Source organism: Bombina bombina, chromosome 2 (genome assembly GCF_027579735.1).
Source record: "Bombina bombina isolate aBomBom1 chromosome 2, aBomBom1.pri, whole genome shotgun sequence".
NCBI classification, from domain to species: domain Eukaryota; kingdom Metazoa; phylum Chordata; class Amphibia; order Anura; family Bombinatoridae; genus Bombina; species Bombina bombina.
The window spans coordinates 266461232-266605410 of record NC_069500.1 but is presented as its reverse complement, the minus strand read 5'-3'; positions in this window follow the sequence as shown (position 1 = coordinate 266605410).

Sequence of the window (144179 nt, the reverse complement as noted above, 5' to 3'; positions counted from 1 at the left end):
CATCCTGGAAGAGATGTGAGAAAGACAGTTAGTGACACGGGTTAGCAAGGAAGGAGATATGTCTGGTGCAGAGAAGTAGATTTGGGTGTCATCGGCATACCAATGATATTAGAAACCATGGGACTTAATTAGGGAACCTAGTGATGACGTATAGATTGAGAAGAGAAGGGGACCGAGGACAGAGCCTTGTGGTACTCTGACAGAAAGTGGTGATGGGGCAGAGGAGGCCCCAGAGAAGGCTACACTAAAGGTACAGTTTGAAAGGTAGGAAGAGAGCCACGACAGGGCTGTGTCACAGATGCCGAAGGATTGGAGGGTTTGGAGCAAAAGAGGGTGGTCGACAGTGTCAAAGGATGCGGACAGATCAAGGAGGATAAGCAGAGAGAAGTGGCCTTTTGATTTTGCTGTAAGTAGGTCGTTGGTGACCTTAACAATAGCTGTCTCTGTGGAGTGATAGGGATGAAATCCAGATTGCAGCGGGTCAAGAAGGGAGTTTAACGTAAGGAAATGGGGTAGGCGTGCATATACTAGTTTTCGAGAAGCTTTGAGGCAAGAGGGAGGAGGGAAATAGGGCGGTAGTTGGATGGGGAGGTAGGATCAAGGGAAGGTTTTTTAAGGATAGGTGTGACCAGTGCATGTTTCATCGATGAGGGAAATGTACCAGTGCTGAGGGAGAGGTTGAAAATGTGTGTTAGCATAGGGGTAAGGGTAGCAGAGAGGGAGGGGAGTATCTGTGAGGGGATAGGGTCAAGGGGACAGGTAGTGAGGTGAGAGCGCAGTATAAGTGCCGAAACATCTTCCTCAGTAACAGGGGAGAATGAACTAAGTTTCAAGTTATGAGGGTTGTGGTTGAGTAAGAATATTTGAGGGGGGGAGAGAATGGAATTATGTTGAGAGCTGATTTCATGTCTGATGGAGTCAATTTTGTTAATGAAGTGACTGGCAAAGTCTTGAGCTGACAGAGAAGTTGTATTAGGAAGTGGGGGAGATGGAGGAGAATATTAAAAGTGAAGAACAGACGTTTTGGGTTTGAAGAAAGATTAGAGATAAGAGTAGAGAAGTAGTGTTGCTTGTAGAGATTAAGGGCAGAATAGTAGGAGTTCAAGATGAATTTGTAATGAAGAAAATCAGCTGAACTCTGTGATTTTCTCCAGTGCCGATCATCAGTACGGGAACATCTGCGTAGGTACCGTGTCAGAGGAGTATGCCAGGGCTGAGGATGAGTGTGTGATTTCCGAGCAATGGTAAGAGGGGCGAGATTGTCAAGGACGGATATAAGGGTGGAATTATAGTGGCAGATAGATTGTTCAGGGCAGGAAAAGGAGGAGAAGGATGAGAGGAGCGGTTTAAGGGAATTAGCAAGTAGTTGCTGATCTAAAGACATAATGCTTCTGTGAAGTTTGGTGTGAGGAGTAGAAGGAGGGAAAGTTGTAGGAAGGGATGATATGTTGCAAGTAAGGAAATGGTGGTCAGAAAAAGGAAAAGGGGAGTTTGAGAAGTTTGAGAGAGTGCATCGACAGCTGTGAGTGGGAGAATCAGTCCATTGTGACAGACCGAAAGAGGAAGTGAGTTGCAGAAGTTGTTTAGCAGATGAGGCAGTGGGATTGTTAAGGGGATGTTGAAGTCACCAAGAATAAGGGCAGGGGTGTCTGAGGAAAGAAAATAGGGTAGCCAGGCAGCCAAGTGATCTAAAAAGGAGCCAGGGGGTCAGTATATGACTGCAACACGTACAGAGAGAGGGGAGAATAAGATAATCACATGAATCACAATCAAATGAGGGAAAAGTGAGGGAAGAGATGGGATGTATTTGTTGAAAGGTGCAACGAGAGGAAAGTAAAATACCTACACCACCTCCTTGTCTATTATCAGACCTAGGAGTGTGGCTGAAGTGGAGACCCCCATGTGACAGAGCAGCAGTGGATGCTGTGTCTAGGGGAGAGAGCCAGGTTTCTTTTAGGGCCAGAAGGTTGAGGGAGCGGGAGATGAAGAGGTCATGTATAGAAGTGAGCTTGTTGCAAACAGAGCAAGAGTTCCAGAGTCCACAAGTGAAAGGGGTAGTGGCTTTTGATGCAAGAGGAATGTGAGTAAGGTGTGCAGAGTTTTGTTTTCTGAGTCTGTGGGATGGTACACATGGATGTGCACGGCTTGTCAGTGGCTGGGGACCAGGATTAGGGGAGATGTCACCAGCAGTAAGTAGAAGCAAGAGGGAGAGTGACATGAGATGAGATACAGATTTGCATTAGTGAGACTGCTTTTGAGATGAGCTGCAGCGGGGGAGAGAGTGTTTAGGAATAGGTAAAGTTCATGAGTACAAAAGTAAGGTGAGTTTATGAGAGATGGAGGTGGAGAGGGAGAAGGAGTAATTGAATAGTGTAATTTGTTATAGAGACAAAGGGTAGCTAAAGGGAATATGAATATATTGAGCATTTTTACAAAATTGGAAACCAGTTAAAAACATAAGACACAGAATTACTGTAACAATTGCATAAGGGAACAAAAGGTATATGAAACATAACATTACAAAAGTACTGTGCATTCTATAGGGTTAAGGGAATGGAAGGATGTGCTGATCAGTGTTTGCACTTGTCATTTCAGGAGAGTGAAAGTTGTGTGGGAGACTATCTATAAATGAGGAAATGAGCTTGGGGTGGGTTGGGTAAGGGATAGGACGGGAGGGAAGCTGTTTTCAAGAAGGCTACCTGTTTTAAGTTAGGAGAGGGCAGTTGAAGCAGCTGAGTGTAAACATCTTTGTTTTCTGTGAGTTCTGGGAGAGGATGTGTTTTAAATCAAGCTGTTGTAAGTTAGGAGAGGGCAGTTGAAGCAGCTGAGTGTAAAAATCTTTGTTTTCTGTGAGTTCTGGGAGAGGATGTGTTTGAAATCATGCTGTTGTAAGTTAGGTGAGGGCAGTTGAAGCAGCTGAGTGTAAAAATCTTTGTTTTCTGTGAGTTCTGGGAGAGGATGTGTTTGAAATCAAGCTGAAGGAGAGAGATATATTAGGTTAAATTAGGTCTAAAGAGAAATTTAAGATTGCCCAACAGATAAGGTGCAAAGATAAAGGCATTAATATACCTTCTAGAATGTGACTGTGGTTTACAGTATGTGGGCCAGACATGCAGACAACTTAGAGATTGTATTAGGGAACATCTCCTAAAGATAGAGGGGGAAAAAGATGATACACCCACTATATAAGCACTCTAAGGAGAAGCATAATGGGGACACTAAAGCCCTAAAATTTATGGGACTGTGCAAGGTACATAAAGATTGGAGAGGAGGTGACTTCAAAAAGAAATTACCCCTAACGGAGTGTAAAATGGATATTTGAGTTGGATTGCATTTATCCAAAGGGTTTGAACGCTGACTTTGAAGTCACACACCTCTTATAACCACTGTGTTCTTTACGATATAGTCATTATCCTTTTTTAGGGTGATCCATCCTTTTCTCCCCTTAATTTCATGCCAGCAAACATTCCCTCTCTGACCATATTCCCTCTAGGTAAGCAGATATGTGTATTCATACTAATTATTAGCACCCTAGATTTGTTAGGTTAGAAATTTTGTGGGCTCTTTAGGAGCTTTATATCTACATTTGGGGGCCCAAATGCCCCTTAAAAACTATAGTATAGTATGATCACACCATAGCAGACACATTTGTGAATTCCACAGCTCCTCTCTTCTGTTGGTTTTACAGATTGGTTTTACTGTTGGTTTTACAGATTAGATAGGGGTTCAGGACAAGTGCTCATACCTCAGAATATTATTTTCTATTTTCCACATTCATCCGTTTTGTGACATATAGTTCATATAACGGGTTTATCTTTAACTGTAGCCGGTTATTAGTTGAATTTAGATGGACCCCCAATTTAGTGTGGGAACCTCTCCTCTTCTAGTCTTCAGATTATTTGATGAGTATTTCATATTTTCAGTGAAATTGTCTGATGTATATTTCATATTTTAAGTATAGTTTTCAAGTGTCTCACCTGGAACTCGGGCTGTTTTCTTTTACATATATATATATATATATATATATATATATATATATATATATATATATATATATATATATTATATATATATACTTTATAAATTTTATATATTTTATTTTTCATGTATGTATTTTTTGTAGGTTTACACAGTGAACAAGTGCGCATGGGCACGAAATGCATCTGCAAGGAGATCAGTCCCTACACCTGATGTGTATCTCTGCTGGCTATCTGGCTATCTTTGTCGGGATGTGATTTTTCAGCATCCGTTTTATACAATAAAAATTGGAACTGTTTTTATTATCAGCTTGCCTGGAAACTCTATATTTTCATCACCTCAGAAGATGTTATACTAATCCTGTACTTGTGCGCCATTCTCCACTCTGTGTTTGTGTATTTTTTGTATGTATGCCTTTTATACATGTTTTCATAATATCCGCACATATGTTTAATCCCTTCATGTGATAATCACAACAAAGTCTGTTCTCTTTAACTTATGTGCAAACTCTTATTTGAGCTTTTCCCCACAATCTTAAAAATAGAGGTTTGATAAATGTTTGCATAAATGTTTCCAATTTGTATGTAAAACATCTTACACAACCGCTATAGGCTGCATCTGTAAGATAACGTTACAAATTCTTATTGTTATTTTCACTTTTAACTATTGTGAATCACTTTGTTAGTGCATACATTGTATCTTTATTTATTGTAACTTCATGTGATTAATGTACTGACATTACAGATGATGTTTGTTCTCTATATCTGAATGCAAAATTGTCATCGTCATTCCCCTTATGTACAGAATGGATCCTTATATAACGGTCTGTTCCTGTTTTTCTTTTTCTGTTTTTTCTATATTTCACAATAAAAAGTCTTTCATTATTAGAGTCATATCCACTATTATAACTATCATTTTAATTATCTTGCCCACTGTCTTTTACTTTTTAATAAGCCATACAACTCGACACTGAATCACCACCTAAAGGCATTTTGGCATAAAACACACGCTACTGTAGCGCTATCACTGCACACCATTTATTTATTGATTTATATGCATCTAGTAAAACTGGTCAAAAGATATTGACCATTTTTGCCCTGAAAAAAATGGCGATTTAGTCACTTCTACCCAGAAGTCTTCTTACGGTAAAACACTCTCTATATCTTAAAGCATATTGCATATACTCTTTCATATTTTTGGACCATGTATATCATAAACACCATACATTATCTAGATAAGTACCATTCACTATTTTAAACAATTGGCCACTCATTTTTTGCAAAACAACAAAAAGTATTGGTGCACATCCAACCACCTAAGTCCACACTTTCATGGCATATTTGTATATGCTTCTGTCAGCCAAATATACTTAAATAGCTTCTAATAAGATTGGGATAAACATCTCATAATAATATTGGCTTATATTTGAGCTGTAAAAACAAATATACTTCTTTCTGCTAAATATACTTACATAGTTCAAATAAAATTGGAATTAACATCTTGCAATAATATTGACTTATATTTATGCTGCAAAACATTTTTGCTGTAAAAAATGCCTTTAAATGAAATGGGATCTTAGTCACACAATATGATAATATTCTGCTAAGCCAGTCACCACTTACAAGGTGTCCCATATTAGACTGGTCCTAGCACTAACCAGTTTCCACAATGCAGCAAGTCATGTCTACACAGTGTGACGCTTTCTAGCTTATTAAGTATATTGATCTGGAACACACCTGGGCTGGGTGGCGTGCATTAACCAAAGGGGAGGGATTTGGTCAGCTCCCTATTTAAGAGATACAACAAAGGTTTTTTTTTTGGTTAAGCACACCACAAAAGGACTGTTTAATCTTTAACACACATATTGTGGGAGTGCTACCAAAGTGACCAAAACAATTACAAAACAACAAAAAGTATTGGTGCACATTCAACCACTTAAGTCCACTCTTTCATGGCATATTTGTATATGCTTCTGTCTGCCAAATATACTTACATAGCTTCTAATAAGATTGGGATAAACATCTCACAATAATATTGGCTTATATTTGAGCTGCAAAAACAAATATACTTCTATCTGCTAAATATACTTACATAGTTCAAATAAAATTGGGATTAACATCTCGCAATAATATTGACTTATATTTATGCTGCAAAAAAAATTTTGCTATAAAAAATGCCCCCTTCATGTCACTGATGTTATTACGCTAACCCAGACCGGTGTTACACTCTTGAGCAGTTTTTAGTGAGAGTTTGTTTTTGAGAAGAGATCCATTGGATGAGACGGACACAACAAGTTCTAACAACACTTCAGGGATTGTTTAAAGCAAACATCTTGTCCGCCAAAGTTTCTACACATTCCAGGGAGAACGCTGTTTGAGACTTTGAATGTTATTACATACCTCATATGTTTGAGGTTTTTTTCTTGTGAGTAGCTCGATATAAGGAATTGGGGCTACAGTTTTTTAACCATTCCAAATAAATTATATTGCACTTAGAGTCTTTCTGGGTGCTATTTTTGCTTATTTGTTTTTTTAGATTCATTATTCTACCTGATTTGTCCGTCAGGCATATCAGAGCAGCCGGACTCCAGAACAGGGCGACTGAAAACACACTTCATCAATTTTAAAATCCAACAGAGTTTCAGGATATGTGAGACTTTTTTATACATCAATTGAATTTTATACATTAAGTGAATTTTATCTCTCATTTCGTTTTTGTTATTCTGAAAGCAAGTGTTGTTTTAGATATTAAGTTGTATTTATATTTGTATATTCCTGTGTTATGGTTTGTCCTAGACTTCAGTGAAACTTGAGACAAACAAATTCACTAATTGCGAAATTGTTTTTAAGGAGTGCGCTAGTTAGTGGGGAGCTTTTTAAAGGAATATTAGGCTTTTATTCTCGCTATTTACATTGTATGTGTTATTAATACAGTACTATGTGTTATTTCTACACTCTTTATTAATACAGTACTATGTGTTGTTTTTTGGCCATTATGCACCCACATTGATAATCTCTTTGGGCCCAGCTTTTCCACCAGCACACTTAAGCCCCCTTTGGGTGGCGCTCCTATGTCCTCACAATTTATTTATGGAGTTTTAATAACATAGTTTTATAAACTTTAAAAACAACAAATCATTGTTATGCATGTTTAAACTACTGCAGTGTATGAATACAGGAAATACGATTTAACCATAAAATCAAACACTATTATTAAAATATAATTATTTGACGTGTGGGCATCATTAACTCTCACCTGAGTTTAAACCAAACAAAAGCCACCTGAAATGTCATTCACTATTTTCTTAGTTCAATTTCTAAAATGAGTTTTGGCTTGTCTAGTACAAGCAATATTCATATTATCTATTCTAGAGGTTCTCTCCAAGGAATGTAAACTACTGCAGGAAATCCAAATGTAAGTACTGTTAAACATATTGCTTTAACATATATACAGGTATGTAAATAATGTAAGATAATTGATGATTATGTATCAAATAGAGATAATTAGATGTGATGTCTTGCTAAGTAAATAAATTTCATTGGCACAGGCCCATCCTGGGAAACATGGGAAATAAATTTCAGAGTAACGTGTATATGTCTACCCAATATCATTTTTATCTTGGCTAGAACACTAGATCTTTAAAGGGACACAAAATCACTTTTTTTCTTTCATGATACAGATAGAACAAATAATTTTAAACAACTTTTTAATTGACTTCTATTATGTAATTTACTTTACTCTCTTTGTATCCTTTTTTAAAAACATATTGAAGTGGACTTGGTAGCAGTAATGCACTACTGGGAGCTAGCTGAATATATCAGATGACACAATAACAAAAGACCATATAGGTACAGCCGCCAATAAACAGCTAGCACCCAGTAGTGCATTGCCGTACTTAGTCTACCTTGGTATGATTTTCAACAAAGGGTACCAAGAGAAGAAAGCAAATTACATAATAGAAGTAAATTGGGAAGTAATTTAAAATTGCACGCTCTGCTTATGCAGGTTCAAAAACAATTGTGTCTCTGTTTAAGAATTCACAATACGTATTAAATGTCCAACTAAGAGGGGAATGGTGTTTGATTTCTATATACATAATGGGCAAGAGGTGGTGCTATAAGAAGGTCTGATTTTATTGGTTATAAAGGGAAGGAAGAGGCTTACAAAATGCAATAAAAGGAGACTTGGCAATAATCTGTTGCAATATCTTAGAAGCTTTCAGTTTACTCCTTATTACGATTGGAATTCAAGCGAAGGATGATAATTACCTAAGGTCCGGCAGCAGGGAATTAAATTAAATCAATATGTATCTAACACCTACCTACTAGACATATTAACAATTACAAGCATCACATGAAGAAATTAATAAATTAATGTTTTATTCTTGTTTTGATAATAATTACTGCATTACTGTGCTGAAAATGGATAAAGCACTCTGCATACTACACAATGTGTCAAATTTGCAATTTATTTTTGAAAGTTTTGATTGAAATTTAAAATTAATGAGGACATTATACAATATACATATTTCTCAAATTTCTTATGAAATAAAATTGCTTCAGAGTGTGATACTGTCTAGATGAAGTGGGCATAGGGTAATCTTAAAGGGACACTAAACCCCAACATTTTCTTTCATGATTCAGAAAGAGAATACAAATTTAAACAACAATCCAATTTACTGCTATTATTTATTTTGCTTATTTTTTTTTAGATATCCTTAGTTGAAGAAAAAGCAATGCACATGGGTGAGCCAATCACATGAGGCTTCTAAGTGCAGCAACCAATCAGCAGCTACTCATCCTATCTGGATATTCTTTTCAGCAAGGAATATCAAGAGAATAAAACAAATAAGAGAAGTAAATTAGAAAGTTGTTTAAAATTGCATGCTCTTTCTATATCATGAAAGAAAAAAAAATGTGTTTCATGTCCCTTTAAGTTAAAATACAAACGCCTAGATTTAGAGTTCTGCGTTAGGGTAAATCAATGGCGTATCCTATCTTTTCTATGGGATTTGCCTAATGCTGGTATTACGAGTCTTGGAAGAAGTGAGCGGTACAGCCTCTACAGCCAAGACTCCAACCGCAAAAAAAAAGTCAGTAGTTAAAAGCTTTATGGGCTAACGCCGGAACATAAAGCTCTTAACTACAGTGCTATAAAGTACACTAACACCCATAAACTACCTATGAACCCCTAAACAGAGGCCACTCCCACATCGCAAACCCTATAATAATTTTTTTTAACCCCTAATCTTCCGACTGGACATCGCCGCCACCTACATTATCCCTATGAACCCCTAATCTGTTCCCCCTAACATCGCTGACACCTACCTACACTTATTAACCCCTAATCTGCCCCCCCCAACGTCGCCGCCACCTACCTACACTTATTAACCCCTAATCTGCCGACCGGATATCGCCACCACTATAATAAATGTATTAACCCCTAAACCGATGCACTCCCACCTCGCAAACACTATAGTAAATTTTATTAACCCCTAATTTGCCCTCCCTACATCGCCGCCACCTACAATTATTAACCCCTAATTTACCGCCCCCAACGTCGCCGCTACTATAATAAAGTTAATAACCCCCAAACCTAAGTCTAACCCTAACACCCCCCTAAGATAAATATAATTTAAATAAAACTAAATAAATTTACTATAATTAAATAAATTACTCCTATTTAAAACTAAATACTTACCTATAAAATTAACCCTAATATAGCTACAATATAACTATTAGTTACATTGTAGCTATTTTAGGATTTCAATTTATTTTACAAGCAACTTTGTATTTATTTTAACTAGGTACAATAGCTATTAAATAGTTAATAACTATTTAATAGCTACCTAGTTAAAATAATTACAATATTACCTGTAAAATAAATCCTAACCTAAGTTACAAATACACCTAACACTACACTATCATTAAACTAATTAAATAAATTCCCTACAATTATGTAAACTAAAATACAATTAAATAAACTAAACTATAATACAAAAACAAACACTAAATTACAGAAAATAAAAAAAGATTATAATAAGTTTAAACTAATTACACCTAATCTAAGCCCCCTAATAAAATAAAAAAGCCCACCAAAATAATAAAATGCCCTACCCTATCCTAAATTACAAAGTAATCAGCTCTTTTACTAGCCCTTAAAAGGGCTTTCTGCGGGGCATTGCCCCAAAGTAATCAGCTCTTTTACCTGTAAATAAAAATACAATACCCCCCCAACATTACAACCCACCACCCACATACCCCTACTCTAAAACCCACCCAAACCTCCCTTAGAAAAACCTAACACTAACCCCCTGAAGATCTCCCTACCTTGAGTCGTCTTCACTCAGCCGAGCCGAATTCTTCATCCAAGCGGGGCAGAAGAGGTCCTCCATCCGGTTGAAGTCTTCATCCAAGCGGGGCAGAAGAGGTCTTCCATCTGATTGAAGTCTTCATCCAAGCAGAATCTTCTATCTTCATCCATCCGGAGCGGAGCGGCAGCATCCTGAAGACCTCCGACGCGGAACATCCATCCTGGCCGACGACTTCCCAACAAATGACAGTTCCTTTAAATGACGTCATCCAAGATGGCGTCCCTCGAATTCCGATTGGCTGATAGGATTCTATCAGCCAATCGGAATTAAGGTAGGAAAAATCTGATTGGCTGATGCAATCAACCAATCAGATTGAAGTTCAATCCGATTGGCTGATCCAATCAGCCAATCGGATTGACCTAGCATTCTATTGGCTGTTCCGATCAGCCAATCGGATTGAACTTCAATCTGATTGGCTGATTGCATCAGTTTTCCTACCTTAATTCAGATTGGCTGATAGAATCCTATCAGCCAATTGGAATTCGAGGGACCCATCTTGGATGACGTCATTTAAAGGAACCGTCATTTGTCGGGAAGTTGTCGGCCAGGATGGATGTTCTGCGTCGGAGGTCTTCAGGATGCTGCCGCTCCACTCTGGATGGATGAAGATAGAAGATTCCGCTTGGATGAAGACTTCAATCGGATGGAAGACCTCTTCTGCCCCGCTTGTATGAAGACTTCAACCGACGGAGGACCTCTTCTGCCCCGCTTGGATGAAGAATTCGGCTCGGCTGAGTGAAGACGACTCAAGGTAGGGAGATCTTCAGGGGGTTAGTGTTAGGTTTTTAAGGGGGGGTTGGGTGGGTTTTAGAGTAGAGGTATGTGGGTGGTGGGTTGTAATGTTTGGGGGGGTATTGTATTTTTATTTACAGGTAAAAGAGCTGATTACTTTGGGGCAATGCCTGCAAAAAGCCCTTTTAAGGGCTGGTAAAAGAGCTAATTACTTTGTAATTTAGGATAGGGTAGGGCATTTTATTATTTTGGTGGGCTTTTTTATTTTATTAGGGGCTTAGATTAGGTGTAATTAGTTTAAACTTATTGTATATTTTTTTTTTGTATTTTCTGTAATTTAGTGGGGTTTTTTGTATTATAGTTTAGTTTATTTAAGTGTATTTTAGTTTACATAATTGTAGGTAATTTATTTAATTAGTTTAATGATAGTGTAGTGTTAGGTGTATTTGTAACTTATTTTAGGATTTATTTTACAGGTAATTTTGTAATTATTTTAACTAGGTAGCTATTAAATAGTTATTAACTATTTAATAGCTATTGTACCTAGTAAAAATAAATACAAAGTTGCCTATAAAATAAATATAAATCCTAAAATAGCTACAATGTAACTATTAGTTATATTGTAGCTATATTAGGGTTTATTTTATAGGTAAGTATTTAGTTTTAAATAGGAATAATTTATTTAATGACAGTAAATTTATTTTGTTTTATTTAAATTATATTTAACTTAGGGGGGTGTTAGGGTTAGGGTTAGACTTAGGTTTAGGGGTTAATAACTTTATTACAGTAGCGGCGACGTTGGGGGTGGGAGATTAGGGGTTAATAATTGTAAGTAGGTGGCGGCGATGTTAGGGAGGGCAGATTAGGGGTTAATAAAATGTATTATAGTGTTTGCGAGGCAGGAGTGCAGCGGTTTAGGGGTTAATACATTTATTATAGTGGTGGCGATATCCGGTTGGCAGATTAGGGGTTAATAAGTGTAGGTAGGTGGCGGCGACGTTGGGGGGGGGCAGATTAGGTTAATAGTACTAGTGATGTCGCGAATAGTTTGTCGGAGAACAGTTCCCTGCGAACATAGCTTGTTCACGTTCGCAGCGGCAGGCGAACATATGCGATGTTCGACCCGCCCCCTATTCATCATCATTGAGTAAACTTTGACCCTATAGCTCACAGTCTGCAGACACATTACAGCCAATCAGCAGCAGACACTCCCTCCCAGACCCTCCCTGCTCCTTGGCAGCAGCCATTTTAGATTCATTCTGATCCTGCATTCTTAGTGAGAGGAGGGATAGTGCTGCTGCTGATGATTTTATAGGGAAATTGATAGCTAGGCTAGTGTATTCAGTGTCTACTCATCTGATCTCTACTGTAAGGACAGCACCCCAAAAAGCCCTTTTTAGGGCTACATCAGTCATTTTTTTTTAAATGTTTTTGTTTTCTTTGTAATCTAATAGCAGTTGCCTGCCTGGCACTGCCAGCCTGTGTGTCAGGCTCACAGCATAAACTGTGCCTACTTGCTCAGTGCCACCAGTAATATCTGGTGTAACATTAGTGTAAATTTAAAAAAAAAATTTTTACATCAGTCTGCTAGTGTATTCTAATTGCATTTGCCTGCCTGCCAGCGTGTGTGCCAGGCCCACTTGCCAACTAGTGCCACCAATCATATTTGTTATAACAGTAGTGTAAATATTTAAAAAAAAAACTTTTTTGACTGTGAGACATCAGTCTGCTAGTGTAATCTTATTGCATTTGCCTGCCTGTCAGCGTGTGTGCCAGGCCCACTTGCCAACTAGTGTCACCAATTATATTTGTTATAACAGTAGTTTAAATATTTAAAAAAAAAACTTTTTTGACTGTGAGACATCAGTCTGTTAGTGTAATCTAATTGCAGTTGCATGCCTGCCAGTGTGTGTGCCAGGCTCACTTGCCAACTAGTGGCACCAATCATATTTGTTATAACAGTAGTGTAAATATTTAAAATAAAAACTTTTTTGACTGTGAAACATCAGTCTGCTAGTGTAATCTTATTGCATTTGCCTGCCTGGCAGTGTGTGTGCCAGGCCCACTTGCCAAGTTAGTGGCACCACTCATATTTGTTGTAACAGTAGTGTAAATATTTAAAAAAAAACTTTTTTGACTGTGAAACATCAGACTGCTAGTGTAATTTAATTGCAGTTGCCTGCCTGCCAGCGTGTGTGCCAGGCCCACTTGCCAACTAGTGCCACCAATCATATTTGTTATAACAGTAGTGTAAATATTTAAAATAAAAACTTTTTTGACTGTGAGACATCAGTCTGCTAGTGTAATCTAATTGCAGTAGCCTGCCTGCCAGCGTGTGTGCCAGGCCCACTTGTCAAGTTAGTGGCACCACTCATATTTGTTGTAACAGTAGTGTAAATATTTTAAAAAAAAACTTTTTTGAGTGTGAAACATCAGTCTGTTAGTGTAATCTAATTGCAGTTGCCAGCGTGTGTGCCAGGCCCACTTGCCAACTAGTGCTATCAATCCTATTTGTTATAACAGTAGTTTAAATATTTTAAAAAAAAACTTTTTTGACTGTGAGACATCATTCTGATAGTGTAATCTAATTGCAGTTGCCTGCCTGCCAGCGTCTGTGCCAGGCCCACTTGCCAACTAGTGCCACCAATCATATTTGTTATAACAGTAGTTTAAATATTTAAAAAAAACTTTTTTGACTGTGAGACATCAGTCTGTTAGTGTAATCTAATTGCAGTAGCCTGCCTGCCAGCGTGTGTGCCAGGCCCACTTGCCAACTAGTGCCACCAATCATATTTGTTATAACACTAGTTTAAATATTTAAAAAAAAAAACTTTTTTGACTGTGAGACATCAGTCTGCTAGTGTAATCTAATTGCAGTAGCCTGCCTGCCAGCGTGTGTGCCAGGCCCACTTGCCAAGTTAGTGGCACCACTCATATTTGTTGTAACAGTAGTCTAAATATTTAAAAAAAAACTTTTTTGACTGTGAAACATCAGTCTATCAAATGTATATTGCATCTATTGATCTATTGATCTATGTAATTTGTATCTATCAAATGTATATTGCATCTTTTGATCTATGTAAATCGTATCTATCAAATCTATATTGCATCTATTGATCTATGTTATTCGTATCTATCAAATGTATATTGCATCTTTTGATCTATGTAATTCGTATCTATCAAATGTATATTGCATCTATTGACCTATGTAATTTGTATCTATCCAATGTATATTGCATCTATTGATCTATGTAATCTATGTATCTATCTATCAAATCTATCTATCTCATGGCCGGACTGTTTTGTGACAGCCACTTGTGTTTCGGCCAAATTTGAAGTAGGAGGACAGACCAAGCATCTTCTTCCATCTCCCTGTTCCTAAAATCCAGGCCATATAGACCTCCCCCGATAGGGGGAGTAACTGGTATTAAACTGCTAAGAATAGTACTACTTAACACACCACGGGTCCCAGACCGCATGTCTTATTGTAATACTCTGTCAGGGAAATTATATATCTATCAAATCTATCTATTTATCTCTATCGAATATATCTAACTATCAATCGTATCTATCAAATATATATTGCATCTATTGATCTATGTAATTCGTATCTATCAAATGTATATTGCATCTTTTGATCTATGTAAATCGTATCTATCAAATCTATATTGCATCTATTGATCTATGTTATTCATATCTATCAAATGTATATTGCATCTTTTGATCTATGTAATTCGTATCTATCAAATGTATATTGCATCTATTGATCTATGTAATTTGCATCTATCATATGTATATTGCATCTATTGATCTATGTAATCTATGTATCTATCTATCAAATCTATCTATCTCGTGGTTGTGCAAATGGACTGTTTGCGGTTGTTTGCGGTGCGTTACACGGGGAGTTTGGTCTGTCACTGTGAAGCGGGGGCGTAACCCTTACACTACCTGATCGATACAACATCATACCTGATGTTTTAAAGCACGTTATTCCAAACAATTTAGGAATGTTAGGTGATTTAGGCCCTTTATGGGTTAAAACCAGACTCTGCATCAACTATATAATTTTCCGTGGGAGTTTTGCCATGGATCCCCCTCCGGCATGCCACAGTCCAGGTGTTAGTCCCCTTGAAACAACTTTTCCATCACTATTGTGGCCAGAAAGATTCCCTGCGGGTTTTAAAGTTCGCCTGCCTATTAAAGTCAATGGCGGTTCGCCCAGTTCGCGAACAGTTCCGGAAGTTCGAGTCCGCCGTTAAAGAACCGAAATTTTTAGGTTCGCGACATCACTAGTTAATACATTTATTATAGTGGCGGCAATGTCTGGTCGGCAGATTAGGGGTTAATAATTGTAGGTAGGTGGTGGCGATGTTGGGGGGGGGCAGATTAGGGGGTAATAAATATAATATAGGTGTTGGCGATGTTAGGGGCAGCAGATTAGGGGTTCATAGGTATAATGTAGGTTGCGGCGGTGTCCGGTCGGCAGATTAGGGGTTAATAATATAATGCAGGTGTCAGTGATAGCGGGGGCAGCAGATTAGGGGTTAATAAGTGTAAGATTAGGGGTGTTTAGACTCGGGGTTCATGTTAGGGTGTTAGGTGTAGACTTAGAGAGTGTTTCCCCTCAGGAAACAATGGGTCTGCGTTAGGAGCTGAACGCTGCTTTTTTGCAGGTGTTAGCTTTTTTTTCAGCCAGCTCAGCCCCATTGTTTCCTATGGGGATATCGTGTACGAGCACGTTTTTCCAGCTTACCGCAACCATAAGCAACGCTGGTATTGAGAGTTGAAGTGGAGCTAAATTTGGCTCAACGCTCCCTTTCTGAGGCTAACGCAGCCATTCAGACAACTTGTAATACCAGCGCTGTCTTAAGGGTGCGCTAGAAAAAAAAGGCTCGTTAGCACCGCTGGTCTTTACCGACAAAACTCTAAATCTAGGTGAAAGTGTGCACATTTATAATGGCACTTTGCAATGCACAACTATAAGTATACATCATATTTACCGACTTCTGCAGAATATGCCTGCAAAGAGATTGAGTTACTGGTGAGGGGGATTGAATCTGCCGACAAGACAGCCCTGGTACTAGTAGACACAGCAGCAAGATCCAAAGCGCCACCTAGCATTGCAGCGACCGATCTTGTACTCCCTGATATGATACAACCGTCTATAGATCTACGATCACTTTACTTAGCAAGACCTGGACTCTGGTGTCTAAAGCCCTTCATAAAGGTACCCTATGTTACCGGTTCACGGTTCTATCTTCTCAAAAAAAATGGATATGGGACTCTCATACTCTCTTGTAACGGCTGGAGGGCTGGGACACTGGAAAAGGTACATCTGGCTCGCTCCGGAGTTGGTTAATGCTCAATCCCTTAATATTCTCACCAGTAATTTAAGATGGGAATAGCATAAGTTAATATAGGATGTATATCAGAACTGTATTCTATTAAAGTTTTCCATTCCTGCTGTTAATAATCCCTATTATGTTATCTTCCCCTGTCCCCAGCTACTTTAACTGGCGTATATATGCAAAGACTTGAATTCAAGTGAATGTACTTATTTTTTTTCTGGTTATTCCTTTTTTCTTCTTTTTGTTGTTGTTATGGCTCGCTGGCAAAGTGTAAAGTTCATATTAATTAGCATTAGAGAGCTTTTATATATATATACTACTCGCCTTTCATGTGGAAAAGTTATCTACCAGATATATGTTTTAAATCTGAGTCCTAATACTAATACAATTACGCTAATCAATGTCATGCTATCAGCGGCGTTTAGCTAGTCACATAACACACTAATTCATCTGCATGTGCTCTGAGACAATGTTTATATATAACGCCAGCATACATGGTAGTATTTAGTCTCTTTTAATGAAGTGGTATAGAGAGAAATAACTAATATATGCACAGCCTAAATCTATGCTCAATCTATGGTCAATCAGCGATAGCTATCTCCTGTTTAAACTGACATATCTAACTCAATTTAGACTAAAATCTGAATTCTCTCTGCCTGAATGTTTGTTCCACTGGACTTTGCTACATGAGGCTTCTTTTTCTCTTTTGCTTTTTCTTCTTCCTTTTTATTCTGTTGTTCTCCATTCCTCTCATGGGAAATACAGTATTCCCAGCTGGAAGTCTCACTCTATATGTATTCCATGTGTTCAGTTCTTTTCACAAAATAGGGGTTAATCGTCATTTTATGTCACAAACACCAAATTGAGGACTTTAAATGTACACCTAACTCTTGTTATATAACATCAAATTCTAAGGTGGTTTTTTTTTTCTCTTTTTTGTACAATCATTATGTCATGCCTTTTTATTGTTTTGCACCTTGTTTATTTGTATTCGCATGATGCATGTTGATGTAATTTTTTTTTTATTCCTCAATAAAAAACTTAAAAAAAAAAAAAGTATACATCATATTTATAAGCTTACATCAGTTTAATGTCTCTTTAACTAGCGAACTAAACTATTCTGGCTAAAAGAGTTAAAGGGACAGTCTACACCAGATTTTTTATTGTTTAAAAAGATAAATAATCCCTTTATTACCCATTCCCCAGTTTTTTTGGTTATATTAATATACTTTATACCTCTGTAATTACATTGTATCTAAGTATCTTAGTTTTTTTTGCCAATTAGTGCTGACTCCTAGGCAACTTCACGTGCGTGAGCCTAATTTTATCTATATGTCACACATGAACTAATGCCCTCTAGCTGTGAAAAACTGTCAAAATACCCGAGCTAAGAGGCGGCTTTCAAGGACTTAGAAATTAGCATACGAGCCTACCTAGGTTTAGCTTTCAACTAAGAAACCAAGAGAACAAAGCAAATTTGATGATAACAGTAAATGGGAAAGTTGTTTAAAATGACATGCCCTATCTGAATCATGAATGTTTAATTTTGACTAGACTGTCCCTTTAAGTCAGTTATTAGTTGCATATGTATATTGGTACATTTATGAAACTTGAAACAGTGCATGTGCGTTGTATTTCACATAACGTGCACCTAAATAGCCTGTTATGTTTATGAAAAAGTAGTAATTCCCATACAAAGCAAATCTTCATTAGTGCATTTCAATCAAATGTATATTCATCATCTACACAGTATCAATGGTGGTGCAATTTCTCGGCCAAGAAGGATTTGTCAATCCCTGTATGCTACCAAAACGATGCACCAAATAGAAATTCTCAATGACCACCTCTAACGTTTTCTACTCCATAAGGAGACTTGCAAGTCTTTTTTTTTTTTAACAAATTTTAAACAAGTTAAAAGGCAAACACATTGCAACAGTAGTCTAGTACCAGTTTGTGTGAACTAATTGAAACCTTAGAATATGGATGGTCATAATGCCCTAATGAGAAACAGAAGACTGATAAGGCCCCAACATGCTATCAAAAGTCAAAGCATGCAAGTGGTGAGGCTATACAGATGGGTTACTGTGTGTATTTCTGTGTGCATTGTTTCAATCTGTGCCATTAAAGGGAAAGTATACACTATATTTTTATTTGCATAGATGTCTTGTAGATGATACAATTATATAGCCTATACAGTTTTTGTTTTTGTTTTTTTATAGTTTTGCTTATTTTTAAATAACATTGCGCTGATTTTCAGACTCCTAACCAAGCCCCAAAGTTTTAGAAAAATACTTATGTATACCTACTACAGCTTGCTCCTGTTTGTGTAAAGAGTCTTTTCACGTGCATAGGAAGGGGGAGGGTCTGATTTTTTTGCTATAGAACCACTTGTAGTGGGTGTTTCAGCTAACCTTTAATACTGGATTTTTAGATCAGTATCTGTGCATATTATTCTTTATAGTGGTGTCTATTACATAAAGTGATATGACAATTGGTGTATACTGTCCCTTTAAGACATCATAAAGGTGTCAGATATATCACACTGAGTCTTACAGGCTTTCATAGAAGTAAAAGATAGGTAGCCAAACTAAAGGAAAACATGACAGGTAATTAATTTAATTTGATTACTCCCTATTGCAGTTGATTTTACTTAACCATTAGGAATCTTTCATGAAATGTGTGGATTTAATAATTTGATTTAATTTTCAATAATCTTATCATTATAATATTTAAATGTTCAAAATCTTTATAGCAATCATTTTAGGGATAGAAAGTCACCATCACCAGTTCTCTGAGCAGGCACATTATTTGAACCTTGATGCTATAGTCACACGTAGCATATATGTGTATGCCACTAAAACAGAAATAGCTCTTAGCCAAACAAAAGAGTAATGAAGCCTTCGGTGGGAATTGTTAAAAGGTAAGTCTTTATTGGGTTGTAAAACCACACATCTTGGCAAAAGGGTAGGCTGTGGCTGTGAGATCTGATAAATAACTCTTACTAGAAGTATTTTTGCTAATGGAAGTATACCACTATAATGCTTCATTTTAAAAATGATATGCACCTATCTATGCAAAATTCAGTTTTGACTTTGTGTCTTTGGAATGCCAGCCCTGGAGAAATGACTATTTAGGAGGGGCCTGTGACCCCAGAGCAGGGCAAGTGAGAAGAGTTAGGTGGAGGTTAGGGGGTGGGCCCCCAGGATAGGTCTTAAATAATGGTGAACAGGAAGAAGGCTCATCTTCTATCCGGACCTGACAGTGAGAAGAAGCTTTTGGCATCTTTTCACTTTCATCAAGCCCAGAGAGAACATGAGGGTACTTACCCGCTCACTATAAAGGACTTACAGGAGCTGTTCACTGCAGCTGCAGCTGTCGCCAGGGAGAGAGGTCCACAGTGGTTGCTGGCGCATCTGCAGGCTGCAGGGGCAATCACAGGAGGTGGTGAGGATCCGGAGCAGGCAGCGGGGGAGGAGCCATCCCCTAGGGCCAGGCTGGTGTGCGGCGGTCGAAGCCGCCAGAGCGCCTCAGTCCGGATGCATGTCCACAGAGAGGGAGGTCAGCAGCGAGTGCATCCGGCGCTTCCAGGAGAGGGATCAGAGGACGGCCAGCCATCAGGAGGAGTGGCTCACAGAGGAGAGGACATCAGGAGCTGGAGCCAATTGTGTAGGAAGACGACGGCGGTCACGTGGGAGCTGTGACACACCCGGCTGGATCCGTGGTGGAAGCAGCATCAGAAGAGGCAGCAATGGCTGCTCCTGCAGGTAGGCGGCTGAGCTATCGCAGAGAATGGGGACAGTGTGGCGGAATTTTGGCCAGGCGGCTGGGGGGACACAAGGAGAACTTGGGGTAGGGCAGGAATGAAGGGGTCCCTGTGTGGACTGGGAGCATTTTGTGGGGGCCCAAATGAGGCCAGGGGAATAAGGTAGTAGAAAGGCCCGTATGGGGCCTGCGCAGGCCTCAGTTGTATGATGAACCGAGTAGGGAGTAATGGCAGTTAGACTGGCCCAAATGAGGCCCTGGGAAGAGGTAGTCAGATGGGCCCAAATGAGGTCGAGTAGGGCCAAGGTGTAGAGTTGGGGCCAAGTGGGCCCAGATAAGACCAGGGATCAGAATTTTGGCATAGTGGGGCCCAGATGAGGCATTTGGGTGGGGGGCTCAGTATCCACAGATAGTACATAGGTAAGCTAGGCTCTTCCATCTGCCCCCCCCAGGTGGCATATTTTGCGAGTAGGCAGGTGGTAGGCCTCATTTAGGCCTAGGGGTTGGTTAGCTGGGCAGGGAAGCCAATGGGCAAGAGGCCCGCAGATATATGGCATTATATAATTGTATCTCTCTTCCTCTCTCCCTCCCATGAAGGGCACACATATTTAAGAAAAGCCTGTAATTGAGTTTTATTAAGTGATATGCTTCATTCTCTTGCAGCATCGCACATAAGATTTCTGTGTTTTCCATCTCCCATTGAACCCCCTTTTCCCTGGAGAAAAGCGGGGACTGTTAGGATAGGGTTGTAGGGTAACGTGGGAATGGCTGGGGGATGCCGTGCGGTGTGTGTGCCATAACTGACCTTTTTTCTGTGATAGTGCCGCAAACTTCAACCCCAGAGGGATGTTAGAGGTATGAATGCAGGGGGATTTGGGAGAGGGACGGGAATTCCCTTGTCATAGAGGATATCCCTAGGGACTTTGACGGTGAAGGGTTTCAAGAGGAAGACGTCCCAGAGCAGTCAACAGCTGGCCAGGTTGGGACTGACTGGAGGAGGGATCGGTCCCCTAGCGGGCGAATGGAGATGAGGAGCCGGAGGTGGGGGCGGTCCCACTCACCTATCAGGAGCAGACGCAGCAGGGAAGGCAGGATGTCACCCACCTGGGCGTGCATTGAGCAGACGGCCAGGGAAAGGAGTGGTGACAGGAGGAGAGAGCCCAGATCCAGGAGGAGATCCCCAGGAAGGCGTTGGAAGTCTCTGGCAAGGGAAAGGAGGCGGTCTGGAAGGGCCGGGGATGCAAGGGATTTAGGAGCGGGGACAGCACATAAGACTTCAGGAGAGGTGCCAAGAGGTACGTGTGCAATTATTACTCAGAGTGGGAGTGTGAATGAGGTGTTGTTGAGGGGTCTGAGAGAGTTGGTCACGCGGGTAGAGTGGTCATGTTTGATGCAGAATCGTGGGAGCCCGGCTGGGGCATGGGGAGCTAGTCCCCGGGGGATAGAGCTGCAGCGACTGCGGTACCTGGACCGGGTCCGGTTGGGAACCCAGTAGTCGGGGCTGGACAGCGGCCCATGGAGCAACAGCTGGGGATGCTGCTGTGGGGGTCGTGGGCGCAGGCAGTTGAGTGGGGAGTTCCGGAGCACTGACGCTGAAGGTGTCAGACGAAACACTGCGTAGGCCGTGTTTATGTTCCAAAGGTCCCTTAGGGTTGCATTTAGCGAATCAGGTTAAGAAAAAGATTTGGAAAACGGAGTTCCTAGAGTTGTTTTCGCTCCTCCCCTTGGATCAATTTTCTAGAGATTAAAGAGGACCCAAAGGGGGAGCAGGGGAAGAAGGAGGAGAAGGAGCTGAAGAAGTGGTATCGGAAGATACCGAAGACGTTTGCTAATTGGTCTAGGGCCTTCTGTATTCTGGCAAGTGAAATTATGCAGAAGTTTCCCAAACAGGGTTCCGCCTTGTTTTGCTATTTGGATGAGATTTCCTCAGCCTACCGTACCTATGGGGGTATGGCCTGGTGGAGATATAACGAACAATTTCGTCAAAGGATAGCAGTTCGTCCCAACATGAGGTGGGATGACAGGGACATGGGGATTTGGTTGGAGATCATGACTCCTTTACGTGGGGGGCAGTCCTTTCAGTTGGGGGGAGCAGCCTCGCAGGAACAGCTGGTAGCGGTTAAGCAGAGGCCCTCTGAAAAGGCCTGTGTTTCCAGTTTAATGACGGGCAATGCCAGTTTGGGTCATCGTGCAAGTACAAGCATGAATGTTCAGGATGTGGGGGGGTGCACCCATATGCCAAATGCTTCAAGAAAGGGAAGGCCGGGGGTAGATCGGGGGAAGTGGGAGTTCCGGGCTCGGACATCGAGGGACATCAGAAGGATGGTCCATGGCTAAAGGGGTACGCTAGCTCGGGTTTCCTCATTCCCTTTCGGGAAGTGAAAGGGGGCCGGGTGTCAGGGAACTTGAAGTCCGCCAGGGAGTTTCCAGGAGTGGTCCGGGAAAGGCTAGTAAAGGAGGTCGCCTTGGGGCGAATAGTGGGCCCCTTCATTGCTAGTCCTTTGCCTAACCTGAGGCTGCCCCCTTTGGGGGTAGTCCTAAAAAAGGTGCCGGGCCAGTTCAGAATGATCCACCACCTGTCGTACCCAAAAGGTTTTGCAATGAACAACGGTATTGATCCAGGCCTGGCGGTGGTTAGATACGGGTCATTTGACGATGCGGTGGCTTTGGTCAGGCAGGCGGGCCGGGGTCCCTCCTGGCGAAGGTGGATCTCGAGGCGGCTTTTCAGCTGCTTCTGGTCCACCCAGCTTGTCATCATTTGTTGGGCTGTTTGTTTGAAGGGAAGTTTTTTGTGGATTTATGCCTCCCTATGGTTTGTTCCATTTCCTGTTCCTATTTTGAAAAGTTTAGCTGTTTTGTGGAATGGGTTGTTAAACAAGTTTTGGGGTTGAGTTCTTAAGTCCATTATTTGGACGACTTTCTGTTTGTGGGTCCTCCAGGTGCTGAGGGATGTCAGCGCTTGATGGATTCATTCGAGGCGGTATCTGGCGATTTCGGTATCCCATTAGCCGGGGACATGTCTGAGGGCCCCTTGTGTTGCCATGAGTTTCTTAGGAATCCACATTCGGTTAGAATGGAATGTAGCTTGCCTACCGACAAGGTGGTCAACTTGTGTGGTTTGTTGCGGCAGGCCTTGGGACCGATGAAATTGACGTTGAGAGAAATGCAATCGTTGTTGGGTAAGTTGAATTTTGCTTGCAGGATCATCCCTGGTGGGGAGGGTGTTTTGCCGCAGGTTATCCCTGGCCACAGTTGGGGTGAAAGAGTCTTTCATCGTGTACGCTTGACAAAAGCGTTATAGGAGGACCTGGTGATTTGGCTGAGATTCCTAGAGGAATTTAATGGGAGGTCTTTAATCCAGCAGGTGGGTTGGCTAGACCCTGATGTTCATCTGTTTACAGATGTCTCAGGAGCGTATGGGTTTGGAGCATACCTGGGGGTAAGTGGTGCTCGGACTCGTGGCCGCAGGAGTGGCATTTGTGGGCCTGACAAAGAATTTGGTGTTCCTTGAATTGTTTCCATTATTGGTGGCCTTAACTATATGGCCAGGTTTATTACTAGACAGGAAAGTTTTGTTTCACTCAGATAATATGAGGGTGATGTCGTCTGTTAACTCCTTGTCGGCATCATCCCCCCTGGTAGTTGTCCTCCATCGTTTGTTTGTGCTGGATTGCCTGAGATGTAATGTTCTGTTCAAGGCTGTGCATGTGCCTGGTAAGTCGAATGGGATTGCTGATTCTCTCTCCCATTTTCAGTGGGACAGATTCTGGGAGCTGGCCCGTTGGCGGAGGAGGAGGGGACACAGTGCCCAGGGAACTTGTGGAAGGTGGACTTCTTGGCTTGTTGAAGATGGTGAGATTTGCACTAGCTGGGTCAACATGGAAGGCTTACTCTAAGGTAATGAGGGAATGGTGTGGAGTGTTAAAAGGGGCTGGGGGGGCCTTACGGCCCGGAGCTGGCTGGAAGTACTATTGAGATGGATGGCGAAGTGGAACAAAAATAGGGTGTCAAGGGCCATGGTAAAGTGCAGACTGGCGGCAATTGCTTTCTTGTGTCAATGTTTGGGCTGGGAGGACGTTACAAAATCTTTTGTGGTTAGAATGGGGGCCAGGGGTTTGTGCAAGGAAGGAAGAGCGCCAGGAGACCGGTCATTTTCTCGTTGTTGCAAAGGGTAGTGGGAACGCTGGCCTCTGTGCTCTGATGAGTATGAGGTGGTGCTTTTCCATGCGGCCTATGTTATAGCCTTTTTTGCCACCTTTAGATTATCGGAGGTGGTAGGGGCGACTAAGAGAGACGGGGGGGATATCCAGCGTGGATCCAGGGGCGGGAGCTCTACATCTGGCTTCGGCATTCTAAGACTAATCAGGGTGGAAGGGGGAGAACTATTGCCTTAAAGGCAATAGGGGGGGCATGTTGCCCTGTTGAAGCGGTGGCAGCACTCCTGCAAGTTAGACCTGAAGGGGGAGGCCCCTTGCTTTTCCACCGGAACAGGGACTCTTTATCTCATTTCCAATTTGTGTCGGTCTTTAGGAAGGTGTTAGTGTTTTGGGGGCTCCTGCACCTTGACTTTGGGTCTCACTCTTTCCAGATTGGGGCTGCCACAGAAGCGATAATGTTGGGTATGTCAGACACAAGTATTAAAGGGATAGGGAGATAGGCATCTAGCAGTTTTAAATTTATGTTAGAAGTGAGTTGGTCCTGTAGTTTTTTTGTTTCTGTTCCCCTTGCTAGGTCCCACAGAATGTTGGATTATCGGCCACTCATACATTTATTAGGCCAGGCGAGCGGCAATGACCAAGGATGGGGGGAGTCAGCTGGAACTTGATAGGAATGCAGTCCAAATCCGTTGGTTCGATTTGGGGGGCCTAAGATGGGACCAGGTTATTATTAAGGTGGTGGAATATGCTAGATTATTCAGTCCCCCGGGGCTGTTGGTGATCCATGCCAGTGGGAATGACTCGGGCTTCATCTCTCAAAAAGATTTGTTGGCAGGTGTAAAAAGGGATTTGCTCAGATTGTTAGATTTGTTTCCTGGGCTAATTTTAGTGTGGTCTGAGATAGTGCCTAGGTTAAATTGGAGGGCAAAAGGTTAGAAGCTTTTAGGAGGAAGGTCAATAGAATATTGAGAAAATGTGTGGAAAAGTATGGGGGGTGTCGATACGACACGTGGAATTTGAAGGGCAATCGGGGGAATGCTTCTTTTTGAGAGATGGGGTCCACTTAAATGAGGTGGGTCTTCATCTTTTTAATTTTTATTTGAGAGAAGGGGTTGAAAATGCCTTGGGTGGTGGCATGGTCTGGCTTTAAGCCGTCCTGGTGACGGGGGGGCTTGCCATGTGTAGTTTGTGGAGTTCTGCTGGGGTACCTCCTGCTGAAGCAGGAGAGGTCTTGAACAGTTCCTGAGGGGATTCTTGGAACAGGGGTACAATGGGTTCTTGTCAAGCCCCATGGGTTATTAAGGTAAATTCTGTTATTGGGGATATTTATCTGTTTTATTCATATGTTAAGTTATATTGTTTAATAAAATAAGCTGCAACCTTTTTACCCCAGGAAATGGTGTTGGTCTGTTATTTGGGAATAACGTAGTTCCTAATTAAGGGGTCATGCCAGCCCTGGAGAAATTACTATTTAGGAGAGCAGGGCAAGTGAGAGGTCTTGAATAGTTCCTGAGGGGATCCTTGGAACAGAGGTACAATGGGTTCTTGTCAAGCCCCATGGGTTATTAAGGTAAATTCTGTTATTGGGGATATTTATCTGTTTTATTCATATGTTAAGTTATATTGTTTAATAAAATAAGCTGCAACCTTTTTACCCCAGGAAATGGTGTTGGTCTGTTATTTGGGAATAACGTAGTTCCTAATTAAGGGGTCATAAGATTGCTATCAAAAAGGAAAATGTGTGTGATTCTGTGTATTTGTACATAAAATGTGAAGTACAAATACAAATCTAAATTTACAAATACAACTTTACAATCTTTGATTTTTTATTTAATTACAGTTCCAGCATGTGTCAAAACACAATAATAAAAAAAAATGCTAGTTATCATTCTGCTAAAGGATTTGTGATGTCACAGCAGTCTGTTTTGCTGTCATTTAAATGTGGAGGAATGACAAAATCAATTTTCCTTAGTACATTATTGTAAGACAGAACAAGCACTTTAGGCACGTTAAAACATGTTGTATGGTGTCACAAATATCTCAGGATTCAGCTGCTAAGGAGTTAACTTTGTGTAGCTTGCACTCAAAACAGTTATTTGTTTTCAAGAAGAATTGTGTTTGTATTTTCTTTGAAGTGCCAGAACCCTCTAACTAGCCACCAAATGTTAGTGTGTATGCATTGAGTCATAAAATCACTGAAGCTCTTAGTCACAGAGATACACATGATAAAGTTTATGGCTTAAGCTGTCAATAGAATGCATGATGCAAAACAGGCCCTTCATTACAAAAACTGACCAGGTCACTGACAGGACATTGGTATATTATGTACATATGTGGGTTAAAAGTGTTATAACCTTAACGGCAGGTAAATATGACAACCTATGGCATATTTGATATCAAACTGGTTCTCCCAATAAAACTAAGAGGTTCTAAATATGTAAATATAGAAATTTCTTACCTAGCAGGAATGATAATGGATTGTATAAATTCAGGCAAGAAATTTAGTCTATTGAAGGTTGTAAAGACAGTGGGGTTTCTTAGCCCACCCAGGAGGGTGTGGTTAAGCAACATGATCTCTGAGAAGTAGGTTTAAGAATCTTATTTTTTAACAATAAGATTGTCATTCTTACAAGGGGAGCTGCTGTACAGAAGTAAGGAGCCATCATTTTCTTGCCATTCCCCTGGTGCAGATCTTGAAGCTAGTAAAGTATTCAATTCTGTTTTTCTCCTTTTTATTTTAAAACACTGTTTGCGTGTGTAATTTTATTTGTAACAACTTTTTATTATTAATGCATTGTGCATAATATTTTTGGCATAATAAATAATTCCTTTATTAAGTTTGGCCTTTGTCTAATAATTGAACCACTTTACTGAAAGAGACTGGAACATTAGAACTGTATAATTTTAGGTTATTTTCTGCTAAATTGTATTTCTAGAGTTAATGTGTAAAGTCTGGGGTTTTCCTTAAGATTTTCCCTTTAATAAATTTTAAGTGGTGGCAGCATTTGAGCTACAGGTGACAGAAAAGGGGGCTGAAAACCCTTTCTGTGCCAAATAAGTGACTGGTGCAGGGTTGGATAACCTTGGTTCGTCACAAATTGGTGGGCAGCGGTGTAGATATTTTTTTTATTATTAGATTTTAGTGCTTGTGGATTTGCTAGTGTGGAAATCCCAGTACTAAAAGAGATTGTTTCTTACAATTTCCAAAGGCTAAAATTCAGTGCATTATATAGTGACACATTGCAAACAGTCCCCTTCCCTATTCTCTGTTGTTCTTTTCTATTTTATTTTTGCTATGGAGGCATACGAGCAGCGATCTAAAGAGGCACTTATACTCCTATGCCAGGAGCGGGATATTCCAACACGTTCAAAGAACAAAGATTTACTAATACAAGCTCTTGTTGAATATGATAACAGCCAAATCACACCAGTTGAGGACTCAGGAGAGATGTCTGCAGCTGGGGGCAGCGATTCATCAGAATCTGGGGATCCCTTGGACTGTTATTTGCAAACTGTTCTTAAACATATGGACTCAGTGGATGCAAGTTTGCGCATGGAACTGATTACAAAGTTTTATGAAAGACAGGCTGCTGAACGACAAGCTGCTGTGGCTGAGAGACAGGCGTCTCTGGCAGCTGAGAGAGAGGCTCTGGCAGCTGAGAGAGAGGCTCTGGCAGCTGAAAGACAGGCTGCTGAACGACAGGCAGAGAGAGAGTATCAGCTACAGCTTGCACGGTTGGAGAGAGGGATGGTCTCACCTGTTGTTGGTGAACCTAGAGACCTACCTGCTCCCAGAGTGCGTGCAGAGAACTTTCCCACCCTGGAGAAAGATGGAGATGTGGATGTATTCCTGCGTAGCTTTGAGAACGTTTGCAGACAGTTCCAGTTGCCAAGGGAGCAGTGGGCCAAGTACCTTACCCCTGGCCTGAAAGGTCCTGCACTGGAGGCGTTTGCTGAACTACCCCAAGAGTTTGATCAGGACTATGATTCCATTAAAGCTGCACTGCAGAGGAGATACAATCTTACTCCTGAAGTTTACCGAAATAAATTCCGTTCCCTGCAGAAAGGTTTGTCAGAGAGCTATATTACAGCTGTTGGGAACTTGATGACAGCCTTTAAACAGTGGGTCAGAGGATTAAAAGTTGCCACAATGGAGGAGCTGGAAGATTTGATGGTGAAGGAGCAATTTATGCAGCTGTGCCCAGCCGGAGTTCAAGAATGGGTTTTAGATCGGAAGCCCATAACAGCATTGGAAGCTGGCGAGCTGGCTGATTTTTACACAGCTAACAGGTCTCCAGAGAATGGGAGGAAATCCTTTTCTAAAGGGGGATCCACCTGTAAAGGAGCTGCTGCACGACCCCCCTTCACAAAACCTGCTGTGCCTTTATCCAGTGTGTCTGCTCCCTCTGGGAAAGGAGGGGCGGGTGCTGCATCTGGGCAGGGAGATATTCGCAAGTGTTTTGCTTGTCAAAAAATGGGTCACATCAGCACTAACTGCCCAGAGAGGAAGAAACCTTCAGCATCAGCAGGAGGAGGCCGCTCCTCGGGATTATCATCTTCTGTTTTGTTTGTAACCCGGCCAGAGGAAAGTACCAATGAGAACCTACAACCTGTGACTGTTGAAGATAAGGTAACATTAGGGCTAAGAGACACGGGTGCAGAAGTGACTATTGTACGTCCAGAGCTAGTTAGCTCGGAGGACATTATCCCTGGAAAGACTCTAGCAGTAAAAGGGATTGGGGGAGTACAACCTGCAGTGCCTATGGCACGAGTATATCTAGATTGGGGAGCAGGAAGAGGGTTAAGAGATGTGGGAGTGTCAGATAATATTCCTACAAATGTATTGCTTGGTACTGATTTGGGTAGATTATTGTCACAGTATATACCTGATCATGATACCTGTGACCTAGGTAAACAAGATAAGGGTCCTAATGTACAAGAGACCATGTGTAACTATGCTCAGATATGTGCTGAAGGGGAGGGGGGGCAGGGTGTGTGTGTGACGCAGCCTTTACCTGAACCAGACATGTCTGTAGTGCCCTGTGAAAATATGGGAGGATGCACTGACAGAGAGAGAGAGCTGAATGAGAATGACAGTCTGTTGGTGTGTGAACCAATCATCCCTAAGTACCAAAAGTGTGTAGAAGTAGTGCCAGAGGGGGAGGGCCCCTCTGTATCAGTGGTGACCCGACAGCAGTGGTGCTTCAGCCTGAGGACCCAGGGGAGAACACTGATAAGGAAGGTGGGGGGCCTCAAACAGCACAGTCACTAATAATTGGTCAGAGTCAGGATTTTCAGCAGGCCCAGGGGACCGATCCCACACTAGAGAAGATCAGGGACCTAGCTAGGCAGCTGCCTGCTGATTCTGATAAAGAGAGAGTGTACTGGGATAAAGGGAGGTTGTACCGGGAGTCCATTCCAGTGAAGGGAAAGGATCCCTGGCTAGCTGAGAGACAGTTAGTGGTACCTAAACGGTTTAGAGCGCAACTGTTGGGAGTGGCCCATGAAATTCCTATGGCAGGACATCTAGGGGTACAGAGAACCAAAGCCCGGTTGTCCCATCACTTTTATTGGCCGGGGATGGGTACTGATGTTGCTAATTATTGTCGCTCCTGTCCTGCATGTCAGAAAGTGGGGAAACCTGGAGAGGTGGGACGTGCCCCTTTAATTCCCCTCCCCATAGTGACTGAGCCCTTTGAGAGGGTGGCTGTGGATATAGTAGGTCCCCTAGCTATCCCCAGCAGTTCAGGGAAAAGATTCATTCTGACTGTAGTGGATTATGTGACCCGCTACCCAGAGGCAGTGGCCCTGTCATCTATCAGAGCTGATAAAGTGGCTGATGCTTTATTGGGTATCTTTGCAAGGGTAGGTTTCCCTAAGGAAATGCTAACTGATCAGGGCATGCAATTTATGTCTGGCCTGATGCAGAGTCTATGTAAAAAGGTGCAGGTAGAACACCTAGTGACTAGCCCATACCACCCCCAGACCAATGGCTTGTGTGAAAGGTTTAATGGAACCCTGAAGCAGATGCTTAAAACCTTTGTGGAGTCACAGGGAAAGGACTGGGAGCATTACCTGCCACACCTCCTATTTGCTTATAGAGAGGTGCCCCAGGAATCCACTGGTTTCTCCCCCTTTGAACTCCTATATGGACGCAGAGTGTGTGGCCCCCTTGATCTGATCAGGGAGGGATGGGAAGGGAAATTGAGTGCTCAAGAGACCTCAGTAGTAGACTATGTGATAAGGTTCAGGGACAGAATGCATAGCCTAGTGGGGGAGGTACAGGAAAACCTAAAGGCTGCCCAGTCTAAGCAGAAGCAGTGGTATGACCGGAATGCCAGAGAGAGAGTGTATGATGTGGGACAGAAAGTGCTTGTTTAAATTCCCATGAGACAGAACAAACTACAGGCTGCCTGGGAGGGTCCATTTACTATCCTAAAGAGGATGAATGATGTGAACTATGTGGTGTCTCTGGATGAGGAGGGTAAAAGGCAAAAAATCTATCATATAAATATGATAAAAGCTTATTATGACAGAGAACCCACCGTGTTAACTGTGTGTAGTTTGCCTGGGGAAGAGCATGAGACAGACCCTCTTGTTGATTTACTGGCCCCCACCAGGAAAAACAACACCCTAGAAGCTGCCCAGATTAGTGCCCACTTAACTGGGGATCAGCGGCATCAGCTGTCTGAGGTGCTTAGGCCTTACTACAGCATGTTCACAGGGAAGCCTGGCAGGACACACCTAGTCACACATCATGTAGATACTGGGAATCACCATCCCCTCAGACAAACAGTTTACAGGGTATCCTTGCAGGTCAGTGCTGACATAAAAAGGGAGATAGAGGAGATGCTAGAGCTTGGAGTGATTTGTAAGTCCCACAGCCCCTGGGCCTCCCCAGTGGTACTAGTCCCCAAAAAGGACAAAACCACTAGGTTCTGTGTAGATTACAGAAAGCTAAACTTGGTGACTGAATTTGATGCTTATCCTATGCCTCGCATAGATGAGCTACTGGACAGGCTAGCAGGGGCCAAGTATCTGAGTATCATTGATCTCAGCAGGGGATACTGGCAGATCCCTATGACCCCAGAATCACAAGAGAGATCTGCCTTTATCACTCCTTTTGGGTTATATGAGTTCCAAGTGATGCCCTTTGGGATGAAAAATGCCCCTGCCACATTCCAGCGGCTAGTTAACCACTTATTGGAGGGGCTAGAGGGGCAAGCTGTTGCATACCTGGATGATATTGCAGTGTTCAGTGATACCTGGGAGGAACACCTCACACATTTAGCCAGTGTATTGGACCGAATAGCCACTGCTGGGCTAACTATAAAACCAGATAAGTGTCAGCTGGGCATGGGGGAGGTCCAGTACTTGGGTCACCTGGTGGGAGGAGGGGTACTTTGGTAGTTTGGGCCTTGCAAAAGCTACAGCCTTATCTGTATGGACACCAGTTTACAGTGATAACTGACCACAATCCCTTACACTGGTTACATAGGGTAGCTGGCTCAAATGGTAAACTCCTCAGGTGGAGCCTAGCTCTACAACAACATGAGTTTACCATACAACATAAAAAGGGCAGTACGCATGGTAATGCTGATGGTCTGTCACGCCAGGAAGAGTGTCCCCTTTGACATGCATCGGGAGTGGCTTGTAGCTACCCCCTTTTGCGTCTCTTATTGGGGGAGGTGTCACAAATATCTCAGGATTCAGCTGCTAAGGAGTTAACTTTGTGTAGCTTGCACTCAAAACAGTTTGTTTTCAAGAAGAATTGTGTTTGTATTTTCTTTGAAGTGCCAGAACCCTCTAACTAGCCACCAAATGTTAGTGTGTATGCATTGAGTCATAAAATCACTGAAGCTCTTAGTCACAGAGATACACAGGATAAAGTTTATGGCTTAAGCTGTCAATAGAATGCATGATGCAAAACAGGCCCTTCATTACAAAAACTGACCAGGTCACTGACAGGACATTGGTATATTATGTACATATGTGGGTTAAAAGTGTTATAACCTTAACGGCAGGTAAATATGACAACCTATGGCATATTTGATATCAAACTGGTTCTCCCAATAAAACTAAGAGGTTCTAAATATGTAAATATAGAAATTTCTTACCTAGCAGGAATGATAATGGATTGTATAAATTCAGGCAAGAAATTTAGTCTATTGAAGGTTGTAAAGACAGTGGGGTTTCTTAGCCCGCCCAGGAGGGTGTGGTTAAGCAACATGATCTCTGAGAAGTAGGTTTAAGAATCTTATTTTTTAACAATAAGATTGTCATTCTTACAAGGGGAGCTGCTGTACAGATGTAAGGAGCCATCATTTTCTTGCCATTCCCCTGGCGCAGATCTTGAAGCTAGTAAAGTATTCAATTCTGTTTTTCTCCTTTTTATTTTAAAACACTGTTTGCGTGTGTAATTTTATTTGTAACAACTTTTTATTATTAATGCATTGTGCATAATATTTTTGGCATAATAAATAATTCCTTTATTAAGTTTGGCCTTTGTCTAAAAATTGAACCACTTTACTGAAAGAGACTGGAACATTAGAACTGTATAATTTTAGGTTATTTTCTGCTAAATTGTATTTCTAGAGTTAATGTGTAAAGTCTGGGGTTTTCCTTAAGATTTTCCCTTTAATAAATTTTAAGTGGTGGCAGCATTTGAGCTACAAAACCCTTTCTGTGCCAAATAAGTGACTGGTGCATGGTTGGATAACCTTGGTTCCTCACATATGGTAAATGACAATATAAAAAAATGTATATTCTGAAAGAATAGCACATGTTACAGACAGTTTTCCTGCTACCAATAAAGGGACATTAAACCCATAATTTTTCTTTCATGATTGAGATAGAGAATACAATTTTAAACAATATTCTAATTTACTTCTATTATCTAATTTGCTTCATTCTTTTGATATCTTTTATTGAAGAAATAGCAATGCACATGGGCGAACCAATCACACGAGGCATCTATGTGCAGCCACCAATCAGCAGCTACTGAGCCTATCTAGATATGCTTTTCAGCAAAGAATATCAAGAGAACGAAGCAAATTAGATAATAGAAGTAAATTAGAAAGTTGTTTAAAATTGCATGCTCGTTTTAAATAGGCTTACCAGAAGTCCCACTTTTACTGGTATTGTCCCGGTTTGGAGGCGCTGTCCCAGTGTCCCACCCAGTTTTTCATTCTGTCCCAGTAGGGTTGCCACCTCCAGGTTTCAAATCATGTGTCTGGGTTTCAGCCCACCTGAAACCCAGACACATTATTCAAAATGACTAGACTGTGACTCTCCAGCATAGATGGATGCTTGTACTTTGTTACATACAGCCCTACGTAGCTTAACGTTCATGCCCTTCAAAGTTTACATTTAGTAATACAGCCTGAGTGAGCAGCATAGGTTTTTTTTTTATTTTGTAGTACTACTTGGTTTATTTTTCTAAGAATTTAACACCCCCCGACCCCTGGTGACATTGCCGGTAATACACCTTTAGGGGAATCATATGGGTATGACTAGGAAGTACAGACAGGCAGGATTTTTGGCCTGGATCTTGCTTTACTGCATGCAGGATAGCTTTTTGGCTATAATCTTCCTGCATTATGGTATAGAGTAGCCTCTTAAACAGCTTTAGCAGGTATGTGTTTCTTTTTTACTTTCATTCAATGTTGCATTTATGCCTTATCAGTATTTGACTCTGTTCCTTAATTAGACACATAAAACACATATTACACTGCAGATATTAAATTGTGAAATTGATAATTATGAAAGTGATAATTATGCTTGATGTATGGCATTATTTAGAATCTGAGATTTAGATTAATGATTTATTTGCCATGACAACGTAATGGTGCCTTTTTCACTAGGGGGTGGTGTTATGGTCTATTTAAACTGTGTGATTCACTTGTTTGACTGAGGAAGGGTAGAGTATCCACGAAACATTACACACACAAAAGCTACTACTTTAAAAGGACTGGTAATTGCCACGACCCCTTGACCACGCTCCTGACCACACCCCCACTGGCACCGCACCAGGTGGTCCCAGTTTCACCTCTAAAAATTATGGTAAGCCTAGTTTTAAATCATGAAAGAAAAAATTTGGGCTTCATGTCCCTTTAAACATCAAGATCCATATTTCTCTTATAGTGTTGTATGATGCAAATGAAAATAATCACTTTAGGCATGTTAAGCCATGTTGCCTGTTACATGATCATTGTTAAACATTTACCTGAGTTGTGCTGGGGTTGTTAGTCATTTCTTCACATTTTCTCCACATTTAATTAAAGGACCACTAAATTCAGAAGAATTGCATGATTAAAATATAAAATAAGCTGTGTCTAATGTATTTTTTTCTCCTATTTTCCAGGCCCCTGTATCATGTGACAGACATCAGCCACTCACAGACTTGTATACGTATACCCTGTGAGCTTGTGCAAATGCTCAGTAGGATCTTGTTCCCCAGAAAGTGTGAATATAAAAAGAGTGTGCAAAATTTTATAATGAACGTAAATTGGAAAGTGTCTTAAAACTGCATGTTCTATCTAAATCAAAAAAGTTAATTTTGACTTGAGTGTTCCTTTAAGAGTGAAAAAGCAGTAGCTAGATTCCAGGCAAACTGTTAAACTGACATGCTGTGACATCACAAGTCATTTAGCAACGTGGGAACAAGCATTTATTTTTACACTGTTTTGACACATGCTGGAAGTGTAATTCCAAAAAAAAAATAATGTACTTCCAAAAGAAAAAGATTGTATTAAATCGCCAAAATAAATTGTATTTCCAAAAGAAGAATTGTATTTGTGAATAAAGATTTATATTCTAAAAACAATTGTATTTCCAAAAATAAAAATTCTATTTGTAAATTTAAATTTGTGACAATGTATGTACAGTGATATAGTATCACACACACTTGCCTTTTTGACAGCAATCTTATTCCATATGTGTCCCTTTAATGAATATTCTGATGATTATATTTAATTTGAATTTTTTTCAAAGTGTGATTTTAGATTTTTTTTTACTTTTTTGTTTTGAAACAAAAAATATATGGGGCTCCATTACATATGCGGCGTCGCCCGCAAAAGCCGGCGACGCCGGTTTTGGTATCCAAAATACAGCACCGCATTTAAATGCGGCATGTATATTTAACCCGTCGCCCGCTATTTTTACTCCCATAAGCTAACATGGGACTGCATCGCAAATCGGTATCCAATATTAAGCGCAAGGACTTACGAGGCGAAAATGGAGAAATCTTAATCAATTTTCACCTCGCCACACAAGGCAGCCACAGCATCGTAACTCCCGAAACTGCCTGCAAAAATAAACTAACACCTAACGCATGCGCAATATCTATGTACCTGTCAACCGCAATCCCCCACCGCAATAACTAATAAAGTATATTAACTCCTATATCCGCCATCGAACCCACATTGGAACTAATAAAAGTATTAACCCCTAAACCGACAACCCCAACATTGCAAACTACCTTTTAAAACTATTAACCCCTAATCCGCCATTAGCCCACAACGCAAACTACCTATTTATGTATTAACCCCTAATCCACCAAAGCCCACAACGCAAACTACCTATTAAAGTATTAACCCCTAAACCGCCAAAGCCCACAACGCAAGCTACCTATTAAAGTATTAACCCCTAAACCGCTAAAACCCACAACGCAAATAAATAATTAAATTGCCAAGCCCCCTAACCTAACACCCCCTAACGTAACACCCCCTAAATGAACCCAAATTACCGAAAATACTAAATACTAAAGTTACTATTAAAATAAAAAAACTAACACTACTTTAAAAATAAAAAAAATAAGTATAAATTAAAGGGACAGTCTAGTCAAAATTAAAATTCTGGTGTAGACTGTGCCTTTAAGCTACAATTACAGTAAATAAAAAAATCTAAGATTACAGAAAATAAAAAACTAAATTATCAAATTTAAAAAAATTATATGAAAATAAAAAAGCCCCCCAAAATAAAAACACCCCTTAATCTAAGAATAAACTACCAGTAGCCCTTAAAAGGGCTTTTTGCAAGACATTGCCCCAAGATAAACAGCTCTTTTACATTCAAAATACGACAGATACGGATAGGGTATAGCGCTAGACCAAAAACCTACATAGCCTCACTAAAGGTTATTGTCTCCTCCCTAGACAATAGAGAATTAAGAATGTAAAATCAGTGGATATAGGAGGCGCTATGGAGCCGTAGGATATATAGATATAAATAAATGTAAAATTCACTGTGTCGTTACCAGTTAAAACAATCCAAAAAATTAAAAATCCAAAAATCCCAATGACCCTTAAGGGATACGTTAAAATACTATTTATGTGCAAAATCTGTGATAAAAAATCAGTGATAATTAAAAATAAAGGAAAATATCTACGTACATATATATAAAAACAATTTATCCAAGTGAAAAATCAAAGTAAAATAAATGGAGTATATCAAAGTGCAATCAATGATCAAGTGACAATATTTAGTAAAACACAGATGTGATATTTAATAAGTCAATGCATAAAAGGTTGACACATACAATCCATATAACAATCAATCATACATAAAATAAAACCGGTTTAAACATACACACTATACATAACCCCTCAGATTCCCCAAATCAAATGTGGCTGGCGGAGAACACCTATAATGACTGTGTTCTAATCTTGGTGTTAGTAATTCAAGGGGATCCCCCAAAAGAAGATGGTCCGGAATGATAATGTGGGTTTAATTATTGAAAATCCAAAGATATAAATGTTATAAATGTTAATGTTTATATCCTACGGCTCCATAGCGCCTCCTATATCCACTGATTTTATATTCAAAATAAACAAAGTCCCCCCTAACAGTTAAAAACCCCACCCACCTAACCCACCAAAATAAAAGAACCTAGCACTAAAAAACCTAAACTACCCATTGCCCTGAAAAGGGCATTTGTTTGGGCATTGCCCTTAAAAGGGCATTTAGCTCTTTTGCAAAGTGCCCACCCTAATCTAAATAAAAAAAAAAAAAAAACCTAAGTCTAACTCCCAGGTTGATACTCACTATTCCTGAAGTCCGGCGGAGAAGGTCCTGTCCCATGCGGTGAAGTCTTCTTCCAAGTGGCGACCTCTTCTTTCTTCTTCCATGAAAAATCTGCCGCAGAGCGGAGGGTGGAGCTAAAGACCAATGACCGCAGAGCTGAAGACCGGCGACCCTGGAACTGAAGACCGGCGACCCTGGAACTGAAGACCAGCGACCCTGGAACTGAAGACCGGCGACCGTGGAGCCATGGAGCGTGGAGGATCCTCTTTGTTAGATCGCCACCATACACTGGATAGTGAATTCAAGGTACGCGATTAAAAATGGTGTCCCATGAATTCCTATTGGCTGATTTGATTCTTCAAATTCAAATCAGCCAATAGGATGAGAGCTACTCAAATCCTATTGGCTGTTCAAATCAGTCAATAGGATGAGGGCTTTTCAAATCAGCCAGGGGGGACTTTGTGTATTTTGACTGTAAAATAGCTGTTTATCTTTGGGTAATGCCCTGCAAAAAGTTCTTTTAAGGGCTACTGGTAGTTTATTCTTAGATTAGGGGGTGTTTTTATTTTGGGGGGCTTTTTTATTTTAATAGGGATTAGGTATAATTTTTAAAAATGTGATAACTTTGTTTTTTATTTTCTGTAAAGATTTTTTTTATTTTCTGTAATTGTAGCTTAATGGGACAGTCTACACCAGAATTTTAATTTTAACTAGACTGTCCCTTTAATTTATACTTAGTTTTTTTTTTTTAAGTAGTGTTAGGTTTTTTTATTTTAATAGTAACTTTAGTATTTTGTAATTTAGGTAATTTGGGTTCATTTAGGGGGTGTTAAAGTGAAGGTCAAGTCTGGCGTCCAGGATCGCATATTTCAATGTATCATCAAAAATGAATATGATGTTCATTCACCAAAATATAGGAAAAGACAATAATAACTTTTATTTTTTTACTTGTTGTACCCGCTCCGTTGATGCTTCACAATCCGCCCTCCATAGTACCTTCAGTGATTGACATATATTAGCTCCTATCGGTATTTTACCCCCATGGCGTCCATCCCCTTTTCTCTTTCGTAATAGCCACCCTATGCGCATGCGTTTATACAAACAGCGCATCATCATCGGCATGCTCGTTCATGTAACGCGCATGCGTTTTCAGTTCTATCCATAGTTAGATTGAATCAACAGCATTGGTCTCGTTTTGGATTACAGCAAAACCGCTTGCAAACCTAATAATTGTTAAATAAGACAGCGCGGCGCATCTCACACACTTATTAAAGTTTATCACAATAGTTTTAAACTATTATTCATGATTCTGGCTATTAATTGTTAAAATCGAATATTCCTTCTTTGGTAAGAAGCTACCGCAGTCAAGAATACAGTTTTAGATCGTAAATTACGGCACTTACTGGAACGCATGCGCCGTGTATCTGAGGATACGCATGCGCAGTTCAAATCTATCGTGGGTGCACGAGCGTAGTCCTCTTCTAAACAACAAAGCTACATCATCCGATGAGAATAAGGAAGTGTTGATGGGGCGGAGCGTACAGCGAAAACGGAGGTATAATAAACATACTGTTTATATGTAAAGCAATATTTTTTTGGACATATGAAATAAGTGACTGCAATAAATTTAACATTCCTTTTGACAATAAGTCTTGTAAATAAGAAAAATGGACCTTCACTTTAAGTTAGGGGGCTTAGTAATTTAATTATTCATTTGCGTTGTGGGCATTGGTGGTTTAGGGGTTAATACTTTAATAGGTAGTTTGCATTGTGGGCTTTGGCGGTTTAGGGGTTAATACTTTAATAGGTAGTTTGCATTGTGGGCTTTGGCGGTTTAGGGGATAATACTTTAATAGTTAGTTTGCGTTGTGGGCTTTGGCGGTTTAGGGGTTAATACTTTAATAGGAAGTTTGCATTGTGGGCTTTGGAGGTTTAGGGGTTAATACTGTAATAGGTAGTTTGTGTTGTGGCTTTGGCGGTTCAGGGGTTAACACTTTAATAGGTTTATTGCGTTGTGGGTTAATGGTGGATTTAGGGGTTAATACCTTAATAGGTTTATTGCGGTGTCGGTTTGATGGCGGATAACGGGGTTAATAGTTTAATCAGGCATATTGCATTGTGGGGGTTGTCGGTTTAGGGGTTAATACTTTTATTAGTGCAATGTGGGTTTGATTGCGGATATAGGGGTTTTTACGTGTCGGGCTTATTTTTGGAAGGCGTGTTAGACTTTTACGGGAGATTTGATATTTTTTTATTTTTGTTACGCGCCAGTAGTTTCTTAAGTGCCGTAAGTAACTAGCGACTCCAGAAATTTGTATTTACGCTTCTGGACATCGCTAGTTTATCAGACTTATGGTCGGATACCCCGATGTGCGAGGTGAAATTACGGGCGGCGCAGGTTGCTATTTGAAGCAGGAAAAAACATGTTTTCAACAGTTCTAAGATGGAAAGTTTCAAAGTCCTGAAAAAAGTGTTTTCTTATGAAATTGAGTATGATTGTCCAGTTGGCCCTATACAGGGGGTGTTTTGTGCCCCAGATACATTTAAAAAAACATACTTCCCTGCCAGCCCTATAATAAATATTTTATTTTGGGGTTTCTCAAATGTCATTTCTTTTCTATTTTAGCTATTTATTGATGTTTATTTGTAAAATAAAACCATAAAAGTACTACACAAAGATAAACCACTCTTATAGTACTTTTTGAGACACTGTATAAATCTCAGATTACATCATTTTCTGAATACTGTAATATACATGTGCCAGTCCCCTCTCATTCAAATAGTACCATTCTTGGACCTTTTGTGGCACCAACATTATCCAAAGGAATGAAGTGGCATCAAGTAACATATATCAGGTAAAACAAAAAAGCTAGAAAGCTAAATCAATACAGTTGATAAAGGTATATAAAACAACCTAATAGTAAAATAAGTTCCTTAATAACCGGAAAATGTCACCTAGGCACAGATTTAAATGAAGGTACTGGGAAAATATTTATCATAGTCTTCCCTGAGGCAAAATAAGAAACTTTTGAGCACTATTTTAAGTAAAGTTTGTCTTGATATAAAGGAGACATGCTTCCAAAACTTTCCTCAATAAAGATAATATAAATGGAAACCAAATAATTTAGGGCTATGAACTGAAAACTGTTGACTGTGCATATCGGGGGGAGGGGGTCTGAGGCAAACTACAGCTGGAGCATTAAATGTGAGGATGGTAGCATATACCTATAGACTATTGGGCTGATTTATGAAAGTGCGAGCGTATAATGTCTGACGCACATGAAAAAAATGCTAACAGCATACACTGTCGGCATTTATCAATGCACAAGCAGTTCTTGTGCAATGCCGCCCCCTGCCGATCGGCTGCTAGCAAGGGTGTCAATCGACGCGATCGTATAAGATTGTGCGGATTGATGTCTGCAGCCTCAAAGCAGGCAGACAAGTTATGGAGCAGTGGGTTTTAGACCGCTGCTTCATAACTGCTGTTTCTGGCGAGCAAACAGAGGCATCAAGCCCATCCGGAGCTTGATAATTCGGCCCCAAGATAACAAAAGGTACCCACTAGTGAACAAAACATTGTCAGAGTTTTACCAAATTTTCAAATTAAAAGCTATCATGGCTTTAAAAGATGCAGGGAAGTAATATACAAGTTATCAGTACATATGACATATATTGTTCCAAATAGAAATTGCGGTATGGGCAATCCCTCATTGGCATAATCTGCATCTAAACTGCTATCTATTCAAGAGGACCCAGTACATACAAATTCAATCTAGCAAACATACTATGTACTACACAGACAATATAACATATAAACATCTAGAACACAGTATAAGAATATCCACCCATCTTCACTTACTGTTTATAACATTAATATTAAGACATAAGCTTATTAGAATACCACATATGTTAAGCAGGGAGGGTTATTATTGCAAAGATAAAATTTGAGCAGAACAGGTCTTTACATATAAGACATATAAATAGATCTCAGACTATGTACTGTCTAATACAACAATGCAGGACTTAAAAGTTCCGACAGAAAAGTCCTCATAGAGAAGTTCCTCTGATTCTTTGACTAGCAGAAATACAATAGTAGAGAGGTGACAATAATTATAATTCATTTTCATCCCATTCCAGAGCATTAAAACTTACTGCCTCCAGTGAGAAAATTCTGCCAATAAGGGTTTAAACTACTTTTCTACCAGCACTGTAAAAACCCATCTCCCATCCAATTCTGCTGATTGGTCCAAATGTCCACCAGTAGATCCTTGCTAGCTGATAACAGGTGAGTAATCTTTGAGAACTCCCATAGTGGATCTTTCCTGAAAGTCGCAGAACTCTCTGATTCATGTTGTGGTGAACAGTCAGCAAGCAGTGTCATTTTTACTAGTTTGGAATCTGCAATCTCATTTTATTCCCAAACATGAACATCTAAAAGGTCATTCAAGCATAGTAAATCCACAATTATGCAAATGCCATTCTTCCTTCCAGTTATTTGATTCACATCCTTTATCCAATCCTTGTAGTGCAATCGTGGAAGATGTGCCTGCTCAGTCATTATAGTGAGGGTTTCCATTACTTTTCCAAATGCCAACTCCAACTCTCTCAAAAACTGATGCTGGTGGATAGCTAGTAGGCAAATAAACTCATTTAACTTCTCCATAATGGAGGCCTCACTTTAAGATATATGCATAAACATAGCACAGTAATAACATATACAGTGTCAAGCAAGATAGTACTTCTCTCTGCAAAGACACACAATGGCACCACTGAGGGGGGTATAGTAAGAGGCCTCCTCCTCCAACAGATTAAACCTCCATAATAAAGTCCCGGAACAGTGGAGCATGGGTTAAGGTAAACACATAAACTTATTCCCCAAGATATGGCAAAATAATATTTGCATATGTTGTAGGTGGATGTTACAAATATCTAGAGATATTTAAGAGGGAAACTCTTACATGCCACCAGCTATCAGTGTCACGATCTTTCATGGCCACCACCTGGAAGTCTCCTGCTTTTTCATGGGATTTTTTATAGATTAGAATGGGGGGAGGGGCAATGTTTTATCACAGACGCCAACCCTTTTTCAAAGGAAATGCGGTAAACTAGTATAGGACATACAAGCAATGTTTATTATGAGCCTATATTTTCATAAGACTTTGTTTTTTGTTTTTGTTTTTTAATTCTGACATTCTTCTTACATTTTCTTTAGATCCTTTTTTTCACAATTTTTATTCAGCAACAATATATTTATCACCGTTATTCAAACCTCTATAGCTGTATGAGCCTAGAAGTCTTTGGTAATTGGTTTATAGCCACTTGTTATTATTAATGGGCCTGCTTAAGGTGGAAAAAATCAGGGTAAGGATGTACAAAAAGGTGGCTAGATTATAACCCCTAATAGTTCAAGTCTTAACAAAGTGCTGTATTAAAATCTGATATTAAAATCTGTTATTAAAAGTCATATAACAATTTAATCACACATTTAAAAACATCTCATTTAAAACAATTCATCTAAAACCGTTGAAAAATAATTGATACAATTCAAACTGAAAATGCTAAATACAAAATACTGGTTACAATGTTACAAACACATAGATAAAATAGGTGATGTGCAAATCTGACCGTCCGGCCAAAGAGTTAAGTCCAAATCCAATAATCACGTTGAGACTATAGTCTCACAGAGACAACCTTCTGGTCCTGTTAAAGGGAGAGAGAAAAAGGGAATATATAGTACTAGTATATATCCAATAGGAGGCGCTAATATGCAAAATACTAAAAGGACATAGACATAATATATATATATATATATAATATAATATAATATAAAATGTGCAAAGGAAATGTGAGACTTATAATGTGCAAATGGCACAACAATGTACCAGAATATGTTAAGCTACAATCATAAAGAGGGTAACAATATCACAATGTATAATACAATAACGTCTTATTGGCTATATACTTATAGCTTCCAAACAGGTGTCAGTGCAAAGTGCTTAGTCAAGGCACACAGGAACTTCAGCTTGACGAAAATGAGGAAGGCAGCACTCTAACTTCACCAAGGACGGTGTGGAGACTCTACAGCAAAGGAATAGAACAGGTAAAGGCACCACATTTGCGAATCAATAGCACCAAATGTAACAAGCACAGTGAGGAGACACAGGGTACTCACATGTAACAAAGGCACTCAATTATGCCAATAGGAGCAGGCTTGATTTTGAACAGCAGGGCATATCTGGAACCAGGATCACAGGAACACTGAAACTAGGATAGATTAGTAGAGGAGGGCTAACAACCCACACGGTAGCGTAGGGTAGGAGATAAACACTGAGCACTGAGAGTTTAAAACATAGCAAATGGATTTATTTAAAAGAGTATAAAAACCATAATTAAAAACAACTCAAGCTGGTTACAGTGTAGCTGTATCTCTAGCATTGAATATGAAAAACTATGCAAGGCGTTTTTCTGTAGAACCGTTTCATCAGGCAATGGGAGAGAGAAGTCTCCTTAAGGTGGTATCAAACCAGAGTCGGCTCCAGAACGAATGAAATGGGGGGGCATTTTTTTTCCACGAGCATGTATGAGAGTCAAAATAAGAGCAGACCTACTGTGGCAGTCCAGGGGTTACATTTATTAGATCTCTGGCTGTGCAGGAGTTAGATTTGTTTATATTTCTGGAAGTGCAGCGGTTACATGTGTCATATCTCAAGGAGTATAGGGGTTACATTTATAAGATGTCTGGTAGTGCCGCAGCAGTTACATTTACCAGATTTATGGCAGTACAGGAGTTACATTTGTCATATTTCAGGAATGTCTCCCACATATGACACAGTCAGTGGACACTGTTTGCATGTGTAGCTCTACCAATGACCCTACTAATGATCAAATAAGCTTTTACGTGACAATAAGTTTGAGTGCCAAGCTGTACATTACTTGTACAGATATTATTAATGATATTTACCAGCAATATATATATAGACACACACACACACACACACACACACTAAGTGTATATATATATATATATATATATATATATACACACACACACACACACACATACACACTGTATATATGTATATACACACACACACATATATATATATATATATATATATATACACACACAAACAATATATATATATATATACACACAGTGTGTGTATTGTGTGTATGTATTTATGTGTGTGTGTGTGTATATATATATATATATATATATATATATATCCTATAATCTGACACACATTTTACACTGATCACTGCAGATAATGCAAGCACAATGCAAACTTGTTTTGTGTGACCTGCAGTGGGGAAATTCCCAATTTGCTTCTTTATCTGTGGCTGCCAGGATATAAAGCACAATAGGGAAGGGATACTACTCTCACACACACATTGGTTATACGGCTGTGTTTTCACAAAATTACTTCTGCCTTCCCTCTCACTGACTGTTAGCCTCTCCCAGCACTTCCTGCAGAGGTCTGATGATGTCATCATCTCACTTCAGCTCCGTAGTAAGTGGGCTAGCAGGAGGAGGGGCATTGCAAGCCCTAGGTTAACTGTGAGAGCACCAGCAGGGAAATGCAACTTTATTTGTTATCTGGTTGTAAATATAGGAGAGTAGAGAGACTAGCTGGGCCCTCCAGTGGCAGATCTCCAGGGTCCAGTGGCTGCAAATGGTTGATGCAACATTTGGGACCCTGGACGTTCGGTCACTTTTAAAATGAAAAAAAAAAAAAATTCTTTTTAAAAATCACTTCTTTTGCCCTGGGGGGCACAGCATTCTATTTGGGGGGGCATTGTCCCCCAATGCCCCCCCTTAGAGCCGACCCTGTATCAAACCACAGAAACAAGAAATCAATCCCTACTCACACATAGGAACGTGATGTCCGGCTCCCAGGGATCCTATGCCATCTGTAAGTTACTTAGGCCTAGATTTAGAGTTCGGCGGTAGCCGTCAAAACCAGCGTTAGAGGCTCCTAACGCTGGTTTTGGCCGCCCGCTGGTATTTGGAGTCAGTGATTAAAGGGTCTAACGCTCACTTTTCAGCCGCGACTTTTCCATACCGCAGATCCCCCTACGCCATTTGCGTAGCCTATCTTTTCAATGGGATCTTCCTAACGCCGGTATTTAGAGTCGTTTCTGCAGTGAGCGTTAGAGCTCTAACGACAAGATTCCAGCCGCCTGAAAATAGCAGGAGTTAAGAGCTTTCTGGCTAACGCCGGTTTATAAAGCTCTTAACTACTGTACCCTAAAGTACACTAACACCCATAAACTACCTATGTACCCCTAAACCGAGCTCCCCCCACATCGCCGCCACTCGATTAAAATTTTTAACCCCTAATCTGCCGACCGCCACCTACGTTATACTTATGTACCCCTAATCTGCTGCCCCTAACACCGCCGACCCCTGTATTATATCTATTAACCCCTAACTTGCCCCCCACAACGTCGCCGCAAGCTACTTAAAATAATTAACCCCTAATCTTCCGACCGCAAATCGCCGCCACCTACGTTATCCCTATGTACCCCTAATCTGCTACCCCTAACATCGCCGACCCCTATGTTATATTTATTAACCCCTAATCTGCCCCCCACAACGTCGCCGACACCTACCTACACTTATTAACCCCTAATCTGCCGAGCGGACCTGAGCGCTACTATAATAAAGTTATTAACCCCTAATCCGCCTCACTAACCCTATCATAAATAGTATTAACCCCTAATCTGCCCTCCCTAACATCGCCGACACCTACCTTCAATTATTAACCCCTAATCTGCCGACCGGAGCTCACCGCTATTCTAATAAATGTATTAACCCCTAAAGCTAAGTCTAACCCTAACACTAACACCCCCCCTAAGTTAAATATAATTTTTATCTAACGAAATAAATTAACTCTTATTAAATAAATAATTCCTATTTAAAGCTAAATACTTACCTGTAAAATACATCCTAATATAGCTACAATATAAATTATAATTATATTATAGCTATTTTAGGATTAATATTTATTTTACAGGCAACTTTGTAATTATTTTAACCAGGTACAATAGCTATTAAATAGTTAAGAACTATTTAATAGTTACCTAGTTAAAATAATAACAAATTTACCTGTAAAATAAATCCTAACCTAAGATATAATTAAACCTAACACTACCCTATCAATAAAATAATTAAATAAACTACCTACAATTACCTACAATTAACCTAACACTACACTATCAATAAATTAATTAAACACAATTGCTACAAATAAATACAATTAAATAAACTAGCTAAAGTACAAAAAATAAAAAAGAACTAAGTTACAGAAAATAATAAAATATTTACAAACATAAGAAAAATATTACAACAATTTTAAACTAATTACACCTACTCTAAGCCCCCTAATAAAATAACAAAGCCCCCCAAAATAAAAAATTCCCTACCCTATTCTAAAATACAAATATTACAAGCTCTTTTACCTTACCAGCCCTGAACAGGGCCCTTTGCGGGGCATGCCCCAAGAATTTCAGCTCTTTTGCCTGTAAAAAAAAACATACAATACCCCCCCCCCAACATTACAACCCACCACCCACATACCCCTAATCTAACCCAAACCCCCCTTAAATAAACCTAACACTAATCCCCTGAAGATCTTCCTACCTTGTCTTCACCATACCAGGTTCACCGATCCGTCCTGGCTCCAAGATCTTCATCCAACCCAAGCAGGGGTTGGCGATCCATAATCCGGTGCTCCAAAGTCTTCCTCCTATCCGGCAAGAAGAGGACATCCGGACCGGCAAACATCTTCTCCAAGCGGCATCTTCTATCTTCTTCCATCCGATGACGACCGGCTCCATCTTGAAGACCTCCAGCGCGGATCCATCCTCTTCTTCCGACGACTAGACGACGAATGACGGTTCCTTTAAGGGACGTCATCCAAGATGGCGTCCCTCGAATTCCGATTGGCTGATAGGATTCTATCAGCCAATCGGAATTAAGGTAGGAATTTTCTGATTGGCTGATGGAATCAGCCAATCAGAATATAGTTCAATCCGATTGGCTGATCCAATCAGCCAATCAGATTGAGCTCGCATTCTATTGGCTGTTCCGATCAGCCAATAGAGGTCTTCAAGATGGAGCCGGTCGTCATCGGATGGAAGAAGATAGAAGATGCCGCTTGGAGAAGATGTTTGCCGGTCCGGATGTCCTCTTCTTGCCGGATAGGAGGAAGACTTTGGAGCACCGGATTATGGATCGCCAACCCCTGCTTGGGTTGGATGAAGATCTTGGAGCCAGGACGGATCGGTGAACCTGGTATGGTGAAGACAAGGTAGGAAGATCTTCAGGGGATTAGTGTTAGGTTTATTTAAGGGGGGTTTGGGTTAGATTAGGGGTATGTGGGTGGTGGGTTGTAATGTTGGGGGGGGGGTATTGTATGTTTTTTTTTACAGGCAAAAGAGCTGAAATTCTTGGGGCATGCCCCGCAAAGGGCCCTGTTCAGGGCTGGTAAGGTAAAAGAGCTTGTAATATTTGTATTTTAGAATAGGGTAGGGAATTTTTTATTTTGGGGGGCTTTGTTATTTTATTAGGGGGCTTAGAGTAGGTGTAATTAGTTTAAAATTGTTGTAATATTTTTCTTATGTTTATAAATATTTTATTATTTTCTGTAACTTAGTTCTTTTTTATTTTTTGTACTTTAGCTAGTTTATTTAATTGTATTTATTTGTAGCAATTGTGTTTAATTAATTTATTGATAGTGTAGTGTTAGGTTAATTGTAGGTAATTGTAGGTAGTTTATTTAATTATTTTATTGATAGGGTAGTGTTAGGTTTAATTATATCTTAGGTTAGGATTTATTTTACAGGTAAATTTGTTATTATTTTAACTAGGTAACTATTAAATAGTTCTTAACTATTTAATAGCTATTGTACCTGGTTAAAATAATTACAAAGTTGCCTGTAAAATAAATATTAATCCTAAAATAGCTATAATATAATTATAATTTATATTGTAGCTATATTAGGATGTATTTTACAGGTAAGTATTTAGCTTTAAATAGGAATTATTTATTTAATAAGAGTTAATTTATTTCGTTAGATAAAAATTATATTTAACTTAGGGGGTGTTAGTGTTAGGGTTAGACTTAGCTTTAGGGGTTAATACATTTATTAGAATAGCGGTGAGCTCCGGTCGGCAGATTAGGGGTTAATAATTGAAGGTAGGTGTCGGCGATGTTAGGGAGGGCAGATTAGGGGTTAATACTATTTATGATAGGGTTAGTGAGGCGGATTAGGGGTTAATAACTTTATTATAGTAGCGCTCAGGTCCGCTCGGCAGATTAGGGGTTAATAAGTGTAGGCAGGTGTCGGCGACGTTGTGGGGGGCAGATTAGGGGTTAATAAATATAACATAGGGGTCGGCGATGTTAGGGCAGCAGATTAGGGGTACATAGGGATAACGTAGGTGGCGGCGGTTTACGGAGCGGCAGATTAGGGGTTAAAAGTGTAATGCAGGGGTCAGCGATAGCGGGGGCGGCAGATTAGGGGTTAATAAGTGTAAGGTTAGGGGTGTTTAGACTCGGGGTACATGTTAGAGTGTTAGGTGCAGACGTAGGAAGTGTTTCCCCATAGGAAACAATGGGGCTGCGTTAAGAGCTGAACGCTGCTTTTTTGCAGGTGTTAGGTTTTTTTTCAGCTCAAACTGCCCCATTGTTTCCTATGGGAGAATCGTGCACGAGCACGTTTTTGATGCCGGCCGCGTCCGTAAGCAACTCTGGTATCGAGAGTTGCATTTGCGGTAAATATGCTCTACGCTCCTTTTTTGGAGCCTAACGCAGCATTTGTTTGAACTCTCGATACCAGAGTTAAATTTATGGTGCGGCCAGAAAAAAACCCGCGGAGCGTTAACAGCCCTTTTACCGCCGAACTCCAAATCTAGGCCTAAGTGATTGCGTCGGCAATCTGATGCAGGCTTCAAAGTTCCAATACAATTTTTTAATACAAATTATTCACAGACTCGCTGGCAAGCTTGTCTTAAGGTCCGCTCATTTTATTACAAAGCTGAACCTAAGACGGGCCTCAGATTGGCCTTTAGCACGCCGTTTGTGAGTTGATTAACAAACACAGTCAAGTGTGCTTCACTACAGAAGCTCTGGGATCTGAGCAACGCATTTCAAATATCTTTTTCAAGAGCTTAGGTTCGTCTTAGTATTTGATTATAGCACTAATCCAATTGGGTTTATTCAAGTGTGCTGGACCCAACATGAAGTATTAATTAATATTTCACATTCCAATGTTCTTCACATAAAAGAATATGTTCTATTTATATATATATATAGTTACAAAATGCTTATAACATATTCCCCTATGTGAAGAACATTGGAATGTAAAATATTTACAGTACATACATAGGAATGCAAAATATGCGTTTTGTACATTGGGTTTCACAATTTAGATTTAACTTGGTTAGGTTAGCGCACATGAAAACATGTAATCTTAAAACCCGTTATTGAAATATTAAATATAAAATATTTTTAAAAATTATTAAAAGTGATTTCAAATTATTAAACCTACTGTGAATTATTATTAATAATCGATAGAATATATCTATATTTTTTTTACAGTAGATTTAATAATGTTTATTATTTTATTTTATATTTAATATTTCAATAGCACACCTTAAGATTACTAAGTGTTCATATATCTATAGCACTGGTTTTAAAACCTGTCCTCAGGCCAGATTTTCAGGATTACCTTGGGTGAGAGAAGGTAAAATAAGCATGTTTACTAATCACCTATGCTCTAGTTCAGATATCCTCAAAATCTGGGCTGTTAGGGAGGCCTGAAGACAAGTTTGAAAACCTATAGGATCTATAGGAATAAATATACAGGTATAGGTATATACATATATATATATATATATTCACAGGGTTTTTTTTCTACTACATACTGGCACCTCTGCACGCAGTACCGCACCTCTGAAAAGCACAATTGACTAATGGATGAACACTTCACTCTAATGACCACGGCTGCCGTGCATTAATTTGCTAGGCCCTCGCACCTGACAATTAATGCTGCGCCTCACAGGGGCATTTACAATCTCAGGCCTAGATTTAGAGTTTGGCGTTAGCCGTAAAAACCAGCGTTAGAGGCTCCTAACGCTTGTTTTTTACGGACTCCGGTATTTAGAGTTCAGTTACCGACACTCCAAAATCACCCAACGCTCAAATCTCTACCGACAGCTCAAACCCAGTAGTTAACATATACCGACAAAATAAACATCCACTAATCACAAAACAAATATTACACAAAGTACACTTACACTCATACAAACACTACACTATATTTATTTTTCAGATTTAATAATTTTTCATCAAAATACACAGGATCAAAGTTGCAAGATCTCGGGTGTTAGAAAAAAAAAAACACAAATCCATTTTGCCATTGACTTACATTGACACACGGGAAAAGACCCTCATATAGCTACATCTAACTAATAAGATTATCACAAACATACACTCATCGATGCATACAAACAATATACACCACATTACATACACAAAAAAGTTATTTATTACAAAATGAACATGATTTAGTTACTTTTTCACACAAGCTCATGACGTCACTCACTTTACGAGGAAAACCAGTCTTTGAAAAAAAAATTACCAAAATTTAGAGCCTCCATTGACTTCTATGGGGAAGACGTGCTCGTGCACGCGAAAGACAGATTTCCCTAACGCACGCAAATAGCGTAGACCTAAAAACTCCAAATACCAGCGCTAGAAATAGGAAAAAAAAACATGCTTTTCTGCGTTAGACCCAGCTATGATAAATAGATCAAGAAATGACTATTTCCCTATGGTGGACTTATGGATTGTACTTATTGAATATTCACAACAGCATTAAATTGTTTCATACTTTTATATTACATCAACTACAAATCAACATCACTAGTAACAAACTTTTTTATTATCCACATTTAAACGGACACAAAAATAATTAAAACATTTCAGGATTCACAAACAGTACACAATGGGAAACACCTCTCGTTTACCTTTATTATTGCATTTCATTTATTCAACTCATATGCTTGCAGCAACTGCATATCTACATAGGCTTAACACATGATCAGTCATGGATGCACATACATTACTTTTAGCATTCACTCATACATGTGCATTCAAATGATGGGGGAAAAACACATTACATTCTCTCTAGGAATCACAAAACAGAACATATGGATTTTACTGTACTTTTAACATCATGATTCCATCACAAGAAAACAATAGGAATTACGTACAAGAAGAACATCATTACACCAGATTACAGATGTCACTTTATGGGAAGGAACAACAATGCCAGACCGCTATATAGAAGTCAGCATATGTGGGACACAATCACAATATATACGTACATGTACATAACACGCATCACCCATCACGCAACCACAAAGCACACATTTATATTTTATTCAGCACACAATAACAATGTAGTCAACTACAACAACACAATGAGGATTTCAGAACTACATAGGCAGGTTAATAATATGATGACGTCATTAGAAGATTCAACCATACACATTACAGATTCACGACTGTACCGCCCCTTTCTGAACTTTAACACTCAATACTACAATACAACATATACGTAAATAACAGTTTGGAACAGCATTATTAAGGAGATTTGAATGGGACAATTAATAAATATTGTCAGATCGCAAATCACTTATATATATAATACTACAGATGACAGCTGGAAGTTATTCAGTATTAGTGCCATTTGAATGGGACGCATACAATATTGACAGCTCGGCAATCACTTATATATATATAATACTACAGATGACAGACGGAAGTTATTCAGTATTATTGAGATTTGAAAGGGACGCATACAATATTGACAGCTCGGCAATCACTTATATATACAATACTACAGATGACAGCCGGAAGTTCTTCAGTATTAGTGCCATTTTAATGGGACGCATACAATATTGACATCTCGGCAATCACAGATGGCAGACGGGAAGTTCTGAATTATTATTGTGATTTTAAAGGGACGCATACAATATTGACTGCTCAGCAATCAATTATATATACAATACTACAGATGGCAGACGGGAAGTTCTGAATTATTATTGCGATTTTAAAGGGACGCATACAATATTGACAGCTCGGCAATCACTTATATATACAATACTACAGATGACAGCCGGAAGTTCTTCAGTATTAGTGCCATTTTAATGGGACGCATACAATATTGACATCTCGGCAATCACTTATATATACAATACTACAGATGGCAGACGGGAAGTTCTGAATTATTATTGCGATTTTAAAGGGACGCATACAATATTGACTGCTCGGCAATCACTTATATATACAATACTACAGATGGCAGACGGAAAGTTCTGAATTATTATTGCGATTTTAAAGGGACGCATACAATATTGACAGCTCGGCAATCACTTATATATACAATACTACAGATGACAGCTGGAAGTTATTCAGCATTAGTGCAATTTTAAAGGGACGCATACAATATTGACTGCTCGGCAATCACTTATATATACAATACTACAGATGGCAGACGGGAAGTTCTGAATTCTTATTGCGATTTTAAAGGGAAGCATACAATATTGACTGCTCAGCAATCACTTATATATACAATACTACAGATGGCAGACGGGAAGTTCTGAATTATTATTGCGATTTTAAAGGGACGCATACAATATTGACAGCTCGGCAATCACTTATATATACAATACTACAGATGGCAGATGTTACTTTATCGTTTACAAACAATATTGCAGCAACATTGATTAATCACATTTGATGCACATTATACACAACTATGCACTTTCATTCATGTTAGCCTGGACGTGTGCTTGTTACTATAAGATCGCGTTTAATAAATATTGATTACGCATATGATCAAACATTACAAACATGCACTGTATGTGTGATATTTGACACTTTCACATTGAGATTCATTGTGGGAAAACAACATTTCAGCAAACAACAAAAAAACGCCCACTGTGAAAGCATTCGCGCCGCTCACATACAAACAAGTGAATACAATCAGCAATCATTACAAACTCAATACCCTTGGACTAATTGTAGTATAAATCCCCCAAACAAAATGGCCAATGCATCACTTGTGATCCACATCAGATCAAGTGCATACCTTGTTACGCTGTTTTGAAAGATGGATGACGATGACATGGTAGACACTGCTGGTGCTGCTATTGGCGAACTAGCTGTTGATCGAATCAGGCAGCCTCGGCGGCTCAGACTGAGACGAAGGGGTCATCTGGTTCGAGGTCCTCGTGTCTACAGGGTGAGACCCACCTTGGAAAACATGAGCGACTTTGAGGTTTATGATAAGTATCGGCTCAATCGCAAACAGCTCATTGGCCTTTACAATCTTCTTAAACCTCATTTGGAGCCACGTATAAGAATAAGGACTACTGTTCCCGCCATGAGTAAGATGCTAAGTTGTCTATACGTCCTGGCCTCCGGGAGTTTTCAATCCGGAGAACTGTACATGCATGGCCTGGCTCAAGGTACATTCTCTGTGGTGTTTGATAACTTTCTGGACGCCATGGTACGTATCAGTAAGCAATACATAGGATTCCCACAGAATGATGGTGATTGGAGGCGCCTGAAGCGGGAATTCTTTGCTATTGCTCAATTGCCCAATGTCTTGGGAGCCATAGATTGTACCCACATTGCACTGTGTGCTCCAATTGATGACTTGCCCTTCAGAAATCGCAAACATTTTCATAGCCTCAATGTGCAGTATGTTTCTGACGCACAGATGAGGATTATGCATGTGTGTGCGAATTTTGGAGGAGCTTGTCATGATGCCCGCATCCTCGCTCAGTCGTCCCTGTGGAGACCGTTTGAGGAAAGACAAATGCCCCCTGGTTATCTCGTTGGTGAGTATTTGTGCACAACATGGTTAATTAGTTAGACAATTGCCACTATAGTTTTAAAATGTTAGCGTAATGTTCAGCTATAGGATGCAATTTAACCATTTTAAATTTTGTAACGCTAATGTCTAGTTTTAGTTCAATGCAGATATGTAGCATGTCTTACCTTAAATGCTCAGATAGAGAATGCAATGTAACCATTTCGTTTCCATTTTACACAAGGTCTGGTTTAGGCGAAATACGCATATGTAGCATGTCTTAGCTGAAATGGGAAGATATTAGCTAATGCAATTTAACCATGTCATTGTCTCTTTCCGCTAATGTCTAGTTTTAGTTCAATGCAGATATGTAGCATGTCTTACCTTAAATGCTCAGATAGAGAATGCAATGTAACCATTTAGTTTGCATTTTACACAAGGTCTGGTTTAGGAGAAATACGCATATGTAGCATGTCTTAGCTGAAATGGAAAGATAACTAGAAATACTAATTGTACAAAGAGATACACTTAGGATTATTAGAAAAGAATACCACAAAGAAAATTATTTCTTTAACTCCAAATGATCATATGAATATGAAAATTACTCTATTTGTTTAAAATGTTCCATTACATTCATACTTTAATACTTTATTGTTACAACTAGGAACAAACAAAATATGTTTGTTCCTAGTTGTAACAATAAAGTATTAAAGTATGAATGTAATGGAACATTTTAAACAAATAGAGTAATTTTCATATTCATATGATCATTTGGAGTTAAAGAAATAATTTTCTTTGTGGTATTCTTTTCTAATAATCCTAAGTGTATCTCTTTGTACAATTAGTATTTCTAGTTGTTTAGTTCTACCCTCTAAGAATCCACATTAGATGTGCACCATAATTATTATAAGTGACTACTAAGTATTGGTATATTATATACCTTTTCTGATTTATATAATAGGTACAACATCTAATTACTGACTAACTCCTATCATCCCCCACCATACTTTTCAAAATGAAATGGAAAGATATTAGCTAATGCAATTTAACCATGTCATTGTCTCTTTCCGCTAATGTCTAGTTTTAGTTCATTGTAGATATGTAGCATGTCTTACCTTAAATGCTCAGATAGAGAATGCAATGTAACCATTTCGTTTGCATTTTACACAAGGTCTGGTTTAGGAGAAATACGCATATGTAGCATGTCTTAGCTGAAATGGGAAGATATTAGCTAATGCAATTTAACCATGTCATTGTCTCTTTCCGCTAATGTCTAGTTTTAGTTCAATGCAGATATGTAGCATGTCTTACATTAAATGCTCAGATAGAGAATGCAATGTAACCATTTCGTTTCCATTTTACACAAGGTCTGGTTTAGGAGAAATACGCATATGTAGCATGTCTTAGCTGAAATGGGAAGATATTAGCTAATGCAATTTAACCATGTCATTGTCTCTTTCCGCTAATGTCTAGTTTTAGTTCAATGCAGATATGTAGCATGTCTTACATTAAATGCTCAGATAGAGAATGCAATGTAACCATTTCGTTTCCATTTTACACAAGGTCTGGTTTAGGAGAAATACGCATATGTAGCATGTCTTAGCTGAAATGGGAAGATAGAGAATAATATTGAACTAGATTATTCTTTTAAAAAATAAACATTTGTTAGTGGATTATCATGTACAAAAGCTTTTATTGGACTCAAAATACTATTTTGAGGATTCAGTTTGAATTATGTTCTGTTCATAATTTATAGGTGATTCTGGGTACATGAGCCGGCCTTGGCTTATTATCCCCTTGCATAGCCCGACTGATGTGTCTGAGGAGCGCTACAATAGGGCTCATAAGAGAACCAGGGCGGTGGTTGAACGGATGTTCGGGCTCCTGAAGATGAGGTTCAGGTGCCTGGACAGGTCGGGAGGAGCCCTCCAGTACAACCCAAAGAAGGTGGCTAAGATTGTTATAGCCTGTAGTGTTCTGCATAATATTGCACAGCGGGCTGGGATGCTGCAGGGCATCCAGGTGCACCGAAACCTCCTCAGAGATGAGGATGATCCTGTTCTAGAGGGGCCATTCCGGGACGAGGGGCTCGATGTCAGAGCAGACATCATCAACCGCCACTTTAGACGGTAAATAATAGAAGTTAGACTGGAGTATTGTCAATAGATGTGAACTCTAGGGAAATGACAAGTAGAGAATTGTGCAAACATGTTAGGATTGTTCATCAAATGCTAAAAATGTGTTTCATTTATTAATATAGGTCATGCTCTGGGCATTGGGTCCTGTAGCGAGTCTTTGCCACCTGGTTTTTAAAGAGGACATCAGCTGGTAAGTATAAATGTATGGACTGTTGCTGGCATGAATTGTACACAAATACATCATATGGCATACATTTTCTAAACTAGTATTTAGTTTACACATTACTTAAAATGTAAATACTCAGAAAGGGATCCTCTAGCATAACTATCCTCTAGCATGACTATGGTTCAATGTCACACATTAGAGGTTCGTTCTGCTCAATATGACTCATCTTCACACTTGATAGAACATAACACAAGATGCTACACACGCTTAGTAAGCTAGTGACAGAAATTGATTCAGAAATGGGGGGGTGGGAGAGGGCTACAGAACTGATTCACACACTTGTAGTAGTAGTTTTCTTTAAAAAATGTATGCCATTATGGAGATGACTTCATGTAAAGACTGAAAGGGAAGAATTCGAAGAATGACAGTGAAGAATTCCCAGACTGACAGTGGAAAAAGACAAGAATGAAATTGAAGAATACCAATGGGATCATGTCTGGCATTATCTTTCAAATCTGCTGACCTTGAAAACCATACAAAGACATGTTCACATGGTAAGTGCCAACTATTTGATAGAATAAGGCTGTGGAGGTATCCTATTGGAGACACTTAGATTATTTTCTAATTTTTAGATGGTATTTCACAGTCCTCTATTTTTGAAATGATGAATAAGACACCTATTGAAGATCATCTGTTTACCCCAGAATTGACTGTCAAAGACCATGCATTATCCAGGTTGGTTTACCAATGCATGCTAGTTAAGAATCACAGCAAGAATGTTGAATCTTAGTAGCTTACATACATTAGTCATAATTAGATATTTAGGGATCACAATCAGACACTTAGATTATTTTCTAATTATTAGATGGTATTTCGCAGTCCTCTATTTTTGAAATGATGAATAAGACACCTATTGAAGATCAACTGTTTACCCCTGAATTGACTTTCAAAGACCATGCATTATCCAGGTTGGTTTACCAATGCATGCTAGTTAAGAATCACAGCAAGAATGTTGAATCTTAGTAGCTTACATACATTAGTCATAATTAGATATTTAGGAATCACAATCAGACACTTAGATTATTTTCTAATTTTTAGATGGTATTTCACAGTCCTCTATTTTTGAAATGATGAATAAGACACCTATTGAAGATCAATTGTTTACCCCTGAATTGACTTTCAAAGACCATGCATTATCCAGGTTGGTTTACCAATGCATGCTAGTTAAGAATCACAGCAAGAATGTTGAATCTTAGTAGCTTACATACATTAGTCATAATTAGATATTTAGGGATCACAATCAGACACTTAGATTATTTTCTAATTTTTAGATGGTATTTCACAGTCCTCTATTTTTGAAATGATGAATAAGACACCTATTGAAGATCAACTGTTTACCCCAGAATTGACTTTCAAAGACCATGCATTATCCAGGTTGGTTTACCAATGCATGCTAGTTAAGAATCACAGCAAGAATGTTAAATATTAGTAGCTTACATGCATTAGTCATACTTAGTTCATAATTAGATATTTAGGGATCACAATCAGAAAAAGGAATACATATTATAGTTGATATAGAGGTATTTGAATGGATATGAAATATTACATTTATGTTCAGCATACATATATATTTATTATTGAAATGTGATATACATTATTATGTATAATTAGAAAATCTGATATTTAAATTTAATTTTTATTACACAATATAATGGTGTATGGTTTGTTTGGTTTTTAATACAAAAATTCAATTAATAAATATCTTGATAAAATTATGCACAAAGTTAGAGCATAGACACAAGATGATTGTAAATGTATTTTATGAATATTTTAAAACGTGAGTATTAACTTATTAAAAAATTTTTTTTTCATTTCAGATTGTTAAAAAATTAAATTATTTTTAAATGGTAATAATCAACATTTGATTATTAAATACCCTCTTTTGAACAGATTATAATAAATATCCATATAATCTGTCAATAAAAAACAATTTGACTCCCATGACTGGTAGTTGTCTATTTGACAAGCACATGCATAAGATCAAATTAGGCATTAATGTTAGCAAAACCACTGATTCAGAGAATATTAAATTAAACTATCTTTTTAAAAATAATTGGGGAGTGAGATCCATCGATGCTTTTCTTGTAAAATTCTTCGATGTTAAAATAATTTCGGATATGTAGTCAGAATTTGACAAAAATGTTTTTGGTTTCACTTTTAAGAAGGGAAGTGGTTCACTTACATTAAAGTGACAGTGTTGTTGAATGTAAAATTAATTTTATAAGATCTTGTATCTTCCTTAGGTATCTAAAAACATTATTTAATTAAATTTATAAATTTTAAATTAAAAAATGGTAGGTCATTTAACTTCATATTTTGCACAAGCTAGTTATTGGATTCCATGTTAATAGATTTTATTTTCTAGTGGAGTCATTTAAAGGGACATTTAACTATAGTTATTAATATTATGTATTTATTAAAATCTTACCTCTTGGGTTAGACATCACATATCTATATATAATTTTCATTCCCCTTTAGTTTCTTTCAACAATGTTAAATCAACATTCCGAATGTTTTTGTCCTTAAAGGGACATTCACAAAGTATATTGTGTCTTGAATTTTAAAAAATCATTAAAGAATTTAAACATATTTAGAAAGTACTATAAAATTACATTCAGTCTTGAAATATACTTAGAAAAATATACATCAATGCACATATCTTAGTCAATTACATAAGGCATCTATGTGCAACCAACAATCAGCATCAAAATAGCCTATGTAGATATGTATTTAATCCAAGATTATATATAATTACAATCTAATGATTGAATAACAAAACATATTAAGTTGTTCAAATATTATAATCTTATCCAAAATGCATACATAACATACAGCTTAATGTCCCTCGAAGCTGAAGACTGCGAAATACATCCATTACAATATATATTTCAGTCAGTGTGTAAAACAATCCAGAATTTAATCTAAATATGCTTTACTCATATGTTATACTAATTTTGCAAAAGGAAGGTGCCTAGGTTTATTATTTTTCAAGCATTATTGTGAAATGTCTCCTTAAAGGGACATGAACTCAAAATATACTTAAAGGGAGACAGTTAAAAAATTAATGATTTATACATTCAGAACGAGTATTCTATTTTAAGCAACTTTAAAAATTGACTCATATTATCAATGTTCCTCGTGATGTTGCTATCATTACTTTAAAAATAAGGCATTCAATTGATAATTTATTTGCTTCAGTACTCTGGACATAATTTATTTTGTTTTGGGTGGATTAATTTATCCAACAATCATCAAGGACAACCCAGGTTTTTTGCCAAAATTGTCCGTTATCTAAAATATCATTATTGATTTGCAAAGAAAGATAACAAGATAATTCTTAACATTTGAGAATCGGATTAAATTATAAAGGCCTAGATTTAGAGTTCGGCGGTAGCCGTCAAAACCAGCGTTAGAGGCTCCTAACGCTGGTTTTGGCCGCCCGCTGGTATTTGGAGTCAGTGATTAAAGGGTCTAACGCTCACTTTACAGCCGCGACTTTTCCATACCGCAGATCCCCCTACGCCATTTGCGTAGCCTATCTTTTCAATGGGATCTTCCTAACGCCGGTATTTAGAGTCGTTTCTGCAGTGAGCGTTAGAGCTCTAACGACAAGATTCCAGCCGCCTGAAAATAGCAGGAGTTAAGAGCTTTCTGGCTAACGCCGGTTTATAAAGCTCTTAACTACTGTACCCTAAAGTACACTAACACCCATAAACTACCTATGTACCCCTAAACCGAGGTCCCCCCACATCGCCGCCACTCGATTAAAATTTTTAACCCCTAATCTGCCGACCGCCACCTACGTTATACTTATGTACCCCTAATCTGCTGCCCCTAACACCGCCGACCCCTGTATTATATCTATTAACCCCTAACTTGCCCCCCACAACGTCGCCGCAAGCTACTTAAAATAATTAACCCCTAATCTTCCGACCGCAAATCGCCGCCACCTACGTTATCCCTATGTACCCCTAATCTGCTACCCCTAACATCGCCGACCCCTATGTTATATTTATTAACCCCTAATCTGCCCCCCTCAACGTCGCCGACACCTACCTACACTTATTAACCCCTAATCTGCCGAGCGGACCTGAGCGCTACTATAATAAAGTTATTAACCCCTAATCCGCCTCACTAACCCTATCATAAATAGTATTAACCCCTAATCTGCCCTCCCTAACATCGCCGACACCTACCTTCAATTATTAACCCCTAATCTGCCGACCGGAGCTCACCGCTATTCTAATAAATGTATTAACCCCTAAAGCTAAGCCTAACACTAACACCCCCCTAAGTTAAATATAATTTTTATCTAACGAAATAAATTAACTCTTATTAAATAAATAATTCCTATTTAAAGCTAAATACTTACCTGTAAAATACATCCTAATATAGCTACAATATAAATTATAATTATATTATAGCTATTTTAGGATTAATATTTATTTTACAGGCAACTTTGTAATTATTTTAACCAGGTACAATAGCTATTAAATAGTTAAGAACTATTTAATAGTTACCTAGTTAAAATAATAACAAATTTACCTGTAAAATAAATCCTAACCTAAGATATAATTAAACCTAACACTACCCTATCAATAAAATAATTAAATAAACTACCTACAATTACCTACAATTAACCTAACACTACACTATCAATAAATTAATTAAACACAATTGCTACAAATAAATACAATTAAATAAACTATCTAAAGTACAAAAAATAAAAAAGAACTAAGTTACAGAAAATAATAAAATATTTACAAACATAAGAAAAATATTACAACAATTTTAAACTAATTACACCTACTCTAAGCCCCCTAATAAAATAACAAAGCCCCCCAAAATAAAAAATTCCCTACCCTATTCTAAAATACAAATATTACAAGCTCTTTTACCTTACCAGCCCTGAACAGGGCCCTTTGCGGGGCATGCCCCAAGAATTTCAGCTCTTTTGCCTGTAAAAAAAAACATACAATACCCCCCCCCCAACATTACAACCCACCACCCACATACCCCTAATCTAACCCAAACCCCCCTTAAATAAACCTAACACTACCCCCCTGATGATCTTCCTACCTTGTCTTCACCATGCCAGGTTCACCGATCCGTCCTGGCTCCAAGATCTTCATCCAACCCAAGCGGGGGCTAGACATCCACTGAAGAAGTCCAGAAGAGGGTCCAAAGTCTTCCTCCTATCCGGCAAGAAGAGGACATCCGGACCGGCAAACATCTTCTCCAAGCGGCATCTTCTATCTTCTTCCATCCGATGACGACCGGCTCCATCTTGAAGACCTCCAGCGCGGATCCATCCTCTTCTTCCGACGACTAGACGACGAATGACGGTTCCTTTAAGGGACGTCATCCAAGATGGCGTCCCTCGAATTCCGATTGGCTGATAGGATTCTATCAGCCAATCGGAATTAAGGTAGGAATTTTCTGATTGGCTGATGGAATCAGCCAATCAGAATATAGTTCAATCCGATTGGCTGATCCAATCAGCCAATCAGATTGAGCTCGCATTCTATTGGCTGATCGGAACAGCCAATAGAATGCGAGCTCAATCTGATTGGCTGATAGGATCAGCCAATCGGATTGAACTATATTCTGATTGGCTGATTCCATCAGCCAATCAGAAAATTCCTACCTTAATTCCGATTGGCTGATAGAATCCTATCAGCCAATCGGAATTCGAGGGACGCCATCTTGGATGACGTCCCTTAAAGGAACCGTCATTCGTCGTCTAGTCGTCGGAAGAAGAGGATGGATCCGCGCTGGAGGTCTTCAAGATGGAGCCGGTCGTCATCGGATGGAAGAAGATAGAAGATGCCGCTTGGAGAAGATGTTTGCCGGTCCGGATGTCCTCTTCTTGCCGGATAGGAGGAAGACTTTGGACCCTCTTCTGGACTTCTTCAGTGGATGTCTAGCCCCCGCTTGGGTTGGATGAAGATCTTGGAGCCAGGACGGATCGGTGAACCTGGCATGGTGAAGACAAGGTAGGAAGATCATCAGGGGGGTAGTGTTAGGTTTATTTAAGGGGGGTTTGGGTTAGATTAGGGGTATGTGGGTGGTGGGTTGTAATGTTGGGGGGGGGTATTGTATGTTTTTTTTTACAGGCAAAAGAGCTGAAATTCTTGGGGCATGCCCCGCAAAGGGCCCTGTTCAGGGCTGGTAAGGTAAAAGAGCTTGTAATATTTGTATTTTAGAATAGGGTAGGGAATTTTTTATTTTGGGGGGCTTTGTTATTTTATTAGGGGGATTAGAGTAGGTGTAATTAGTTTAAAATTGTTGTAATATTTTTCTTATGTTTGTAAATATTTTATTATTTTCTGTAACTTAGTTCTTTTTTATTTTTTGTACTTTAGATAGTTTATTTAATTGTATTTATTTGTAGCAATTGTGTTTAATTAATTTATTGATAGTGTAGTGTTAGGTTAATTGTAGGTAATTGTAGGTAGTTTATTTAATTATTTTATTGATAGGGTAGTGTTAGGTTTAATTATATCTTAGGTTAGGATTTATTTTACAGGTAAATTTGTTATTATTTTAACTAGGTAACTATTAAATAGTTCTTAACTATTTAATAGCTATTGTACCTGGTTAAAATAATTACAAAGTTGCCTGTAAAATAAATATTAATCCTAAAATAGCTATAATATAATTATAATTTATATTGTAGCTATATTAGGATTTATTTTACAGGTAAGTATTTAGCTTTAAATAGGAATCATTTATTTAATAAGAGTTAATTTATTTCGTTAGATAAAAATTATATTTAACTTAGGGGGGTGTTAGTGTTAGGGTTAGACTTAGCTTTAGGGGTTAATACATTTATTAGAATAGCGGTGAGCTCCGGTCGGCAGATTAGGGGTTAATAATTGAAGGTAGGTGTCGGCGATGTTAGGGAGGGCAGATTAGGGGTTAATACTATTTATGATAGGGTTAGTGAGGCGGATTAGGGGTTAATAACTTTATTATAGTAGCGCTCAGGTCCGCTCGGCAGATTAGGGGTTAATAAGTGTAGGCAGGTGTCGGCGACGTTGTGGGGGGCAGATTAGGGGTTAATAAATATAACATAGGGGTCGGCGATGTTAGGGCAGCAGATTAGGGGTACATAGGGATAACGTAGGTGGCGGCGGTTTACGGAGCGGCAGATTAGGGGTTAAAAGTGTAATGCAGGGGTCAGCGATAGCGGGGGCGGCAGATTAGGGGTTAATAAGTGTAAGGTTAGGGGTGTTTAGACTCGGGGTACATGTTAGAGTGTTAGGTGCAGACGTAGGAAGTGTTTCCCCATAGGAAACAATGGGGCTGCGTTAAGAGCTGAACGCTGCTTTTTTGCAGGTGTTAGGTTTTTTTTCAGCTCAAACTGCCCCATTGTTTCCTATGGGAGAATCGTGCACGAGCACGTTTTTGATGCCGGCCGCGTCCGTAAGCAACTCTGGTATCGAGAGTTGCATTTGCGGTAAAAATGCTCTACGCTCCTTTTTTGGAGCCTAACGCAGCATTTGTTTGAACTCTCGATACCAGAGTTAAATTTATGGTGCGGCCAGAAAAAAACCCGCGGAGCGTTAACAGCCCTTTTACCGCCGAACTCCAAATCTAGGCCAAAGTATCTTAGCATTTCATGCTCAATCTGAATCACGAACGCTACATTTGTTTGGACAGTGTCCCTTTAAGAGATTTAAAGAGTGTATTTACTTCTCTTCTTATCTTGACATACTTTGCTTGAAAAGCATATCGAGATAGGCTCAGTAGATGAAGATTGGTGGATGCACAGAGATGCCTTATGTGATTGGCTCAACCATGTGCATTTAAATGTCTTATGTTGAGGATATCTAAATACAAAGATAAATTTATTTTCATTTTAAAGTCTAAACAATTTTCTATCTCTACAGATCATTTGATACAATTGTTTGTTTGTAATGTCTATTTAAAAATAAAGACGCCATTGCACAATAACATATATGAGCAGTTAAGACAAATACAAGCTTGAGGTTTATTTACATCTATAAACAGATTATCCAAGTTACTGACATTATAACCTGAATTTGAACATTCAGAAATGTGGCGTGGGAAACGGATCTTGAAACACCAGATTTGCATCTTTAAACATTAGAGTCTAATGTCACGCAATAGCACACAATCAATGTGCATTATAAATACATTTAATAGAGCAATGTCAATACTTCACAATAAGTCAACAAATTGATTTTATGAACAATAAAGACATACAATATTAAATGTGTATTTGTATTAAAGAAACAGACCGTTATTAAACCGAAAAATGTCGACAACATTTAATAATGTGACAGTATTAGATTTTAAAGAGAATTTAAACATTAATATTTAACGGATCACGGATATTAAATCTGCGTCACACATATCCGCATGACAGGCCCATGAGTTACAAATACTTCTACATGAAAAATGAAGTAACAGCACCACCAGGAGGTATGTGTATGGAAGTTGCTAAGATATGAAACATTAAGGAACGGCCAATCAGAGTTCATCACACAAACACAACTTGAGTCAGGATGGTCTCACAGACATTCTAACAATATTTCAAACTTTTATCCAATCAGATGTACAGATAACTTGTCCCATGGTGCATCTCATGTTTACTTCACCATATAAAAGTCCATTACACGTTGCCATCTTTGTCAGTTCTCTAATGCCTGCTGGTATATTATAATATTCTCTCTCTCTCTCTCTCTCTCTCTATATATATATATATATATATATATATATCTATCTTCACACATCTCGGCAGGCATGAAACCTCCCAGGTTCACCAAGCAGGAGAGCGCTGCACTGGTCCACGCCATCCAGGACTTTTATCCCCAGCTGTTTTGGAACAAGAGGAGGTCGACAGATGCGCCTGTTAAGAAGGCCCTCTGGGAGTCTATCACCAATGCGGTTCAATTGGTGAGTGGCGTCCAGAGGAGCCAGGATCAGAACATGAGGAGATTCGGAGATATGAGGTTGCGCTTGACAAAAAAAGTCAACCTCATAAGGGAGTGGGTACAAGCCCGTAAAAGAGGGGGCAAAAGAGAGGCCCCGCGGAAACTCTACCTACTCCCTTATGAGGGGACTTTATGCCAGCTCCTCACTCTCCGGGTCCCCAAAAGATTCAGATCCTCGCCATCCTCGGCCTCCTCTTCTTCCCTCCCAGCTGCTGGATCTGAAAGTCCTGACCCGGGGGCCAGGGCAGCTGCTTCTCCGTCCGGTGGCCTGGGACGAGCTGATGGAGAATCTGAACCAGGTAACTATCCATTTTCATATAATATCTTAATATTTTATTATTTTTTTTAAAATGTGTATATAGTCAGATACTAAACCTATACAGATCTCACAACATACACTACATATGATGTTTAGATATCTGATTTTAGATTAGTGACACATGAAATAGGAATGATGTTTCTTGCGCTCTACAGAATATGCGTCACAGAGCGAAAATGGAATTGTGCATACACGTTAACATGGGTTTGCTGTAAGTGGCATTGCTTTACACATGTTGGTCAAATGACGGATGCGTAATTCCGCTTGGAATCATTGCGCAATGATCGCGAAAAAGGAATTGCGCATACACATTAACATGGGTTTGCTGTAAGTGGCATTGCTTTATACATGTTGGTCAAATGACGGATGCGTAATTCCGCTTGGAATCATTGCGCAATGATCGCGAAAATGGAATTGCGCATACACGTTAACATGGGTTTGCTGTAAGTGGCATTGCTTTATACATGTTGGTCAAATGACGGATGCGTAATTCCGCTTGGAATCATTGCGCAATGATCGCGAAAATGGAATTGTGCATACACGTTAACATGGTTTTGCTGTAAGTGGCATTGCTTTACACATGTTGGTCAAAATGAAATGTGAATTATTATATATGTGAAGAATACAGTATTCTTTTTCAATATTATACATAATAAAAAAAGAAAAAATCAGAATCCAAATAAATTATAACATATGCCCATCAATTGATGAGAATGAAATAACACAAAAAAAATAATTTAAGCTACAGTAAACAACACAACTGATTGAAAATAAGAGTACAGGATATATTTATCATGAATTTAATTGAGGAAACAATTAACTCATGGGACTACCAAAGGATAAATAGTTTTTAATTGATTTGCTAATAATGTAAAGATTTTAAACATGGCATGATTTGTATTAATGATATCCAATCCTCATTTAATATATTACAGATCTGGATGTTGGTGCTGGATCCTCAAGCCAGTGCTTGTCACACTATGGTATGTCTCATTTTAATCGACATTTGTCTTAGAAACATGGACAGAACATTACATACTAAATCCACATTGTTCAATATTTATATGTATCTGCAAAATGGATTTTTAAAATATTTGAAAATAAGAATAAATAAAACAAAAATATAGGATTACTCTGATTTTGTTGGGAAATTAAGATATCCCATCTATTCTGGATGTCTTAATTTTAATATAAGATTCTTTGAATGTCCAATTTATATTCTTCCCTTGTGTATTGCTTAATCTTATTTGTATACATTTTTAAAAAATACACACACTTTTGCATATGTTTTGATTTTAAAAATATAGATTCCATTTTTTAAATTGATCACGGCATTTAAGGGACATGCCAACTAAATTTTACATAGAATGATTTTTAAACATGATTTTATTGTTTTGTTTAAACATTTTATGAGCTACATTGGTTCAGTCTATTGTTTTAGTTCTTCTAAAAAAAATGGATTTTGGTTTAGGTTAAACAATGCATTACTGGTATTATCCGGCTGTTTTTTTATGCATAAATTGGCATTTTGACAAAAGTTAAAATCATGTGTTCAGATAACAGTAGTACATAGTTTCAAAAAGTATACAATTACACATTTAGAGCTTCATGTCCCTTTAATAGATGAAAATTAAATAATTCTTAGGATATCCTTAAATAACATATTAGATTGGAATTGCATGCTCAATCCCATTCATTACATCAACATATGGAGTAGAGAATTCATTAACACCAACATTGTCAAATCAATATATTTTTATATTAAAGGGACACTGAGCTAAAATTATTAATGTTGTCATTCAGATAGAGCATGCAATATTAATCAACATTTAAATATAATACTATAATCATATGTGAAATATTCTATTGCTAAATGTATTTTAAAATCAAGAATGTACGTTTATCTGCAGCTCAATTTTGGTTGACCAACCTGGGTTTTTATTGATGATTGGTGGATACCTTCAACAAACAATATTTATTGAATCCAATATTGCTTATCTGCCTTTAAGATTAAAATGTAGCAACATTCAAATTATAATAGGAGTCAATGTTAAATCATTTGGAACAGTTTGAACAGTGAAATCAATGATTGAAATAAATCATGTCAGTGTCCCTTTAATAAACAATAGATTCATTAATCTTTACATTCTTTGGATTAGACAATATTGATATATAATTCACATATTCACTGTTGGAGTTACTTTATAGATATAAGCATACGCTAACAGCACCATGATTACATATTTGTACTAATCAATTTGGTTTGGTATTGTGATCAATATGTGTTGTGTCCTAAACAAGATTACAGTACATTGCAAAAATGGCTCGATGTGCCACATGTCTTTGTTTATATTTGTCAACAGCTGTTATTCAAAATGTGGTTTGTGTGTATTCTTTTAAGAATAAAGTTCACAAAGAAAGGAGATCTGTTGACTCAGGGTTAGTTGCTGGAAAAACTTGTTTATTATGGTGATCCAAAACAAGTCAAAGTAAGGTAAAGTACATAGGGGCACAGTGAGGAACGCCTGACGCGTTTAGCGCATGCGTAGATGCGCTTCTTCGGAGGCTAGTTAGTTTACGGCCAAGACAGCTTTTAAACCTTGAAGCCACCAATCCTGGGGTGGCTTGAAAAGATGGCCAATGGGTGCAACATTTCCAAACAGCAGTGTGATCCTACTTTATATATAATCAGTATGTTTTGAGATCGCTGCTGTTTAGAAAGGGCACATCCTAATTCTAAGTTCACTGTAGACAACTCTCTTATATTTAAATACAGTGGGTAACATATAAATAAATGATATTCACTTTTAAAGATAAAACATATAAAACATATGAACAATTAATGTAAAAAATATGTAAAAATATAATATGGAGTACTATCTATCCTGAAATAACATATGTATAAATATACAAAGACCTGCTAGTTGCCGAGAAATAAACCAAGGGCACAATCCTAAGGGGATGTCTATATCCTATTGGGCTCGATACTTTTTGAAAATGGTAACGTTACACTCAGTAAAGAAGGCAACTAGAGGCGATGTGTATGACTCAGCCGAATGGTTTATGTGTATATGTAAATTCTGTACACTTGGTAAGGTTTTTAAACTATCTCTAACCTAGGGAATTCCCTAAGGCTGTGCATTGCATTGTGCGTGTTGGCTAAATGTCCAGAAGTTTGTATCAGGCTCCTACCTCTAAAAGAGAAGAAAAAGGAAAGGGGTAGGGGTTTGCCAGATATGGAAGTATGTATAACCTATATAGGTAAGAGGGACATGGGTAGATAATAGCACTAACTTCAATAGCACATAGTTTAATGTATGAGATATAAAGAAACTGGGTGTACAGAAAACACTAGGGAGAGGAACATGAGGATAAAAGTGAATAAACTAAATCAAAAGTAAGAGAAAAATGTGAGCATAAATATGAATGAACTGTGTGAAAGATAAGGTAACATAATATTAATGATGATAAGTATAAAGATGAGAATAAAATTTAATGAAAAGGCAGAAAAGATGGGTAAATGATATGTCGTTCCAGAACCCCTTTAAAAGGTTATGTGAGTGATTGTGTGAGAAGGATGATATACTAATCTCTATCCAGAGGGGACTAGGGTATAGCTCAATGTGGTTCTCAATACGGCTGCCTAGGATGTAAAAAAGTATACACTACTATCGTAAATGATATTGTTGTCCTAATGGATGACATATTGATACTAATCATCTTAAGTATGGCAGTCTTAGAGATGGGCCTGAGCGGGGTCTGGAGGATGTAACTGAAAATAAAATTCAGAGTAATAAATGAGGCTAAAACTAATACTAAACTAGAGAAATGTATACATATGTATATGTGATTAGGGAAGATGTGTAAAGTCTAAGACAAAATTGTCTTCTAGAGTTGCTGAAATGTAGTCTCAATGAGGTGAGAATTAATAATTTCAAAATTTCAAAAGGGGATGTATATATATAAATGTAGATGTAAATGTGTGGGTCAGTGGTTTTTTGGGATTTGTATATCTAAAGTCTACAATTATATAAATATCTATATATATTACTATTCAATCAGATAGTGCACTTATATTCCTAAATCCAATGGATATTAGCTTGTAAAGGTAGAATTTTGGGTATTTATAATGCTTTCAATCTCAAGATTTGTTTGCTATATCTACCAGATAGCTGGACCTATTCTTTGGTTATACATATAGGTCAACATCTAATCGTTTATTGATGCCATAGGGGTATCTTGTGTTCAGTTTAAGAATCCAATAGACTTCCCTTTTTAGTAACCTAGCTGTTCTGTCCCCACCTCTGGCATTTTGTACAATTCTCTCAATTCCCATGAAGGAAAAGAATGTAGTGCCCATGCCATGTTGGCGAAAATGTTTCGCCACTGGGGTTTTGGGGTCTTTTTCTGTTAGGGACAGTAAGTGCTCTCTTATTCGATCTTTTAATGGTCGTGTCGTGATTCCTGTGTATTGTTGAGAACAATATCGACATGTAATCAAATAGATGACATGTTGCGAAGTGCAATCTATTCTTTGTCTAATAGTGTATGTTTCTTTTGTGTTGGTTGAAGTAAAAGTGTGATTTTTTTTCCGTAAACTCACAACTCTTACAGGGTTTATGGCCACATCTGAAAGAGCCAGGGTTCAAACTCAGCCAATTGGTCTGAGTTTGTGGTCTTTCTGAAAATTTCTTACTCGTAAGGTTATTTAATGAGGGGGCCTTTTTAGCTACAAATTTGATCCCTTTAGAGATGATCTGTTTCAGTGTACTGTCATTGTTTAGTATTACAAGATTCTTCTTGATGATGTTACACACTTTGTAATATTGTGTGCTATACTGTGTAGAGAAGACTATATTGTCATTATCAATCTTAATGGTCTTCTTCTTAAACAGTGTGGTTCTATTTAATTTTTCAACTTCTTTATTGATGTTGTGGAGTTTAAATTTGTTGTACCCTCTTTTTATAAGTCTGTTAGTCAGTTCTTCAGCTTCTAATTTGTAGGTTTCTAAATTTGAACAGTTTCTACGCAGTCTTAGGTACTGACCTTTAGGAATACCCTTTTTTAGGTGTGATACATGACATGAGTCAGCCCTCAGGATGGTATTTTTAGATGTTGGTTTCCTGTAAGTGGATGTGGTGATACTCATATTAGTCTTGTCTATTTGGAGTTTTAAGTCCAAATATTCAATTGTGTGGTTATCACTTTTATAAGTGAATGTTAGGTTATAATTATTATTGCTGATATGTGCCATAAATTCATCTATAGTGTGTTCTTTATGTGTTGTGTCCCATATGATAATGAGGTCATCTATAAAGCGACCGTATAATTTGATGTTATTCTTAAAGGGGAAATCTGTTGCGAATATGTGGGTTAGTTCCATCATACCCATATATATATATTGGCATATGCCGGGGCGAATTTGGCGCCCATGGCAGTGCCACGTTTTTGTAGGTAGTAACTGCCCTCATGCACAAAATAATTATGTTTTAGTAGGAACTCTGCTCTTTCTACAACAAAGGTTATAAAATTTGTTTCAAAGTCCATGTGTCTCAACAGCATTTTACTGAGGGCTTCAAGGCCTGTGGTATGGGGAATGTTCCAGTAGAGAGCGGCCACGTCTATAGTGAGCCAGGCGTAGCCACTCTCCCACTGTACATTGTTAAGTTGCTGGATTAGGTGGCCACTGTCCCTTATATATCCTGGTAGGGCTTGAACTATTGGTTGGAGTATGTGATCCAGCCAGCCTCCCAATTTCTTGCATAGGGAGCCCTGGCTGGCCACAATTGGTCTACCTGGGGGTTTTGTGAGACTCTTGTGAATTTTAGGTACTATTCTGAAACTAGGTATAGTGGGAGCTTCATTTAGTAAAGTTTTAGTGAGTTCATCTGTCATAAAGCCATATTCCTTGGCTGTATCTAGATGGCTTTTTAATTGGTTGGTGAAGGATATGGTGGGATTAAAAGTTAGTTTCTTGTACTGTTCCTCATCAGTTAATTGATTGTCTATTTCCTCAAGATAGTCAGTGGTGTTAAGGAGGACAATAGCTCCTCCCTTGTCAGCCTTAGTTATGACTATGTTGGGATTTATTTGTAATTCTCTAAGTGCCTTTCTCTCTTTATAATTCAAATTATCTCTGGCTTTCACATTAGTGCTGGATTGTAAGTGTTCATTTAGATCTGTTAGATCTTTTTCCACTGATCTCTGGAAGAGATCTATTAGGTGATCACGTGCGTGCACTGGATAAAAATATGATTTATCCTTTAGTGAATAAGTGGGAGGGGTAGTGTGTGAATATCCCGCTGCTCGAGTGGTGTATTGTTGAAGCGATGTGAGTGTAGTGAGATCAGTTAGATCTGAAAATAAAAGACCTATTGTGTTCTCCTGTGTGGCTTTGATCGTGTGATTCTCTTGTGGAGTGTCAGTGTTGAAAAAATGTTTCTTTAAAACTATTTTCCTTACCAATTTATTGGTATCCAAAAGAGTGCCAAAAAAAATCAAAATTAGTGGCTGGTGCAAAACTTAAACCTTTATTTAATAAATTGATCTGAAAATGTGATAAAGTAAAGTCAGAGAGATTTACTACGGCTATTTCTTCTTGTTTTTTCTGACCCTGCTGGGGTATCTATATGTTTGTTCACTTTTCTTAGTGGTACTAGCTTGTTGGGGTGATTTTACTAAACTCTTCAGGTTTTGTCTAGTTCCAGATGTATTACTAGAGATAGTTGGCACTATGTCTATTTCTTCTGTTGTTGTCTCTACAGTCTCTTCCTCCAAGTTATCTGTCTCTATGCTAGAGAAAGTGACTTTTCTAGGTGTTTGATTCTTAGTCTGTTGTGTCTTATTTTTTCCACTGTTAGGTTGGGTCTTTTTGTGTGGACCTCTTCTGCCTTGTGGTCTGGTTTTTTGCCAGGAATACATTATATCAAGATCATAATCTTTCTTGTCTCTATTGTATTTCTGTACTTTTCTATCTGAAAGTGTGGCATCTAGTTGATCGATAGTGTTATCTAGTTGCAATTTGTAGTCTATATATTTTTGTGTTGACTCAAAGGTTTTTAACATGTCAGTAGTTTTGTTAATCTCAACTAATATAGTCTCCCTTTCTTCCCTTTTATGTTTAAGGAGCTGCTTCATAAATATAATAGAGCAGTTGGTTAAATTTGCATTCCACTCCTCCATAAATGTGGGATTATCTAGGGCAAAAGAGGGATATTTTTTCATACGTAGTCCTCTGGGGACTTTATTCTCAGCAATATACAAATCCAAAAACTCAATGTCCCACCATAAATTCGTTTCCTTAAATTTCAGTTTTTTTAGGTTAGAAAATACTGTGTCTAGATTATCTTCCCTAATAGATTCTAGGACATCACTGTGGCCCTTAAGTGCTGATGCCATGATACGTTTTCTTTTTTGTTCATCTATTACCCCTGTGGGAATCCATTTACTGAACACTTGCTTTGCTCTTTGATATTGTCTATTCTTTTAAGAACATTGATGAATGGGTATATTTAGATATGCAATAGCATCGTATGAGATGAGTTTGATGTCTAATATAGTCAGAAATTAAACATATGTTCAATACATCATTTTTAACAGAATCCCCTTGATTCAATCAAGCATTTTTTTTGGCTAATGACTGCTCTATTCTTCACATTTTCAAGTTGATTATTCTTAAAAATCACTACAGATGTGATTTAGTGCTATCCCAAATGTGTTCACTAATATATATCTATATCATTCATAGAGAGAGTTGGTGTGGGGAGCCCAGAGGAATCCAGCACTGACACAGAGCTGCCTTTGCGGTCTTCTGGTAAGTCCATTGACTCATTTATATGTCATTGAAGGTGTATTGGTAATCAATATTATGACCATGATTCTGATGAAGCATAACATTTGAAACAAACATATAATTTACTCTTCTGATTATATATTAAATTTCTTGGAATATTGAAAGATTAATAATTAAAAATTTCTTAGTCTACACCTTTGTTATTCAGAAGATGTATAGCATATGTTTGTTTCCATGTTCATTTTTGACAACAGTCATCAAGTGATACACACATGAGAAATCTTAAATTTTCTATGTACTATGCTTTTATGATTTTAAAATTAATACAAACAATAAATCGAAAATCTGAATCATTGAGAATAACAAATCTAATGTCATTTGTATGCTCCATCAAAATGATGTAAATCATAACTTTGGGTGTGTATATCTTTAATGCAACATTGATGTGTGTCTTTGAGCAACAGTAACATATGTTATAATATCTGATCTTAATGTGTACACAACATGTTATGTTTTACAGAGATTGATTTAACATGTGGGACGGAGGAGGAAGAGGCTCCCTTGAAGTCTGATGGTATGTGAAATATATCTATCATGTTTCCAACATGTTGCTTTATTGGAAATCATTTTATTGAAGACATTCAAAGTCTACAGCTTTTGCACTTTAAAAAGGAATATTATTTGTCTGTTCAAATACACTACTGCCCCCTTTCTATATCAGGCAGCATGAAAATATGCTTGGATTATTATTATTTTTTTTTATTTCTAATTCATGCCATCATTATGCCACATGCATATTCCAGGACAAACCACAATAATAATGTTATAATTGTACAGACAGTCATTGATATTCATCTGAGTGCCTATATGCATACCATATCCTCATGTCATAATTGTTTAGAAATTCAAACACACTTCTAAGTATATTGAAAACATAATCAATTTGAAATGCGTTGATTTGATTTCATGATGTATGAGATGTTAATATATTTGTATTATTTATTTCAGATGGATCCTCCACCTCTGGTCATCTGTTTTCCGCCCCTGCCCAGTCCCCTGCCCAGTCACAGACCCCTGCCCAGTTCCCTGCCCAGGCCCAGACCCCTGCCCATGCCCAGACCCCTGCCCAGGCCCAGACCCCTGCCCAGCCCCCTGCCGGCCCTTCCCATTTTTCCTATCCTGTCCCTCCCATAAAAGCCCCTTCGTCCCCCTTCACCGCTCTCCCCGTATTTTGGCCCGTACAGCTACCCCAGCTGCCCTGCCCCCAACTCACCACTCCCCAGCTGTACAGCCTACCCCGGAGCAGCAGCTCATCCCTCCCCAACCCAATCCCATCCCTCCCCAACACAATCCCATCCCTCCCCAACACAATCCCATCCCTCCCCCCTGTCTCAACCTTCATTGTCCTGGGTGTCGGATTGTCCTTCCCAGGCACAGCTGTAAGTATCATTCAAAATCCACATTATAAAATACTTAAAGGTACACTGAAGGCAAATTGTTTCTATTGTGATTCAAATAGAGCATGCAATGTTAATCAAATTTATAATTTACTACTCTTATGAATTATTCTTCATTCTCTTGCTATCTTTATTGAAACAAAGAAATGCCTAGAATTAATTTTAAATCGAAAATAAGTCTGGACATCATTTCTTTATTGTTGGATGAATGTATCCATCAATCAGCAGGGACAACCAAAGTTGATAAACAAATATGGCCTGCCCTATAAACCTACATTCTTGCATTCAAAATCTAGCTAGAGAATACTAACATTTAAAGAATATGTGTAATTTCTTATTATTTGTAATGTCATGCTCTATCTAAATCAGTCAATTAAATATTTAGGTTCAGTGTCCCTTTAATTTGATATCACTACATATACCAATCACCACTACTTGGATCCAACAATTTATGTACAAATGTTGATACATTATCTCTTGTCTAACCCAGTGGGAATGTAATTTCTTCAGGTTGCTATGTTTACACAGCTTGTCCTCAACGCCAAAATGTTTAAGGATAGGTGTGCCTACCACAGTATAATTAAAATATTTAAATTGCTAATGTAAGTACAATGTAAATCCTTTAACAATATTTTATACACTCAAGCTGTATAATTGGATCATCGAAAACCAATTAAAGGGGACAACATGTTTGAGTAAACTGTCCCTTTAATGATTTCGGTCTGTCTGAATAACATATTTAATGTGTAAAGAATCAATTTCAACAAATTGATGTAAAGAATGATTTGTCTTTATGATGACAATGTATCTTTGCTTATTTTTTCTTCTGTTGTGTAATTATCCTTAATATTTTATTTATTCTTTATTTTAGGCTGTGACTCAACATGGCTCATGCTAGAAGGTATAGCACGTGTAGAGCAGGCCGTGTTGAGGAACGCAGCTGTCCTTAGAGGGATGAACGACACCATGCAGGCCCAGCTCCAGGTTCAGCATTTGACTCTGCGGCAGATCATGCGATTAAATTCAATGCCTGAATCTGGAGCTGAACATGCACAGGACGATGAAGGGGATGACCAGTAAGTGGAGGATCTGGAGATGCTCCAAGGGCGCAGATAAGAATCCTCCGTCCACATGTTGATGTTTTTTTATGGTTGCCATTTGGCCTTTTTTCTGTTTATTGTTGTGCCTGTTGCACTCTTTTACCTTGTCATATGGCTCCAATGGGGCTATGCTGGCCCTTGGCAACTCTCTTCATGGACTGTGATGCACTCTGTTACCTTGTCATATGGCTCCAATGGGGCTATGCTGGCCCTTGGCAACTCTCTTCATGGACTGTGATGCACTCTGTTACCTTGTCATATCGCTCCAATGGGGCTATGCTGGCCCTTGGCAACTCTCTTCATGGACTGTGATGCACTCTGTTACCTTGTCATATGTCTCCAATGGGGCTATGCTTGCCCTTGGCAACTCTCTTCATGGACTGTGATGCACTCTGTTACCTTGTCATATGTCTCCAATGGGGCTATGCTGGCCCTTGGCAACTCTCTTCATGGACTGTGATGCACTCTGTTACCTTGTCATATGTCTCCAATGGGGCTATGCTGGCCCTTGGCAACTCTCTTCATGGACTGTGATGCACTCTGTTACCTTGTCATATATCTACAATGGGGCTATGCTGGCCCTTGGCAACTCTCTTCATGGACTGTGATGCACTCTGTTACCTTGTCATATGTCTCCAATGGGGCTATGCTGGCCCTTGGCAACTCTCTTCATGGACTGTGATGCACTCTGTTACCTTGTCATATGTCTCCAATGGGGCTATGCTGGCCCTTGGCAACTCTCTTCATGGACTGTGATGCACTCTGTTACCTTGTCATATATCTACAATGGGGCTATGCTGGCCCTTGGCAACTCTCTTCATGGACTGTGATGCACTCTGTTACCTTGTCATATGTCTACAATGGGGCTATGCTGGCCCTTGGCAACTCTCTTCATGGACTGTGATGCACTCTGTTACCTTGTCATATGTCTCCAATGGGGCTATGCTGGCCCTTGGCAACTCTCTTCATGGACTGTGATGCACTCTGTTACCTTGTCATATGTCTCCAATGGGGCTATGCTGGCCCTTGGCAACTCTCTTCATGGACTGTGATGCACTCTGTTACCTTGTCATATATCTACAATGGGGCTATGCTGGCCCTTGGCAACTCTCTTCATGGACTGTGATGCACTCTGTTACCTTGTCATATGTCTCCAATGGGGCCATGCTGGCCCTTGGCAACTCTCTTCATGGACTGTGATGCACTCTGTTACCTTGTCATATGGCTCCAATGGGGCTATGCTGGCCCTTGGCAACTCTCTTCATGGACTGTGATGCACTCTGTTACCTTGTCATATGGCTCCAATGGGGCTATGCTGGCCCTTGGCAACTCTCTTCATGGACTGTGATGCGCTCTGTTACCTTGTCATATGGCTCAAATTTTCCTTATTTTTACAAGATTATTTATAAACGTTGTTGATGTTTTCTGACATACTAATAAAAGACATGTCATTGCACGATTCTTTGTCCTCCTTATTCATTTTATTGATTGAAAGCTCTAGTTTATCTGGTTGATCCTTAAAGGGACCTACCAAAAATAATGGTTTTTCCTGAATCATATATGTAATACAATTGTAAATGACTTTAAGATTAACATCTCCAATGTAATTTTATTATTTGTCTTTATATATTTTTCTCAAAGCTTTATCATTGCATGATTATGATTAGCATAGTAATTCTTTTATATATGTATATATAGATTGTTATTTGTGTATATATGTATATTTCAAATTTCACATCCATGTGTGTATTTATAAACTCTGCATGAATTGATGCACCTTTAACAAATGATCAGAGGATTGATACAATGATATAATCCCTGTAAAGTGTTCATTTTATTGAAATAGTATTGTCTCTGTGTATCCTCTTTTTAAAAATAAAAATCATGTCCCTTTAAGTGATGGTGAGCACAATTGTTAATGAATGTATTTCCATTTCTAAAGCGTTTTTGTCCTTTTTACATGAACAAGGACATATAATCTTATTAATAAACAATCTTATTGTAATGTTGACAGCACATGTATTTCCTTTTCAATTCTATCTTATTGTAAAAGTTTAACCAAATCAATTTCTGTGTGTAATGCGCATATTTTAGATGAGGAATATTTTTTCCCAAATATTTTAAAAAAATACTTCTCCTCCCATATATGGCTATAGGTAGGCTGACCATATTTCAACTTGAATAAATGACACGTTTGATCAATACATGTGTCATTATTGTTATTCCAAAACAATCTAAACATATCTTAAAACATCAATGGCATAGGTATTTCTCATGTGTATCTTTTAAATGTTAAAGATATACACCATAGCTATAGTTCAAGGGACAGTCAAGTCCGAAAAGATGATTCATGATTTCGTGACATTCCTAGATAGCAATCTAGACACATACTAGTTACTAAAATATAAATACGTTTCTTATTGATATGCCAAGCTGTCAACTGAGTCCTTGTATTGGCTGCGGTTTTTCAGCGATCTCAGATGCGCCATGTTGCTTAAGACGTCACCTGCCAGGCTGTCCAATGATTCCTTGTATTGACTGATGTTTTTACGCGATCAAGGATGCACCTTTTATTGGATGGCGTTTTGATGCGATCAAGGATGCGCCTTTTTTTGGTTTGCGTTCTTACGTGATCAAGGAAGCGCCATGTTAATTAAGACGTCACATGCAAAGGTAAAAAAACGTCTGATTGTATTACGTAGTCCCGCAATATTTGTTTGTGCACATTAAACACGTTTGTGACTGAGAAGACAGGTTTAAAAACATGGTGAATATGGATTGTTTGCATCATGTTACATTGTTGACCCATAGCTGATAAAGACCACCACATTCTCTTTTGCTGGATGTCTGGTTGAATAAACGAACGAAAGCAAAATGTTTTCATGCATAAGATATTTCGAGGCAAGTGCAAATCTCTATAGTCCATGTTGTTTAATATGTTGGTCAACAATATGTTCCTTTTTATGAAAAATGACTGTTGTGTTTAATGTTAAAGATATCTAATTCATAAATATGTGCTATTGTGTTAGAATAAAGTAATCAATATGCATTTATCTTTATCATATGCTAAATATATGATGCCGACTTCTTCTAAATGTAATTTCGTCGTATATTTTATTAAAGGTTCATTAGACACTCACATTATAAATCAAAATATTTTATTTGGTCTCTAGTTAGATAGTCCATTGTTTTCCAAATACACGTCTCATTTTGCTTCTGTTCAAATAAAATGTAAGTAATTTTCAGACTCCTCGCCAAGCCTCAAAGTTTCATGTGAGTACCATCTCCAGCTTTCTCCTGTTTGTGTAAAGGGTCTTTTCATATGTTAATGATGGGGTATTGTCTTGTTTTACGGTTGTAATGGGGGTTCATCTATATTTTCAATAGAGATAACCCGATTTTCTTCTAAAGTGTTTAAAGCTTTGTAATATTGATATCAGTATATGTTAATCTTGTTGTTTCTAGTAGTGTCTATTACATGCAGTTCTGTTAAAAATATAGTATACTGTCCCTTTAATGCAAATGTTTATTTTTGTATCATGTATGAGTTCCACATTGGTTAATCTCCAAATATATTATTGTTAGCATATTTCCCCCCCCCACTCCTAAAAGGACTTTAAACCATATTCATTGTTAAAACAAATGTCTTTCTAAAAAGAAATTAACACAATAATGTCTCTTTAAGAAAATAGACTTTATTTAACACGTCAATATAAATCATTTTTCAATATTTATTGTTTGAACAAGTACATGTAGATATACCAACAATCTGCATATATTCTATGTTAGCATATGTAATTTTGTTAAAGGGACAGTTTAGAAAACAAATAATGTTTTGCATTAATAAAAAAGTCAATTTTGTAATATCAATGATATCAAAGGTTTCTCACCAATTAATCATTTGTCTGTGTTTATTTTAATTTGCTAGCTAAACCTATGAGGTTCGTGTGCTCATTTCTTAGAGCTTGAAGAGTGCATGTAATCATTATGCAATTTGACCACTAGAGGGCATTTGGATAGCATTTGTATATCTAAAACCTTGAGCTCATACAGCATATTTACCATGTATTAATCATTGATTGTGTAAAATGTTGTTATGTCAGAACAACAAATAAGTGGTCATTTTTCATAGGCATAGATACAAGGGTAAGCACATAAGTCACACGTATTTCTCCATGTTTTGTTATTTCCAACTTGATAATGCGTAATACAGTGTTTTCTTTGTAATCAATAATGTTCTGACTGTCCCTTTAAGCTGTGTTATTGGCATTCAAACAGTAATATGCCATCATGGATAATTGTAATGGTAATTTTGTTTGCGATTCGGGAAACAGTTTGGACATCACATCACAGAAACCAATCAATATCATGAACAAGGATAGGTATGTGATGATGTGGTTTTCACACACTTATAACCCACACTCTGCAAACAATCTGCCTCCATGGACCCGGTCCCATAGAAGTAGATTATATACAGAGTGTGGTCCACAAGTGTATGAAAACCACATCATCACATACCTCTCCATTACACATTAAATACCAAAAACATTAAACATGAAAACAAATACTTCCTTCCTCTTCCTTCCCCTCTTCCCACGGGGCTGAGGCTCTGGGAGGGGCAACTGCCGACTCCGACGAGTTCTCCTTGGAGATGTTGTGGGAAGAGTGGAAGGAAGAGTACTGGGACGACCAATGTGAGGAGGAAGAGATGGCCTGGCAGGAGGAGATGGCCCGGCAGGAGAAGATGGCCCGGCAGGAGAAGATGGCCCGGCAGGAGAAGATGGCCCAGCAGCAGGAGGCCCAGCAGCAAGAGGCCCAGCAGCAGGAGGCCCAGCAGCAGGAGGCGGACCAGGAGGCAGACCAGCATGCGCCTCCCGGAAGAAATTAAACATCTCTTGGTGGAGATTAAAGGTTCTGTTTTGCCCTTCTTCCATTCGAGTAAGTATGTTTATTATTTGGTTTTGGCCTTCAATTATTTTGTTTTGTCCTTCAAGAATTCTAGTTCGGCCTTCTATATTTTGTATCCGGGAGTTACGCATCTGCTCAATGTAGTCTAGTAGAACCCGCACCTCCTCTATTTCCTCTTGTTGTGCTTGGCGGGGTGCCTGTGCACGGCGGGTGCCCGTGCACGGCGGGGTGCGGGTCCTTTAGGGGCCTCTGGTTCCGCGGCCTCTTCCTCTGCTTCCGGGGCCTCTTCCTCTGCTTCCGTGGCCTCTTCGTCACGGGGGGCATCTTCCCTCCGAGGTGGAGATTCATCCCCACCACTCTCATCCTGGGGAAAAGGAGGAGCCTGTATTTGCTGTGCTGCCTCCTCCCCAGACTCTGTATATTTGAAAAAGAAAGAAATGTATATATTAGCATATTTCCAAATAAAGCTTTAAATGACTTAGCTTACGATACAATTACAAATGCAGCCTCATTAATCCACTTTGAAATCTAACAATCAAAATACGATTTCCGCATTTTCTAAACCGTGTTTGTGATATCTCTGGTCAATCTGAATGTTTTAGCGTTTGTTTTCAGTCTGTTTAAATGCACACCTAACCTATAGCCTAGATACTGATGTAACCACAAAGTAATTGTGAATGCGTGTAAACAACGTAATAGCATTAATCTGATCCTTAAAGGGACATGAAACCCAATGTTTTATCTTTCATGATTTATAAGCATACAATTATAATCAACTTTCTAATGTACTTTTCTTATCTAATTAGCTTCATTCTCTGGATATTCTTTGCTGAAAAGCATATCTAGATATGCTTAGAAGATGCTGATTGGTAGCTGAATATAGCTGCCTCATGTGATTGGTTCACCGTGTGCATGGCTATTTCTTCATTAAAGTATATCTAAAGAATGAATCAAATTAGGTAATATAAGTAAATTGGAATGTTGTTTAAAATTGTATTCTCTACCTTAATCATGAAAGTAAAGGTTTGCGTATAGTGTCCCTTGAAATACATTTGTATGTTAATTTATTCTTAAATGAGCTTACCGTCAGATGAGAATGGCAGGTTCCCGGTATCAATTCCTCCGATACCGACTACATCCACCTCGGAGATGCTGGGACGCAACATTTCCTCCCATCGGCAGTAAGCGATTTCCAGTGCAGGGCCGCCACCGGTTCCTGCGGAATGTCGGGCCTCCAGGCTTAACTTTTTCTTAAGATCCATCTTGCAGTCCCGGTATCAATGTTTAATAGAGTCCATATCTCTGTTCTGGCCACCCACTGCATTGACTGCATTCCTTATCTCATGCCAGAGCTTCCTCTTCTCAGTCGGGGTGGTCTTCTGATGCTGCAGCCTCCTATACCTGGCCATATAGGCTTCTACGAGGGCCTCCTTCTCCTCCATCGAAAACCTCGCCTCCCTAGTCGCCTTGGCCTTCCCCTGTGACGATGCCCTCTGTTTCCCGGACTGTGAAGCCCTACTCTTTCCGCCACTGGGCCCAGCCACTTGTTCATCTTGAACCAAGTGGCTGGGTCCACCCACCGATTCCACCCCCGCTTCCTGCCCCCCTTCCTGCCCCCTTCCTGCCCTGTTCCTCTCCCCCTCCCTCTCCTCCCCCCTCTACCTCTCCCCTGCCTGCCCTCCATCTCTTCCCTAAACTAAACCCCAACTAAGCAAACAAAAAGTGAGTGTGATCAAATGAAAGGGGGTCAAAATAAAGAACTAAAAAGACCAAAAAAAGTCCTGAAAGTGTGAAAGGGATATAAATAAAAGAGGGTAAGGAGTATTTAAATGAACAAAATGAAGAAGAAGACTAAAAGGAGGATATGTAAACTAAATGTAACTAGGGGATGGGTATGGGATGGGGTATGGGATAAGAGTAAATGGGATGAAAGGGAATGGGACTACAGGGAATGGGGTATGGAGTGTAGTATGAGAGGGTATGGGGTATGGAGTGTATGTAGTGTTATTGATAAGTGTATGTATGTATTGAATGTGTTTGCGTGTAAATGTGTTAAGTGTACAGAAAAAGCACTCGCTTGCTAACTCACACTACTACTAATTCTCACTAACTCACACTACCACTTACTCTCACTAACTCCCACTAACTCACGCTCCCACTAACTGACTCTATCACACTACCACTAACTCTCACTAACTCCCACTACCACTAACTCACTCACGCTCCCACTAACTGACTCTCTCCCACTACCACTAACTCCCACTCACTCACTATAACACTAACAACTGACTCTCTCACACTAACACTAACTCACTCACAATAATGCACAAACTCTCTAATCTTAAACCTCCAATCTCCAAAGACCCACCAGCAACACAGTCAAAGAAGCCATGCTTGTGTGGTGCTTATATACCCTGTGTAAATGTTTAATGATGTACCGATTTGCGTTGTAAATTGTGTTCAGGTGTGCTTTATTAGCAATTAGTATTTGTGCAATGTGTATTAGGTGTGTGAATTTGCGCATGCTCATTTGGAGTTAGTATTTGTGGAATGTGTAGAATGCGATGATGTCATAGTGCTCGTTTTCTATAACATTGACCAATAGTATTATGTTTAAATATGAATTTGCGATGGTGTGGTATTAGTGAAGTGTTGTATATGCATGTTTGTCCTAATATATAGTGATATTGAATGCGATTATTTTGCTAGTGTATGTATTTTTTTTATTTTCCTTGTTGTTATTTTGCGTATTTCCGCATCTTAAAGTATATGCATATTCCCTGTATTTTATATTTTAAAATTCCCCCCGCTTGTGAATGTGTAATGCTTCTGTGCTTTGTTTAGTGATTGTTGTTGTGACATTTGCGGCGTGTTATTGTTGTGCATGATGTGGTATGCGTCATATGACCGAGCCGTGCGTATTTCTCGCGAGATCGAGTGTTAGGTGAAAAAAGCGTGTTTGTTTGTTTTTCCATTGATCTCTATGGGAGACTGTCAAACGTGGGCAGGATTCCGCGTGTGAAATACACGCGTTAGGAGTATCGTTAGAAGGTTTTGTTAGAACTCTAAATACCGGAGTCAAACAATGCCGTGCGTTAGACATAAACCACGCGTAGCGTTAGCACCCCATCTACCGCCAAACTCCAAATCTAGTCGTCAGAGTCCTCAGCGCGCCAAAAGCCTCACAGCAGCTGAGTCAGGAGCGGCGATGAACAGCGACATAGAGGTATAGCTTTGATTCTCCAAAAGCCTAAAAGCAGCTGAGTTGGGAGTAGTGAGGAGCGGTGACTTTGAAGTATAAAAATGGTGTGTTAAGCTTTTTAGGGCTTATAGATAGAGAGGGCGCCAAGGGCTAAAGGTATCAGACACCAATATAGTGTAAAAAATTATTTAATAAAAATCAAACTATAAACATAAGAATCAACATATAAACATAAGATCAACTAATCTAAATAGGGACGTCTCCCTAGGTATTTATAAAATCCTATGTAACGGCTAGTTGCTAAAATGTGTTAAATATAAGAGTTCAGATAGACAAAAAATACATGTATGATCTGTAAAATTGCATAAATCAGTCAATAGCTAAAACTCAAGATAGATAAAACAAACACCTTTACGCATAGGTTAAAAAATTAGATAAGCATATGCCCAAAGGATACAGCAGATATTCGCTGTATGATATAGATTAGCGTGTTATTTTCCAATAGAGGAGATTAGTCCTGTATATGTCCAGTATATTTGAAAACGTAAAGTGCTTAGTGTCAAAGTTATAACATTGTTGAAGCAGTATTTTACTTTACTTTACCGCCTGTGAAGTCTTCAGTCACACCAGGGACCGCTGCGGGAGCCAAGACAGTCTCTCCCGAGTTGCAAACACAGATCTCACACGTGTGTATGGACGGCCGTTTACGGACGGCGTCTGACGTCACGCCTGGTCCGTATTGTTTCTTATGTAGGCGGTATAGTAGCGTACTGATATTCAGTGTAACCAAATTGTAGATTTTTTCAGCTTCTTCGATGCACAAGCCCCCTATTCATAGGTTTAAGCTTGCAGGTACAGTTGGATATTCAGATTCATCCACACTGTCAGAAATTTGTAGTGAAGAAATTAACCCGGGTTAAAAATAGCGATATTGTTCCTAGATGGGGTGAACTTTATTCACTCTTAGTAAGCTGCTACAAAGTCACAAGGTAATCGACGCGTTTCAACCACCTATGGGCTTTATCAAGATGATTGTGACTTGCAGTAAAGGCCTTTTAAATATTCCAAAGATGTGTGATTGGCTGTGTGTCTAATTGGTGTTTCTCATTCACAGGAGAGTTTAAGGTGGTATATACTTCTTCCTCTATTTCAGGTTAAAGTATCTCAAAATAAAAACATATTAATAGTAAAACAGAATCCTATGGTACATATATTTACAAATACACAAAATCTATATTACAGTGTGTTCCCTACAAGATTTCCTATTTTAAGACATTGTATATTAAAATTGCAACATGCCAAAATTGAATATAAATGAAGTTGGTTTATCCAATGTATATACAGATCTTATTGATATGGTACATCCTTCGTAGAAAACATACGAAACCTAATGTCATTCCGACATATATATACACATAGATAAAATATTTACATATGCCCTATTTTAAAAGGGAAGCAAACTTGTTCTAAATTTATGAAACATGATATACAGTTTAGTTAAATGACAGTGCTACCCATAAGTTATTGTGAAATTATAAAAAATAATGATAAAAAATAATAAAATGAAAAAGATATAAATGAAAAGAGAGAAAGAGAATGAAGAAAGCAAGTGAGGTTTAATTTTAAATTTAAACGTGTTTCATTCAAATAAAAAAGGTGAAAGATCTAGTTCTGAGTTAAGTCCTAGTGGATATAAAGTGCTATATTTATAAATTAATTCCGCTTCTTTAATTAATAGAGTTTTCTCTGTGTTACCCCCCCCTCCAGTGTCCTTTAATTTTTTGTACCCCCCAATAGTTTAGATCTTTGGTATTCCCATGATGAGTGTCTTTAAAGTGCTTATATAATGAGGTGTCATCTCTCCCTTTTTCTATATTTAACAAGTGTTCCCTTATTCTGTCTTTAAGACATCGGGTAGTTTCACCAAAATAGAACAGATTGCACGAGCATTTCAATACGTAAATAATATTTTTGTGTGTACATCTTATAACTTCTTTTATGATAAGAGTATTTTTGGAGTTATTAATTATAAGAGCCTTCATTTTTGAGCTGTGTTTACATGATTTGCATGTATAGCAGGGAAAGAAACCGGTAGGTTTCTTTCCCATCATATCTGTCTGAGAGTTGATTGTTGTGCTTCTCCTAAGTTCACTTGGAGCTAGCATTGTTCTAAAATTCCTTGCTTTTTTAAAAATAAATGTGGGTTTATCTTCTAGTTGTGCACCAATTATGTTGTCTTCTTTCAGCAAGTACCAATTTTTTCTTATTATCTTTTTGATAATGGAATGATCAGCATTGTAATCAGTAATAAAAGGGACTTTGATTTTGTCAGTAATATCTTTAGTTCTAACTTTGTAGTCCAAAAGATTTTCTCTATTTGTCTTTCTGGCTTTGTCAATAGCTATATTTACATTGTTAGCTTTATAACCTCTGCTGTGGAATTTTTCTGCCAAGATTGTAACCTGGTTCTCAAAGTCCTCTACTCTAGAGCAATTTTTTTTAATCCGTAAGGTCTGTCCATATGGAATATTATCTTTCCATATTTTCAAATGGCAGCTTTCTGCGTGTATTAAATTATTGCACTCTACTTCTTTAAAGTGCGTTTTGGTTTCTATCTCGCCATTAATGACCATAATTTCAAGATCTAGAAAATTGACTTGCTCTTGACTAAAATAAGACAACAAAATATAAACAAAAAAGAAAGGGAGGCATTAAATAGACTTCAAAAAGACCTTGAAATAACTATAAAACCGGCGGACAAGGGTGGGGGGGTTGTTGTAATGGATACAGAAAAATATTTGGTAGAAGCATATCGTCTCTTGGGAGATGAGAAAACTTATAAAAAATTACCCCTAAATCCAACTTTGAAGTTTACTAACATTCTAAACAAAATTTTAAGTGAAGGAAGTAAAAAAGGTGTATTAAATGAAAAAGAATTTAATTATTTAACTCCAAAACACTCTAAAACACCAATTTTCTATTTTCTACCCAAGGTCCATAAAAGCCTCACAAACCCACCAGGTAGGCCGATCATATCTGGCATTAATTCCATCTCAGCCAACCTCTCCCAGTATGTCGACAGGTTCTTACAGCCACATGTGTCCAAACTTAAATCACATCTTAAAGATTCAACTCAGGTACTGAATACTTTGAATTCACTAAAATGGGAAAAAGAAACGTTAATAGCTACCTGTGACGTATCGTCTCTGTATACTGTGATAAATCATTCACAAGGACTACAGGCAGTAAAATATTACTTAGACAAAGACGAAAATATGGAACAACAACAAAAAGATTTTATTCTTGATAGCATTAAATACATTTTAGAACATAATTTCTTTTCTTTTAATAACCAATTTTATATACAAGTGGAAGGGACCGCCATGGGTACGAGGTTCGCACCGAGTTATGCCAATCTCTTTATGGGTTTTTGGGAAGAGAATTTCTTCAAAGATGACATACTCGGTGCGAGCCTCGTACTGTATAAACGGTACATAGACGATCTCTTGATCGTGTGGAGAGGTCCAGAGAAAGATTTAATTGAGCTTTTTAAAAAAATGAATGTAAATAATTATGGTCTCAAATTCACTAACCAATATAGTCGAGAGCAAGTCAATTTTCTAGATCTTGAAATTATGGTCATTAATGGCGAGATAGAAACCAAAACGCACTTTAAAGAAGTAGAGTGCAATAATTTAATACACGCAGAAAGCTGCCATTTGAAAATATGGAAAGATAATATTCCATATGGACAGACCTTACGGATTAAAAAAAATTGCTCTAGAGTAGAGGACTTTGAGAACCAGGTTACAATCTTGGCAGAAAAATTCCACAGCAGAGGTTATAAAGCTAACAATGTAAATATAGCTATTGACAAAGCCAGAAAGACAAATAGAGAAAATCTTTTGGACTACAAAGTTAGAACTAAAGATATTACTGACAAAATCAAAGTCCCTTTTATTACTGATTACAATGCTGATCATTCCATTATCAAAAAGATAATAAGAAAAAATTGGTACTTGCTGAAAGAAGACAACATAATTGGTGCACAACTAGAAGATAAACCCACATTTATTTTTAAAAAAGCAAGGAATTTTAGAACAATGCTAGCTCCAAGTGAACTTATGAGAAGCACAACAATCAACTCTCAGACAGATATGATGGGAAAGAAACCTACCGGTTTCTTTCCCTGCTATACATGCAAATCATGTAAACACAGCTCAAAAATGAAGGCTCTTATAATTAATAACTCCAAAAATACTCTTATCATAAAAGAAGTTATAAGATGTACACACAAAAATATTATTTACGTATTGAAATGCTCGTGCAATCTGTTCTATTTTGGTGAAACTACCCGATGTCTTAAAGACAGAATAAGGGAACACTTGTTAAATATAGAAAAAGGGAGAGATGACACCTCATTATATAAGCACTTTAAAGACACTCATCATGGGAATACCAAAGATCTAAACTATTGGGGGGTACAAAAAATTAAAGGACACTGGAGGGGGGGTAACACAGAGAAAACTCTATTAATTAAAGAAGCGGAATTAATTTATAAATATAGCACTTTATATCCACTAGGACTTAACTCAGAACTAGATCTTTCACCTTTTTTATTTGAATGAAACACGTTTAAATTTAAAATTAAACCTCACTTGCTTTCTTCATTCTCTTTCTCTCTTTTCATTTATATCTTTTTCATTTTATTATTTTTTATCATTATTTTTTATAATTTCACATTAACTTATGGGTAGCACTGTCATTTAACTAAACTGTATATCATGTTTCATAAATTTAGAACAAGTTTGCTTCCCTTTTAAAATAGGGCATATGTAAATATTTTATCTATGTGTATATATATGTCGGAATGACATTAGGTTTCGTATGTTTTCTACGAAGGATGTACCATATCAATAAGATCTGTATATACATTGGATAAACCAACTTCATTTATATTCAATTTTGGCATGTTGCAATTTTAATATACAATGTCTTAAAATAGGAAATCTTGTAGGGAACACACTGTAATATAGATTTTGTGTATTTGTAAAGATATGTACCATAGGATTCTGTTTTACTATTAATATGTTTTTATTTTGAGATACTTTAACCTGAAATAGAGGAAGAAGTATATACCACCTTAAACTCTCCTGTGAATGAGAAACACCAATTAGACACACAGCCAATCACACATCTTTGGAATATTTAAAAGGCCTTTACTGCAAGTCACAATCATCTTGATAAAGCCCATAGGTGGGTGAAACGCGTCGATTACCTTGTGACTTTGTAGCAGCTTACTAAGGGTGAATAAAGTTCACCCCATCTAGGAACAATATCGCTATTTTTAACCCGGGTTAATTTCTTCACTACAAATTTCTGACAGTGTGGATGAATCTGAATATCCAACTGTACCTGCAAGCTTAAACCTATGAATAGGGGGCTTGTGCATCGAAGAAGCTGAAAAAATCTACAATTTGGTTACACTGAATATCAGTACGCTACTATACAGCCTACATAAGAAACAATACGGACCAGGCGTGACGTCAGACGCCGTCCGTAAACGGCCGTCCATAAACACGTGTGAGATCTGTGTTTGCAACTCGGGAGAGACTGTCTTGGCTCCCGCAGCGGTCCCTGGTGTGACTGAAGACTTCACAGGCGGTAAAGTAAAGTAAAATACTGCTTCAACAATGTTATAACTTTGACACTAAGCACTTTACGTTTTCAAATATACTGGACATATACAGGACTAATCTCCTCTATTGGAAAATAACACGCTAATCTATATCATACAGCGAATATCTGCTGTATCCTTTGGGCATATGCTTATCTAATTTTTTAACCTATGCGTAAAGGTGTTTGTTTTATCTATCTTGAGTTTTAGCTATTGACTGATTTATGCAATTTTACAGATCATACATGTATTTTTTGTCTATCTGAACTCTTATATTTAACACATTTTAGCAACTAGCCGTTACATAGGATTTTATAAATACCTAGGGAGACGTCCCTATTTAGATTAGTTGATCTTATGTTTATATGTTGATTCTTATGTTTATAGTTTGATTTTTATTAAATAATTTTTTACACTATATTGGTGTCTGATACCTTTAGCCCTTGGCGCCCTCTCTATCTATAAGCCCTAAAAAGCTTAACACACCATTTTTATCACATCTTGACACTTTTTAGGGATAGTGTCTCTTAGAGAGGTGTTTGGTATTAGTTCCTAAGCGCACTTCTAAACTCCTGCTTTCTCTTGACTTTGAAGTATTGCTTTGATTTGCAAAAAGCTTAACAGCAGCTGCGTTAGGAGCGGCATTATTGAGGTATAGCTTTGATACGCAGCACTATATACTGAGGTATAACTCTGATGAACAGTGCCATATACTGAGGTGTAACTGCTACTCAGTGCCGTATACCAAGGGATAGCCCTGCTATGATATCTAGCACATTTTGTTTGTTGCCAAGTTCAGTATATGTGATTTTTATTTTTTGCTGAGCTCCTTGAGAGCAGCTGTTGTATAGAAATAGAAGACTTACTTCTGGGTGCAGGAAATTACAACAAAGAGTGATAATTAATGCAGCCGGTGAGTAAGCCGGGGAGCTCACTGGAGGCCACCATCTCACCTTCCTGTCACTCAAGCGCAGAACACAGTACCACAATTCCAAAACGCAAACTGTCTTGGCTTGTATTAGCTATTGCACAGAGATAGTTCATTCTACTGTGCACAGGGCTTAGGCTAGTGCAGCAGGATGTGTGGAATAAAATGTGACTGCAGAGGAGCACACAGGATTTTGTGTGTGCAGAGAGAGACACACATCACTATATCTTGTGATAATTATTATAGATATGGTGCAAAACAGTGTGGTTAACCACCATAACATGCCATAATGTGCACCCTTCAGTCTGTAATACTATTACAAGATTAAATTGATTTCCTACTTTTAAACTGCTGTCAGTAAATAGAAGGGGAGGGGGTACTTTGGGGAATAGCAACAAAGAACAGTGGTGGAAAATGGGGAAATTAGAATGGAATGAAATAAGAAATGGGGGGATAGAAAACAAACTAGATATTTAAAGGGACCAAATAACACAATACAGCCTCTGTACCACGGAGCCTCACAGAGCTGACAGACATCTCCCATCGTGACGTGGTCCCGCAAGTTGCTACCGATTGGGTCCTGGATTCCACGTGCTGATTTAGTGTGTTTGTCTGTCGGGCGACTAAAGGTCCCGTCCTGTGCTGTGAGGCATACGTATATGCCGCTACACTTGTGAGTACCCCCGCTTTGGGCTGCTTTGTCTATTCTGCTCTTCTGCTGTTGTTGAACGATACTGTCCCATAAGGCGCCTCTGTTTTCTGCTCACACAGATTCTTCTCATTGATCTCACTTCCAAGAGTGCTGCCTGACCATACGAGTGATCTGCTGTCCCAAGACCATCTTGATACCCGGGATTTGTTACTATTGATCTATTGCGCACCTCTTTTAGAGACTCCTTATACTATATTAACACTTTATTAAATGACCACTTCATTACTGCAGCACTTCCTAAATAGTGTACTAATAGTAAATAATCTCCCATCTTTAATAAATTATCATTTATTAAATGAGTACTTCATTACTGCAGCTCTTCCTAAATAGTGTACCCAACCTATCTATCATCTATCTATCTATCTATCTATCTATCTATGGCTGGCTCTGTGTCTATCTATGGGGTTAATCAAAATCCTTTAGAAAAATGTATTAAATTATTTATCTACAAAAATGTCCATATACTATAATGATGTTTTTTCTGTTAAAAATCATTATACTGTATATGCGATAGACCCATAGACCCCTATGTATCTGTCTATCTCTATATAATATATAAATATATATTCCAGAATCCATATGTCTATGTCCTTCTATTTATTGATTTATATATATTGTATGTACAAATGCAAACAAATTGAGTTTGTTTTTACTCTTAGGTCCACTGATTGCTTTTGGTGATTGTTGTGAAAATATTTCTACAGCACTAGAAAATATAAATATAGTTTTTCATTGTTATGTGTAAATGGAGTTTCTCAGAAAACATTTCAGAGTGATTCAGGTTATTTTCCTGACATTTGCGCAGTAGGGTGCCAGAGCTCTGTGCTTGCTATGATTTTAAATCATATGGCAAATCCTCTTTTTTACTGTCTTTGTTGTTGCTCTGGTATTCTCTGAGGAAAGTGAACATTTTATAAAAACTTATGTTTGCCAAGTTTTTATACCTTGCAAAAGTTCACTTTTTATGTTATAAATATATTTTTGCACTGATAGATAAATGCCTAGATTACAAGTGGAGCACAAAAATGCCAGCACTATTGTGCATTTACATCGCTCAATCAATATCACTTCTAGTTTTGTGTCCAAACTTATTTTTATCGCTCGAGCTATAGTCTAGTGCGCTCATATATGCATCATATGCATATTGAATAGAATGAGTGTGCTAAACCCCTTAAATATGCTGTTGCTAGGGTTCTTTGCTTTCTGACTCACTCTCCTAGACATACAGGGTCAAAATGTCCTTTAGAAGTAGTATCACCAAAAGTGAAACATTTTTCACAATGTAAAACACACTCATATATAAAATTATATGAATAACTAAACTTATTTTGGCTCTAAAACCCAGGGCCGGTGCGAGTATCTTTGACCACATAGGGGAGGACAAATTTTGCGCCCCCCCCCCCCCCCCACCATTACATACCATACCATTGCTGGTTTTTACAAAATTTTACAAAGATGAAAAAAAAAAGAAAAAATAATTTCCCATTACCCCTTAAATTTATATATATATATATATATATATATATATATATATATATATATATATATATATATATATACATACACACACACTATATATACACAAACACTATATATATTTATATATATATATATATATATATATATATATATAGTGTGTGTGTGTGTATATATAGTGTGTGTGTATGTATATATATATATATATATATATTTTATATATATACAGTATACATATATATATATATATATATATATATATATATACATACACACACACTATATATACACACACACTATATATATATATATATATACATACACACACACTATATATATATATTTATATATACACACTATATATGCACACTATATATATATATATATACTGTATATATATATATATATATATATATATATACTGTGTATATATATATATATATATATATATATATATATATACACACTATATATATTTTGCAAGAAAAGGTAAATTTTGACTACAGCTCATAAGAGTCAACTATATGGAGTATGTGTATCAACTCTAATTAACTTCAGGGTAAATACGATTTTAGAATAAATTTTATATTAGTAACATAAAAAAGCACCAAAAAGAGTCACATAAAACAAATACACCACTATTATAATTGTGGCTACATATGTTTCAAGTACAGTATTTCCAAGTGGGAGGGCTATAAAAAGCGATGTAAAATAATACTGTGTTGCTAGAACAGATGATATAAAGGTGCAAATAACGAGTTATAAATTGGTGTGCTGTACTGATAAGACAGTTATATATAAAAAAAACAGTGCACACACAGGCCTGGCCAGGCAGGGACGTTAAAATACAATTATTCCATAGATTTAGAGGCTGGCCTGTCTCCTGCTTATTATGGGTCTGGTTAATCAGTAAATTATAGACAGCGCCAGACCCTCACCCTTCAGAGACCCCCACGGCCCACCACTATCAATCAAGTGTGCCCCACCCCCAGGACCACAGCCATTCCAGATTTTCCTACCTGCTACAGTCCTCTCCTCACAGTCACTCCTCGTCGACGGTCGACTTCACTGGACCTGGACTGGTCATCTGACTCTGCGACTGCGGGCAGTGGGCTCACTCACATGGCTCAAATGGAGCCAGACAGTGTGTGACTCATGAACCTGTCACGTGGAGACATCAGGCGGCCGTGTCTGTTATCACGCTGCTTTCTCCCTCTCAGAGTGAGCGACGCAAGTGAAGTGAGAGAGAAGTGAGATCCGCCTCCGCGCGCCTTGTCACCAGTCCTCCACTGAACTCTGAGACATCTCATCGGACAGACACCGACACAGTCACAACACGCACGTGCGGTGTGCACAGACTCCAGGCCAGCCCACTGTGGGAGGGACAGGGCGGCAGTGCGTCACACAGGTCATCACTCACTCAGGTCTGGTCTACCATCTCAGATTAGCTCAGCTCAGGATCAGGATTAGAAGTTATAAGAACTTGTTTGGAAATGGAATTGTAATTTGGTGTAAAGTATAAACACTTAAACAGTTTAGTTGCGACAGTCACAGGAGCGCAGATGATGGTTGATCAAATTTAAAATAATAAAAATGCATATTTTTTTTATCATCATAAGCAGCAGTCGGCACCACTCTCAGCACCCCTCTGCTGGTGCGCACTAAGGCGGATGCCTATACTGCCTATTACAAAACGCCAGCCCTGCTAAAACCTTTTATAGGTACCTATAAATATGAATATAAAATATATGAAATCCTGAAATACTATACAGAAGAATTAGAAATAATTGATGGGGTTGATCACAAACTATCGGCTGTCAGTTTTTTTTTCCGTATTAGTCAAATGCAAAGTTTCTTGAGTAATCACAATGCTATACAGTTTGTTTGTTTGTTAAAAACGCACTGCCAAAAATGAATTTTCAACTGCAAAGCTCATAAAAAGGATAGTAATTTTAAGACACGTTTATCATTTGCACCACTGCTAACCCATCTAATGGCTATATTACAAGTAGTGCGCTAACATTAGCGAGCACACAATATTACAATGTCACACTTGTGTAAATTTGTGTGCATATTACAAGTTAAAAGTAATCATGACCACACAAGCACAACTAAATTTCGTTCATTGGGTAAACGTGACTGAAGCCCTTGCGTAAAGGGTTATATTCATACATACACTATCTAATAAAAAATATCATCAATAATGAGTATGTAAGAGGTACCCCTACAAAAAACTGGTTGACAACTAGTCAGCCAAGGGTGGGTAGTCAGCCCTGTGGGAGATGTGTTTACTGCAGCCATATGGTGCGAACTAAAACGTTCCATACAGATATAAACCATGTTTTCAAAATAAAACAATGGATTAACTGCAACTGCACAGAGGTGATTTGCCTTTTATCCTGTACATGTCCATTATTTTATGTCAGTAAAACGACTAGAGAATTAAAAGATAGAGTAAGAGAGCATAGGCATGATATCAAACATGTTAATGTAGATAGCCCCATAGGGAGACACTTTGCAGAAAAAACATGGATCCAATTCTGATGAGTTAACTGTTAGGTATTGAACAAGTTAAGCCCAAGAGGAGAGGAGGTAACATTGTTAAAACTTTGCTCCAAAAAGAATCCAAATGAATACATATATTAAACACCTTGACACCTAAGGGTTTAAATGAGAAGATAGAATTTGTAGCAGGAAAAAGAAGGCGCCAATAGGGTGATAACATTACAAGCCAAAATGATAGCAAGATAGGTGAGAACAATACTCACAAGCAGAGCGGCACTGGAGCGTGCCTGAATGAGCAGACCGGGACCTCAGCGTCGCCCGGAAGACCGACAAAGGCTGTGACAAATCCTCAATCGGCAACGTGCTTGCTGTAACCAATGAGGGTCCTAGTATGGTGACACGCCTTCCTCTCAGTACTGCCAAGGTTCTGTACACTTAGCTGATTAAAAAACAGAAGGAAGTGTTCCGGGATAAACTCTGATCCCTTGATATTAGTACAGTTCAAGGTAGGATAAAGGGGAGATCAAACTCCAGCAGGGTAAATAAAAAACAAGTTTATTAAAATGTTTTAAATTAAAGCAACGCGTTTCTCGGCTGCACAGAGCCATTTCCTCAGGCTATAATCATTAATCATTGAACTGTACTAATATCGAGGGATCGGAGTTTATCCCGGTACACTTCCTTCTGTTTTTTAACCAGCTAAGTGTACAGATATATTAGAGGAAGGTGTGTCACCATACTAGGACCCACATTGGTTACAGCAAGCATGTTCTCGATTGAGGATTCGTCACAGCCTTTGCCGGTCTTCCGGGCGACGCTGAGGTCCCGGTCTGCTCGTTCAGGCACGCTCCAGTGCCGCTCTGCTTGTGAGTATTGTTCTCACCTATCTTGCTATCTGTTTGGCTTGTAGCGTTATCACCCTATTGGCACCTTCTTTTTCCTGCTACAGATATTTCCATCGTCTCCCATCACATCGGAAGAGCTGCCTTCTATCCGGACTGTGGTGTTTGCTTTTGATCTCATTCGTTTTTCCGAGCACACCTCTTTAGGAGGTTTTTTTCCTGAACTTGTTAAGATAGAATTTGCAAGTTTTTGTAACCTGCATTGTTGTAATCCACTCCCTAGTTTGTAGGCTTTATTTCAGTGCTATTTTAACAGTTACACAATAATATGTATTTCTCCATTGGCAACAGTGAAGTGAGACATAAACCCTGGCAAAAATATTGCAACAGTATGTTACAAGGTTGCAAATTTAATTAGGTTGCCTGATATCCTATTATGTATAAATATTGTATATATTGTTTTTAGCAGGTTAAAGTAAACAAAGAAGTATATAAATAAGTATGTACTTTGTAATGCTTCTCTCCTCATTGGATGTCATGTTACATAGTGGAGTGAGTGATTCTAGTAACTCCACCTTCCTAAGGAAGTTGCAACTAAGGGCTATTTAAGCAAGGAGCTGGAACCAGATTGCTATCTGGCGAAGCCCCAAAGACGGCCCATTGAGGGGAGGGGTGAAACGCGTCATCATTCCCACAATCGAAACTCACCTGTGAGCTGTTGGTCAGATGTGAACCAAGCCCTCCATGCTGAATGTGTGTTTGGCGAGTGGAACAAAGTACTCGCAAGTGGATGCAGGAGATGAGCTTAATCGCAGTTGTGAGGAGTTACACCTGCCTAAAGTAAAAGCACAGCACAAGTGGTAACTACACAGCCCGGATATGGGATCCTGGAAAAGACCTCAAGGAAGGAGGTATCAGGGTAATTTGCCCCACTACAGGAGAAGCTGTAATTGATAAGCTTACTCTATGCTGCACAGAAACTGTCTGCATACATTTCTGTTTACGGATCTAGAGCGTGCGGTTGCACTAAGTGCTCCTTATACCTACTAACATTCACTTTATGATTTTGTCTATATTTGGGATATTTTAAGGGAGCGTGCTACCGCACTTATGTGCTCCCAGTGCTTCATACCATATTTTTCCAATCTTTTGGCATGCCATAATATGTTTATGTTATGTATAGTATATATTATACATCAGACGTCTGTTTAGGCATTTATTACTTTTGCAAGTGTACTTTTCACTTATGTATCAGCTACACAGTTGCACTCTGTAAAAGGCATTTTACTGAGCATTTTTTGAAGCTGTAATAAAATGATGTTGTTTTTGCTGCAGCCTGTATCACACTTTGGCATTTGTTATACTTTTCTCATTAGCCCTATCTTTATATGGTGTATATGTATAATAATTTGTGACTGCTTGCACACTTACTTCAGGTGCAGTTCACCAAAGGCCTAATTTTGAGTGCCACCATCCCTGTCAATTTATATATATATATATGATGTACAACTGGTGGTGTACCAGCTCACCTAAGCTATCGATAACTCTATGGAACACCATGGATATATAAATATGTTATATCCAGGGGGGCAAGGAGCATTAAAATAATAATAGCTTAATTAAAGAAAAAAGAGGGGGGACAGAAAAAGTCAAGATAAGAGTTATGTACAATGGTTGTGATGGCTAGGGCATACGTAATTCTTACCTTGACTTTTTCTGTCCCCCTCTTTTTTTCTTTAATTATATATATATATATATATATACACACACATATACATATATATATATATATATATATATATATATATATATATATATATATACATATATAAAGATATAAACACATATACACATGTATACACATATATATATATATACAAATGTATATATACTTTGGAGCCCTTTCCACTCAAATAACTAAAACATGAAAAATCTTTTTTATTTATTTTAATATTAAATGTGTTTGTTTCACTGTGTATGTACTGTAAATATTTTACATTCCAATGCTCTTCACATAAGAGAAAATGTTCTGTGCTTTTTTAAATATATATATATATATATATATATATATATATATATATGTATATACCTATATATAGTTATATATAGTGTTTCCCCAAAAAAAAAAAAATAGAAGATTGTCTTCTATGTGAAAAACATTGGAGTGTAAAATATTGATAACTACCTTCAGTTAGCGCTGTAGGTTGAACCCGATGTCAGGTTAGCACGCAAGAGATAAGTGTTAGTTTTTTTCCAATTTTCTATTGAATTCTATGGGGAAAATAAATGAACACGGTCACAATATCCAATGTCCTAAAGTTTGCGCACCACAGTTTAATTTGTGTTCAAAATTTTACTTTCAACTTGTTATACACACACTAAAAGTTTTCTTGGATATGTTTGTGAAAGCGCTAAATAGCGCGTCACTTGTAATCTTGCCCTAAATTTATTTATTAGGTTATGTGGATAGCCAGACTGTGCACTGTTTTTCCTTCTGTTCATTTGACAACTTTCACAAGGATTGTTTTTGAACAAGATTTATTCCTAGTGTTTGTTAAAGGGCCAGTTCCATTTCGGTGTAAATTGTACACAAAATGGTAACTGCAAGTTTCTATGTAAAACACAAAACGTATTTCCTTTTACAGGATTTTAACTCCTTTTAAAACTGTAATTCTTGACCTTGTTGCCTTGCTGCCTTTTATTTTTATAAGAGACCTATGGATTTTTGTAATCGTGTATTGCTTTTAATAGAGGACGAGCTATCATGCACGATAAGTCCAAACTCATTCCCGATAGTGCATGTAATAATAAACTTGTAACCTGTTGTGATCATTTGTGACTGTGGTGATCCTATGATTAAAAAGAGATCAAGTAGTCTTGAAAACTACCATTTAAATACTTTATTACCCAAACATCATCTCAACAGAGTTTGTCATATTCTTTTGGGCAGGTATGTAAGGTCTGTTACAGACAATGTTGAATCTTAATTGGGGATCACATTGGTAGCCTGTGACAAAGTGAAGAGGGCCCAACGAAACATATTAAAGGGACATGAAATCCAAATGTTTTCTTTCCTGATTCAGATAGAGAATACAATTTTAAAGAAATTTCTAATGTACTTTTATTATCTAATTTGTTTAATTCTCTTGGTATAATGTGTTGAAGGAGCAACAATGCACTAATCGTTTCTAACTGAACCCATTGGTGAGCCAATCACAATTAATATATATATATATATACACTGTGTGCAGAATTATTAGGCAAAAGAGTATTTTGACCACATCATCCTCTTTATGCATGTTGTCTTACTCCAAGCTGTATAGGCTCGAAAGCCTACTACCAATTAAGCATATTAGGTGATGTGCATCTCTGTAATGAGAAGGGGTGTGGTCTAATGACATCAACACCCTATATCAGGTGTGCATAATTATTAGGCAACCTCCTTTCCTTTGGCAAAATGGGTCAAAAGAAGGCTTGACAGGCTCAGAAAAGTCAAAAATAGTGAGATATCTTGCAGAGGGATGCAGCACTCTTAAAATTACAAAGCTTCTGAAGCGTGATCATCGAACAATCAAGCGTTTCATTCAAAATAGTCAACAGGGTCGCAAGAAGCGTGTGGAAAAACTAAGGCGCAAAATAACTGCCCATGAACTGAGAAAAGTCAAGCGTGCAGCTGCCAAGATGCCACTTGCCACCAGTTTGGCCATATTTCAGAGCTGCAACATCACTGGAGTGCCCAAAAGCACAAGGTGTGCAATAAACAGAGACATGGCCAAGGTAAGAAAGGCTGAAAGACGACCACCACTGAACAAGACACACAAGCTGAAACGTCAAGACTGGGCCAAGAAATATCTCAAGACTGATTTTTCTAAGGTTTTATGGACTGATGAAATGAGAGTGAGTCTTGATGGGCCAGATGGATGGGCCCGTGGCTGGATTGGTAAAGGGCAGAGAGCTCCAGTCCGACTCAGACGCCAGCAAGGTGGAGGTGGAGTACTGGTTTGGGCTGGTATCATCAAAGATGAGCTTGTGGGGCCTTTTCGGGTTGAGGATGGAGTCAAGCTCAACTCCCAGTCCTACTGCCAGTTTCTGGAAGACACCTTCTTCAAGCAGTGGTACAGGAGGAAGTCTGCATCCTTCAAGAAAAACATGATTTTCATGCAGGACAATGCTCCATCACACACGTCCAAGTACTCCACAGCGTGGCTGGCAAGAAAGGGTATAAAAGAAGAAAATCTAATGACATGGCCTCCTTGTTCACCTGATCTGAACCCCATTGAGAACCTGTGGTCCATCATCAAATGTGAGATTTACAAGGAGGGAAAACAGTACACCTCTCTGAACAGTGTCTGGGAGGCGGTGGTTGCTGCTGCACGCAATGTTGATGGTGAACAGATCAAAACACTGACAGAATCCATGGATGGCAGGCTTTTGAGTGTCCTTGCAAAGAAAGGTGGTTATATTGGTCACTGATTTGTTTTTGTTTTGTTTTTGAATGTCAGAAATGTATATTTGTGAATGTTGAGATGTTATATTGGTTTCACTGGTAAAAATAAATAATTGAAATGGGTATATATTTGTTTTTTGTTAAGTTGCCTAATAATTATGCACAGTAATAGTCACCTGCACACACAGATATCCCCCTAAAATAGCTATAACTAAAAACAAACTAAACACTACTTCTAAAAATATTCAGCTTTGATATTAATGAGTTTTTTGGGTTCATTGAGAACATGGTTGTTGTTCAATAATAAAATTAATCCTCAAAAATACAACTTGCCTAATAATTCTGCACTCCCTGTATATATGCACCCACCAATCAACATCTAGAACCTAGGTTCTCTGCTGCTTCTGAGCTTGCCTAGATAAACCTTTCAGCAAAGTATAACAAGAGAAGGAAGCAAATTAAATTATAGAAGTAAATTGGAAAGTTGTTTACAATTGTATTCTCTATCTGAATAATGAATGAAAAATGTTGGGTTTCATGTCCCTTTAAGCCACGCTCCTTGCCTTCTGGGGTCACATCATAAAGCTATCCTGATGTCCTCTCAGATCTCATTTGTGAGAGTACTTTGGTAGTGATAGCGTGCTGTCTCACTATCACATATAAACCAATATGGGTGGTGTAAGACACTTTCCTGGAATCAGCTCTTTGGACATATGGAGGAAAGACAGAGGGAGAGTTTGACATAGTTTGACTGTACTTTGCCATACATGCTGAGAAACTCCTTTAACTGATTTTTTAAGCTGTTTATATACCTCATAGTGTGAATTTGTCTTTTAAATTAATTAAAGCATGTGGTTTTCTCATGCTACACTTGTGATGTTCATAGCAGTGTTCAAGAATCTATAATAGCACAAATGTAATAAGATCTAAAAGTCAACTAAACAAGATATGTGATGAGGAGTGCCTTAGTTTTACTCTTCTGCACCTAATTAAAATATTACCCAATAAGCACATGAACATCCAAAAAAAACTTCTATACATTAGTAAAAGTAACCATTAGCCAGCAAAAAAGTCTTTACTTATTACCAAAATTAATCTTGTAATGTTTTTATATATTATTATATTATTGAAGTCTTAAATATTATGAGCTTAAATTTTTATCCAAAAAAATTACACCAGGATATATCTGTTTTTATAGTTATGTGTTATATAAAATTTCCTTTAAACATATAAATAAAAGTGGTGCCCGCATTCTAGTGAAATAAACTCATTATAGGATGATTTCCATGCTTCCTTTAGTTCAATTTAATGCTGTGATGTATTTTTTCTAACACTTTTGTAGCATACTATTAGCTTAATAGTTTTTTCAGTTCAGCAAATGGTATCAAACTAAATTACTTTTAACAGATAAAAATGAAAGAACAGCTGGTTGGAATATTCTGAAAACTGACATTTTAATTTCAGATCAGCTTTCTATTACTTTTAAAATATGTATTTTGTTAACCTAATGTGTCTAATGATGACGTTTTAAAAATATTTTCAAATGTCTCATCGAATTCTAATGGTTTTTAATTTAAGCAATTTTTATTTTTAATCCTTTTGTAACTTTTAGTAAATTCATTCTGGTTGTTTTTTTAAGATTACTGTCTTTCCACAGTAAACCTGAATTGGAGACCTAGGGTGCATAGATACATGTGGATAATGTTTACTCATAACATTATCTTACCTTTTTTTTGTTTGGATATCCTTTAGTTCTGGGGTTGAGGAAATAAGCTGGGATCAAGGCCGTACTGGAAGGAAAAAAAAATCTTGGCATTTTAAGGAAATGCAGCCCACTCTTCCCCTTTTGTTTTTAACCATAATCCAAAACTGACAAGTATATAGTTTTATATGCTATAAATATCAAATAGTAAAAAAAGGGAATGTAATAAGAAAGGGGGCCCTATTGAAATTGTCATTTAAATATAGAATAGATAATATACTTCTTGTTATCAGTTTGTGTAATCACAATTATTTAAAAAAACAAAACAGGCACCTGAGCTGGGTGGTACCTCCCTGTCCTGGTTCATAGACACAGCAAGGCAGTGAGAGACAGGGCAGGGCAGGGCAGGACTGGTCATGCATTATGCACAAATAATAATACTAGGAACTAGGCAGGGGCCCCAGCCCAAAATTGGTCCCAGTCTACCAGGTAAATTCTCTGTATGCCCTATGTTTAGTCCGGGACTAAGATCAGGAAAAGAACTTGCTTTTTAGAGCCAGACTGTGACTGACAAAAGGTCCTACTGGGAGGAACCATGTAATGATCAGCAATAGTACTGGCCTGTCAACGCCTTAGCATTAAAGAAACAGGGCCAATAACTACAATGGCCTCTATTTATCAAGCTGTCTACTTACCTGCATTCAATGGCCCCAATACGCTCGCCTAAGATCGCCTAACATCGCCTCCGCTGACCTGAATACATTCGCCAAATTTATCAAGAAAGCTGTCAAAAAGCCACGCACCAAGTACGGTGTGATGAGCAGCGGACTGTTGTTAACTAACAGTCATCGATCTCGCTGCTCTTCGACTTATTCGCAGCTTTCTTGCTATACTGTCACTAAGCACCCACACTATACTATTCTGTTTTACCCCCTAAACCGCCACTCCCGGACCCCGCCACAACTCTAATAAATGTATTAACCCCTAAACCGCCACTCCTGGACCCCGCCGCAACTATAATAAATATATGAACCCCTAAACCGCCACTCCCGGACCCCGCCGCCACCTACATTATACCTATAAACCCCTAATCTGCCACCCCCTATACCGCCGCCACATACATAAAGTTATTAACCCCTATGCTGCTGATCCCGGACCCCGCCGCAACTAAATAAATTGTTTAACCCCTAAACCGCCGCTCCCGGAGCCCGCCGCCACCTACATTATACATATCAACCCCTATCCTGCTCCCCCTACACCGCCGCCACTATAATAAAGTTATTAACCCCTAAACCTAAGTCTAACCCTAACCCTAACACCCCCTAACTTAAATATAATTTAAATACATCTAAATAAATATTACTATTATTAACTAAATTATTCCTATTTAAAACTAAATACTTACCTGTAAAATAAACCCTAAGATAGCAACAATATAATTAATAATTACATTGTAGCTATTTTAGGATTTATTTTTATTTTACAGGCGACTTTGTATTTATTTTAACTAGGTACAATAGTTATTAAATAGTTATTAACTATTTAATAACTACCTAGTTAAAATAAATACAAAGGTACCTGTAAAAAAATCCTAACCTAAGTTACAATTACACCTAACACTACAATTAAATAAATAAAATTAATTAACTACAATTAAATAAAATTAGTACAAAAAACAAACAAACACTAAATTACAGAAAATAAAAAATAATTACAAGAATTTGAAACTAATTACACCTACTCTAAGCTCCCTAATATAATAAAAATGCCCCCCAAAATGATAAAATTCTCTGTGGCGGTTTAGGGGTTAATAAATTTATTAAAGTGGTGGCGATGTCCAGTCTACAGATTAGGGTTTAAACATTTTAGTTAAGTGTTTCCAATGTGGGGGGGGGGGGGGGCTCGGTTTAGGGGTTAATAGGTAGTTTATGGGTGTTAGTGCACTTTTTAGCACTTTAGTTAAGAGCTTTATGTTCCAGCGTTAGCCCATAAAACTCTTAACTACTGACTTTTAAATGCGGTAGGAGTCTTGCCAGGAGAGGGTCTACCGCTCACTTTTTCAGGCGAGTGTAATACCGGCATTAGAAAAATCCAATTAAAAAGATACGCAATTGACGTAAGGGGATTTGCGGTATGCTAAAATCACGGAAAAAAAGTGAGCGGTAGACCCTCTCCTGCCTGACTCGTAATACCCGCGGGCGTTAAAAAGCAGCGTTGGGACCCCTCAACGCTGCTTTTTCAGGCAAATGCAAGGCTCGTAATCTAGCCGTTAGTTAATAATAGTAAATTTATTTAGATTAATTTAAATAATATTTGTTAGGGGGGTATTAAGGTTAGACTTAGGTTTAGGGGTTAATAAAATTAATATAGTGGCGGAGGCATAGGGGGGCAGATTAGGGGTTAATAAATTTAATGTAGGTGGCGGCGGTGTAGGGGGGGCAGATTAGGGGTTAATAAATATAATATAGGTGGCGGCGGGTTAGGGGTTAATAACTTTATTTAGTTGCGGCGGGGTCCAGGAGCGGCGGTTTAGGGGTTAATAACTTTATTTTGTTGCGGCGGGGTCCGGGAGCAGCGGTTTAGGGGTTAATAACTTTATTTAGTTGCAGCGGGGTCCGGGAGTGGTGGTTTAGGGGTTAATAAGTATAAAGTAGGTGGCGTCAGTGTAGGGGGGGCAAATTAGGGGTGTTTAGACTCGGGGTACATGTTAGGGTGTTAGGTGTAGACATTTCCCATAGGAATCAATGGGATATCGGGCAGCAGCGAACATGAGCTTTCGCTGCTGTCAGACTCCCATTGATTCCTATGGCATCCGCCGCCTCCTCCTCTGGGCCGGAAAAGTGGCAAGCGTACCTGGTAGGATCTTGATAACTTCCAAAAGTAGTCAGATTGTGCCGAACTTGCGTTCGGAACATCTGGAGTGACGTAACCATCGATCTGTGTCGGACTGAGTCCAGCGGATCTTATGTTACGTCACTAAATTCTACTTTTGCCGGTCTCTAGCCTTTGATAACTAAGGCGAATCAGGCTCGCCACAAATATGCTGCGGAATTCCACCGTATTTGTGGTTGACAGCTTGATAAATAGAGGCCAATATGTCTGGAACCAATAATATAACTGGTCGAAAAAATATATAGGGCCAGATTTCAAGTGGAGCACTAATTTATTGCGCCGATAATTAACCAGCCATGACAAGTTGCTGGTTATTGCTACCACAAGCTCGGGGTAACAATTAGCGCTGATAAAATTAATCAGAGATCAGATTTATGGTTAGTTTAATAAATGTTCCTCAAATGCACCCAAAATATAGTGTAGTGTATGTTATAAAAAAAAAAAAAAATCGTAGCATTTTAATTTTTTAATAAAATAACTGCACTAGGCAGTGTTTTGGGGGTAAAATTGGCGGGTGTGGGGTGTTAGAAAAAAAACGCCACTGAAAAGTGCCTTTACATTGCAGTTTATGGGAACTGTCTGTTCCCAGTAAATATATATGTATATGCTTATATACATATATATATATATACTTATGTGTTAATTTATGTACAGTATATACACATATTAACATATAAATATTTATGTATATAATCATATACATATAAATTTAATATTGCTGCCATCGATGCTTACCCCCTTCTCTGCGCTGAGGTTCTGTGCTGTCTCTGATGGCATCAGAACGAGGCTCCCATTGGAGCCTATGGAAATGCGCTCTCGTGTGGTTGCGTTCACATTGCACCTCACCTGTAATACCAGCGCACATTTGCGTGCTCTGGTATTACAAAGTGGAGCTATATCGCTATAGCAAAAGAGATATTTTGCGCTCCACTTATAATCTGACCCATAATGCAGTAAAAGGGCCAACTAAATGAACATGGACAGATTTAAATTGCAATCAATTGCATGGATCTGTATAAAAACATTTGTATATGGCAAAAAAAATACAATAAAACACATTGAGTACACTTATAAAATAAAATTACAAGATCCTGTTTGACAAACTTTTTTCCTTGATAACTTAGAGCTTGAGACTAAACAAACACTTTGTTTTATATCTTCATTGTTTCAAACATGTGTGCTAGTCTTTTCTTTTTTAACCTATTGATACTAACATCTGAGATTTATTTAATATGCAATCTGATGTAAGCAGTCATTGCTGTGTTACATATTTATCTTTTGACCCCAAAGTGTCCATTCATTCTGCCCCCCCATTAAAATCCCCAAATAAGACAAATACTCCAATATGGGATAAAAAAAGGCCACAGCTTGTTTATTTAAACTTTTCCACAAACATAAATAACTTTGAAAAAAAAAACAGAGCTTGCCCCACCAAATACATTTATTCCTATGCCTGCAATCATAAGGCACGCCTCCCCATGAAAACCACCTCCCCTGTCAACCCCAACAGGAGGTACCAACAGACCACCCAATGGCATAAAGTGTCAGAAAATTAAATGTGGAGGGCGCTTAAAGCAAAGGGCTTCAGCAGAGTGTAAAATATTTGATAATAATAAACAAGAATAAGGTGAAAAGTTAAAAATATATAAAGTGAGAAAATATATCAACGTGTTTCACCCTTTAATGGGGCTTTTTCAAAATTATTTGTCAGCTGTGATAGCTCACCTTTAAATACCTGTGTGCTGTTTCTTATTGGTCAAATTCCATTGCAATTCTATTGGTTACAATTTTTTAAGGTAGTATTTTGGGATACGTCTTTTAATATGGTATTTCATTGTTGTCAGGTTGGTTTCACAACTTTAAGCTGTAATCCTTTTTACTTATATTTATTGTAGGCAATATTCCAGCATATGTTTAAAATAAATTCCAAAAATAGAAATATATAATGCATACATATAATATACATATAAACATGAGAAATAAGTATATAAGATATATATGAGATATGTGAGAAAGACTTAGTTTCAGACCCCCAACCATTATGTAATTTATTACCAACTAATAGGAATGTCAGTATGTCACGAACATAAAAATTCCCTAAAAAAAATCCCGTAAATATGAAGAAGTTTTTTGAAACAATCATCATAATAATTTTGAACAGGATGAATATATGTGTAATCGTATCGTAACTTATTTCATGTCTAGAGAGCTATGATCTACACTCATTATTTTCCTGAATCTATATGACAGGGGATATAATTCAACAACACCCCTTTTCTTATAATCTATAATGACATTTCAACTGTCTAATTCCTAAATATATTTTTTACCCTAAACAGATCCCCCCAAATATCTACATTATATGTATTAGTCCTGTTTATTATATCTCACCATTATGATAGGCACTAAAAATGCAGTATATTGACTAAAGTATGTACATAAATATCTGCATTTGAGGAAGGAAGTTTGGTATGTTTCTCTAATAAAAAAAAACTTTCTAGAATATATTGTGCATATAGAAGGTAGCGTATACCACTTTTTAATATACCACCTTTTAAAGAACAGTATATATACATATACTTCATATATGTATATATATCTTATATACTTATTTCTCTTGTTTTATATGTATATTATATGCATTATATATTTCTATGTTCGGAATTTATTTTATACAAATGCTGGAATATTGCCTACAATAAATATGTGTAAAAAGGATTACAGCTTTAAGCTGTGAAACCAACCTGACAACAATGAAATACCATCTTAAAAGACTATCCCAAGATACTACCTTAAAAAATCATAACCAATAGAATCGCAATGGAATTTGACCAATAAGAAACAACACACAGGTATTTAAAGGTGAGCTATCACAACTGACAAATAATCTTGAAAAAGCCCCATTAAAGGGTGAAATGCGTTGAAGTATTGCCAGCATTTACCTGTGACCCGTTCTGGCAACATTCACATCATCTTCAAGGAGACTTTGGCCAAACTCGTGACAAGTTTTTTGCAAAACATTATACACCTGAAGTGCATCTGGAATACAGCGAGAAGTAATCTAAATCAGGTATCCGTTTGAAGCCTGCGTGCATCAAGCACTAAGGGCAGAGTTCAACAACCTGAGAACCAGACGCCATAATAAGCTTCGTAAAAATCCCCAAAGCGGGACCAAAAAAGCGAAAACCGCCTTTGGGGTTCGTATGCAAGGACTAGAATCTCTGCGAGGAACATTGAGCTTAAGGTACCCCATATGATTTCTAAATTTACGAAAGGGTGAGTACCGTTTATTAATATTATTGTGGATTATCACAAAGAAACAAAGTTACTGAAAAATATTACTCCAAAGAACTGTGAGTTAATTCCCGGACACTAAAGCAAATAACAGCACACAGATATTTACTGTGAACATCCGCAAAATGTGAACCTAAATATCCTATACGGTAACTTATAGAGACATTTCAAGACTGAAAAATACTTTGAGCGCTATTTTAATTTTAAAATCTATATATTTTTTCACTAAAGTCGACACTTTTATATATATATATATATATATATATATATATATATATATATATATATATATATTTTTATTTTTTTTTAAAAAAGTGGTATATGTACTTTTATTGGGAGACGTCCCATCCAATCTTTTAAATATATAATATATTTTTATGCAGGTAGTACATTGTACTTTTTTGCTTAGTTTACATTGGTAACAGTAAGATATTACTAAGCAGTAATAGATTCTGAAACCAAATATTATCTGGAATCATATGTTCTATGCATGTAGTACACTGTACGCTTAGTTAATGTTGGTATTACTGAGTTATTCCTAAACAGTGACCAATCTAAATTCCGGTATTATCTGGAACTATATGTTTTCATCAGTCTTTATTAATTGTGTATTCAATTCTGTGTATTAAAACATTGTACATTTTAAACCCCATGGGAGTTTGAGATTAATCAACACGCTATTCACACACTATAATCTATGTGTATACATTGTACAGTATAGCGTTAAGACATCCTCACGTTGGATCATAACCCTCTGTGTTAATATATATATTTTATATATTTTATATATATATAACATATTTATATATTTTTACTTCATATATTTTCACTTTATATATTTTTTACTTTTCACCTTATTCTTGATTATTATTATCAAATATTTTACACTCTGCTGAAGTCCTTTGCTTTAAGCACCCTGCACATTTAATTTTCTGACACTTTGTATTTATCCTGGCAACTTGGTGGATAGTTGCTAAGGAGTGGCACTGAGTGACGTAGCACAACACTTGAACATTTTTCCTTTCACACAATGGCATAAGCCAACACTCCCAGGGCAAGCACCCCGCCACTGCTGCGACAAAGATAATACTGAAAAAAACATGGAGGGATGGTGGGAACTTCAGCCGTTTTCTCCTGTCAGGTAAGTGAAGAAAAGAGCGCCAAACCACTGAGCCACGACTATTGGTAAACTTTCTTTAGGTCTCCACCCCTTGTCCCTTACCTGACCCTCCATTCCTCCAATTGGAGACAATTAAAACCTTCCCCCATTTCCTTCGCCCGGGGTTTCTCCTTGACCCCAAATTGTCCATTCATTCCGCTCACCCCATTAAAATCCTAAAATAAGACAAATACTCCAATATGGGATTAAAAAGGCTGCAGCTTGTTTATTTAAACTTTTCCACAAACATAAATAACTTTTAAAACAAAAACCATAGCTTGCCCCACCAAATGCATTTTTTCCTGTGCTTGCAATCATAAGGCACGCCTCCCCATGAAAACCACCTCTCATCTCAACCCCAACAGAAGGTACTAACAGCCCACACAATGGTGTAAGCCAACACACCCAGGGCAACCACCCCACCACAGCTCAAGCTACCGACGAGCACTGCCCAAAACAACTATGGCCATTTCAATTCCGTCTTTTAAAGTAAAGTTAAATAAATGTAGCCCTACCTCATAATGAATCCCATCCCTTAAGAAAAAACACCTCCCCGACTCCCACTCAAACATGCCTCAAGGTGAGGCCCCCAACTTCCTTACATGACTGCTGATCATCCTATTCACCTTATGCATAGAATTTTCAAGCTTAGCCCCATCCCAAGCTTACCACCACACCAACCTACATTCAATATCCGACCATACAATAACCAGCCCTGGAAATAAAACACACAAAACCTGTTCAAGTCCCACTTAATCCTATCCACAAAAAACTTTTGTGCCATGAATCCCACATCATTCCCACCCAGATGAATGACCAAACTATGAGGAGTGGCATAGAGCCTGGCATAATTAACAATCATCCACACCTTCTGGTCCCTCCTCATTCCCCTAATACCATCTCAACAACATCTCCTCCCTACAGAAACCAAGATGAACCTAAGTTTCTTTAACAGCTGCCTTGCCCAATATACATAAGAGTGTCCCACCTGCCAACACCTCACAGGACCTGCAGAAAAAAAGAGCAACATTTAAAACCACCCTCACACCACTAACCCAGGCCTCACATACACCCGAAAACGCTCAGACCCCCAGCTTCCAAACCTTTTATTAGCCGAAGGTTCCAACCCCAAACCCTGAGCTTCTGTAGCAGCCCCAATGCAAAACAAATGCGATCCAAAATCCCTGGCATCTAAAACCAGCAACCCTAACACCGTTCTAAAAACCGCGACAAATTGAAAACTAGATAAAACCAAACCATCTTCATGAATAAAGAAAGCCCCACTACCCTCCGGTCTCACTTTCAGAAAATCCAGCACTGCACCAACAGGACAACAATGACCCCCAAATCTGCGTTTAAACTAATCAGTTTGCCCTTATCCATTTGGTCAGTTTTTGAACACCGCAACCAGGCATCCAAAACCTCTTTTTTTCAGCACATCCTGAAAACGGAGTCCGCTTGCCATTTTTTATATTCTTGCCCACCAGCTCCGAGACCCAGAATGCCCCAAAAAAGGCCAAAACAAAAGCAGCCCTAAACAAAACAATAACAAGAAAACCACCAGCCGCCTCCTATCCCTACTGACCCTACCCCTGCATAAGCCCCGCACCTCCATCCTGACAACAAAATGCTTTGTCAAGTCAGCCAAAAAAAGAAAGCCATAGCAGCCATCCTTCTATGAACCTCCACCACAGAAAGTTGTTCCCCCCCATTGTTTTATCCATTCCAGAAAGACATCCAAACAGATCTCTCATGAAGCCATCCAATCCTGGCTTCCCATCACATATTCCCACAACTGCCACATTCGGGTGTAAGCTCTCAAAGTCGACTGAGCTAGAGCCCCTTTCACCATATCCAACAATACTGAAAGCCCAGTAGCCACAATTCCCTCGGGCAATCCACACCCTTCGTTTATGCTTCCGCAGCCTCCAGCCAGAATCACTCCCACTGAAAATGGGACACAGCATCAGCAATTGTATTAAATTTGCCCGGTTCATGCACAGCACTAAAAGACACATTAAGCCTCAAACACTCCAGAACAAACACCTGCAACAGATGCACCACAGGAGTTGAATTGACAGTCAAATTATTAATTGAATACACCACACCCCTGTTATCAGAATGGAAACACACTTGCTTATCACAAAGCTTGTCTGCCCAAACCTTCAATGCCACCTCCAATGAGAAAAGTTCCAGAAATGTCATTTTTTTTTGGTTTGTCAACCCCTTGGCCTCCCAACTCTCAGGTCAAGCCTCCATGCACCATTTACCTTTTAGGTAAGTTCCAAAGCCACATGAACCAGCTGTATCCATGAACAGACTCAAACGTTCATCGGACCAACCAGTCTCCTGAATCAACAACCGGCCATTGAAGTCCTCAGATCATCCTTCAAATCCTTCGTCAACTGAATATGGTGATGAGGGGCCGTGACCCCCACCGTTGCCAAAGACAGCCTATGACAGAAAACCCTTCTGACCGGAATAATGTGACATGCAAAATTAAATTTCCCAAGCAGAGATTGAAGCTGTTACCAAAACTCTCTGAATAGATTCATTCAGGTCCACCACTTTGTCCCACGGAAACCGACACTCCATCAACGTCAAATCCAATTAAATGCCCAAAAAAAGAGAGCTGTCACAGGGCCCTCAGATTTTTCTTCCCAACCGGAATCCCAAAATCTGAAGCCACCAGCCCAAACATATCCATAAGGTTCTGACAAACCACCGACTTTGCAGGACCCACAAGCAAAAAGTCATCAAGGTAATGAACCAAAGACAACAAACCTGAACGTTGTTTAACAACCCACTCTATGAACGTGCTGAACTTCTCAAAATAAGAGCACGAGATTGAGCACCCCATAGGCAGACACAGGTAAACAAAGAACACCCATTCAAACTTACATCCCAGCAAATGATGACAATGAGGGTGAACCCGAAGGAGCCTGAAAGCCGCCTCGTCATCCACCTTAGCCAACAGAGCCCCAGGACCTGCCATTCTCACCAAATCAACTGCCTTGTCAAATGAAGCATACTTAACAGAGACTAAATCTGGGTCAATGTCTTCATTAACAGATTAACCTTTTGGGTATGAAAGGTGATAGATCATACGAAACTGACCTCTTGGGCAACACCCACAATGGGGATATCCTCATATTAGGAAATGGAGCCACCACTTTCCTCAATTTTTCCCGAACCACATTTGGGAATTCCCTTGCTGACTTTAGGTTACCAGAAGAATTCCCACTCCTCTGATACTTCAAGGGAATAACAAACCCGGAACTAAACCCCGACAACAGCAGGTCCGCATCATCCCCTTTTCCCCTCCTACTGGCGTATGCCTCTAACCACGCCAGGATCTTTTCTACCTTCACTGGCATCCCTGCGCGCAGGCGCGGCATGACCCAGCTTTCCCTCAAACTTTCCCTTTTTGAAACACCTGGCGAACCCATGGTTACCTCCACATCCCGAAAATTCATGCTTAAATTTGCAGCTACCACCAAAACGGTACACCCCATCGTTAAATTGGAAACAAAGTGCCTTGTGCATAGCGACTGCAGCACTACCTCCAGACACGGGGGGGGGGCAGACCCAACCCCTGAAAGGGCTGACTCCTCAATGGCATCATTATCTCCAAACAAATACCCATATTGAGGTCATCCCACCACATTTCCGGTCTGACCACAAACAAAAACTTTTCGTCCGATGGAACATAAACACGGGCGATTCAAAGCCTCTTCTGTCACTTTCAAAGAACATCCCGCTGCTCCCGAATCTACCGCGACTGAACCCGCACCTTTCCCAGAAGCTACAGACCCTACCGGCGCCACACTGCTGCCCGAAACCCACACTTTCTCCACTGAATCCCCGCCCTTCAGAGCCTCCAGACTTGCCATTAACACCTTCAAACCACTCAGCAGCTTCTCATGTTCACCACTCATTAATATAGCCCCCTCAAACCTGGCACCCCCAGCCATCTCACCTGAAGGCTGAGGCACCATCCCCGATCCTTCTAGATTAGCCGCTCCACCACTAGACCAAGCTTGGGACACATTCCCAACATCGCTTCTCTGATCTGCTTCACCAAGCCCTGATCTACATCCCACACTCATCCTCCTTGGTGGTGATTGCCCTCTCTCCCTCCTCACGCTTCCTTCCTTCGATCTCTCAACCCTTGCCCACGTAGTTGAATGGACCTCCCCCATCTTCCTAATAGGGAAACATAACCTACTACAGCAACGACAAGACAAGGATCTTCTCCTCCGATGCCTGCTAGGCACCGTACAAGCTCCAGCTCCTGGGGACTGCAATGCATGGGAGGGTGTGAGTGCCTGAGCTCCCCCTGAAATCATATCCCCTTGCAAATCTACTCTATCCTTACCCCCACTGACCCCTACTCCTACACACCCCCTGACCCCAACTCCTTAGCCCCCCCTTTGAGGTGAAATTAATTGCAATAGCTGTGCCAGAGCAGATACATTGCCTACCTGACCAGCCGTTCTAGCTCCAGACGGGGCAGATTCCATTATTTCCTCCTACTCAAAGTTGCTGCCAGCATCCAAATCTAGCAGCGGCTGTTCCATCCCCTGTTCCCGTTGCACTGTAGGGGCCTCTTCCCCTCCACTGGTAAAGCCATGAGATATTCTTTGCATAGAAAATTAAAACATTAAACTTTACACCCAACATCAAATCTCCTATTCCCTGAACACTCTTCCCCTCCCACCTGCCCCATTCACCCCCCAGCCTATAATTCGCCCCATCCCCTCCTCTACCAATACCATATTAACCCCCCTTCCCTATCAACACAGCAACACCTTTATTCCCAAATAACATATTGTGCAGCCCAGCATACCACCACTAAACTAACCTTCTTCCAATACCCCCCTAAAAATTACAAATACAAATAAACCCCCATTCCCAAATACAACCCTCCCATGGCCAACTTTAATCCTAACAGCCCCAACCTCTACCTACCCCTTTCTAACACAACGTTCTGAATTGCCTAATAAGTACAACTATCACGCATGCTATTTAATCTCCTCTTGGCAACTGCCAGTAACCCCCTTAAAAAAATGCCACACTCCCACATCCCATTTACGTCCCCCTGCAGGCCTCACTCCTACCATTTGTAAAGTCCGGCTCCTCTGATTTCGCGATAACCTGGCGTGCAGTGACTTCATCACCGTGCAACGTTGATGCTCCACCGGATTCTACCGCTGCCTCAGCCTCTGCTCTGCTTACCAGCCTCTGCTCCACTTACGTCAATTGCATATCCTATATTTTCAATGGGACTTACATATGCCGGTATTATGAGTCTGCCAAAAAGTGAGCGGTAGACCCGCTCTTGTCAACACTGGTACCGCATTTTAAAGTCAGTAGTTAAGAGTTTTACACTACAACGCCGTAGCATAAAACTCTTAACTAAAGTGCTAAAAAGTACACTAACACCCATAAACTACCCATTAACCCCTAAACCGAGGCCCCCCCACATCGCAAACACTAAAATAAAATTTTTAACCCCTAATCTGCCGAACCGGACATCGCCACCACTATGATAAATATATTAACCCCTAAACCGCCACACTCCTGCCTCGCAAACATTAGTTAAATATTATTAATCCCTAATCTGCCGTCCCTAACATCGCCGACACCTACCTACATTTATTAACCCCTAATCTGCCACCCCCAACGTCGCCGCCACTATACTAAAGTTATTAACCCCTAAATCTAAGTCTAACCCTAACCCTAAACCCCCCTAACTTAAATATAATTTAAATAAATCTAAATAAAAGTTCCTATTATTAACTAAATAATTCCTATTTAAAACTAAATACTTACCTATAAAATAAACCCTAAGATAGCTACAATATATTAACTAGGTAGAATAGTTACTAAATAGTTATTAACTATTCAATAAACTACCTAGCTAAAATAAATACAAAGTTACCTGTAAAATCAAACTTAACCTAAGTTACAATTACACCTAACACTACACTATAATTAAATTAATTCCCTAAACTAAATACAATTGAATACAATTAAATAAAATTATCTAAAGTCCAAAAACACACTAAATTACAGAAAATAAGAAACAAATTGCAAGATTTTTAAACTAATTACACCTAATCTAATCCCCCTAACAAAATAAAAAAGCCCCCCCCAAAATAAAAAAGCCCTACCCTACACTAATTTACAAATAGCCCTTAAAAGGGTCTTTTGCAGGGCATTGCCCCAAAGTAATCAGCTCTTTTACCTGTAAAAAAATTACAAATCCCCCCAACATTAAAACCCACCACCCACACAACCAACCCTACTCTAAACCCCACCCAATACCCCCTTAAAAAAACCTAACACTAATCCCTTGAAGATCACCTTACCGGGAGAAGACTTCACTCAACCGGGCCGAAGTCCTCAAGGAATCCGGCAGAAGTGGTCCTCCAGACGGGCAGAAGTGGTCCTCCAGATGGGCAGAAGTCTTCATCCAGACGGCATCTTCTATCTTCATCTAACCGGCGCGGAGCGGGTCCATCTTCAAGACATCCGATGCGGAGCATCCTCTTCTTTCCATGGCGACTGGAGAATGAAGGTTCCTTTAAGTGACGTCATCCAAGATGGCGTCCCTTAGATTCCGATTGGCTGATAGAATTCTATCAGCCAATCAGAATTAAGGTAGGAAAAATCCTATTGGCTGATGCAATCAGCCAAAAGGATTGAACTTCATTCCTATTGGCTGATCCAATTAGCCAATATGATTGAGCTGGCATTCTATTGGCTGTTCAAATCAGCCAATAGAATGCCAGCTCAATCCTATTGGCTGATTGCATTTTTTCTACCTTAATTCCGATTGGCTGATAGAATTCTATCAGCCAATCGGAATTAAAGGGACACCATCTTGGATGACATCACTTAAAGGTACCTTCATTCTTCAGTCACCGTGGAAAGAAGAGGATGCTCCGCATCGGATGTCTTGAAGATGGACCCGCTCTGCGCCGGATGGATGAAGATAGAAGATGCTGTCTGGATGAAGACTTCTGCCCATCTGGAGGATCACTTCTGCCCGTCTGGAGGACCACTTCTGCCGGATTCATTGAGAACTTCGGCCCGGTTGGGTGAAGACTTCTCCCGGTAAGGTTATCTTCAAGGGGTTAGGTTTTTTTAAGGGGGTATTGGGTGGGTTTTAGAGTAGGGTTGGTTGTGTGGGTGGTGGGTTTTAATGTTGGGGGGATTTGTATTTTTTTTTACAGGTAAAAGAGCTGATTACTTTGGGGCAATGCCCCCCAAAAGGCCCTTTTAAGGGCTATTTGCAATTTAGTGTAGGGTAGAGGTTTTTTTATTTGGGGGGGGGGCTTTTTTTGTTAGGGGGGTTAGATTAGGTGTAATTAGTTTAAAAATCTTGTAATTTGTTTCTTATTTTCTGTAATTTAGTGTGTTTTTTGTACTTTAGATAATTTTATTTAATTGTATTTAGTTTAGGGAATTAATTGAATTATAGTGTAGTGTTAGGTGTAATTGTAACTCAGGTTAGGTTTTATTTTACAGGTACTTTTGTATTTATTTTAGCTAGATAGTTTATTAAATAGTTAATAACTATTTAGTAACTATTCTACCTAGTTAAAATAAATACAAACTTGCCTGTAAAGTAAAAATAAACCCTAAACTAGATACAATGGAATTATTATTTATATTGTAGCTATCTTAGGGTTTATTTTATAGGTAAGTATTTAGTTTTAAATAGGAATAATTTAGTTAATTATAGTAATTTTATTTAGATTTATTTAAATTATATTTAAGTAAGGGGGTGTTAGGGTTAGGGTTAGACTTAGGTTTAGGGGTTAATACATTTAGAATAGTGGCGGCGGCGTTGGGGGCGGCAGATGAGGGGTTAATAAATGTTGGTAGCTGGCAGCGATATTAGGGATTGCAGATTAGAGGTTAATAATCTTTAACTAATGTTTGCGATGCGGGAGTGCGGCAGTTTAGGGGTTATTATGTTTAATATAGTGGTGGCGACATTGGGGCGGCAGATTAGGGGTTAAGAAGTGTAGGTAGGTTGCGGCGACATTGGGGAAGGCAGATTAGGGGTTAATAAATATAATGTAGGTGTCGGCGATGTTGGGGGCATCAGATTAGGGGTTCATAAGTATAATGTAGGTGGCGGCGGTGTCCGGGGCGGCAGATTAGGGGTTAATAATATAATGTAGGTGTCGATGATGTCAGGGGCGGCAGATTAGGGGTTAATAAGTGTAAGATTAGGGGTGTTTAGACTCGGGGTTAATGTTAGGGTGTTAGGTGTAGACATAAATTTGATTTCCCTATAGGAATCAATGGTGCTGCGTTAAGGAGCTTTACGCTGCTTTTTGGCAGGTGTTAGACTTTTTTTCAGCCGGCTCTCCCTGTTGATTCCTATGGGGAAATTGTGCACGAGCACGTTACACCAGTTCACCGCTAACGTAAGCAGCGCTGGTATTGGAGTGCGGTAAGGAGCTAAATTTTGCTCAACGTTCACTTCTTGTCTGGGTTGTAAAAACCCCTAATACCAGCGCTGTCTGTAAATGAGCGGTGAGCATAAACTGCTCGTTAGCACCGCACAGCTCAAAAAGAAAAACTCGTAATCTAGCCGATCCTGTCTCTAGCATTTGCATTTCCTAATTTCTTAATTTAGCTTAATTAATTAACTAATCCCCACACAATTTCTTTTATTTGCATCTATCCCTTTGATCTAGTTCTAGTTCTTAATTTTCTCACCTGCGTGTCACTCATCTCCCTGTCTCTACTCAGTTAATTGATTTAACTCAGCTGTCTGCAGAAGCCCTATAAATTTAAGATCAGATTTAGAGAAAAAATGTGCTGGGTTTAGCATTTGCAGAGAACACCATCTCTCTAAGTGACATCTTTAAGTGGCAGCACTAAGAATTGAAGAAGATTTGAAGAAGATTTGAGGCAAGCTAAATATTTTCTTTTCAAAACCAAAATTTTGCACTTAATATTCTGCTATGTTTTCAGAACTGCATTTCCTTTTATCAGTCTCATGTCTATTCCACAGGCATACTCACATGCTCATACCTTACCCTTCTCCATATGCAGTTTATATAGGCCCCTCTCTCCTTTCCTCTCCTTACCTTAGCTCTCATGAACTACTTTCTATTTTAAAATCTATGTCACTAAACTGCACCACCTCACAGAAATACCCCCACTGCTATAAATCTCATTCTTACCTACTCTTACTTTACATCTTGCTGCTATTAGCATTAGGTGACATCTCTCCAAATCCTGGGCCCACCCTCATTCCCACCATTACCCAATCACGCATTAATAAAAGCAACACCCATAACCTCATTTCCATCCAATGCATCCCATAAGCACACACACCTTTCACTTGCGTGTTATGGAACTCTTGCTCTGTCTGCAACAAACTTACAACCATCCATGACCTGTTTATTTCAAATGTTTTCACCCTTTTAGCAATTGAAACCTGGCTATCTCCTTCCAACACCGTTTCCACTGCTGCTCTCACGCATGGTGGTCTTCACTTTAGCCACACCCCTAGGCCAGGTGTGAAATGTGGCGGCGGTGTTGGGATCCTGCTCTCCCCCTCCTGCACTTATCAGCACCTTTCTCCAATCCCATCTCTCTCCTTCTCCTCCTTTGAAGTCCACTGTATTCGCCTGTTCTCCCTCCCTCTCCCTCAAAGTCATCTATCACACTCCTGGATCTACCTCCCAATTCTTTGACAACTTTGCCACCTGGCTTCCTCACTTTCTCTCTACAAATATACCAACCCTAATTCTTGGGGACTTCAACATTCCTATTGACAACCCGTCTGCCCCTGCTGCCTCTAAACTTCTTTCACTCACATCCTCCTTTGGTTTCTCACAATCCACGCTATTCCCTACCCACCATGATGGACACTCCATTGACCTGGCGTTTTCCTACCTATGTTCTATATCTGACCTCACCTGTTGCCTTTTTCCCATTTCAGACCATCACCTGGTCACCTATAATATTAATGCAACAGCTAAACCCACTCCTCCATTCTGCCCCCGCTCCTGTAGAAATCTACATGCTGTGGATCCGCTCCAATTTTCAAAAATCATTCAAGATCTACTCCCTCACGCTTCCACTATAACCTGCCCTGATCTTGCAACAGCCCACTATAACAAAACTCTCTCCTCTGCACTAGACACACTTGCCCTTCCCCAACTGCGCAAAACATCACACCGTCAGTTGCAGCCCTGGCACTCTCAGCAAACACGCTATTTGCAAAAATGCTCCCATACTGCTGAGCGTGTCTGGAGGAAAACTCACTCTGAACCTGATTTCATACACTATAAGTTTATTCTTCGTTCATACACTTCTACTCTTCACTTAGCCAAGCAAACCTACTTCTCTTCTCTCATATCTACTCTTTCCTCAAAACCTAAACGACACTTCTCCACCTTTAACTTTTTCCTCTACCCACCTGCTCCACCCCCATCTGTCTTTAGTGCTCAAGACCTGGCAGACTACTTTCTAACCAAAACACATGCAATCCAAAGCAACATCCCAACACCAACCTTCAATATTCCATCACCAGGCCCAGTTACTCCCTCTGCCACCCTCTGCATCTTCCATCCAGCCCCGGAGAATTAAGTTTCTTCCTTACTATCTTCCTCACGCCTCACTACCTGCCCGCTCAACCCTATCCCTTCCCATCTAATACCCTCCCTATCTTACACCCTCACTCCTGCTCTTACCCACATCTTCAACCAGTCTCTCTCTACCAGCTCATTCCCATCTTCTTTCAAACATGCAAAAGTCACTTTCATACTCAAAAAACCCTCCCTCAACCCTAATTCTCCTGAAAGCTCCCGCCCCATATTACTGCTTCTACTAACATCAAAACTCCTTGAAAAACTAGTTTACAATCACCTAACCCACTTCCTGTCCCCAACACCTTGCTTGACCCCCTGCAATCCGGATTCTGCCCAAAACACTCAACTGAGACTGCCCTTACCAAGGTTACTAAAAATCTTCTCTCTGCTAAAAATATTGGCCATTACTCTATACTCATCTTACTTGACCTCTCAGCTGCCTTCAACACAGTTGACCACCTCCTCCTCCTACAGACCCTTAGCTCTTTTGGCCTCTGTGACACTGCTCTTTCCTGGATTCACTCTTATTTTTCTCACAGGTCTTTTTCTGTGTCATTTGCCGGCAACTCCTCCTCTCCAATGCCTCTGTCTGTTGGCGTACTTCAAGCATCTATTCTGGGTCCTCTACTCTTCTTCATTTTTACTTCTTCGCTGGGTAAACTTATCAACAGTTATGGCTTCAATTATCACCTCTTTGCTGATGACACCCAGATCTACCTCTCCACCCCTGCTCTCTCTCCCTCTGTCCTTTCTCATGTCAGCAACTACCTATCTGGTTTTTCTTCCTGGATGGCCTCTCACCACCTAAAGATTAACATGTCCAAGACTGAGCTCCTTCTTATCCCCCCTCAAGCTCTACACCTACTTGTGACTTCTCTATCCCTGTTGACAGCATCACTATTTCCCCATCACCCCAAGTCCGCTGCCTCGGAGTTACACTTGACTCATATCTATCCTTCGTCCCCCATATCCAATCGCTTCCTACATCCTGCCGCAACCCTCTACGCCATATTTCCAAGATTTGTTCTTTTCTGTGCGCTAACACCACAAAGCAAATAATCCACTCCCTTGTTATTTCCCGACTTGACTACTGCAATAACCTACTTACTGGCCTTCCTCTTTATCTCCTCTCCCCCTTCAATCTATCCTAAATGCCTCTGCCAGGCTGATCCACCTTTCCCATCGCTCTGTTTCTGCTGCACCTCTCTGCGAGTCTCTTCATTGGCTCCACATTCACAGCAGAATTAAATTCAAAATTCTCACCCTTGCATACAAAGTGCTCACCAACACCACTCCCCTCTACCAATCCTATCTAATCAACAAGTATACTCCAGCCCGCCCACTAAGATCCGACAATGACCTGCTCCTTGCATCTGCGACTATCACCTCCTCTCATGCTAGACTGCAGGACTTCTGTGAAGCAGCACCTACCCTCTGGAACACTCTCCCTTGTGCTGTCAGGATTTGCCCTAATCTTTCTTCCTTTAAATGCTCTCTGAAGACTTTTCTGTTCAGAGAAGACTACCACTCAACTCAATAATAAATTAATTTCACTTAACTAACAACATTTCCCTCATCTAACTTTGCATTAACATCTTTCTCAATCTTGCAGTCCTCACCTCCTATTTCTCAACCTCCTACCCTTCTAGATTGTACGTTCCCACAGGAATAGGGCCCTCAATTCCTCCTGTATGTGTTTGTAAATGTTGTCCTGTCTCTTACAAGTTTTATATTATTGTTTTATTTAAATGAACTGTATCCATGGACAGCGCTGCAGAATATGATGGCGCTTCATAAATAAAGAATAATAATAATATAATAATAATATTAGAAGCATCTTCAAATTAAGAAATAACTCTGAGCCTTTAAACTCAGATTTATCATGCCATCCAATAGGCATGTGTATTTGTGCCTTTCAGCACTAAATGAATAGAGAAGATGGCAAATCCAAATCAATAAATACGGCTCTGAAAAATGCCAAATGCGGCTTGCAACCACCATCTTCCCTATTCGTTTAGTGCCAAAAGGCACAAATGCACATGCCTTCCATCCAGACTTGCCTCTATATTATGACTAGTGGCTATAGGTAATAAACACATAACACATGTAAATAAGCACATGTAAAACATATAAAAATAACCAAAAATATTTTACTAGATTTACAATACCAATCCAATAAGAAAAACATTGCAATGAGAATAGATATGATAGTATTAAATGTTACATGACAAAGTTTATTATTGATGAATAGCATCTTATACACTAGAATTTAAGAACTTTACAAGTTTTTCAAGTTTTAGGCTTTTCAATATGATCACATACAAACAGTTATCTTTTCGTTCATTTAAAGGGACAAGGTACTCCAGAATTTTTATTCTTTAAAAAAAAAAAAAAAAAAAAAGATATTTCGTTCCATTCCCCAGTTTTGCACAGCCAACATGGTTATATTAATATACGTTTTACCTCTTTGATTACCTTGTATTTAAGCCTCTGCAGACTGCCCCTTTTTCCAGTTCCTTTGATAGACTTGAATTATAGCCAGTCAATGCTGAGTCACAAATAACTCCATGAAAGAGAGACCAATGTTATCTATATGGCACACATGAACTAATGCTGTCTAGCTGTGAAAAACTGTCAAAATGCACTGAGATAAAAGGCCACTTTCAAGGGCTTAGAAATTAGCATGTGAGCCTACCTAGCTTTAGCTTTCAACAAAGAATACCAAGAGAACAAGGCAAATTTGCTTAAATTGCATGCCCTATTTAAATCATGAAAGTTTAATTTTGACTAGAAGGTCCCTTTAAAGGGACACTGAACTCAAATGTTTTCTTTTGTGATTCAGATAGAACATACAATTTTAATCAACTTTCTAGTTGACTCCTATTATTATTATTATTATCGGTTATTTGTAGAGCACCAACAGATTCCGCAGCGCTATAAACAAAGGCGGAGTACAACAAAACAATTATAGGGATCAAATGGGTAGAGGGCCCTGCCAAGAGTTGCACTGTTGTAGTCAGCTCTTAAGAAGGTGATCTACAAACAGCTGGACTCTTAGGCTTACATGCTAAGGGGATTCAGGGGATAGCAATGGAGGAGAGGAACTGGTATAAAGAAAGGTTAGCGTAGGTTGTATGCATCGCTGAACAGTTTAGGGAGCACTTGAAGCTTTTAAAACTAGAAGAGAGTCTTGTGGAGCGAGGCAGAGAGTTCCACAAGATGGGAACCAGTCTGGAGAAGTCCTGTAAACGGGAGTGTGATGAGGTGACAAGAGATGAGGGGAGTAGGAGGTCATGTTTGATCCTAGAGGCTTGACGAAGCCAGTGAAGGGATTGGCAGAGAGGTGCAGCAGATGAAGAGCAAAGTGTAATGAAGATGAGTCTGACAGAGGCATTCATTATGGATTGTAAAGGAGCTAGGCGGAAGGTGGGGAGACCAGAGAGGACAGAGTTGCAGTAATCGAGGCGGGATAGAATGAGATAGTGGATTAAAATCTTAGTTGTGTCTTGTTTAAGGAAGTATCTAATTTTAGAGATGTTTTTAAGGTCGAAGCGGCAGGCTTTAGTCAATGACTGAATTTGAGGAGTGAAAGAAAGATCTGAGTCAAATGGGACCCCGAGACATCCGGTATGCGGGGTAGGGGTAATGATGGAGTTGTCGACAGTTATAGAGAGATTGGGGGTGGAGACTTTAGAAGAAGGGGGGAAAATAAGGAGCTCAGTTTTGGAGAGATTTAGCTTGCGGTAGTGAGAGGACATCCAGTTGGAGATGTGAGAAAGACAGTTAGTGACATGGGTTAGCAAGGAAGTAGATAGGTCTGGTGCAGAAAGTAGATTTGGGTGTCATCGGCATACAAATGATATTGTGAACCATGAGACTTTATTAGGGAACCTAGTGATGACATGTAGATTGAGAAGAGAAGGGGACAGAGGACAGAGCCTTGCAGTACTCCGACAGAAAGTGGTGATGGGGCCCCAGAGAAGGCTACACTAAAGGTACAGTTTGACAGGTAGGAAGAGAGCCACAAGAGGGCTGTGTCACAGATGCCGAAGGATTGGAGGGTTTGGAGCAAAAGAGGGTGGTCAACAGTGTCAAAGGCTGTGGACAGATTAAGTAGCATAAGCAGAGAGAAGTGGCCTTTTGATTTTGCTGTAAGTAGGTCGTTGGCAACCTTAACAATTGCTGTCTCTGTGGAGTGATGGGGACAAAATCCAGATTGCAATGGGTCAAGAAGGGACTTTATTGTAAGGAAATGGGATAGGCGTGCATAAGCTAGTTTTTCGAAAAGCTTTGATGCAAGAGGGAGGAGGGAAATAGGGCGGTAGTTGGATGGGGAGGTAGGATCAAGGGAAGGTTTTTTGAGGATAGGTGTGACCAGTGCATGTTTCAGTGATGAGGGAAATATACCGGTGCTGAGGGAGAAGTTGGAAGTGTGTGTGAGTATAGGGGTAAGGGTGGCAGAGAGGGAGGGGAGTAGCTGTGAGGGGATAGGGTCAAGGGGACAGGTAGTGAGGTGAGAGAGCAGTATAAGTGCCGAAACGTCTTCCTCAGTAACAGGGGAGAATGAGCTAAGTTTAAGGTTATGTGGGTTGTGGTTGAATAAGAGCATTTGAGGGGGTGAGAGAATGGAATTATGTTGAGAGCTGATTTCATTTCTGATGGAGTCGATTTTCTTATTGAAGCGGTTGGCAAAGTCTTGAGCTGACAGAGAAGTTATATTAGGAGGTGGGGGAGGGCGGAGAAGAGTATTGAAAGTGGAGAACAAAGGTTTTGGGTTTGAAGAAAGATTAGAGATAAGAGTAGAGAAGTAGTGTTGCTTATGGAAATTAAGGACAAAGTAGTAGGAGTTGAAGATAAATTTGTAATGTTGAAAATCAGCTGAACTCCTAGATTTTCTCCAGTGCCACTCAGCAGTATGATAACATCTGCGTAGGTATCATGTCAGAGGAGTATGCCAGGGCTGAGGATGAGTGTTTGATTTCTGAGCTATGGTAAGAGGGGCAAGATTGTCAAGGACGGATGTAAGGGTGGAATTATAGTGGCAGATAGATTGGTCAGGGCAGGAAAAGGAGGAGAAGGATGAGAGGAGAGGTTTGAGGGAATTAGAAAGTTGTTGTTGATCTAATGACATAATGCTTCTGTGAAGTTTGGTGTGAGGAGCAGAAGGAGGGAGAGTTGTAGGGAGGGATGATATGTTGCAAGTAAGGAGATGGTGGTCAGAAAGAGGAAAGGGGAAGTTTGTGAAGTTTGAGAGAGTGCATCGATAGCTAAAGATCAAGTCAAATATTATGAAATTTTCTTTATTCTCTTGGTATCTTTATTTGAAAAGCAAGAATGTAAGTTTAGATGCCAGCCCATTTTTGGTGAACAACCTGTGTTGTTCTTGATGATTGGTGGATACATTTACCAACCAATAAACAAGTCCTGTCCAGGGTCTGAACCAAAAATCATCTTGCTCCTTAGGTTAGATACCTCCTTTTTCAAATAAAGATAGCAAGAGAATGCAGAAAAATTGATAATAGAAATAAATTAGAAAGTTGCTTAAAATTGCATGCTCTATCTGAATCACAAAAGAAAAAAATGTGGGTTCAGTGTCCCTTTAACTTTAGTTTTTAGGTGGAATGTAATCAGGTGACCAAACAAACAGATTTAATAATTGTCCGATCCAGAATATCTCATTTTCTATGGAGTAGTAATGATCTTGAATTTAAAATAGTTTCACTAGTAGGAGTGATGCAATTTTTTTATAGTATAGTTAAATAGCTAAACAGATAATATAAATACATAATTGGAAAACAAAACTATCCACATATATATCTTTTTTAAAATTCCCCATTCTTTTTCCATAAGTGAATGAACAACATCACTGTTAAAGAATTTTAAAGTTGTATACCTCCCTGTAATTCCGAACTGATTTGTTTACTTTAAACAATAGATACATTAAGGGCTAGATTACAAGTGATGTGCTATCTTTTGCATGCGTGAAATAGCATGCGTATTAAAAGTTGAGCCTTTCTTCAATCTCTCTTTTTAACCTCTCCCTTATCTCTCAAGCCATATCTTCTCTTCACACCCTTTATTTCCCCTCTCTCATATCTCTTCACTCTTTTTTTCTCCATTGTCTCTTAACTCTACCTTCTCCACTTTCACTTTTCCTCTCCAATCTCTCTCTCTCTATCTGCGCCGTTTACCCTCTCAGAAGTAACAGTCGAAGCACTAATGGGGTCCCTACAGCCCTAGGAGAATAACATATTCTTGCACTTTCATGGCTATATAATATCCCTTTAGATAATAATTTTAGCACATAGCCCAAAATGTGTGTTTGTCAGTATTGCAATAGGAATGTACATTCTGCAAATACAATGTGCCAACTTTGCTACTTACAATATGCCACCAAACTCCAGACTCATCATTCACTAACTTTCACTTGCCACCGTTAAATTTACACTCGCCAATGGCTAGTGGGCTAGTGCAAATTTTGAGCCCTGTATATAAACTTGTATGCAAAAGTTTAGGCACCCCTGACAATTTCCATGATTTTTAATAAATAATTGGGTGTTTGGATCAGCAATTTCATTTTTATCTATCAAATAATTGAAGGACACAGTAATATTTCAATAGTGAAATGAGTTTTATTGGATTAACAGAAAATGTGCAATATGTATCAAAACAAAATTAGACAGGTGCATACATTTGGGCACCCCAACATAAATATTGCATCAATATTTAGTAGAGCCTCCTTTAGCAAAAATAACAGCCTCTAGACACTTCTTATAGTCTGTAATGAGTGTCTGGATTCTGGATGAAGTTATTTTGGACCATTCCTCCTTGCAAAACATCTTCAGTTCAGTTGGGTTTGATGGTTGCAGAGCATGGACAGCCCGCTTCAAATCACCCCACAGATTTTCAATGATATTCAGGTCTGGGAACTGGGATGGCCATTCTAGAACATTGTACTTGTTCCTCTGAATAAATGCCAGAGTAGATTTTGAGCAGTGTTTTGGGTTGTTGTCTTGTTGAAATATCCAGCCCCGGCGTAACTTCAGCTTTGTGACTGATTCCTCAATTATTCTCAAGTATCTGCTGATATTGAGTGGAATCCATACGACCCTCAACGTTAACAAGATCCCAGTAACGGCACTGGCCACACAGCCCCACAGCATGATGGAACATCCGCCAAATTTTACTGTGGGTAGCAAGGGTTTGTCTTGGAACGCTGTGTTCTTTTGCCGCCATGCATAACGCCCCTTGTTATGACCAAATAACTCAATCTTTGTTTAATCAGTCCACATCACCTTCTTCCAAAATGAAGCTGGCTTGTCCAAATGTGCGTTTGCATACCTCAAGCGACTCTGTTTGTGGCGTGTGTGCAGAAATGGCTTCTTCCGCATCACTCTCCCATGCAGCTTCTCCTTGTGCAAAGTGCGCTAAATTGTTGAACGATGCACAGTGACACTATCTGCAGCAAGATGATGTTGTAGGTGTTTGGAGGTGGTCTGTGGGCTGTTTTTGACCGTTCTCACCATCCTTTGCCTTTGCCATTGTCAGGGGTGCTTAAACTTTTGCATACAACTATATATATATATACAGTATATATATGTATGTATATATATATATATATATATATATATATATATATATATATATATATATATATATATATATAAAAGGTGTGGGATGCAGAGAAGAGATGTGAATCTAACGAGACAAACATTACAGAGTCTCCTGGTGTGGTGAGTGGATACAGCACTAAAGCTGTGCAGCATGGGCTGCTAATTGTCCCTCCCTGAAAAGATCCATAGTTTGTGTATATCGGTTCGCATGCCTGGTGTATGAGGATTGCTAGCAAATCATTTTACTGGAGCTGCACTGGTATTTGGGGATTGAGCAAATATCCTACAAATTGCTGGATTGGCATATTTAATTTGTATTGCATTTGTGCATATAGGGAAATTTTCTGCTTCTTTGGGATATATATATATATATATATATGTATATATATATATATATATATATACTGTGTATATATATATATATATATATATATACTGTGTATATATATATATATATATATATATATATATATATATATAAAACAAAGCATACACATTGTAGCCCTTTGCATTCAAATACCTCAAAACATTAAAAATCATATTTATTCATCTTTAATATTTAATAATGTATTTAACTGTGTAAAAACTGTAAATATTTTTACATCCAAATGTACTTCACATAGGGGAATATTTTCTATGTATTTTTAAATATAAATATATATATATATATATATATATATATATATATATATATATATATATATATATATATATATATATATATATATACCTTTACCTGTAAATAATTATATTTACATTGATATTTTTCAAAATAATAATTACAAATATATAGAAATATATGTGAAAAAAGAGAAAGAGAACAGCACTCCTGAGATAGAACAAAAGCTAGAATAATTTCCATGCCTGTTCATTTATATTTGCAACTCAGGGTGCGCATTCTTTTTGCACACTATGCCACTTCTCAGAGAAAAAATATCCTGTAGTATATCAGTCTGATCCTGCCCAATGACAGTCCAGCGCCGAAATACCAGGCAATTCTTCTCTGAACAAGGGAAGCAACAACCCCAGACGATCGTTTCGGCAAATTGCTCTTGGGTCTCCCTAAGAGTAAAAGGGGAAACCAGACGTGGACTCCTTGCACACATGCCCTTAGAGAGATGTGACTGCACCTCACTGACGAGGCCCACAGAAGGCTGAAATGATCATCTGGGGTTGTTGTTCTCTTGATCAGAGAGGAATTGCCTGGTATTTGGGTGCTGGACTGTCATTGGGCAGGGTCAGACTGATATGCTACAGGATATTTTTTTCTCTGTGAAGGGGCATAGTGTGCTAAAAGAGTAGGCACTCTGAGTGGCACTCTAAAATGAACAGGCACGGAAGTTTTTCTAGCTTTTGTTCTGTCTCAGCTGAGTGCATCTATCTCTCTCTTCTCTCTTTTTATATTTATGCAAATTGCTCTTGGGTCTCCCTAAGAGTAAAAGGGGAAACCAGACATGGACTCCTTGCACACATGCCCTTAGAGAGATGCGACTGCACCTCACTGACGAGGCCCAAAGAAGGCCGAAACAATCGTCTGGGGTTGTTGTTTCTCTTGTTCAGAGAGGAATTGCCTGATTTTTCGGTGCTGGACTGTCATTGGGCAGGGCCAGACTGATATGCTACAGGATATTTTTTCTCTGTGAAGGGGCATAGTGTGCTAAAAGAGTATGCACCTGAGTGGCACCCTAAAATGAACAGGCCAGAAGTTTTTCTAGCTTTTGTACTGTCTCAGCTGAGTGCATCTCTCTCTCTTTTTATATTTATGCAAATTGCTCTTGGGTCTCCCTAAGAGTAAAAGGGGAAACCAGACGTGGACTCCTTGCACACATGCCCTTAGAGAGATGCGACTGCACCTCACTGACGAGGCCCACAATAGGCCGAAACGATCGTCTGAGGTTGCTTCTCGGGCCTTTGGCTTGGATCAAGTGCAGTTTTCTGTGCTTGGTCTTGGTCTTGGTTTGCTGCCTGGAGACCTGCTCCTTCGGCCTGGGGTCCTTTCCCTTTGGGGTTTGGGCTCCTGCTGCTATTGGGGGGGTGGCTACTCCTTAGGCGTAGAGCAACTGGGTAGTAGGGCCGTCCCCTTGGCCTTGTGGCATCGTCCCTAAACTTCAGCCACATGCTGCTTTTGGGGGGGCGCTCTGAAATCCAGCCTAAAGAGGCAATAGGGCAAATATGGCTACCAATGTGCCAAATGTTCCCCATACACTTGTGTGTTGATCTCTGAGGACTTTCGAGAGAAGATTGGTTTGGCTCATGTCCAGCAGGTGGTTTTGGAGTGTGTTTTGAAGATGCCAAGAGCAAGTTTGCATTGTGTTCAGTCATTCCCTTCAAGAGGGATTTTTGATGTGGCTTTCACCGATGAGCATTATTTACAGACCTGTTATCAACGGACTATTTATATGGCTGCTGCTCCAGAGTTGGTTGGCATGAAATTGGTTGCCTGTGTGCAGAGGGAGAGAAGAATCCCGGTGACAGTACATATGTACAACCCTTGGGTCATTGATGTGGAAATTCGTCTGTTTCTTTGTCGCTACTTTGATGATGTTCAAGGAGGTAGCAAGCTGAAGAATAAGTTTGGGACTTTCAATGGAAAGCGCAGATTCTGGGTGCGGTTTGTGCCTGATGAATTAGGTATTGGTGGAAAGAAACACCCTCCACAGACTTTTGCCATTGGTGGAAATAGAGGTTTCCTATACTATGATGACATGCCTCTTTTTTGCTGTAGTTGCAACCTGTTTGGTCACATTCCTGAAAATTGTCCAGGTGCCAGATGTCGAAATTGAGGTGAGGAGGATCATCTTGTTGCCCACTGTAGTAAACGCCGGACCTGTGACCTGTGTGGTTCGTCAAGTCATCTGTGCAGGATGTGTCCTTTGATGATGTTGCAGGGGCTTGATAGAGTGAAGCCTTCCTATGCTGATGTTGCAAAAAAAAAAACATCTTCAGTTGCAGCTGAGCCATCTGTGAATGAGGAGGAGGTCTCTGATGAGGCATTGAACTCTATATTACCTCTTTTGTGCAAGAAATCTGCATTCGGGGTCCCTGTCGGAGAGGTGTCTGATGCTCCTGTGGTGGTTCCTGTGGCTGAGAAGGTGGAGGAAGCCCAATCTCATCTTCAGGAAGTGGATCTTGCTACATCTAATGTGATAGCTGCTTCAGATGTTCTTGAAGCCCTGTTGCCCAATTATGTGGATGATACTGTTGCTGTTCCTGTGGCAGAGAATTTTTTCTTCACTGAGTCATCTTGTGATGCTGCTCCTGATGCTGTTCTTGGTGAAGGGGAGAACATTGATTGGTCTGCTGTTGTGTCCTCTAGTTCTGAGGAGGATATGGACACTGAAGGGAAAAATCTGCCTCCAAACAAAAAATAGATGCGGATTCTGATGGATGGGAGAGTCCTGATTTGAATCTTCCAGTAGTTAAGGGTGCAGATCCAGATACTACAAGTGATGCTGACTCTTTAATTTCAGAGTTTCCTTCTGTCTCTACTAAAGACGTTCCTTCTGACTCAAGCCAGTGTATAGGTGACTTTTCTGATGCCTCTTCTGTTTGTTATCTAGATAAAAGAGATGTGAACCAACTTGCTGAAGTTACTGGTTATGAGGCTGGCAAGGGGGAGCCTAGGAGGTTGGAACGTCACAGAGGCAGATTTAAAGGATCTCCTTTGAGTCCTAAGAAAAATAAAGGAAAGAAGAAGTCCTGATGTTATTTCTTTTTTTGTTTTTCTTTAATTTATTTTTGTGATGTCTCTGACCATTTATTCCCTTAATGTCAGGTGTATGACAACTATAGCAAGGAGAGCTGCAATTTTTAAATTATTATCTGTATGTTCTGCTAATATTTTTTGTTTGCAGGAATGTGGTCTCTCTGAACATCCTAAATGTGCTGACTGGGAATATGGTCCTAAAGTATGGTCTTGTTCTTCTGATAGGAATGGGGGGGTAGGAGTTTTGTTTAAGGGGTTTAGTTTTTCTATTCTTAATGTAGTTCATATTGTCCCAGGTCGGGTACTTTTGGTTAGTTTTAGTTTTTGTGGGACTGTTTTTCGTTTGTTTAATGTATATGCTTCTCCAAATAGGGTAGAACGTTTGCTTAATTTTGAAACTTTAAAGTTTTTTCTGCCAGGCCGAAAGCCAACTTTTTTGGTTGGGGATTTTAATTGTATTATTAAGAATGGGGACAGAGAGGGTGGGAGTGATTGTAGGGTGGATAGCTCAGGGAAGTTTTTACTTGATTTGCTTAAATCTTTCGGTTTGAAGGATGCCTTCGGGTCTGTTTCTTTTTCAGGGGAGGGTTTTACTTTCTTCAGTGATAGTGGTGGGATAAAATCTCGAATTGATTTTTGTTTTTTATCTAAATTTTTATGTGTTGATGATTTTTCTTTAAAGCGGATGCCCTTTACCGATCATGCCCTTTTAATGTGTAAGGTAAATTGTGATTTGAAGATCAAGTATGGTAAGGGTGTTTGGAAACTGAATGTGGATTTGTTAGAAGATGAGAAGTTTAAGCGTCAGTTTGTTTGGATGTATGAAAGGTGGCGTGAAAGAAAATGTGATTTTAGTAATGTGCTTATGTGGTGGGAATGGTTGAAGGTGGAAATAAAGAGGTTTTTTATTAAGAAAGGCTGTGAGAAAGCTAGAATGGAAAGGGAGTTGTATGATAAATGGTATCTGAGGTTGTTGTATTTGTATGAATTGAGAAATTGTGGTATTGATGTGCATGAGGAAATTGCTTAAGCAAGAAAGATAATTAAAAAGTGTATGCATGAAAAAGGAAAGAAAATTGTTTTTATGGCAAGATTGGAGAAAATGGAAAAGGGTGAGTCTTGTAGTAAATATTTTTTTAAGAAAGCTTTTGAAGGAAAGACTGGTTTTGTTAGTGTTTTTGATAAGGTTGAGTGTGAAGTTAATGGTACGGATGGTGTTTTGCGTGAAGTTCATGAGTTTTACAGTGAGCTGTATAAAGAAAAAACAAGAGATGTTTTATTGGAAAATGAGTTGTTGGAAAACATTGAGGTTAAGTTGGAAAAATATGATAATGATGTGTTAGAAAGGGATCTAAGTTTGGATGAGATTGCAGAGGTTGTTAGGAGTTTTAAGAATGGGAAGGTACCTGGTTGTGATGGTTTTCCTGTTGAATTTTAGGCTTGTTTTTGGAATTTGATTGGGGTGGATATGTTGGATGTTTGTAAGTTTGTTTTTAGAATGAATGTTTTGCCTGTTTCAATGAGGAAAGGTTTGATTGTTTTGTTATTTAAAAAGGGTGATAAGAGAGATTTGAGGAATTGGAGGCCGATTACGTTGCTGAATGTTGACTATAAGGTTATTGCAAAGGTGTTGGCAAATAGAATACGTGGAGTGATTGGTAAGGTTGTGGGTGAAGAGCAAGTGTGTGCTGTTCCTGGGCGTAAGATTTCTGAAAGTTTGTTGTTACTATGTGATGTACTGTGGTATGTGAGGGAGAGGATGAGGTCTGTTGCTGTTGCTATTGTGGATTTTGAAAAAGCGTATGATAGGGTAGTGCATTTTATGTTTCATGTTTTAGAACGTTTAGGTTTTTCTGGTAAGATTATTGGATGGTTTAAATGTTTGTATTGTGATATTGTGAGTCAAGTTCAGGTTAATGTTTTTTTGACTGAGGAATTTTGTTTTAAAACTGGAGTGCGTCAAGGATGTTCTTTTGTCTCCTGTGTTATTTGTATGTGTTATTGAGCCATTCTTAACTAGTTTGAGGAAGGATAAATTAGTTAGAGGTGTGAGTGTTCCTGGTAGTAATAGAAGGTGTTTAAAAGTGATTGGGTATATGGATGATATGAGTGTGGTATGTTAGACTCAGGCGGGTTTGAGGAGGGTGAAAACTTTAGTTGAATGTTTTTGTATGGCAAGTGGTTTCAGAGTTAATTGGAATAAGTGTAAAGTTAAAGTTTTTGATAATGATAGGGAGATTGATTCCTGTGGATGGCCTGTGACTGATGGTGCAATTGAGGTGTTGGGTATGAAATTTGATGTGGATTTAAAAGGCTTGGAAAGTTGGGAGAATATTTTTGATAAAGTGAGTAGAAAACTTCAGTTTTGGTCTTTAAGGACTTTATCTTTGGAAGGAAAAATGTTAGTTATTAAATCGGGTTTGATCCCTATTATGTTATATTTGGCATTAGTTTTTCCGCCTCCTGAGAGGATTTTTTGGAGAATTTTGAGAGTGTTGTTTTCTTTTTTCTGGAGTTCTGGTATAGAGCGTTTGAAAAGAGATGTTGTTGTTAAGAGTAAGAATGTTGGTGGTAAGGGTTTTCCAAATGTGGAGAGATTTTGGCTGTGAAATATGTTAGTAGGTGTGCGGTTCTGAGTGGTAAGGATAGCATGGCTGGTTGTATGGTAAAGTATGCTTGTGGAAATGTTTTAAGACGATATGGTTTGTTTGAGATTGATAGAAAGAAACCGGTATGTTTTGCTGTTCCGTGGTTTTATGTAAGGGTGGAATGTTGGATTAAAAAATGTGGTTTGGAGAATGTTAGTAGGGAGATGTGGTGTGCAAACAGAATGGTGTTGAAAATGTTGGAGAAGAAGGAAGGTCTTGAGTTGATTGGGGGTTTGAATGCAAATGAATGTGTGTTGGTATGGAAAAATGTGTGTAATAAGTATTTGATGAATAGGCAGAAAGATATTAGTTGGATGAGTGTGCATAAGTGTTTGCCAACAAGGGATTTTCAGAGAATGCGTCGTTTAGTGGCTTCAGAAGTGTGTCCTAGAGATGGTTGTTGTCAAAGCGAGAGTGTTATTCATTTGTTTTGGAATTGTGAGTATGCTAGGGATGTTTGGAGAAGTTTGAAAAGGATGATTAAGGGTCTGACTGGAGTGCAGTTTTTTACTTTTAATATGATTATGTATGGTTTGTGTGGAAGTGGTGTGGAAAAGGAGAAAGCAAGATTGATATGGTTGTTGGCATGTTGTGTAAAGGAGGTGTTGTGGGATGTTCGTAATATTTAGATTTTTAAGAAAGAGGTAGTTACTGTAGGTAATTGTGTGGGTATGATCCGTGGGAAGTTGTTTTTGTATTTTTCTTTTGATAAGAGGCGATATGGGGAATTAGATTCTGAAGGCTTCTGGAAGACAAAGAAGTGGAAGGATTGGATTATTTAGTTGCTTTTTTTGTTTTTTTTTTCCCTCCAGTTTGTTTTTGTCTGTATTTGAAATATGTTTAATTTTATTTTGTGTGATTATTTAAGTTTTATGTTTGCATTTTGATTTTTTCTGATGACAAAAATTTGGGTCAATATTTCAGTTGTTTTGTAACAAGAGATATTTTGTTTGCATTTGTTATTATGATTTTATTTTGTATATATGCATATATGATTATTTTTCTAATAAAAGAATTATGAAACGATCATCTGGGGTTGTTGTTTCTCTTGTTCAGAGAGGAATTGCCTGGTATTTCGGTGCTGGACTGTCATTGGGCAGGGTCAGACTGATATGCTACAGGATATTTTTTCTCTGTGAAAGGCCATAGTGTGCTAAAAGAGTATGCACCCTGAGTGGCACCCTAAAATGAACAGGCACAGAAGTTTTTCTAGCTTTTGTTCTGTCTCAGCTTAATGCATCTCTCTCTCTTTTTATATTTATGCAAATTGCTCTTGGGTCTCCCTAAGAGTAAAAGGGGAAACCAGACGTGGACTCCTTGCACACATGACCTTAGAGAGATGCGACTGCACCTCACTGACGAGTTCCACAGAAGGCTAAAATGATTGTCTGGGGTTGTTGTTTCTCTTGTTCAGAGAGGAATTGCCTGGTATTTCGGTGCTGGAATGTCATTGGACAGGGTCAGATTGATATGCTACAGGATATTTTTTCTCTGTGAAGGGGCATAGTTTGCTAAAAGAGTATGCAACCTGAGTGGCACCCTAAAATGAACAGGCACAGAAGTTTTTCTAGCTTTTGTTCTGTCTCAGCTGAGTGCATCTCTCTCTCTTTTTATATTTATGCAAATTACTCTTGGGTCTCCCTAAGAGTAAAAGGGGAAACCAGACATGGACTCCTTGCACACATGCCCTTAGAGAGATGCGACTGCACCTCACTGACGAGGCCCACAGAAGGCTGAAACGATCATCTGGGGTTGTTGTTTCTCTTGTTCAGAGAGGAATTGCCTGGTATTTCGGTGCTGGACTGTCATTGGGGACGGTCAGACTGATATGCTACAGGATATTTTTTCTCTGTGAAGGGGCATAGTGTGCTAAAAGAGTATGCACCCTGAGTGGCACCCTAAAATGAACAGGCACGGAAGTTTTTCTAGCTTTTGTTCTGTCTCAGCTGAGTGCATCTTTCTTTTTACGGTTTATATAGAAATATATATATACAAATAAAGCAAATAAATGTTTTCTTCTATGTAAAGAACATTGGAATGTAAAATTTGCGAATTGCAAATTGGCTTTAGCGCTGTAGTTATTTTTTTACATTATTTTTTTAATTAATACTTATGTTATGCTTCTTAAACTGTTATCAAGTGTGCTAATCCAACACCACCCCGTTAGACCTTACACGCTAAACCCGAATTGTAATTCACATATTGTAAATTATAATGTTTCTCCTAGAAATAAATGTAATATTTATATTTCTATATTTCTGTATATATCTAAATATTTTTTTAAATATATATCTATACTAGATGTGTATAAATATATGTATATAGAAATTTTTATTTAAATATAAATATTTATATTTCAATGCGAAGAATGTGGAATATTAATAGGTCAGTTTGGGTTAGTGCGTGAGTATAGGTGTTAGATTTTGTTTCAGTTTGCACACTCCATTGAAGTCTATGGGGAGGAGAGTTAATGCAGTTGCAATAGCTGAAGTCCAACTCTTTGCATGTCAGGGTTTTCTCTTGTGCAAAAACTTTTTACTTTCAACTATATGAGTGCTACTTGACACACACAAAAAGCTTGATTGCTAAATAGTGCGCCACTTGTAATCTATCCCTTATTTTTTAAGTTTTTTTTTACTACTTAATACAGAATAAATACAAACTTATAAACAACTAACTTGAAAGTGTTTTGGAGTGTATACACTGTATCTACATTCTCAATAAACTATTTATGGAAAACCCATATGGATTGCTAACCCTTCTTTTTTTGGGGAATCATCAATGCTTTTAGTTTATGAATAAAAAGAAATTCACAGTGAGTTACATAAAATATTTTCCAATTGCCCAACAACTGATCTTGCACATAGATCAATGAGAATTACGATAGTTATACGACCAATGGACAGTTTCCAAGAGATATCTCATTTTCTTATTGAAAAATAATATTTATTTCCACTATCTTCCAAAGTAGTTTTATTTATTTTTTGGCTTCTTGTTTGTTTTTTGACTTTTTAATTATTATTTTTCATTAAACTATTCAAAGTCTACTTGTCATTTTTTGACATTGTACACCAAAAAAATACAACTAAATTCGGAAATGTCAGATTTTTTTTATACTCTTAGGTGATGAGATGCAGAATTATGTATGCATAGTTTATGCATTTCATGATAAGAAAACTGTCAAAATTAAAACAATAATTTATTCAACAACTATCCTGAAATGCTGGATATAATTGTAGCCACTGTTCCAAGGTCACAAGAGTGTAACTTCAAGCTTGATTGAGGTGACAGAGAAGTAGGTATTACATCACATATATTAAGTCAGCCTAAATTGTTTTCCAAAATCATAGCTTGTAAATGAATTGCTTCCCTAGACAAGGTCTGTGTTCTGACATTTATAATAGACAGGTTCTTCTGATATTTAAAGAATTGGATATAGAAGAGCAACACATTACATAAGATTTTTTTATTGCAAGTGTCCACTTAATCATTTTATTTTACCAGATCTATTACTTCAATATTAAAGTCCTCTTCTTTGGAATGACTAATGCTGACACTATGCTCATTTATTCTTGACAGCAACATTTCCACTATCTACTCACTCATCTTATGGAGAAAGTCAAAGAATTCAATTACCCTTTCTTGACCCAAACTTTCACCACAAGGTCTCAGTGAGTCTATTGCACAACTATGACAGCCTGTTCTTTGTGTAAAACATCAAGTATAGTAGCACATTGTTAGAAAAAGAAAATTGCATTTCCAGCTCTGTTACTGTGATGTCTAGAACCTATATTTAACATAAAAAGACATACCAGTTGGGGTTTCAAAGAAAAATAAATATATTTATAAATATCCAGTATTAATTTAATTATATGTTTTTGCTAATTTGCTCTAAGGAGGATGAAAATTATATTTATTATGGTTCTATTCCTGAATTCTGTGATAAACCTTGTGATAAAAAAAAATTCTTGTAGAACAAATAAGTAACAGGTAGATTGCGAATTTTGAGTTATGGCTTTTAACACTGAAAAAATGGCAATTTTAGCGTAATAGCAGTAACACATTATTACAAGTCATGTCGGTATAGCTGTAATACAAGCATTTTAGCCTGTAACGCAACTTCCATTCGGAACTCAAAAAAATGACGTTGTTGCGCGGGATTTTCATAGCACCGGTATTACAGGTTGTGCGGTCCAGCTAAAATGCTTGCTTTACAGCCTATACCGACACAACCCATATCGCCATCTGAGACCAGTAGTTATGGATTTTGTGTAACAAGAATGTTTCACAAAACTCATAACTAAAATGTTACAAAGTACACTAACACCCATAAACATTGCAAACACTGTATGAAATGTATTAACCCCTAATCCACCGGCCGCCCACATCACGACTATTAAATACATTTATTAACCCCTAATCTGCCACCCACGACATCGCAGGCACTATAATAAACCTATTGACCCCTAAACCTCCCGCCTCCCACATCTCCACAACTAAATAAACCTATTAACCCCCAAACTGCTGGTCCCCACATCGTAAAACACTAAATTAAACTATTAATACCTAAACCTAACACCCCCCTAACTTTAAATTAAAATTACAATATAACTATCTTTAAATAAATAAAAACTTACCTGTGAAATAAAAATAAACCTACCATTAAACTATAAATTAACCTAACCTTACTATTCTAATAAAATAAAAAATACTACCAATTAAAATCTAAATTACAAATTAAAAAAAAAAACTAACACTACGGAAAAAATAAAAAATCGAAAATTACAAAAAATAATAAACCCTAAATTACGAAAAATAAAAAACACTACCCTTACAAAAAATAAAACATGAAATTACCAAAAATAAAAACAATTACACCTAATCTAATAGCCCTATTAAAATAAAAAAGCCCCCCAAAATAAAAACACCCTCTAGCCTACAATAAACTACCAATAGCCCTTAAAAGGGCCTTTTGTAGGTCATTGCCCTAAGTTAAACAGCTCTTTTACCTGTAAAAAATACAGTCCCCCCAACAGTAAAACCCACCACCAAACAAACCCCCCAAAATAAAGAAACCTAAGTCTAAAAAAAACCTAAGCTACCCATTGCCCCTAAAGGGGCATTTGTATGGGCATTACCCTTAAAAGGGCATTTAGCTCTTTTTCATTGCCCTTAAAAGGGCATTTAGCACTAACCCCAGAATATCTACTCATGGTTCCTGAAGTCCGGACATCCATCTCCATCTAGGCGGCGAGAAATCTTCATCCAGGCGGTGATATCTTCATCCATCGCGGGGGCGTCTTCTATCTTCATCCTGGTGGCACGGAGCGGCGAAGACATCCAGCGTGAAGCGTCCTCTTCATATGGTCTCCGCCGTACACTGAAGCTTCAATGCAAGGTAGCCTTTTCAAAATGGTGTTCCTTGCATTCCTATTGGCTGATTTGATTCTTCAAATTCAAATCAGCCAATAGGATTAGAGCTTCTGAAATCCTATTGGTGGTTCAAAACAGTCAATAGTATGAGAGCTACTGAAATCCTATTGGTTGATTTGAAAAACAATGTATTCTTTTTTCAGCTTTCTTTAGCTGCATCTGTAAATGTATTAATACACAGCACCTCTGGGCCACTCAGATAACATATTCAAGGCCCTATCCCTTATTTGATTATTTTGAAAAGTAGTGCCATCATTTTTTCTGTTTGTATATACCTAACAATAGGTTTCTAGTGATAGAGCACACTATACCAGCATCAATGGCGAACATTTGTGAAATGGACAGATTAAATAGGCAACAAAAAAGGTTGAATTAAGTATTCAATATAACCAACACAGGAGAGTGTGGTAACAATAAGGACAAATGGAATATACGTGAGAGATATTCATAAGATGTTCTACAGACAAGATAAGGTCTGGTGGAATAAACATTTCTTTGAAAAGTATATAGAAAGAAATCTAATCCCAAGAGGTTTTAGAAATCAATTATTCCCCGCCTTTGAATTTAAAAACCCAAACCCTAGCAAAGAATGGGATGAAGCACTATTTGAGTGCTCCCTAAAATTTATGAAAATCTTAATAAAACACAACACAGCTGAGTATGACAGAATTGAAACAGAGATAGATGAATTAAACACCAAACTGAAAACTTTTGAAAGTTTACCTGATTTTGAATCCAGGTACAAAAAATATAAAAAAGAACTTGACAAGTACCAAGCTGAAATTAAACAAACCAAACAATCAAAACTTAGCATAGACATTACGGATTTAAAAAATAATGTGGTTTATAAATGGGGGGAAAAAATTCAACAGAAATCCAACCAAACCATCTAAAATCCATGTTATTGACAGTGATGCCTCAGATATTGAGGGAAGTGAGTCTGATGTTACAGATAATGAAGGGAGTACACCAAACACATCAACGCATATGTTAACAAGACAAGAGAGGAAAAAAACTTAAGGATTTTTTAGAAGATGGCACTTCTGTACAAGAAGACCCATCAGGAGAGGAGTCAGAAACAAATCAAAGACCCTCAAGAAACAAGGACAAAAAAAAAAAAGAGGGGGTATCCTCCTGAACTTATTAGCAAGGGCTCACAGAGAGCCAGGGACCTAAATAGAGAGCAACTATTATCAATAGCTTCCAATTCAGATAAACATGAGAACAGAGAAGAGGTGAATTTCAACAAACAACCACTTTTTGTTACACAATATAACTCCAATCATAAAAGCATCAACAAAGTTTTAAAGAAACACTGGCCAATCTTATTAAAAGATTCTATTTTAAACAAAATGCTCCCATCACAACCGAAACTGGTTTTTAAAAGAGCACCTTCCTACAAACAAAAACTAACCCCAAGTAAGGTGGTTATGTCCAAAAGGAAAGTAGCTAATACATCTCAGTTAGGAGGAAAGACAGGAAACCATATTTTTAATAAGAAGGGAGTATACAAATGCGGAAAGAAACTCTGCCATATGTGCAAAAATATCACCCATGGAACCACTAGTATAGTGTCATATAGTAATGGGGAAATATTCCCCATTAAAAGTAAAATGACTTGTGACTCGAGCTACGTCATATATGCACTTTCGTGCAAATGTGGGATACAGTACATAGGCAGGACCTGTAGGAAGGTCAGAACCCGATGGAGTGAACATTTGAGGAACATTAAAGTGAAATCATCTAAACATAGTGTATCCAGGCATACCTGTGAACAGTATATATCTGGAAAATGCTCATTCAAAATCACTCCAATAGAAAATATCCCGAAAAGTAATTTGTATAACAGGTTTACTAAACTGAGACAAAGGGAAACCTATTGGATTTTTAAATTCAACAGTCTGTTTCCCACAGGCCTGAATGAGGTCATAGATTCAGCTGTTTTTATATGATGCCATCAGTCAGTCTATACAACATCTGGTTAAACTGTGGGTTGATTTTTATTACAATAATTCATCACTGTTGAAAAAGGAAAATATATTGAGTTTTTTATATTATATTTGTAAGTTTTTTAGATATCTTGTACACTGGACTTTCACTCCCCTTTTGTTGCTTAATTATATACAACAGTGATGTTGACGAATATGCTTATCTCACCCCCAACATCACTACCTTTATATCATTGAACAGAACGATTATTATAGTTACATCATATAGCGAGAATTTAGGCCACCCACCCATATAGTGTATGTTTCACCACGTTATTACACAGAAATAATTAGTACTCACCTTAAATGACTTCCCATTTTCACACATGTACATATGCATGTATACATCCCCATTTTAAAATTCACCCTTATTAATTTGATAGGTTCCCTTGTTATATAGTTAGGCCTTATTTGTCCATGTATGCACCCACGTCATGGTTGTCACTCACACTACCAGCATATTTTCCCTTTTAGTATTAGATCCATTATACCCGCATGCACTTGCATGTATTTATTTCATGCTTATGACATGGTTGGTTATACCAAAACATTTACACTCCTCCCGTTGGCTAGCAAACTTATTGCTTATATGCTTTCTCATATCTCAATATAATTATCACTAGCATAGTAGCAATTTTCACATTTATTCCTTAGTGTTTAATACATCACGGCATGTATCACCAGCATAGTAGTAATTTTCACATTTATTCTTTAGTATTTAATACATCACAGCACCCCCATGTATGGTGTTTAATATACACATACATTATCCCATGGATCGAGTTTTTTGGATATACATGTGCCACATATTTAATAACTCGATTTATCGTTGTGTATTTACAATCAAATTGAGCTGTTTACAAACTTTTGTAAGTATTGCATTTTTTACATAGAAACAGCATACCGCTCAAGGGTGTGCACTTACGAATTATATTTATATTTATATTTATGGATATACACATAGTTATTATTTCCCTGTCACTTTATCGTCACTATTTGACACATCACGGTGAATTCTTTCATGCAGCCAATCAGGTGGTTGGCTACACACACATCCCATTGACCAATCCCCCTTTAGGCGTAATATGTACAGACTAGGGAAATACCAGTCAGTCCCAGTCCTATCCAACTAGCGCTTACATCACATCCGCCTGAGCGGGTAACCATGGAGATTAGACGGCGAACAATGCTGTTACACTCCTGTGAGATTACACCCACAAACCAAATATGTAGGCACGATGGTTCTTGTAGTCCATATACCATTAGGACACAGACCAATCAGATGCAACATGAGACACAAGCCTCCCAAAGTATGGTTACAATTGGCTAATAAGATCGCACTGACGTAGTTTGTTTACATAGGCACATGTACAAACTTTTATATGATCGGCAAAAGATAATATTTAGAAAATTGTATGACCACTTTCTTATAGAACATTGTTCATAGGGAAATAGGAGAATAATTACAATTAGGCACATAATCAGCAATACAAGTTTAATCATTGCAACAAGTGGGGGTTGGGGAAAGGAAGGGTATCATTGGTTGATGTGAAGGAAGGGGAGTGTTTATTGAAAACATGTGGTTACTGAGCCCTATTTAAGGGGAACTAAGACATAGTCAGAGTATACAAGCCTGAGGAAACGGGGTCACCCCCGAGAAATGCGTCGCTTTCTATCTCTGTATAGTATAGGAGATTTGATTTTAACACACCCAGCTGTAATTTGTTACATTGCTGGTATTTTTATTTTGTACAATAATAAATACTAGTTCTACTATTTACAAAGACTGGTGTGTGTGTATCAATCTCCTTCCAAGTAACCGAAGGGCTGTTTAGCCTCTCTCCCCTTCTTCAATTCGTAGGAAGCAACCCAGGCAAGGGTGGCCGTTCCCGGAGATCCATCATTACAGGATACTACGACGTGAACTCCTTTGCACAGCCAGCTGGTTTGCTGTTAGAATACCAGCCCGCTTCTAACAGGCACAAGAGAGTGCCTTCACGTTTTTATTCATCTTAGAAGTCACATCATTCTTGGAGTGAAGACCAAGAGCTGCCTTTTTCCCATACGGATTTCTTGGGACATTTTGTGGGACTCTCTCCATATATCTCTCACATTGGTCACATCTTAGTGCCACGTGTGTATATACATATATCCATATAT